General features: G+C 40.2%; 1 protein-coding gene across 1 annotated transcript; it reads right to left on the reverse strand.

Moving 5' to 3' along the window:
- Positions 1-7,989: 7,989 nt before the first annotated feature.
- On the reverse strand, positions 7,990-65,136 carry LOC149278710 (succinate--CoA ligase [GDP-forming] subunit beta, mitochondrial-like). The gene is made up of 11 exons (XM_089501868.1): positions 65,119-65,136; positions 64,143-64,284; positions 54,967-55,066; positions 54,347-54,437; positions 52,002-52,154; positions 51,037-51,126; positions 48,091-48,187; positions 36,877-37,038; positions 35,638-35,780; positions 14,901-15,021; positions 7,990-8,105 (listed from the first exon to the last, which is right to left on the reverse strand). Exons 1-11 carry the CDS (start codon positions 65,134-65,136, stop codon positions 7,990-7,992), a joined length of 1,233 nt encoding a protein of 410 aa, XP_089357994.1.
- Between the last annotated feature and the right edge of the window lie 79,043 nt (positions 65,137-144,179).

Here is a 144,179-nt window from a genome sequence, read left to right on the forward strand (position 1 = left end):
TATCTAGAGCAGTCAAAATGATACTTTGAGGAACAGTGCGCAGGACTTTTCACCACGGCCAAAATGAAGACCACAGGCCGAGGATTCGATATTATAAGGTGCGTTGAGGGCCTAGAAGAGTATGTGTGGCAGACGAGGGGTTTCAGTCCTATAGTAACGATGTCAAGCAGCTAGTTTGTGAATAGAGGCTTTCCGAGGCTTCTCACGGCTCGTGGAACGTTCTCAGACAAATGTATTGACTCGGAGACACTTACAATGTTAAGGAATTAGATACCGCTTGGGGATAATGAGGATAATCCAGCTGTTAATGAGTCTTTATTTAACGAGTTAACGAGACCCATTTGTGGTGACTAGATGAGGCTTGCCACTAAGTGGGTTACAAGGGTTAAAGATCCACAAAACCAAACCTGACTTTTTCTGGAAACAATTAGTAGATTAGAAAGTGATAAAATGATATGATTATTACCCAATTTAAGCTTTGCTTGGCCCATATTGATTCTTTCTGATAAACTTATGTGTTGGAAGAATTTCTGATGCTGAAATCGTCAAACATTCCGAGCGCAGAGATACGTTGTCACTCTCGCTGATATGCCGGAGATGACATTTTCTTTGCAGGCATAAAATACTCCATCAGATGATTATTAAATATGACATCAAATCCTTGCTTAATGATCGGTTTCATGATATTGTCATAGTTTGATAATACCCGGCTTGGAATGTAGCCATTTAAACATCCCAAAGGTGCCGCTGGTGTATTTCAGTGTGTGGCGGGGGCCGTTGGGAGAAGTTTAAATGGTTTAACCTTTACTGAGTGGAGTGACTGACATATTGGCAACCCGGAATTTACACAATCAGAGGTAATTTTATTTAACTCCTCGACACCCTTAAAGCCATCTTCGTCTATGCTCATACACACACATCCAATGGGTACACCTGTAGCTAAGAAACTATTGCCCCTGTGGTGTTCTGATGGTTAACAGGGGTATATTATAGCCCCCCACAGCCTCTTTTGGCTTCTTTGTCCACAAGTGGACCTTTTGAAGTTGCCCCAATGCCATCGGCATTATTACTGTCCAGGTGTTTGTAACACTGTTACACTTCTGAATAACATTATATTATTCTTTAATGGAAGCATATAATCTGCGAGTTGCCTCTAGACTCTAAACCTTAATCAGTCGTAGGAGCCTACATCCCATGCATGTTTAAACCCCCCACCATATAACCCACCACCATTTTTGTTGGGAAGCTGCTCCACTTATCTACCACCCTCTCAGTAAGATAACGCTATCAATGATTTGCATGCTCCATAAGTGAGTTGATTTACATAAACGATGGTTACATTACATATGAGAAGTAAGGTCACAGGGAGCAGGCTAGAGATGTGTTAGCTATTATTATAGGTCATAAAGCTATTAATGACTATTTCACAGCAATAATGTTCCAATAACCAAGAATCTAAATAATACTAATAATGCGTGGGTTTTAAATGACAAAAAAACTCTAGTTTTATATGTTGAGCCACAGAGTGATGAGCTAAACATATAATTTCAAAGTCCATCCTCTCCTGTTACGATGTTTCATGATTTTTTTTTTTTTTTACATTCTAGAATTTCTACATAGCAGACGAGAGCTCAAAAAATATTTTCCGATGGTTTTGTAATTAACCAGATGGACGCTTTGTCGCGCCGCGGACAGTAAGACAATTGGTTTGGATTTGTTCGTCAGGCCAGACCTATGTAGTCTCATTACCCCACAGACTCCGTCGCTCGAAAGAATCGCCGGTGACAAGCCACTTTCCAGAATCAAAAACACCATGGGGTTTGAGGCTCGATGAAAGGAACTTGACGCCGATAGCATTTGACGTATGTAGATTTGATATGTTTTCAGCTTCTAAGTGATGCCAAAATGCAGCTTATGAGAATAATTTAAAGAAAGGGGTACAGAGATCCTTCAAGATGATTACCATCAGTTGCCCAAGGTCACCTTTATTCCTTCCTAGACAGCGACTGTTTAAATCACAGAATACAGATAATTCCCATCTCATAAGGGCAGGCAAAATGTATGTGATGTTTCTGGAGTATGTTAATTAGGAGAGCACTATGCATTCCGCGCAGGCAGACGGTACGGGAAGCATTTCTGGCTGCATCGTTTCCATCAGAGTCTTATTTAATTGGCAAAATAATGATTGGCACTGGCTTTATTAGAAATGTGAATTTTTGTTGAAGTTAAATCATTATTTTTCTAGTATGAGCTATAAATACAGTTTTTGAAATTTTCATGTTTCACTTTTTGTAGAGAATTTTGACGATTCCTAGTAATTGTGATACGAGAATAAATGTTTGCTTTTCGGTATTTCTAGACAAGTATCTGTATAATCAGTGATCTAGAACCCTTCCTTTTCTGCTAAATGAAAAATGACCATAGAAGGAAGTTAGGCGGGTTCTAAACGACCTTCACGCAGCCTGATTTGCCATTGAGTAGGACACCACCTAGTGGTCACCATAGGGGTTTTTCACACAGGGTTTTTAGACAGGTCTAAACCCTAAAGTTTAGTGTCGGGGGAAGGAATCGACTCCCCCCCCAGCTGTTGGTGGGCTGCAGTAACCATAATCCATTCAAAAGCTACAATATATCAACATCTTAATTGCACAAAGCAGTCTACGTCTGCTTTATGCTCCATTATTACACAACGGTTTAATCATAGTAAGAATTAATTGCTAGAAGGTAATTTTCCAACAATTTGCTTTTAAAATCTGCTTTACAGTTCTTTTTATTATTTGGACTGGATTCTATATTCTTTCATTCCCCTCCATTATTCTCTTTTTAATAACTTTCAATAAAATATGACTGTGTAATTAGACCATTTAATTTCTTATTAAACAGACAATCCCAGGCACTTTGCATGTTATGTTGTACTCATTAAATGCTCTGAGATTATGTCGCCTACAATTTGGATTCGAGATACTGGTGGCGGTGGAGATAATGACTTATCTGTTAACATTCTACATTCTTTCTCTTCCCCTAGAAAAAAAAAACCCATAACAACGGGAAACTCTTCATTTTTAAGCGATGAAACGAGAGACGGATTAAGAATCTATTGGGCTATAGGAAGGGTGACTAATCTGGAACCCTGATCGCTATATATTTAATTCACAAAATGCGCTTAGTTAGCAGGGACTAAGAAGAGTTACAAGACTCTTCTGTGTTTTCTCGTCATGTCAGGGGCTCTGGTCAAGTAGTTGTATCTTGGAGTCAGTGTTTGAATCATTGATTTCCGCCATTTTTCTGATGTCTTCATATATGTAGGAACGCTCTACTCCTGCTTAACATAATTAAATCTACAAGACTTACATCATGGTCATTCCATCTCTTAGAGTGTTGGACTTTGTGGAAGGCAAGCTACGTCCCTTTGGAGGAGAATTCCCTTAAGTGCAAGAGTTTGCTGCCACCACTACGGTTCACCAACCACCAGGTCTACCTTCTTCTGATGAATCTCAGATATCGCCCTGGCAGGCATGTCTTGTTGGGAAGAAGAAAATAGTGATACATATTGTCATTCTTAGCTGAGCATCAAACCACTTTAGGGGTTCACTTCTAATCATCTTCTCAAATGGATACATATATAAAAAATAATAAACAGATAAAAAAAAATGCGAGAGTTGGCCTTCCTAGAATCTCAATGAGAACCCTATAGGTTCTCTTTGTAGCTTCATCCATCCTAGTACTTAATCGGTTAATGGTAGTTAATTAAAAATGCATATACCGACCCAGCAGATGTGATCATTCCCACTCTTCCTACAGAATACTCCTCTGTGTCCACAATAACCATCTTCCATCTGCTTTGTCAATTTTCAAAGTTGTCTTACACACATTCAGGAAAAACAAGGTTTGTTCTTATAAACAAATGTTCCTTTTTTTTTGTACAACCTTTTAATTCCATTGAAAAATGCCACGTCTTGAAATAAAACTGCTAACGAAAGACACAATAAAAAGGACACTTAGTTTCGATGTTTCTTTCACGCTATCATGCTAATCTGCCGTTTCATGCTTTGTAAAGAGAAAGATCGTTAATAACAAGATCCTGTTAAAACACACAATAAAAATAATAACAATGGCCAACGTTGGACAGGTAGCGTGCATGTTTTTTTTCAAACGTGAAATAAGACTATACTGATCCAAATAACGTGTTTCTGCTTTTTTAAAATAGCCAAATCAAGAAAGAGTGTTACCAAGCTGAGAAGTACCTACACTATGAGAAGGTTGTCCAGATTTGCATTAAAATCCCTCAAACTTAACAAAAAGAGCCACCAAAAATAACATAGGCATTATGAAGATCTATGTCACCTTACCCTCACCACAACCACAGACATACAGGCAAAACTCTTATAGAATAACATGATTTACTAATAAAGATGAGAGGAGCATGCCTACAGCCTGTGCTGGATAGCTAATTCCCCTGAGCTGTAAAAAAAAATAATAAAATATTAATATATATATATAATTTTTTTTCTGCAAATGCATAACCTTGCATTTATTTATGTTGAAACAATGCCTGACTCTTGCGCAATACGAAACATCATGTTAAATAATCTCGGGCCACCATCAGCCATAACAATATTTACTTAAAGAAAACCCTTTGAATAATGATGCAATGCGAACCAACACTTTTTCTATATTGTTTCCGCTCGATAGTCCTACATAATCTTCACACCAAACCTTTGTGACATATAAAGCTGCTAAAGCCTTGAGCAGTGTTGTTTCGTTAACTTTGGGTCCTTTTGACCATGGACCAAATCCCCTAGTACATAAAAAAATAAAATCAGTAAAAAAAATATAAGGCGGAAAATGAAACCTCCGTGTTTTCCATGTGTATAAAATTTACCGCAACTTCAACTTAATCAGTAGAGTCAAATCTTATAAATCATTTCACTAACTCAGCTGCGATAACCTTCTGGAAACCAGCCTGTCATCATTGCGAGAAGGCACTTTCAATATTAATTTTAATAAGTATATAAAGCCATTTTTTTTTTTTTTTTAGGAATTTCCCAAATTTCTATTACTACCTTTGTGTGGATATTTTCTCTTGCTGTGGAATTCCCTGCCTTAAATACTAACATTTAATAACAGCTAAACCTAAAAAAATAATAAAATTAAAATCTGTTGAAATGTGTTATGTGAAAAACTGAAGCAGGTTACCATAGCAACTGGCTTCCTAATACAGGGAGACTTTGTCTTGAATGTCCCTCTGAGTGACATCGGGCATTTCTATTCCTCTCAAAAGATTCAGAAGAAAATGTAAATACCGACGATTTATCTTTCACCAATGAGACTTGTAATGATGTTTTTTGCATTGCTCTGGACAAGTCAGGGTTTCTTTGGACCTGTGAACGTTTCTTTCCCTTGGGTGATGGAGAATAAAGGTTTTCAGCAACCTACCCTGCTCTTTGCAGCCTAATTGTCAACTCTGTCTCGTATATGTGCTATAGGAAGCCCCATTAAGGTCTAAAATGTTAATAATTCCAGAGGAACACTCACTAAAGAGTATTCACGGGACACAACTCCTTAAAAGAATGCTGCGGTAGTGTAGAATTCTACGTCGTTGTATATGGTCTTGGTCCCACAACACCTGGACCCCTTTTGTTGACCCACATAGCTGTGAATGAAGCATTCTGGCCCTTGGCTTCAGTAGCTACAGAGATAACAGGACTGTTATTGGAACCCAGAGACAACAGCTCCCCCTTCTGTTACACCTCTGAATTACAATGTATTCTCTCTGCAAGGGTGATTTTTCTGTAAGCTTCTAAGGGACGAGAGTGTAAATGAATGGGCGTCGGGTCCAAGTTGTGCCAGAGGTCTGTACATCCACAGAACATCCCAAACTGACTGAAGACACAGCCTTGTAGAGACAGAACGTGTAAAGAATCAAACACTTCCACGGTGACTGCATTTATACACGATTGTGGTATTCATTCATACGTGTTATTGTTATGCTTCTGGGAACACTTTTTTCATTCTTTCCCTTTTAATTGCCTTTTACATAACCAGGTGACACAGAGTTACGGCATCCAGATTTAAGGGGTCCCAGATCACTACATCTGAATCACGCTGCACATCGGTCCCTTCCTTCCAATCTCGCCTGCGGTTCTGCTTCATTTCTTGCTCTCACGACGCAGAAACCTGTTCATTTTTATCTTCCTAAGTCGCCTTCGTCTGGTTTTACTTTCAAGCAATTAATCATTTTGTCACCTACTTGCTAACCTCCTACATTTCGCCCGTAACAATCGTTTTGTCAGCTTACGCAATGAGACTTTGCGACCTCCTTTCCGGTACAACCCCCCCCCCCATATCTTCCAATATTCTGACCGACCTACTTCAGATCGTATTCTCTCAGGAGGAGTAAGTATTAGGAGAGCCGGCATGTGTGTAGCGTATAGTTTGACCTTTGCTGGAAAGAATGGCAAACAATGGCATTGTGCGTGACAGATGTCTACGCCGATCCCACCGCAAACGCACCTTTAAAAAACATCTTACATGAGGACGGACCCCCTTTTGCAAACAAACAGGTGGAGCTTTTCAAACCATTTTATTTGAAACGATGATGTTCTAAAGTAACACAAAAGCCAAGACAATCCTATTTATTACATTCAAGTTTTCGTCAGAATGGCAAGCGAGGTGTCAGTTATGGAACGGAAGCGGCCAGTAGAAACATCACGATCATTCTTTTAGAATGCTCCGACACAACCTTATTTTTGTATATTTTATGCGAAAATGACATTATTAAACCATTTACAAACATTCACATTATTGTGTATAGAACATTGTATACCTTTAGCTTTATCTCCTACTCATCTGTTGTTTAGTGGGAAATTATATGTGTATAAAAATGTGCAAAGAACAAAAAAATGGAAACATCTTAGACTTTTATCTGAATTTGTAGGGTTGTAATTTTGTGTGTAATTTGTCTCCATTGGTCCATGTTCTTTGATACACAATAGCAGCTGGTTTATGAACGTTGAGACAAGTTATTCTCCATTTATGAATGCTTTATATATTGGAGAACTAACAGATTATGCAGCGTTCCTTCCGGAAGCTGGGGGAAGCGGTTACACGTAACACTTCTGATCATTTCCAAAGGACAGATAAAGACAATGAATGACACAGACAAGCATTTCATTATTTTAGGTCATCTCCCTTCAATACCCGAATCCGTATAAAAGTTTATTCATACAGATACCGAGGCTTCCATTAGCTTTAGCGGATATATATTTAATGTTTCACACCGGAGTCTGCGTTATGCTGCTTCCCTACAATAGATGAGAGTCTCAACTGTAAAAGAATTGTACTTATCCCAGGAGACAAGAAATCTAGTCTGGGGGTCTTCGAGATGTATGGGGGGTCTGAGGCAGCTAGTTGTTGTTATAATGGTTACAGTTGCTGTAAACCTCAATACAGTTTCCAACTGGACACACTCCGTTGACACATTTAATAAGCGTACAGTACTTTGCGGTATAAAAATATTTTATTTGCTCCGTAAAAAAGGTCTTTCTTGGCCCAGTACCTGCCTCTTTAGGAGGGGAGGAACAAGTGCTACGGGTGGCTAAAACCCCTCCATTCCCTTTTGGCGTTGGGGCCTTATAAATGTCTCCGGAGGTCAATTGAGCTCATGTACAGCCTTGGGGAAGATCTTGTATGGCTTGTGGCCCTTCGTGGCCAACTCACCCACCTCTAGTCTACCAGTATTATTGGCTCTTAAAAAAGTTAACACTGAGGTTTACAAATATACCTTTTTTATATAAAATAACTGACCGATCGCGCTTTCCGCACTTGAAAGAAAAGACGTACAGAATAGAAATGTCTTCGTGTGTCCCTGATATTGCCATAAAATTATGTTATTCAGATTTTTATATAATACATTCATTTTTAGAGGGGTTTTTTTTTTTTTTTAAATGACAGCACTCCTTGTTTTATTGAAATAAACCTAAAAGGCCTTTATTTTCTCGAGACGCTGGCCACGGCCTTCTTTGCCGCGTCGTCGAGGTCGCTGGCGGACGTTATGGGCAGCCCACTCTCCTGTAGGATCCGCTTAGCTTCGTGGACGTTGGTTCCTTGAAGAAACGAAAACAAAAACAAAATAAAGTAATTCAATATTCCGCTAGTTAATGAGCAATTTCAAAGTAGGTTTGCCTTTTTCCCCAAATCTGACATTCTGTAGTTCGGAATACATTACAGAACTTTTAGTGATTATGTTTAGGGATTATTACTGATATCTAAACTTGTTTTACTTGTTCCAACAGCGTTATTCCTCATAGGGGCAGGTAGAGGTTCAGAAAAATCCCCCCTTGTGTTGGAAATGGGGGGTTTAGCGTGTGCAATAGACAGCGTATGGGGGAAGAAAGGGCAGTAAATATGTGGAATTCACTACCAAAAGCAGACATGGCTGATCAACAACCAAAGACACATCATGTGACAAACTAGAAACTGTGCCTTAATGTGCAATTTTCTGTGTATTTTGGATTTGCTGAACGTAATGTTTCTTTTTTTCTAACCAAATGAACTATGAAACCACATAAAGTCCCTCGGATTATCCTGAAAAGAAACATCAAACTTGGCTAACGCGTCTCCAAACCAGCGTTTGAGTTTTATGAACGGATAGCCGTATCTCAAAATAGCCGGTTTAGTGGTGTTTGCCGACGCGTTCAGCATCTAATGAACACACCGATGGCGTCGTATCTGCCCCCCTGTGATGCCGTGTGCTAAATTTGTTTAAAAAGCACGATAATGAGCCGCATATTTCATAATTACGGCGTAAAGTGTACATTGGCATCCTCGGGGCTATTAAACAGCGCGATCGGGGCATTTTGTGCTAATTACTTCAACGCGCATTTCGCTCGGAGTGACGAGGAAAGAGCCTGGAAGGGTTACTTGTAACGGTGTCTCCCCACCGAGGAGGAAATAGTGCGTGGTGAACAAAGGCATTCTATACACTTTCCTTGCTTTACACGATGAGATAAGTTACACGCGTGTCATTGGATTCACACGCCAAACATGAGTCCTCGGTTTATGTTACATATATACTCAAACCATACGTCTCAGTATGTAGGGGGGTATATGGCATTGTATGTCCGGAGGTTGGGGTGCATAGGTGACAAAATGTATTACACCCAAGCTGTTGATTGGACCCTTGTCTAGGTTGCTATGGCGATAAGACCTCAAGAACCAGAACATATATATAAAAGTGCCCCAAAGAGCTACTTTTCACATAGCCAGCTCCTCCATTTATTGAATGGAGCCGCAGGAAGGAGTGGTGTATCCCCACGCGTACGGCCCCCCAATGACACAACCGGGATCCTATCTGTATAATCAGCATTAACGCCACATATGGGGGACTGCAGTGGTGGGAGAACGTATCTAGCGTCCTGAACAGCCCTTCCCTTAGAGAGAAACAATCCCAATGCTCGTTCGTATGTATTCATTGCTTCGCTACACACAACCAACCATTCCAAGCGAGGCAGTAATCACGTCTCACACCCCGTTACTATCCAAAGTCATTTTCTTTTTTTGGGGGGGTGGCAGGAAAGTGTACGTGTTCTCCGTTGCCCATCTGCAATCAGCATGCGAGGCGTTTGCAATTAACGTCACATATTTTACAACTGATTCTATCCTCAATGCTTTAGACAACGACTAGGATGAGGGGAGGACTCGCAAATGTAATTCAGGGAATGGAGGGATCTGGACACTTTAGGGGAGAAGTATATCTCTCTGATTATCTGATTTCATACAAAAAGGGGTTTTAGAACTTAAATGTGCATTGGATTTTTTTTCACATTACAAATTGGGAAAAAAATCCTTCTCTACGTAAATCGGCCAAAAGGGTTTTCTGAAACGCATGTTTGTTTCTCGCCACAGCGTGGCGCCAGAGAGCTGTGAACCGGTCCGAGCTCGAGTTCCTTTATTCACGGCTTTTATGAACTGTAATACAATGTAACGGTGAAAATACCAGCATAAACGTAACCCTTTACAACCAGTGCCGGTAAATATATATATATATATATATATATATTTAAATGTATCAGGCATGTGGCTGCCAGTCCAAAGCAGACACTCGACGGCTCGCAATCTCATCTACTTTGCGCTGAAATAGTCATTATTATCATCATCACCTTTTATTTATACAGAGCCAACAAGTTACGCTGACAACGGCTCTGCCCTTATTGTAAAGAGAGAGCCCATCCATAATAATCTGCAATACTTTCTTAATTCTTCCCCTTAGGCCTGCTTCCACTGTTGCAGAAGTACATGATATCACTCAGCTGCAGAGTATTTTGTTACATAGGACATAAGGTTGAAAAAAAGACCCATCAAGTTCAACCCTAACTTGTTGAGTAGGGAGACTTCTGATCTGGACCTTGATGTTCTCCTGTTACAACCCCCCCACCAGTCTAGTCCTTGTCTTCCACCAGAATCCATCCACCTCCTTTGGTTCTTCGATCCACTAAAACCAACAATACGTCTGAAAATGCATTCAAAGTGCACACGAGTCATCCTTCCTCAAAGCCTGCCTGCCTTAAGACAATATGACCAACCTTTGACATCTGAGCCTCTACTTACCCTCACAGAAGAACTGCTGCCCCCACTCAGCATGAATATTTAACACGTGCAATACAGCGAAAGGCTCGTCGGGATCATTATCTGGCCTGACACAGCCTACTTATTCTTTGCTCTCTTTCTTCGCCCGCTCTTTGTACCCCAGAGCGAGAGATGAAACCAGGTGTCTCTCTCCATCTTTATAAATCCTTAAATTAAAGCATAAGGATTCCGGCAGCGAAGCAGAGAATTCGGCGAGGTAGACGCAAGGGTTGCAAATAGACGCCCCCTGAACAGAGCCGGCGATCCAACATTCTGTAGCATTTCATTTGTCACATCATATCTCGCTAGTTAGTGATCTAGTTGGATAATTGAATGACCAGATGGTGGACCTGCTTTAACTTTGAGTTTTAACATGAATCTTAAGTACCTGGCAGAGATGAGATGTAAAGCTGACGCAGCGACACGCGAGAGATTATTTATTCGAGAAGCCTTATTATACTTTGGGATTTTGTACATCGCTTCTGTTCTTTGCACGGAACATCTTGTTTTCCGTTACGTCCAGTCTCGTTAGGGCAAGGAACATCATTAAATAAAATGTTACCGTATGCGGTACTTTGAACATTCCAAGCAACAGAAGACATCTTTGCAGAAGATGCTGAGATCGTCTTGGGCTTCAACTACATTCATTACAATATTAAGACGTTGGGAAGGTGTTGGTCGACTCAATAACAATCATAAGGAGGGCGTCAGATCATAGAAAAACATCATGGATACTTGTTTCCCATCTTCCAAAAAAAAAAAGCGATTGGTCTCATAAGAAGAGACCTTTCTTTTTTTGGGGAAAAAAGTACAAAATTTCTAATTCAATCCCAAAACAGGTATATCTGGCACTCGGGTTGTCTTTTGTAGATGTGAAGGCCAAACAAAGACAATCTGGTAGCCTCTGCTGTAAGTATATATACACCTCTATAAAAGCCATAACCTTTATCACAGATCAATAAATTGTGAGGGGAACCCAAATTTACATAATTACAGAGGCGGAAATGCTTAAAACCGACCATTGGCATCCAATGGACGTTCTACCAACGATGGTCCTTAGGATGGAGCAAGGGTCACAGGGTCCCTTTAAATGCTTCGTCGTGGCTGTACGGTACGGAGGAGACATGACGGTGTTCTAGAGACCAATGGGTTAACCCTTTGTTTTCCTTTATCAATGTCTAAAAAAAATGCGACATTATCTTCCATTTGGAAGACGTCAGTGAACGGAATAATCAACGTCGCTCATGGTTTAGCAGGTGGCTGAGACAGATACAGCCATCAGCTTGAAATGAGAGAGAAAAAAAAAAAAAAAAAAAAGAAACCCAAAAAACAATAAACATGTCAGGTATCTCGCTGGCATGCTAAGAGCGAGTATATCTTACCGAGGAAAATTACCGGCAGCAAATAGACTGGGAAAATAGAATTTAAATGGGAAAATGGTTGTTTGTTTGTCAAATAAAATAAGATTAGCGGATAGTATAAAAGCACAGACACAAAAGAATCTCCCCCCCCCCATCGTTCCCTGCGTACGTTTAATTCTTATATCAACGGCGAAGACGCGAAATGGGTTCTTTTTTTTTCAATGGGAACGATAACCTCTAATTGATCGGCTGAGGAGAGGTTTATAGCAATAATGTATCTCGTCACGGTAAAGAAAAAAAAAAAAAGCTTGGCATGTGCTTAAAGCTACTGTGAAGAATGACAAAAAAAAAAAAAAGGTCTGTGAACATAGAAATATATATATATTGTAGTTTGAGGGTATACAGTCCAGGCGGAAGCCTATATCGCCATTAATTTACACCATTTATAACGTCGTTTCCTGTTGTTTCTATACACATTATCAGGGGCTTTTAGGGCAGTAGAACCCTGCGATACCCTCATACCCAGCAAACATTCTGAGCTCCTAGAAAAGAGGGGCATCAAGGGAGGAAAAAGGGGGTGATAGATGGATTTGGAGTACTTTGCTGCTACTTGGTTGCTTGTGCTTCCCCTTTAAGTAACTTGCATCCAGAATCATTTGGGAAGCGCGCTCCTTTCTATCAGCGAGAATATTACTTTAAAAGAAAGAGGGGAAAGGAGATAAAACCGTCACAAATACATAAACAGACACTCCGGGGGGTTTAGGCTGCATTATCCGAGCGAACGCAGAGGAAACAGTATAATGCGGATAAAAGGATCTTCTGACAGACAAAAAGCACTGAATGTGTTATCTCCATTACAAACACTGGGAACCATCTTAAAACTTGCGCTATACTGTATGGATCAAGTGAAAAATGAGCTAAAAATCAACATTCTCTTTATATCGTGGAGAGAGAAGACGATATTCTTATGGTTTATTAACCATTTTGTGCCAGAGGAGTGATATTCTCTGTTCCTCTCTTCCACCTCTTACTTTCCCATTTTCCTCTTTTCACTCTATCCATCAAGATTGTCCACTCTGCCCCTGGATGCCCGCAGGGCAATTACTGTCATGAACAGAATTTTATCCCGAACCAAACCCTCTGGAGTGATAGAGGATCATGAATCCATTGGCAGCTACAGGGTTAAATATTTTTTTCTTTTTCCAGCAAACAGAAGCGCGTTTCTCATCTTTTTTTTCTCCTCTGCAAATGGTAGAAAATTCACTTAAAAAGAAAATCCCGTTCAACAGCCCCCCATCCGTCTGCAGGGGCCGCAAGCAATTTCCACGAATTATTTTATATACTTTGTTTTTTATGTGTAAAAACGGCTCCGGAGCAGATTATTACTTTTATATGGGAGCGGGAAAGCATTCTGCATTCTCTCATTACAACGAAAATAGCAGATCCTAGATCCACATTTACCAGGCGGTAATTCCTCTCGCCGAGAGACTTAAAATAAATAGGGACGTGTTTGAAAAGTAGTCTTTATGGCGAACACCCAGTAAAGCCGCCTGGAGCACCCTAATAAAAACCTTAACGCAACTCGCTCGCTATTTATGGACACACCCTATGGCCTTAAGCTCCTCCCACTTTCACGCATGCCTGCCAACTGTCCTTAAGTGGTGTGGACGGACGATACTCAAAATTCTGGACACCTGGATACTTTCCCAAATCTATTCTCTGATTTTTTTTTTTAAGACCACAAAGAGGGGCAAATTAATCCGTATAGACCTCAAGCGCCCCCTACTTGGTGGTTGCACATAGTTGCCAACTGTTATGAATCACTGGGGACAGTCCTGAAAATTCTAGCCATTTGGATGCCTGCACATTTTTTTTCTGATTTCTTCAGAACACTATATACATTTTTTTTCTAAAAAAAAAAAGGGCAAATTATCCTCTGCTTTTTCATATTCCCCGGCCATCCCCGGAACAAGGGGAACACGTCCATCTGGGCCAAGAACCCTCTAACTTTAGTTACTTGAATTCTCATATGGGCTAGAATACATCACAGCAGGTCTCAGCAGGCCCCTGGTTGTCAGTCCAACTGCTGAATTTTATAGAAGAGATTCTATATAAAAATTCTGGCTTTTATATACCCCCCCCACATTTTTTGTTAAAAAGCATAATGTCCCTCAGACAAGTTGCAAACATGCAGTCCCCCAAAAATGCGAACATTAAAAATAGCACTAAAAATAAAATTTTATTCTCTGTAAGACAAAGTAAGGAAGCCGGGTCTCAGCTGGTGGGCCGCCTCTTGATGATTCAAGTAAATATAAGTAATTAAACCGGTACCATGTTCAAAGAAGCCGGTAATCCGCCCTTCATTCCCTGATCAAACAGCCCGTAATTATTATACAGTCGGCAACAAAAGATTTGCTCGTAAAATCCGACCGAATCGAGGCAGATTTAACTGATTAAAAACGTTCTACATTGAGACATTTTTAATTCACCGGATGAGGATCAGGAGCCTTCTGACTGCGGTATCTGCACACACTCCGGTTAAAAAATCCCTTTGCCGTTTAACCCTTTCATATCACAGTGCCCAGAAACTCGTTACTCGTCGTTTCTATCGCTGGAATAATTAGTTAATAATGAATCAACCAGCGTATGCCTCGTGTTCTAGACGAATGGAACTAAGCCATTCTTTCAAGATCCTAAGTATTTCAAGCAGAGAGTATGAAAAGTTATAGAAAGTTATGGAAAGTTGTGTAAAGGCAGCCTACTCTTCAACTTTCCAACAAAAGGAACCTGGGATCGGCGGCACAAACTTTCTGGATAAGGTTTTTATTCATTGGGTATATACGCTGGGATTTTGAGGGCCGAACATCTTGTTATGGGGATAAAATGCTTTGGCATTGAAATGGCATCATTTACCTTCGAGTCTGACCACCAAAGGAACTTTCAGTTCCAATTCCCGGCAGGCCTTCGTTATTCCATTAGCGATGATCGCGCAGTTGACAATTCCTCCGAAAATGTTGATGAGTATCGCTTCTACCTAAAAAAAAAAAAAAAGAGAGAAAAGTACGCTTGTTAATATATATGAAAACGATTTTCTGCTCACATGCAGGCTTTCGGAATGTGAAAAAAAAATGGAGAGATTAAAAGAAATAGCAGCGTTCGGAAGTTAGCGGCATTCAGCAGGTTGTCCGAAATCGGAAAAATTAAGGATTCAGAGTCTAGCTGCCCAAGAAGAACGTTATAATCCAACCTCTTTGATATCCAGACGGTGCTGAAATTGGACACCCCTCGTTGTTAATAGAATGAGATTTTAAAAATGTCTGCACCGCTGAACTCTAAAATATTGGGGGGGGGGTTAATTATGTGTATGCAGAAAAATATTTATACTCTATCCATGTTAAATCTACAAGATGTTGATATTTGAGCCACTAGTCTGTTCTCTTGCAGCCACTGAAACACGTATGGATCATGCATAGAAATCTTTACTTCCAATCACCGGTCAATCGAAGGTTAACTTGTTTTGATTGACTAACAATTGATAGAACGTTCTGGGCTTTTAGAAGGTCCCCGAGGACCACTTCCAGAACCACCAAACGGGATGAGTATTTTCAGGCAGAAACTCGACACCGCATGATGTCATCGGACACAAAAAAAAATCAAAATCCCGTTCTAGAATGTCCGTGAACGTCCAACTTACGACAAATCCGAAGTACCGGAACCGATGGATTTATTCTTACAATCCAAAAAAATACTATTACGTTTGAAAATCAAGTTTATTTCAGTTTATATTTAAATACAAAGAATAACGTTTCAACGTTGTGCGTCCCGGAGGGGTCAGCCGCCGAGAAGAATGCGCGTGCCCAAGTGTCAATATAATTACACACAGCCAGCAGAAGCGATTGGGCTTTAAAATGTTGTGATTCAAACCCCAAAAAATTGCATTCAGCAATTTGCGCGTGAAACCCAGCAACCTGAACGGTCCGAGCCTTTGCCGGAGAAACACGTTGGAAGAAAGCCCACGCCGCCCGTGTACGTTATATCGCTACGTTTTAACCAGACAGTAAACTAAAAGCGTTTAATCGATAGGAAAGCGAATCGCGCCGAGATTTTAGTCTCTGGTTTTATGGCAATCTTATAATTAAACCCGCCGATGTTTTTAGAAAGTCTTGGTGATTTAGTTATACGCTGTTGGGTTGTTTCTGTATTTATGTTGGACGGTCCAGTCTGGATAAGTCAATTTAAAAAAATTTATATAAAAAAGTGCAAAAACAAAAAAAGTGCACATTTACAAGAATTACAAAATAAAAAACATGAATAAAAAAAACAAAAAGGGCCCGGGCCCGGCATAAAAGCAGATTTTATTTAAAATCATTCCAAAAAATACAAAAGCTCCGGGGCTCTTACGCAGCCAGCTATAATAGAGACATAAAGAAACCTGGCGGACTGTTTGCGTTTTAGGAAAGCATCTTTTTCTTGGGCACGGTTAGTCAGGGTCAATTAAAGAGGCAGCCCCGCTTAAAATGCCGTAAACTTCTTCACGGAATCGCCTCCTTTAAACTAATGAACAATCCGTACAGTAAACCCTTTATAGCTTCTTAAGAAATTGGGTTTCCACGTCTAGGCCAGCAAATTACAAGCCTCGCAACAAATCATAAAAAAAATACAGAAAATTACTTTTTTCCCACCCTTTTTTTCAAAATTTGTCAAAATTCATTCGCTCCTATGGGTTCCGACACATACTCGACTCAAGCTCTTAGCCAACAGGTAAGTGTTACCAATCCTTGGGGGTTTTTCCTCCTTCCTTCCTAAAATGGTCATATGATGTCATACAGTGTTCACGCTCGCACAATTCAATGATTTCCATATGGGGTAGAAGTGTTTGGATAGTTTAAGCACCCTTTATTGCAACTTAAGGAACGTGTTAACATTTTACTAGGTAACCAAAGTGCCCATAAACTGCAGACCTATTCATAATTTAAAAGGATTTCCATTAATTTTAATACGAAAAAACTCCAGGGCAAACCTACAATAATTGCTTGCGCAGTCGTGCAATCGGCATTATCCTAACTGAACTTGAAGGGAAAAAGAAAGAAAATGAACAAAAAAACCATCCATCAGTAGGTGGATCACCTGCACTCGCTCAAGCATACAACGCAAACAAAAATAAATAAATTGCGCTGTTCTTCCAGATTTTGAGACACGAAATAGCAAATACGCTAATTATTGACAAAAACCTGGTTTTAACTCAATTTGTTCCAATAAACTCCCTTTATCAGCACACCTGGAGCCGCCATTGTTGTCGGTCATGTGATATTTTCCCTGCTCAAACAACACACTGAGCTGATGCTTTATGGCGATGCTAATGAAGTCTGTTGGTGGGAGCTCCTATTTGAGGAGAAGACCCGTTGAAAACAGCACCCTGCTACCATGATATCATCGGCGCGACTCCCATATCTGACGAGCCAAATCTTATTTTGGAACTCAAGCGAATTTAGTGCCGCTTGGTCATAAAACGCACTAAAGGATTTTCCGTTCTATAATAACCGGTAACATTTCAGAAGAGCCGGTCTCTCTGAACTCTTGTTTCACTGACCCCGGGTTCCAAACTGTATAGCAGCGCTCTGTCATCATTAGTCCGAGAATTAATAAGAAGGGCATTAGTAAAGCCTTTACTCTCAAAGCACATTTATAAATCTATAAAGAGGACGTCTAGCTGTCTGCGCTTCCAACACTCGGGTCCGCCGGGTCCGTTCTGTATCCTGCTCACCAACGCGAAGGTTAAAATATAATGGCTGGGATGCTTGTGTTATTGGGAAACAGATGAATCTATAAAGCTTTATCGTTTCATGCGCTTTATTGCAGAATAAACTTGGCTCATGCAGCCAACACAGGAATACAGTTATTCTGTTACAGTCGGGCAGATTTAAGACATGAAACAACGTTGCAGAAATAACTATAATTAAAAAAAAAAAAAGTTTTAGACTCAATTTGCATAAAATTTAGATTTGTTTCTTGAGGCAATCGAGTAATCAATGATCCACCCAGAGATCGGGGTAAAAATCCCAGGATTTAGGGCAAACCCTGAGACTTCCAAGGTTAATTCATTCACATGCTGCTTATGCCTTCAGCTACTTCTGGAACTCTAAGCCAGGAAAACAAAAGCAATCTTGTGTAGCGACAGTAGAACGCGGCTGGATTAATATAATATATATATAATATAAATATACATATATATATTTGTCTGAAAATAATAGGTTCTGTCTTCAGCAAACGGAGAGCCACAGAGTAGGAGTTCAAATTGTGATGAGGTCCTTCCTCAGACGAGATGCCTGTTGAACGCTAACCTAAACTACCCTGCTGAGTTTCTACACAGTTAATCTGGAAAGTCCTCCTTCAAAGTAAAGCTGGGCTTCAATCAACTTAGTGAGTCTGAGTAAGGGTTTAGTGAATAGTGTCCCAGAACCCCCAAAATGTCCAGAACATCCTCAAAAGAAAATGTTTTAATCATCAATCTTTGCCGAGTATTAATACGCACATATTCGCAACGCCGTCGGCTTGAAGGTTGTCTACAAAGATGATGCTGTTATGCAGTTATTTTCCACTAGAGGGCAGTAGGGGCTAACATGGGAGGATTCTCCGCCCGGGAAGCAACGATACAAAAACATTTCACACAGATCGTTATTTTAAAGGTTTTGCAAGAATGTATCCAGTAACACACATTTTGGATCCCTGGATTTATTCCGTACGGTTTGTGTGCAGGAAAGAGTAATAGTAACAGGGCAGCGTCTGATTCCAGCTCAGTTATGTGTGTACCCGCCCTTCGGGGAGAGAAAACATTTTTTATTTTTATTTTTACAATTAACCAAATATTTTTGATGGCAGCGAGTAATAAGGACGAGCTGCAGAATATAAACATGAAAGGGTTAAGAATGGGAACGACGGTATTTAATCTGCCAAATGCATCCGTTTCCGTAATTGTGTTTCACCTCCGAAAATACCTCCAAGGACTCCCTCCCCAGCAGAAGATTTTTTTGCAGATGTTTCCTGTTAATGAGGCTTGGCATTACACCTTTCCTTTAGTGGGATGTGTGAGAGGGCTGGGATTTAACAGGTGTTGACATAAAACGTCTTTATGGCAGCTAAGGAGTCTGAATTTAAATCATCTTAAAGTGGCAACATCACTGCCTGGAATCGGATTTTTGGGATAAAGAAATTTAATAAAGCCAGTGATAGCTTGGGATACAGAATTGGTGCAACTGGAGACAGGCAACATTATCTAATCTGTGTCCTCCTATACTTCTATACTTTCATTCTGCCTGAACCAATCAACAACAATCAGCAACTTAACAATAGGAGAGAGATAACTTAATGGAGATGAATGCTGATCCTGATAACAGAAGTTACGACGACTGCTCCCATGGTATACACATTAGGCAGATTTAACAAACACTGTACTGCTCAGATTATAGGCCGCACCGCCCCCCCCCCCTTATTTAAAGAGAACCGTTTTTTGCACCTCTCTTTCTGCAATAGTATGGCTTCTTGGAGAGCCTCTGCAAAAGGGCGGAGTCTGGGTGGAGCCATAGCGCACACCATGTGGACAGCCTTTTCCCCTGTCCCTCCAATTGGGGGAGAGGGTGTGTGCGGAAGCCGCGCCCGTTTGCAGAAGTCCTCTGAGAGCCCTGGTTCACAGAGCTGAGTGTTAAAAGAGTGGTAGAGCATGAGAGTGAGTAAGAGTGAGAGCATAAGGGTGCGTGTGTGAGATTATCTGTTCCTTAGCAGGTCTAAAAATTAGGTAAACACAACCTTAAATGGACAACACATGACACATTACATTTATGCAACAAAAATAAAGCCAAAATGGAGAAGTCATGTGTGAAAAGTACACCTTATGATTCAACCACCTTTAGCAGCAATTGTTTTCTGTATGATTATCAGTCTCTCACATTGTTGTGAGGAATTCTGGCCCATTCAAACAGCGCCAAGGTAAAGTAGAGATGCGATGCAAGGTGAAGTTTCTTCTCGAAAGCTATCAAAATATGTGAATTAAGCCTGCTTTTCCTTTTTTATGTCACCAGTAGGTTGCGTACAAAACAAGGGAAAAAAATGCATAATTACTGTAACTCCCCTGAAATGGCAAATGTTCCTGGCACCTAAAGGGTTAAGCAAAGAGAATGTCATATGGTCGGTTTCTACAGCGTTTTCAAAAGCCCATTCAGTGATAACAAGAGCGCTGCAAATTAATCAATGCTTTCTGCCATATGCTGCAATGGCGGAGACCTTTAGTAATATCAGGGCCAGGAGAAAGTGGAAATCAGTGCCGATACTCTCAGCATTTTGTACTGGGAACATGCGCGCGTTCAGTATGTGAGAGAGGGCTTCCAAGAACCAGCAGATGCCCTGGCTGCGACGTGGGTTCTCTCTGTACCCGCTCCAGCTGTACCAAAGAACTTCGGAGAAGCGTCTCAAACCGTTCCTGTTAGTTATCAGTATCATCTGCCAGCCCCAAATGCCATTAACCCTATCATGTCCAGGAACCTAACCTCATTCACATATATAGAGTCAGGCAGGGAAAATTCTCTGAAATTTCAACAAGAGACTTTTAAAAATGTTTTTTTTTTTTTTGGGAAATGTCAAAATCAGCCGATAATGGAAAACGTAAGAATGTAGAATATGGAAAGAACAGCTCAATACTGGGATAAAACATAAAATGCAAAAAGCAAAATAAAAAAACCCATAGTATTAATGCTGGATTCTTTAATTATTATTTAATATTTATTAATACAACATGCTTTTTTAATGCTCATTTTTAACAATAATAAAAACTGCGGAAAAGGATCATCTCAAGTGTATTTTTTTTAGATAAAAACTAAAACAGAGGCTGTGTTTAGAACTTCACTTTCAACCATTCCTGAGATTAAAAAGAGCTCAAAAGTAGATGCCCATTGGCCACCAGGTGTGGCAACATCTATTCATGTAATTATGAATGGGCTAGTCCTCTTCTAAGCACGTGTGCCTGTAATCACTACAAAGCACGTGTTCCAACGTTAATGCTACAGAGTTACAATCATTTCTCGACAGTTCCTGAAGTCCGAGGTGGCCCTCTTTGCCAACAACAGATAGAAAGACTCTTCAGCCGCGGTGATAGCGGGACGGATAGCAATGCAGAGATGGAATAATAAGCCTCTGGAGCTCATGGTTTTGTCACTTGAGAAGCTACCCTGACAAGTATTCCCTGGGAAACCGACGATCCGCTACCAGAGAACGCTACAGAATTAGGTCAGGCCGGCCTTCCGTGGAACGAGCGAGCTAAAAAAATCCTTAATGGCAACCGAAGAAAGAGCGCATCAATTAGGGTGAAATAACAGGAGATCCAGAAACATACAGCTAAATGTGAAAGTAGGTGTATAGATATCTAGCTACAAGTGAGAGATGCTTTGGAATCAACAGAACCAAACATATATCAAAGAGAAAATGAAATTCCAAAACGAGGTAAGAAGAGCCATTCCACCACGGGGATTAGGAGGCAACGAGATGGAGGCGAGTTTGCAAACTCTACCTGGTGAAGCCTGGGGCCGATGCGCTTTTTTGGGGAATTTTGAAGGTCACGAGGTTTTAATATAAATTGATTTTTATAGCCCCCCCCCCCCCCCCCGTACTTACCTTTCAGCAGTCCTGCCGCGAGTCTCCCTGTTCGGTCTCGGTGCCGGCTTGTAATGCTGAGTGCCGGAAATGAGGTAATCTTCCGGCACTCAGCATTACAAGCCCCGGCACCGAGACCGAACAGGGAGACTCGCCGCAGAGGAGAGAGAGAGAGAGGGGCGCCGAGCGGGTACTGACAGCTTAGTAAGCGAAAACCACTCGGCGCCCCTTTCTCTCTCTTTCGCTTTAAAAAAAAAAAAAGGGCTTGGGGCGGCAAAGTGCCGCCTGGAGCGGTTGCCCCACTAGGCTCCATTGTCGGGCCGGCCCTGGCTGTATTCCTAAAAGTGGCCCTGCGTTTTAGTGAAAGCTGGCGATGAGAGGGGCAGAGAGACACAGAAGGAAACTAACCTGAAGACCAAAGCTCTCATTTATTTCTTCAACATTCAATCAGGTTTCATTTTCCTTTTTTACAAAGTTTTTTTCTACTATTTCTGAGACTAATAAAAGTTTTAAAATGTTCTTGGGGCCCATTAATTCATCAGAAAGTATCCTTCCATTATTTTATATATAAAGAGACACAGCCTGGTCCTGGTATTAGAAAACAAAGCTATAGAGAGAGAGCTAGATTCCAAATTAGGGTCTCTGTATTACAAACACCCGAATGGGAGAAAGCTGATAACTGCCCCCCCCCGTGTCCGCTTTAGATCAGAGACACCTAAGAAAGACCCCGACCCCTCAACCCAAACACACACCGACGCACCACAGTCTCTTCAATATCCCAGCTGTCCTTCCCTGGCCCTGTATGGTTCCTGGTGTGGGGTGATCAGGGAGCTCATGTTTTGCATCCCTCTAGATTGTAAGCTAGCGAGCCGAGCCCTATCGTCCGCCTCAGTCTGTCGGACCCCTTTGTAAGAACGGAAGGGGGGCTGAGAAAAGTACCTTCATTCCTAGAACTCCCCCCCAGCGGCAGGGTCTTAGCTGCCCCGTCTTACAGGTTTCTCTGACGCAACACATGGCATCTCATGGACACACACCTACACTGCGCATGAGGCGTAGATCCATTTAATTGGAGCACTATATCTAAAAACCGCATGTCTTAAGGGCTTTAGAGCCTCTCAACTACTCAAGACCTATTAGAATTACAATCTTTTTGCGCGCCAGAAGATGTGCCGGTGCCAGCGAGCCGACGGGAAGGGGCAAGCCGCAAGCGTGCGTTACCGATTAACCTTTCAGTGGATGAATGCATGCTCACAGACCATGCCTTTGGCGCTTACCGGGTTAAAAGCTCATTAAAATCCGTTGTACAATGATACAGGACATCTGCCTGTTGTGATAAAAAGAAGACGGACGCCGCCGATAGGTTTTGCTGACAGTTAAAAAGAAATAGAAGCCGCGCTAAGTGAGAGAGCACATTCTGCAAAAGAAATAAATCATAACACTGACGTTCTGTACCATACAAACAGAGAACAATATTTCCCAGCGGACGCGAGGATTCTCTTTAATGGCAAACAAATAGAAGGAGAAGTGTGCTTTCCACTCCGGTGATGATTGGATTCTTTGCATGATGGGACATTAACTTTTAATGCATGAAGTAGGAGTGATGGACTTGGAGCCACCTGCGTCGGGTTTGATGACCAAGAACATGGTTCCCGGAAATAAAAACCGGCAAAAGCCAACATCCTTTTCTTCCATATGTACCAAACCGCTGACTGTCCCAATAGATACTTTTACTGAATATATATATATATATATATATATATATATATATATATTTGTTAAATCTTTCCACTAGGGATCAAAAATGGCCGCGCAACAATATTGCAAAAAGAACAATCAGAAATGTTTCTTTTATTCTCTGGCTCACAGGAATGGTCAATTTTAATGTTTTCCTAGTAAAAAGCTTGGTTAAAATGGCAGCTATTGCTTGGCTTAAACATAATCGACACAAAAAAAGTCTAGCCCTGAGAACAGAATTCAATATGGCAGATCAGCTATAGGCCTTGGTGGCTGGGGCTCTACAAAGACTGCGTCCTACTGATGTATGTTAGTAAGTTGTTTCGAAGAATAATGGATTTTATTTAGATGATTTAATTTTTTGGGGGGGGCTTTTAGGGCTGTAGAACCCTGCGATACCCTCATACCCAGCAAACATTCTGACCTAGAAAAGAGGGGTTCAGGAGAGAAAAGAGGGGCACCAGAGGAAGAAAGAGGGATTTGGGGTAGGATAATGGACTGTATCTGTTAAACCTAGACACTTAGATGACACTGTCAGTGGGGAGTGTAGGACATTTCATTGCTCACCGACTCCGACCTTAACAACTAAGAACATTCAGCTTTACAAAATAACATCGTTCACAAGGCTGGAAATCACATAAATCACATGGATCTGCAGCACTATACTACCTCTGAACAGAGCGCTCTCTATTTTTTGAGACACCATTATATCAAATGACCCAGCGGACAAATGTTATACCTTAAATATATAATATATAAAAAAAGGGAATATTTTCCCTTAAGTGGGCTACATTAAAACCTCCCGAGTAATCGGAAATGTCAAGAATCGCCTTTAGGGGAGGGAAAGAAAAAAAAAATTACTTTCTCGTACACCGAGAGATGGCGAAGTGAATTTTAATTTTGCAAAAATGAGTCGACTTTGGCCTTTGCAAATTATAGCGCGTGCGGAGATTTGGGCTTCCCGCTGCGTTCCTCGCTCTTATCTCGGAGATATCGCTGTTGGAACGTAATTTAAGACAGTGAGCTGGAAGGGTAAGGCCAGAATTTAACCGGTTAAACTTCACAAATGGCTTTTAATGAACATTCGTAACATCGCATCTGTCTTTCTTAAAAAAACATTGTATCACAGACAGGAGAATTTATATTCTTTTTTGAACAAGAACTAAGCTTTTATTTTTTCCGATATTAACGCGCAGCTTGTTCTTGTCCCGACAAGAAAAATATCTGTCTAATTAATCAAGCATCTAATCTAATAATTGAAAGACAAAGCGTGATTTGGTAGCCCTGTTCATTACAGAACAGCCAGACAAGATTGCCAATAATTTGCTGAAATAATCGGCTATTTGATTTTTTATTTTTTTTCGGTATGAAACAAAAAGCACCTCCGGCAGCACAAAAAAAAAGGGAAAAAAAGACAAAATACTAAATCAGAGTATCCCGATCTTTTAAAAGGGTTTGTTTCATGTTATCTCCCAGTGTCAGATGGTCTTTTATGAGTGAGCCAAGCTGGCTCGCCGTTATACAGCCAACTAAGTTTAATAATTCAAATTAGGGGTAATGCACGGCGCCGTGTGACGGGACGCCCAGCCGTCATACGCCGAGATTAATAGCAAGTGTGCGGTGATAATTGAGGATAATTCAAAAGACACTTTTAAACCACATGTAACGTTAGTATACTGGTATTTTTCATTGTGGTTTTTTTTTTTAATAAGATGCTTAAAATTGAAGACGCGACAAACATTTTTTTTTTGTACCTAATTGCCAAATTCAGGCATTTCTGGATTGTCAGATTTGTTCTCCTCCACTGGTCCAGTTCTGTGACTTTAGAATGGACGTGTCTCAATATATATTTTTTATAAATCAGTCTCCGGAGAGGCTAATCCAGCCTCACGGATTATAAATTTAGGTATAGGTCGAAAAAAAAAAAATTATGGTCTCCTATATTAAAAGCCCTCTCTCCTCAGCATAGATCAAAACCCCCGGCTATTAAGTCGTGGGACAAAATAATAAGAACATATATTACTATTCTGCTCCACTTAAGACCCGTTTAATGCATAAATGCGCAGACACACAACTCCTGATAACACGCAACACGACGCAAAAAATAAAAATGAAAGTTTAACAAATTTAAGCTTTTCCTGGGATATATTTAGAAGAAAAAAAAATCCTATAAATATTTTGCATATTTTACAGTATTATCTTCTCCTTTTCTTTATACAATTCATGTAACCACCGGAGGTCAAAGACATACCGGTTTTTAGGACAAAAGAAGTGAATCTCTCCAAAAATGCTATAAAAGAAGAATAATATTTCTCATTTGATTTGGTTAAACAGACTCAAGCGGAGGGAGTATAATACGGAATTTAATGATTTAAAGATTTTTGGCTAAAGTTAATGTATTTTAATGTAGTCATAGCAAAGGTCAATTAATCAGCCAAGGAACACTTGAGCTCGGAGACCAATGAGCCATCGAAAGGGCATCTGGACTTATGCGCTTAGAAACATACCGTAACATTTTTACATTTTCATCTGTTCCGTCAAATGAAAGTTTTTCCTTACAAAAAAAAACATTCAGTAGGGGGGAAAAAAAGATACGGGGGGGATGCTTATCCTGAATGGGGTTCATGGGGGGGTTCCCTAACGCTGGTCTCGTCTTCAGGAGCCATATGCCTATGCCATGCATGTTTAAATCCCCTCACTGTATTACCCTCTACCACTTCTGCTGGGAGGCTGTTTCACTTATCTACCACCCTATCTGTGAAACGAAACCTTCTTTACAAGTGGTAACTAAAGGGGGAAAAAAATACACGTTTACACGGCTTGAAATATTTGTATTATCCAAAATGTTTCCACCAAAAACATGTTTTTTAAAATGTATTTATTTATGAAAGATATTGGTAAATAAAAAAAAACCCCATAAAATTTCAGAAACGAAGATGAATAAAACATACAGATTAATGTCTAGCATGCACCATGGAGACATTAAAAAAAAGACATCTGTATTTGTTACGGGCAAAGGGCAAAATCTGGCATTAAAAGACAAAAAGATCATAAATTATTAAAAATTTTGCAAAGATTTTAATGTAACCTTTAAAGTATTTTGCTGGATTTTTTAACATTCAGTTATATTATTATTATTATTATTATTATTACTATTATTTCTTAACCGGTCTAAACAATAACGCAAAAGTAATATTTTCTTTTATATTTATAAGGAATACGTTATCAATTTATGGATTATTTCTGAAAATGTATATATATTTTTTTTTAAAGCATCAAAATGTAGACCTAAAACTGGGAAGTGATTTATAATCCAGCCAATAATCCAAACCACGCATTCCACGGAGGGTTACACATAAAGTAGCCATAACCGAGCCATATAATGCATATGGATTCATTGATTGGCGCTCGGAAAAATGGCGAGCCAACTTTAAGGGAGAAGACGCTGGCTGCGAGCTGCTTTAGAAACATAGAATTCACGCGGACTGACAAATTTCCCAGAACAAATTTATATCCCTTTTGTTTTACAGTCCGTGCGGATGATGTATGTCGCCGCACGGATGATGTATGTCTCCGTACGGAAGAGTCATGAGCAAGGCATCCATTTTTTTCCCCCCTCTTTTAATATAGAGCGTTCAATGACAGGATGAACGTGTTCATCATTTTTCAGATATTGCTTTTGCTTATGATTTTAGGCCAGAGCTCGATGTCCGCACGGCGAGCGTGATTCCCATTTTTATTTTTTTTGGGATAAAAGATGTGAGTTATGGAGCAGAATTTTGTAAGCAAGGTCTTAGGTGGAAAAGTTCTGCAAAAAAAAACCAAAAACAGAAAGACGACGATATCTCTTTCGGGATACATCTCTCGTGACCTCAACGTAGCGTCGTCGGCTAAAGATGGGAATTACATTGTAACGAATGTACCGAGTGCCAAAGGATGGAGGAATAATTCTGTAGATTTGATGGACGTAATGGACTTTTATAACCGGATGAAGTTGGCTAACGGGCTACTTCTTCTGGAAATGGAAAAATTCTGATGCGCCAACTGTCGGGGAACAATATTTAATATGGCGCCAACTCACACATCGGCCAAGTTTTGGCTTCTAAATAACAAAATATAAAAAAAAAATAAAAAAGACATTGACCTCACGTGAGACCCTTGAGGGTTCTTTGAAAACCCAAGCCATGGCAACAACGGAGACGTCTGTCTCCCCCTACATACGATGGCCAATGCATTCTCTAAAAAAACAAGAAAATAAAATATAAAAACAAATCTAATGGGTTATTAAGTATTATGGAATTCGATAAATACTTCAGTTTATTGTAGTTTTTTTCCTTGAAGGTCCAAATTATTGTTTCAAAGAAAGCAATTACATCACGTTAGGTTTTTGTGGCTTGATTTTCTGCTATCGGCAATATTTTCGCATCTTCCACTTACTTTAAAGTAGAAGAAACTGGGCCCCAGTGGTGAGGGGAGGGTTAACCATAACGACATCAGAGCTGGATTTAGAACGAGCTATCGGATTCTCTTTCTGGATAAATTGCTCTTCAAAAAGCCTGACATGATGGACACGAGATTGACCCCCCCCTCGACTCGCCACAAAGTATCATTTTTTGATTAAATGATCTTAATTTACTTGTAGAACGTGCAACAAAACTTTGGTGAAATTGACTAACATCTACACATAATTTTTTTATGTATCTGTCCTTTTTTCTATAATTGAATATAAAAAAGCCGAATCCTTATCCGGCGAGCGTAGTCTGAAACTTCCAAAGCCAAATTTCCTCCGTCGCTTGGGAGAAAGTTGGAAATTCAGAGACTGAACTGCTGCCAAAATTCCTCCGGCATGAAAAACTCCAGCCAAGATATGAAAAATTTAAAAAAGAGCCAATAACTAAAGAAAAGGGGTATGTAAAATAAAAAGGAACCATTAACTCTTGAAGAAGTATATTAGGAATTCGGAGAAAATGTTCATTCCATTCATTTGAAGGAAATATTTTTTTAGCATGTCCGCGCAGAACAGCGGATACTTTATCTTCTAGATGTCATGGAATTAAAAACAACCGTAAAAAAACAAACATCACACGGCTGGGATAGAGATGGCCGAGCGCGGTTCTAGATTTATAGAAGCTGGAGAACCATTGGCCATCTTTGTTCTAGATCATCTTTGAGAGGAAGAAACATTTTTTTTCCTTTGTTCCTCTTCATTTTATGCAACTTAGTATCACAAAGCGCGGCATTAAGACCATTTCTTGATCTATACGCGTCTTTAAAAATATCGTAATAAATCGGGCCGGGGCAGAAAAATAATGGTTTGTATAAATTGAAGGATCCTTCTTTGGAGGCTTCGGTTACATCTGTTTGCATTCAGGGCGCAAGTTATTCTCAATGTTGACACCGGGCGCTCCGTCTTTGCGAACATTTAACCTCCGGATCGCGGTATCGGGCACCGGGAGAGGAATATCTTAGGGGAACACTGAAGTGGTTACCTCCAGTGACAGCTTTCTAATTATTGTGTCAAGCATCAATCCGTAAGGCGGCCGGTGCCGGAGAGCGCTGACTGACAAGGCAATCAGCTGCTTACTTAAAACCCAAGTATCAACTTCTACGAACGAGTCCCGCCGAGCAGCTAAAGAAAAAATAACTATATCTACAAATAAATCGCTATCCACAGGGGGAGAAACACAGATATCTGAAGAATAAAAATACTAATTTATTGTAGCAAAAACAACAAATATTTTGTAGACAAGAACAACTTGATACACAAAGCCTGTTTAATTTTTATGTTTAAATGCCCTTGCTCAGCACTAAAAGTTCAATATATCGGTGGTGATAAATAAGGGGGTCCTCGCCTCGTTTAACCGTGACCAGCTCCGCTCACAGCTGCCGTCCAACGAGATCTCGTTCCATTAAGTCAAATTCTGGCACAATAAGGGGATTCTAATTGTTATCAGAAAACCGGTGTGGACTGCGAGACTAAAACAAGGAGGGTTGGAGAAAGTTTGGCTGGGAAGAAACTGTCTATGTCCAAAAATACGAGAGTTACCTACTTGAAACGCCCCCCCCAAAAAAAAGACATTTTTTCTGACCGTCCCTGATATATGTTATGGTTTATTATTAAATAGTGATGTTCTGCCAGCCTTCCCATGCGCTGCAGAGTGTCTCGGTGTGAAACACTCTGCAGATCGGCTTGATCCGGTCCCTTATCAATGGATCAGGAGTCTAGACTGCCGTACCACTGAGATGGATATGTATGTATGAGTGTGCGTGTATGAATGTGCGTGTATGAATGTGCGTGTATGAATGTGCGTGTATATGCGTATATGTATATTTATATGCGCGCACTAGTTCTCAGATTTCTATGGATGATAAATTTACATTTTATGGTTACTTTGGTGTCTGCAACAAAGGTAATAGTTTTGAAATCATAAAAGTGCATTTCTGTATTTGGAAGAAAGAACAGGATCGCTCCTTTTTTTTTTTTTTTTTTAAACGTTAGAGGATGTTTTTTTTTTACACAGAGAAACTGTTAAATATCTAGGGACCGAGTCATTATTATCTACATGTGGATTTAGGCAAACAGCTTAATTTGTGACACAGAGAGCTTTGCAAGAAGAATTAACCTGCAACTGGAGATACGCCGAAAACTCCTCCGGAGAATGTATTCATTATCTCCTTCACAATATGGAGGTTTTAACTCATTAACGCTAAGCTCTGAGCAGACTGGGTTATTTACAAAACATTTGTTTATTGTGCACCTCGAAGGCAAACCGTTACATCGTCTACGCCGCTGAATTTCAATGCTCCTTCTGAATTTGGTTCTCATAGAAGTGATTTTCTGCGCCTTTATTTTACTATCCAACATAGAAATTAATTTATTCGGCGTTCTAAGAGCATATGGACGAACACAAAAAAAAAAAAAAGGATTTCTTTGAGAAGACCATATTTACATTGTTGGGGCTGAGAAGACAAAATAATCTAAGCTTTGGTAAAAATGACCATTTATCTAGAAACCCAAGACCAAAATCTTCATTTGACGCAGGGGGGGGGGGGGCCTCAGTTGAATGTTTATTATCGACAGAATTTGTATAATAATCCGAATGAACGGTTTAACGTGGAGATCTGAAAACCTTTCAGCTTATTATTTTGGAAAGGCTTTTGTTTCCTCCGCCTTTGAGTTACTGGAATATTTACACAGTTGACGGAGGCCGCTTACACTTTTCATTACACAGAAACAATGCTGCGTAGTTAAAAAAAAAAAAAAAGAACCAAAATCCCAACATCATCCTTTTTTCCTTCAAGTTAAAGTATTCCATAATGTAACAGTAGAAAATTGAAGTTCTTTAAAGAATGATTTGCACAGTAAGCCATCATTCTGCTTCAGCACGAGAACACTTACAAATATATGCGGCAACCAAACCCCTGACTTCTACAAGAGGGTAATTGCGAAGACGGATACCGACTATTAAACAATTTTGTTAAGTCGTGTGAATGTCTGAAAACGAGGAGCGACCCCAAGGAAACAAATGAAAACGAAGCAGGGAGCTCTGAATTCTTCTTTGGACTTTGTTGGTTGTTTCACTCACACTCACTTACGCTCTCTCACCTCTTAACCTATCCTCCAATCAGGAGAGAGGGTGTGCCCGGGGGCGCCACTCTTTTGCGGAAATGCTCTGGGAGGCCTGGTTCACGGGGAAGTGAAGAAAAAAGACACGGGGAAAATCGGACGAAGAAAGAAGACACAGAGACAAGTGAGCAAAGGAAGAAGACAGAAGAACAAGAAGAGGCAAGAGAAGAAGCAGAGCTGTGAGAAAGTAGACAGGGAGATGGAAGTGGTGGAGAAAGTAGGGAGACACAGAGAGAGTAAATGAGTGTGTGGCAGAGAGTGAGTGACAGTGTGAGATGGTGAATGAGGTTGAGTAACAGCAGATTTGGTTTCCTCATGGAAATTTCCTCTGACCCGAAAGGGAAGGAAACTACATTTGTTGTTTGAAAATGAACGGACCAAAAACAAAAATTAGTCTGACTTGTTTTTTGGTCCGTTGGGAGGGGGCCTTTGAGGGATGAGTGTCTCCTTACTACAAACTGCTGTGAAAAGACTCTACAGACTGCAAGTGAGTGTCCTGCCCGGTGCAAAAATATCCCACTAACAGAATTCTATGAAATTAAAGGATTTGCAAAGCCTGTGTCCTGAATGAATGATATTTTATCTGTATTTATTCATTTTGCTTCAGACGGATCAGTGTGAACTTTTGAGTAATTTCTGAGTAAAGGGAGATGCCTCCCAATCCATGGAGCACACACTCAATCTGTGGTTTGCGAAAATAATTAATTATAGTCTTACTAAGCGGCAACAATTCATACCTTTAATACAATTTGCATTTTTTTTCTTATGTACCAAGTATTGGCCATTTATTGCCTTCTTCCACTGAACTCATATATTTCACTTACATTTTGAGTTGACGGTGGGTTCTATTCACTAAAGAAAGAGTTTGCAGGACAACTGCGGTCTTAACTCGCTCACTTCATTATTCATTCTGAAGGAAACAGAGGTTTACCATCTTTTGGGGTGACATTGAGCATGACCTTTTAACCAAGCGTCTCCACAAAATTACACCTAAAACTGAGTTTTAAAGAAAAGATGTTGTTTACAGTGTCCCGTCCAATAAGAGAAGTATTACGGATGGGCAAAAAGAAAACAAAGCTGGGAAAAGTATGTAGGTGGTGAGGAGGTAGGGATACATCTCCATGAACCTCAATGGTCTTCTACATGGACCTCCTGGAGAGACGATGACATGGTTTGGTCTATGATTGATACATTGTATCAAAGTGTAAGAAACTCTTTTTTTTCCTCTCCTTTCCCAGGAATCGTTTCTCTTTAAAAATTTAAAATCTTGGCAGGAAAAAGGGGGAAGAGAAAAAAAGAAAAAGGCTAACGACACGTGTCAGCCTCTTGACCCAATCTGGGGCTTTAATTCCACATTATGACTTCGATAAATGCCATTATTTTCTCAATGTAAAATAAAAGAGATTACAGAACGGTATATTCAAAGTCTTACCGGCTACCCACGCACCATCTGAAGGCTGTACTTTGTAACAAGGAAGGAGCGAGCATTAAATCGCAGCCAAATGCTCGCAGATGAAGAAATAAAAGGGGGGGAAATATTCTTTAAAGAGATTAAATGCACTCGGAACAATACGTCGAACAAATCCTCCGGTGGGTGCCGAGTCCCCGGTAATTGTGCAGAGGAGAAGAATGTATTAGACAAAAACTACTTGATCTGCCGGCGCGGTTTTTAGAGCCGTGGTAGGTGCGCGGAATCCATAGAAAATCGCTTGGAGATTACAGAACAAGCTATTGATTATATAGTGTAATGCGTAATGGCAAATTATGGGGGGAGGGGCGCGAGGGGGGGGGTCTTTAAATTAGGATCTGTGTAATCGCTGCCTGTTTACACCATTACCAAGTAAGCAATCTGTTCGGATAAATACTTCCAAGGAGTAAAAAAAAACCCCCCAAAAAACAACTTGTATTTATATCTATAGAGTCGTTTGGCGGCTCTGCCACGTGCTAAGGGAGTGGAGGTTTCTGCGCGTGAGCTTACAATCTAAAGGAGAGAAAAGGGAAAGGAAAATTGGATAATGAGAAAAAAGGAAAAGGAGAAAGTCAAAAGAAAAATACTAAAGTGATAAAGATCAAAAGTGGAGCAGAAAACTGCCTGAAAATCAGGACTGTCCTGTGAAAACCGGGACACTGAGGAGGTATGTGCAGTGGCAAAGTAACATAGGGCACGGCATGTTTTCTTTGGTGAGGTCACCATTGATGATGTCATCTGTATGTGTTAACTCATCTGGAAACTCAGCATTCTGATTAATTGTTTTTAATAATCCCAATTTGAGTTTTGTATCAGTTGAATTATTTACAGGCCTCAACAAGAACATTTTTAAATGTCTAAACCAAAAAAAACCTGATTTTTGCTAAGCAAGCCCGAGCCTTCGAAACAACGATCCGTGGTTGCCGAGCGCGGGCTGTCTGCGGAAACCACAAGCCGCCTTCTGCGAGTCGGAAAACCCGACGAGTGCGTTTAACCTTCCGCATAACGAGTTCAACTTTGAAACGCGTTAATTACGGCGTGTTTACAGGAGGACGCCGAGGTCTCCGGTTATTAAGACGGAGTCGCAGATGTTTGCTTAGAAACAAATTCCCTCTCTGTTTTAATTGAAGGGAAGACTCTGCGAAAGGTGCAGCGCGCGTGATAACGATTAACGGGAAAACAAGGAAATCAAATAATTAGCTTTAGGAGTGCGTGGGGGGGGGCTCGGGTTAGAGACGACGCAAATGTGCAGAAGCCGATGGCTGCGCTCCTTTAGAGAATCTGCCGGCAGATCGGCCCCATTCGGCCCCCGTCTAGTCGCCCGTTTCTCCTGCTGTAAAGACTCAAACCTTACAGTCGTCGGCCTCGTCTTAGATTCAGGAGCTGTATGTCTATCCCATGCGTGTTTAAAGTCCATGTAGAAGCTGTCACCTCTCCTGGGAGGCTGTTCCACTTGTCTACCTATCTATCACTGCATTACATTGACCACATTGTCAGACTCTGCCTTAGATAGGAAAGGGCTTCAGAAAACTTAAGGTTTGTTAACTAGCGGTAGCATGTTTTGGGGGAAGTAATTACTAAACTGGGAATTTGAGGGTGAGAGGGATATGTCTTCACCGCCCCCCCACCCCGTATAATGTATAGAGGGCTTTCAATAAAAACTTCCATATAAGGCCTATTATCATTTGTTTTATATAGCGCCATCATATTGTGCAGCGCCGTACAAAGGGAAAGAGCACATAGCCAGTGCTGTGTAACATAATTTAGACTTATAGAAAGTCCCTGCTGAAAGGACCTTATAATCGAGATGATTATACATTATACAGGAGAAACGTTAGAACAAAAGGCCATAATCTAAAACTAGAACAGGGGCTTAGATGGAGTATCAGAAATTTTTATTACTGACAGGGTGGTGGATAACTGGAACGGCCTTCCAGCAGAAGTGGTAGAGGGTAATACAGTGAGTGGATTTAAACATGCATGGGATAGACATACGGCTCCTAAATCTAAGACAAGACCGACGACTGATTAAGGTTTGAGTCTTTACAGTGGGAGAAATGGGCAGACTAGACGAGGGCCGGATGGGGCCGATCCGCCGGCAGATTCTGTGTTTCTGTGATTATATAAAGGACACCAGGGGTTCTGCATCAGCATCTCAATCCATCACCACGAACATGAATGAGAGTATTAGACAAACGCCGCTAATTGGCCAATTATATAACCTTCAGGAGGACAGCGGCCACCGGCAGCGGACGGGTCATTTCACCCCAACCTCTAGAACCCTGAATGAAGTCGCGTTGAACCAGACGAGAGGACGGACGGATTTTCAGAAGCTGCTAACCGGCTCGTTGCTCTCATTTGTAACTCCGCGGGGTGGCGACCAAAACACACGAGAGGTGCCGTTAGAGACCCCGAGCGGCGGATCGCGGGGAAGACGTTAGAGATAGAAGAGACCGCAGTGGAGTCCTAGCGTTCTGCATACACGGCTCTCTAATTAGACTCGCGTTTTATATTCTCACTAACCCGGTGAGATGATTTATCCGCGCAACGTTCACAATCAATTATATCACACACCGGGACCAATTACCGCTGCGATTAGAGCTCCGAGGTGCTATTTCACCCGGGGATCGGCTTCCACGCTCGTTTGGTTTCACATTTTCAGGTGTCGTAGATATGGAAAATACTTTATTTACATAACCTAATTACATAAGTAATATGCAGCAAGGAGTGCTTACAAAATCCAGAGTCTATATTAACTTCAAGGGATTCACCTCCTAAGCAAGTTATCATCTAAAGGTGGCAGATAAGTGGAACAGCCTCCCAGCAGAAGTGGTAGAGGGTAATACAGTGAGGGGATTTACATGCATGGGATAGACATACGGCTCCTGGATCTAAGACGAGACCAACACCTGATTAAGGTTTGAGTCTTTACAGCAGGGGAAACTGGGGCCGAATGGGGGCCGATCTGCCGGCAGGTTCTATGTTCTAGATGAGGTTCATCTCAGAGTACATCATGCAATGTAAAAAAGGGTCAGCCCTGGCAAGGGATTTCTCGGAGATGATCCGAATTAGCCCTGATTGGTCAGGTTATGTTGGGTAACCCCGGCGCTCGGTCCACCAATACACAGAGTAAAGCAAGTCACGTGATACGTTCCGCATGCAGCCATTTCTCGTTACATTACCCTGGGGTCGGCTGTGAGCAGCTTAAATGCTTGATAGACTTGGGACTCCTTCACACCGCCTCCGAGATCCAAGAAGTTGGCCGGTTTCCCACCATGCAGGTCTATGATGTCGCAAGTCGCCATAGCAAGACCGGCCCCGTTTACTAAGGAAACAAAAGAAGAGATTCACTAATGTACCAGATTAACTGCGGGGTTCACGCAAATCATATTATTGTCACGTACAGCAAACAGAGAGAACAAAATCAGCATTTTAGACAATGTGTCTAACTAAACAGCAGCCACAGGAAGTACTCTAAGGAGCAAGCGCGCAGCAAAATACCTTCCCCCATTCTTTTCTTATTTCAAATACTCATCGTAGGCTGCAAACGTTTATGAATATATTTCAGATGTTCCTAAACTCTATAAAAAACAAACAAAAAAACCCCGTGTTCAATGCTTTCCCTTAGCAGTTTCCCGACTGTATAATCGTAACTCCGCACACCCATTATGCTTTATTGCCCAGTCCAGTTTATAGGGGGAATTTAATCTCGGTGGGACTTGGCTCCTGTGGAAATTCACACGCAGCTCTTACCCTGGGTACGGTTCAGAAAAATGTCCTTATCGATGGGGGATGAAGAGGACGGTTTATGGTCCACATTAAGGACGGCTATCTGTAAAAACTTCTAGTACCCAGAACAACAGGAGGAGCCGTATTTAAGGTGAACATTGGCGGCACTTCCATTAACTCTTTGCACACCGCAGGGCCAGCCAGGAGAATTAATAAAAAGTTTTTTCGCAGAGGCTCTGCGGTTTAATGCTATACAATGTTGGGTGTATGTTCTAAAAATGTAAAGAACTATTTAAGAAGGTTGGACCTTCATGATGTAAAGTGAAGTCAAGGAGCCACAACTCTCTTGATTTTTTTTTATTTTTTTTTACTAAAAAAAGTTAAGACCCTTTTGAGAAGGAAGGGAACCAAAAAGTATCAATTTCAAACTTCGGACGTGAATGTAAATTGGAGAACACAACACGGCATTCCGAAATACTAAATACATAACACAACACCAATACGCACGCTATTGTTACGCGCGAGCGCTGAGCCCGGCTCTTCAGACGCGGTGAACAATGGCTACAAGATTCTCATTGTCCTGAAGCAAGTGTAACGGAATCCGGCTTCACCTCCTAAACAAAAGCCACGGCAAACGCATTTCCCTTCATCGCGCGCAACAATAGCTCCTCGGCAAAAACCCCCGTCCTCACCGAAGCAAGCGATGTTCCCGTCCATGCCGATGTATTTCAAATCGTATCGGGCGGCTTCGCTTTCAATCGGATCGGTCTCCGACGTGTCGTCCAAGGCAAATATCTCTTTTTGTCTGAATTCCGCATTGTCGTCAAAGTTAATTTTGGCATCAAAGCACACGACTGAGGAGATAAAAGGGGGAAATAACATTGTATTCCGAAAGGTATTTAAATCGACTCGAACGCCAATTCAATTCTCAGCTTTTTTCTTTTTGGCTTAGTAAAGACTATCAAGCCTGTGAGATACAGAACAGATCTTTTACGCAACAATGGCATAAAAAAAATAACTTATCTATCAAAAGCAGGCTGGAGGATGCGTGGCTGGCTTGGGAGAAAAAGGAAGGAAAAAAGTTAACTTCAAAAATACTAACAAAGCCGATAAAAGCCATTGTATTGTTTCAGCTTTCTTACAGACATTTATACACAGCATCTGAAAGAAAGCAACAACGGTTCATGCTGCTCAAATCTTACTTAGATTCAGGAGCCGGATATGTCTGCCCCACGCACGTTAAATCCCCACGCTGTATTAGCCTCTACCACCTCTGCTGCAAGGCTGCTCCACTTATCCACGGGAGAAGGACTTTCTTATGCAAACGTCTGATCGTCTCATCTTTGAATTTCCCTGCTTTGAAACAATCCCTCCTTGTTGTGCTCTGGTTAACGTAGTTAAATGTATCTAGCATATCCCATCTATCATCTTTACTGACCAATTGTACAGCGCTACGGAACTCGATGGCGCTATATTTTTGCAGTTGCATTTAGCTTGGACACACAAGCGAATCCTGAGCTGGGGCGAATCTCCTAAGCGACATCTCTAAGTGAGGAGTTACAAGCAAAGAAGGAGTTAAAAAGCAAGAAGGAGGGTAAAGTATAAATCCTTGTGATTGCATATAATATATTTATATATATATTGCACCTTACTGTCTGTTTTTGCCAGTTATTGGAGCTATCCCCATTGCCAAGATGTCCTCCATGTTTGACAATGCGGTCAGGTGTACATCTTGCTCAATGTATGCAATCCTTGATCAGCGCTTCGAGGGTGCATATTGCTGTGCGAGATGTGTGCGGGTTGCTCATTTGGAAGCACAAATCCTGAGTCTAGAGGAGCAACTGGCAACACTGAGATCTATTGACAACTTGGAGAGGAGTCTGCTGCTCACTGAGCAAGCTCTCTCGCAGGTAGAGGTGGGGGAGGATAGCGGGATGGAGGTACAGGACAGTCAGGCAGCTAGCTGGGTTACAGTTAGAAGGCGGGGTAGGGGGAAAAGCGCCAGGGAGGCTAGTCCTGATCTAGCACACCCCATGGGGATGTTAGTTCAGAGTTAGCAGTACTGGAGCAAGTCACTGCCTCTGACCACCAGAGGGGTGTCTGCTCCAGTAAGGAGGGAAGGAGGAGCGCAGGGCAGGCCAGACAGGTGCTGGTAGTGGGGGACTCAATTATTAGGGGGACAGACAGGGCGATCTGTCACAAAGACCGGGATCGCCGAAGAGTGTGTTGTCTGCCTGGCGCTCGCGTTCGGCACATCTCGGATCGGGTTGACAGATTACTGGGGGGGGCTGGAGAAGACCCAGCAGTCATGGTGCACATTGGCACCAATGACAAAGTGAGAGGTAGGCGGAGTGTCCTTAAAAATGATTTCAGGGACTTAGGTAGCAAGCTTAAGGCAAGGACCTCCAAGGTAGTATTTTCTGAAATATTACCTGTACCACGTGCCACACCAGAGAGGCAGCGGGAGATTAGGGAGCTAAACAAGTGGCTCAGAAGCTGGTGTAGGAAGGAGGGGTTTGGGTTCATGGAGAACTGGGCCGACTTCTCTGTCGGATACAGGCTCTACGGTAGGGACGGGCTGCACCTCAATGGGGAGGGTGCAGCTGTGCTCGGGGAGAAGATGGCCAGAAGGGTGGAGGAGTGTTTAAACTAGGTAAAGGGGGGGAGGGAAACTACAATATAGAAGGGGAAGATAGTGTAGATAGAAAGCTGGGGCTTATAAATGTACCTGGGGGTGGAGCGGAGGGAGGGGTTAGAATAGTCAATAGGGATAGGCTTCATAGGGAAAAAAACCATACACCTCTAAATTGTATGCTTACCAATGCCAGAAGTCTGACCAATAAAACTGACGAACTGGAGTTAATAATGTCTGAAGAAAACTATGACATAGTGGGTATAACAGAGACATGGTTGGATGATAGCTATGACTGGGCGGTTAACATACAGGGGTATAGTCTATTCAGGAAGGATCGGAAAAAACGAAAAGGGGGAGGAGTTTGCCTTTATGTAAAGTCCAGCCTAAAGGCCACACTGCGGGAGAATATATGTGAGGGAAATGATAATGTGGAGTCATTATGGGTAGAAATATATGGAAAGAAAAATAATAAAATACTGATCGGGGTTTGCTATAAGCCACCAAATATAATGGAAGCAGCAGAAGATCAATTATTAAAGCAAATAAACAAGGCAGCAAATCACAATGAGGTGGTTATTATGGGGGACTTTAACTATCCCGACATAAACTGGGAAACAGAGACCTGTGAATCTCATAAAGGAAACCGGTTTCTGACTATAAGTAAGGATAATTATCTGTCCCAAATGGTACAGGACCCGACCAGAGGGGGCGCCCTACTGGACTTAATATTAACCAACAGACCTGACAGAGTAACTAATGTGCAGGTCAGGGGGCATCTAGGAAATAGTGATCACAATATGATGCATTATAACTTGTCCTTCAATAAGGGAACTCTTAGAGGAGCCACAAGAACTATGAACTTTAGGAAGGCAAAGTTTGATCAACTAAGAGAAGCCCTTAACACTGTAAATTGGGAAAATGTCCTCAAAAACAAGAGTACAGACGCTCAATGGGAGATTTTTAAGGATATCTTAAATTCTCACTGTGAAAGGTACATACCGTATGGGAATAAAAGAGTCAGGAACAAGAGAAAACCAATGTGGATAAATAAAAATGTAAAGGGGGCAATAAATGGCAAAAAAAGGCATTTAAGCTACTAAAACAGGAAGGCAGTGAGGAAGCACTAAAAAGCTATCGGGAAAAAAATAAAATATGTAAAAATCAGATAAAAGCAGCAAAATTGGAGACAGAAAGACTCATTGCCAAAGAGAGTAAGACAAACCCCAAAATGTTCTTTAACTATATAAATAGTAAAAAGGTTAAAAATGAAAGCGTTGGCCCCTTAAAAAGTAATGAGGGAGAAGTTATAGACGGGGATCAGGAAAAAGCTAATCTATTAAATATATTCTTCTCTGCTGTATTCACAGAGGAAAATGAAATGCCAGGTAATATACAGCAGGATGAGATAACTGCCCCAGTACATGTCGCCTGTCTAACCCAGGAAGAAGTGCAGTGCCGCCTAAAAAAAATCAAAATAGACAAATCACCAGGTCCAGATGGCATTCACCCCCGCGTTCTAAGGGAGTTAAGTAATGTAATAGACAGACCCCTATTTCTAATATTCAAGGACTCTATAGTGACAGGGTCTGTTCCCCAGGACTGGCGCATAGCAAATGTTGTGCCAATATTCAAAAAGGGGACAAAAAGTGACCCGGGGAATTATAGGCCTGTTAGTTTAACTTCTGTTGTGTGTAAACTGTTTGAGGGTTTCCTAGGAGATGCTATTTTGGAGTATCTCAATGAAAATAAATGTATGACTCCATATCAGCATGGGTTTACAAGGGATCGGTCCTGTCAAACTAACCTGATCAGCTTTTATGAGGAGGTGAGCTCAAGACTGGATCGGGGTGAATCGCTGGATGTCGTATATCTTGATTTTTCCAAAGCATTTGATACGGTGCCACATAAAAGGCTGGTACATAAAATGAGAATGCTTGGGCTGGGGGAGAATGTGTGTATGTGGGTAAGCAACTGGCTCAGTGATAGGAAACAGAGGGTGGTTATTAATGGTACATACTCTGAGTGGGTTACTGTTGCTAGTGGGGTACCACAGGGGTCAGTTTTGGGTCCTATTCTTTTTAATATATTTATTAATGACCTTGTAGAGGGATTGTATAGTAAAGTATCAATCTTTGCAGACGATACTAAGCTCTGTAACGTGGTTAACACAATAGAGGACAGTGCACGATTACAAATGGATCTGCATAGGTTGGAGGCTTGGGCTGGGATGTGGCAGATGAGGTTCAACACAGATAAATGTAAGGTTATGCACATGGGGAAGAAAAATCCAGGCTGGGAATATGTATTAAATGGGAAAACACTGGGGACGACTGACATGGAAAAGGACTTAGGAGTTTTAGTTAACAGTAAATTTACCTGTAGCGACCAGTGTCAGGCAGCTGCTGCTAAGGCAAATAAAATCATGGGGTGCATCAAAAGGGGCATAGACGCCCACGACAAGGAAATAATTCTACCACTGTACAAGTCACTAGTCAGACCACACATGGAATACTGTGTACAGTACTGGGCACCAGTGTACAAGATATAGTGGAGCTGGAGAGGGTTCAAAGACGGGCAACCAGAGTAATAAGGGGAATGGGAGGACTACAGTACCCAGAGAGATTATCAGAATTAGGGTTATTTAGTTTGGAAAAAAGACGGCTTAGGGGGGATTTAATAACTATGTATAAATATATAAGGGGACAGTACAGAGATCACTCCCAGGACCTATTTATACCCAGGACTGTATCTATAACAAGGGGACATCCTCTACGGTTGGAGGAAAGAAGGTTTCTACACCAGCACAGACGGGGGTTCTTTACAGTAAGAGCGGTGAGATTATGGAACTCTCTGCCAGAGGAAGTGGTAATGGTAAACTCAATAAAAGAGTTCAAAAGGAGCCTGGACGTGTTTCTTGAAAGCAATAATATTACAAGTTATGGATATTAGATTAATAGGGACAGAACGTTGATCCAGGGATTTATTCTGATTTCCATATTTGGAGTCGGGAAGGAATTTTCCCCCTGGTATGGGGCAATTGGCATCTGCTTCATAAGGGTTTTTTTGCCTTCCTCTGGATCAACACAGTAGGGACACAAAATGTTTATCCTGGCCTCTCTGGAGTATTTATATGCTTCTGGGGAATGGGTTTCCTATAATGTAGTAACAACAACAATAATAATACACTAATACTGATAATATAATAATAATAATAATAAACTAATAATAATAATAAACTAATAATAATAAATATAAAACAATGTTTTCATTGGAAAGAAGCATTAAAAAAAAAGCTTGAAAATCCAAATTAAATATCCGTGTTATTGTCGTGGTCGACGGTGTAAAATATTGCGATTTATTAAGCAGGACTAACGTTCGGATCTCGGGGACGCCGGTAAGCTGCTTTACATTATTTCGTGTGTGAAGGAACTCTATATGAGAATAAATAAATTGCACCGGCTTTAAAGACGCGAGACATCAGCAGCTGTCAGACGTTCTCAGCGAGAGATCCGCAAAGGGCTGGAGACGCGACGCTTGTCCTCCAGCCCTGGACAACGCGTTTCAATGAAATATTTCTGCTGCTGTATTAATACTTTAGAAGCAACGGCTGTCAGTCACGGCCGTGGAGAGCTGGTGTTACGAGGTCTATCACATCCCGCTATTACCTTGTAATGTAACGTGTCCCTGAAGTCTAGCCCAAGGAAGAAAAAAAAATATCGTCATCTCTAAAAATGCACAGAAATTAGTATTTCCGCGGGGAAAAAAACCACGTTCCTGAGTTTCCTGGTGACCCTGGCTGGCTATCTGGCACGTTGGGTTAATGCCTGCCGGCACGGGCATAAGAGTGTCGCTGGAAACGAGCTTCAAAGACAACGAAGAGTCCACCTTTACTTTATTACAGCTGGAAGAAGAGCGACAGGGGTTCATAAGGAACTTATTGTGCGTTCCATGAAAACGGAAGTCAGGTGTAAAGATTCTAGATATTAGTGAGCATAAAAGGCTTCCTACGTGCGGATACCCCATATGTACACGAACCTCCACGATCTTTGGATTAGAGAATGATACATCCCAACATATATATTTCACATCACCTTGGCTCGAGATGTAAGAGATCAGTAAAAAGTTTAATTACTGGAAATTATGTCAAACATCATACTGTTTTTGGAAGGAAATTGAATTGTGTATCTACCAGTTATGATCTAAAGCCTAGGAAGAGCCGCAGGGTGCTGGGATGTATGGCATAGGGGCATTAATAGCTGGAAGGTGGGGGGTCCTACAACTTTATAGTTCTCTGGTCAACCCTCATCTAGAGTATTGAGGACAGTTCTGTAGACCCCCAACCCCAGAAGGATCTTGGCCCATTGGAGGGAGAGAGAGACTAAAATTGTGAATGTAGGATAAAAGAATATCAGGAAAGAATAATAACTCCAGGTTTAGGGGTGAACAAGAGGCGTAAATCTAAAACTAGAAGACCAGAGGCTTAGATGTAATGTAAGAAAGGTTTACTTTACTTTACTGAGGGTGGTAGATGAACAGAACAGTCAGCCAGCAGAGGTGGTAGAGGGTAATACAGTGAGGGATAGACGGCTCCTGAATCTAAGACGAGACCAACGACTGATTAAGGTTTGAGTCTTTACAGCAGGAGAAACGGGCGACTAGACGGGCAGATTGTCGGTTGACTTGATTGAGAATACATCACTGGGATAACGCGGCGTAACGCGGGGGATCCATCTCTGTAGAAACTCACCGACCTGTATAGAATCCTGTAATAAGACACCTTATCTCCCACACTCAGGTGGTCTCCTTGAAACAGTCGTTTATCGTCATGTTATTCCCGGCAGAGACTGGTCTATATGTCATAACCTCGTCGACAGAGAGACCCGATGATGTACGCCCCCCCCCCCCCCATTAATCAACCGGGGCTCCCTTTCAGACACGGCGGCCGCCCCTGACGGATCGTCCGCTGCCTCTAAGACTCTGCGCTTTCTAGATATTTGTATTATAGGATTAGGCAAATGGATTCTGCACGCTGCTTACAATATGGAAGTTTAATAGAGCAATATTTCCCGATAACGAAATAATGCAATGCTAAAATGCTTTCGCGACGACTCCAGATTAACCCATTATTTAATCCCAACGAGTAAACAACTTAATCACGACCCCGACAACTTATTTAACTTTAATTGCCTTTTTTTATATTATTATTCCAGTAAGCAATGCTGAAATATGGCGTCTCAAACAGATGGGGCACAAATCCAACGCTTTAAAAGCAACCTTTTTTTAGTACGTCTTGCGCTTGAACTGAACATGAAACGATTCCGTTTTGTGTATATGTACCAAGTCCACACCCCCCATTGTTTCAAATGACCAAAAAAGGACATTTGTTTTTTTCTGGGGGTGTGGTTAGAGGCGTGGCGGAAGGGAGGGGGCAGCTTTTTTCCCAGGATGTTTCATACGACCGACTTATTAATCATCGAACGGTTTAATGTATTTAGGAGAAAAACCCGTTTCCAGCTGTAGGACCCTGCAACACCCTCATACCCAGCAACATTTTGACCTCCTATAAAAGAGGGGGCATCAGGAGAGGAAAGAGGGGGGCATCACGAGAAGAAAGGGGGCATCAGGGATTCCAGAGAGGGACTGAGAGGTATGCAAGTCTCTCCTCTATATACGGTGAAGGTTATTCTTATTGTTATATATGGTTACGTTTTATCTAATTCAATCCAATCGAGATCCCGTTACAAAGTGCCGCATATAAAGTTTCTCCACGTGACGGGGAAACACGTGTTCTCGTTCTACCGGCCCCTACTGAGTCAATAGATCCTTATATCTGACATCTAATTGTACACATTAACATTCAATACGTCGGAGGTTAAGAGCTAATCCACTTTCTATACAAAGTAGGATGTGCATTTATTATAATCCTGCATGCAGCACGACGGGTGCACTAAGAAGGTTATTTCTCTTCTCCGCATTAACCCGTTGGTTCCCCAAATGGCACTTTTCCACCACGATTATTATTATTTATATATTTTTATGTGTATAGAATAAGAAAGAGTTTTTTTTTTAACCTTCCTTCTAATTGGTCCCTAAAACAATAATTAGAATGTGTCTTAAAGGTGTGCCCAAAATGTCAATTGTATAATAAGGTTCATAATAGGCTGAATTCTGATATTTTTTAAATCCACCGCGCGGTTTGGTGAAGTTTTAATGCGACATTCCTTGGTTTTATGTTCTACTGATCAGCATCAAGCTAATTTTTAAATAAAAGGTCAACTTTAGTTAAGAGGCTTGGCGAACTGATGGGAAACGGCAGGAACTTCTTAAATAGTTCTTAGAATAAGAGGTCAATCTAAAACCAGCGGGTCGGAGGCTTCGATGGAACGGAAGGAAGTGGAACAGCCTCCCTGCAGAAGTGGTAGAGGGTAATACAGTGAGGGAATTTAAACATGCATGATTAAGGTTTGAGTTTTTACAGACTAGACGGGGGCCGATCTGCTGTCTGTGTTTCTTTTCTTATAAACTCGGAATCCTCATACAAATGCCAGAAATAGCTTTTAAAAAAGTACATCCCCCCCCCCCCCATAGCGTCGTTACTGTCTGTAATTACCTTGAGTTTTTCTCTTTTTTTATTAACACTCCCTGAATTAAATTACAGAACTTCCCTCCTGCCGGTGAAATGATATAATTCCGAAGAGAAACGTCCAAAGTTCCATTTTCACAGCGTGTCCGCTCACCGAGGATAGAAACGCGCAGCGCGCGGAGGGTAACGCTTCCGATTAAGTTATACTATAGCCAAAATTCACTTACATTTCTAAAATTGAAGACGCAGAGAAAGGCAGGAGTCATTCTTTTATCCCGCCGGGTTTACAGTTGCCGCGAGTAAGCAGCAATCCTTGCATCAAAGAAGGATGAAAGCCTATTGGTTTTCACTTAGAAGCTTAAATGTGATAAACAGGCAGTAAGGACTCCATTTACTAAGAACACACGCTCTTTTTTGTGTGAAATATTACTATTTACAAAGCATTTTAAGTAAGGGGAGAGATAACTTAATGGGGAAGAATAATAAGGCTGACCCTTCGTTATTCTGGCCTCTCGGAGTACTTCTGCAAAAAGGGCGGAGCCACTGAGACTCTCTTCCCCATTCCTCCAATTGGGAGAGAGGGTGTGTCCGGAGGCGTCACTGTTTTGTGGAAGTGAGCTAAGAGGCCTAAGAAGCGGACGAAGAAAGAAGACACTGGAAGAAGCGGGTGAAGAAAGAAGAGACGGGAAGAAGCGGGCGAAGAAAGAAGACACGGGAAGAAGCGGGCGAAGAAAGAAGAGACGGGAAGAAGCGGGCGAAGAAAAAAGACACGGGAAGAAGCGGGCGAAGAAAGAAAGACACAGAGACAAGTGGGCAAAGGAAGAAGACAGAAGAACAAAAAGAGGCAAGAGAAGAAGCGGAGCTGTGAGAAAGTACACAGGGACCCGGAGTGTCAGAAAGCGTGAGCGACAACAACTTTTGTTCCGAATGGAAAAAACCCTCCACATTTCGTTCAAACTGAAAGGGCAGGAAACAAAATTTGTTGCCCTAAAACAAATGGACCAAAAACGAAACAAAATAGGAAGAAAAGCGCCCTTTGTTGTATATGAAATGCCATATAAGGCAATTTCCAGAACTTGGTGTCAAATCCTTGGTGGCTGACTTGCCGCGTAATTAAAACATTCAGCACGTTCTGCCTATGATAGTTGGCATTCGGCACTTTAATATGCTTTTAATTATCATTAGACAAGCTAGTTATCTCAACTTTCAATGTATCATTCAGTTCCGCTCCACTGTTAATTAATTAACCCCCTGTAATTCAATCAGCAGATGACAATTACATGTGGTGGTGTAGAATTTAACCCCTTCATGGGACTACTTATACTGCAAAACAGAACTCATTAAAAGGGCAGAAAGGAAGCGTCTCTGCGCATGTATGAATTCCAAGGAAATAAAATGCTCGACAAGTGCATATTACCATCTGTGCAAACCACCATACCCCTCCATGGTCCATTTACGCAAGAAAAAACGCCAGCCTTTTGTTTAACCCCTTCACGACAATGCCCTGCCATTAATGGTTTTAAGGACAACCCATTGTCCTTAAGGGGTTAATACGCAATGATATGTCCCAGATATGCTTGCCGTTAGACAGAAGATGCCCTCACGGTCCGCAACGTACCTTTTACTAAGGAGAGGGTAATCTTTTAGGAATTTTAATCTCCAGAGCATGACTATTTTCTCCTTAGCAGGCTGCCAATTCACCTGGCGTTGATTAAGTGGCGGCGGCGGCGGCGACGACGCTCTCAGACAGAATGATTACTACGCTTTGCACAAAAATTGATTTCAAAACTTTGCGGGGAAAAAATAAAGGGAGTGTCAAGTATTTCAGATTAATACGGGGAGCTTTAAATATGGATCTTTGTCCTATTAGAACTGCACACGGTGTATCAGGTAATGGGGGTACACTCAGGGGGGAGGATTTACATTATTATTATTCTTATTATTTTTAACAGGTTTGATGTTTTCCGCCGTGGATTTAAAGGAACAGAGGCGATCTGGCAGGCGCTGGATAGCATCAATTCTAAAGATCAGGATTTGCGAAACCATCAGATGGGGGAATGTGGGCTGCCGAACTAGGAAGTGATGTCACTAAAGTTGGATTAAATCCCGTGACATCATAGTGCCAATAAGTGTTTGCAGACCATATCGTCAACCTTACAGTCACAGTTTATTTTATGCCTTATTGAAAAAGTAGATAAAACCGCTTTCATGATGCCTGTAAGGGACAAACTTATTGAGATTACTTCCATATGGTCATGGTACGCCTGTCTATACAGCGGAGTTACTTATATCAGAAATATAATTCAAGCAGCTCTTGCTCTACTGAGAAAAGTATTTTTTTTACATCAGCACCGCCTTTAATAATATGTTTTGGGGCTTTGCTATCCTTTTAATAACACAAAAAAACCCAAATTACTTTACTGAGAGAGTGGTAGATAAGGAGAACAGCCTCCCAGCAGAAGTGGTAGAGGGTAATACAGTGAGGGGATTTAAACATGCATTCGATAGACAAACGGCTTCTGAATCTAAGACGAGACCAACGACTGATTAAGGTTTTTGTCTTTAAAGCAGAAAAAAAAAAGGCCGACTAATGGGCCGGATCTGCTGACAGATTCTATGTTTCTACTAATATTCTAAAAACATTATTATTGTACAATAACTGTGGGGTTTTTTTTGTTTCTTAGTTACCTTGTCCTTCCGGAGTTTCGCCAAATGGGTTCACTTCAACCTGAGTGGCATCAACTTTCAGAAAAAGATCATAGAGCTTCTTAATCTGATCGGCAGCCTGCGTTTTATTAAACAAAACAAAAAAATAATAATCATGCAAATTGAAATATTAAAAGGCACCGTATGCTGGGAAGCATCACAAACTTGGATTAAAAAAAAGAGAAAATAGCTGTATTTCAAAAAGAATAATCTCTCGCACGGTCGCCGGGCTATTATCTATTAAATAATCTTCAAGATGATATCGATAAAACCGGCCCTGCAGCAAAAAGGTCCTTGTAGCGGATCAAAGCGTTATAACGAAATCGTTCTGTGCTTCATGTTTTAATTCATCGTAGAAGAGACTGTTTCAACAATCAATAGGCACAATAACAAAAACATTTTAATAAATAAAACTATTTTAAGGCAATAAGTATTTTTTTTTTTTTTAATTAACAAATTACCAAAATATTAAAGCTTAAAAAAAAAAAAAAGATTATGATTGCTCGTGGGGTCAGAGAATCGTCTGATATTTTACAGGTATCAGGCACTTTAATGCATAAGATAGCAGAGAGGTCCCTTTAAATTTAAGTGGCGCTCCGAGCAGCCAATCAGTGAAGTGAATCACCAGAAAGAGGCAGGAACTGCAGCTGCTCCCTAAGCTAAGAGATCGAGTTCACTTTTCTTAAAGCATTTTAAGAATGTATATTAAAGTATTCTCAAAATACTATTATTATATTTACTTTTTATATATTATTTATGCAGCGCTATGCAGTTAAATGTGGGTCGATTAACCCCTTAAGGACAATGGGTTGTCCTTAAACCCAATAAAAACAATGCATTGTGAGCCCGTACATGTGTGGGTTTTGTCATGAAGGGGTTAACAAACACATAAAGACACATTGACATATACAGATAAAATAGGAGTTGGAGACCCTGTCCGTGAGCTCGTCATTTAGGCTTATGGCAGATACAAAGTTCTAGGCGAGAATGGTGGGCTTCTGAGGGTCTGGCACAATCATATATATTTTTTTTTTGGTGGCCTAGGACATTAAACTGCCCCTTTAAGAAACACCAAAATCTCCAAGAGCAAGAATACTTAATTCTATAATGCCTTATTCCAGGCATTGGGGGGGATCGTTGTGATCTGCCCCATAGACTCCCGTTGAGGGGTCGGACAAGTACCCTTGAGGCTAAAAACTGGAAGAAGCATCGTTACAAAACAGAAAGGCTCTGATTCTCGTTAATTCAGAAGTTCTCGAACATTCCGGGAAGGAGCACTAATGGTTTTGTAGCCGAGGGACTGATCGGAAATGGGTAGAGCATTAACTAAGGTGGGAAGGGAATACTTTAGAGTAGCGGTCCCCAATCAAAATGGGAGGGGCACAGCTGGGAATGGGAAGGGCTACACAAACCCCTCCCCCTTTCAGTCCTGTCCTTATATAGTGGTGCGTGCCTATTCTATAATACAGAAAATTTATGGAGATGGAGAAATAATGGGAAAGCGTTCTTTTAATGAACTAAGTGTGCGTTCTATCAGACCTTCACCATCCCTCGAACCGGAGTCCAAACCGCTAGTTAATCCTTACTGCACTTCTGCGTCCCCTGTAGGTATTTCGAGGCAGAACGGACCGGAAAATATATATACACGTGAAGATCGTAGACCCAAGGAAACATGCTGTTCGGGTCCGTAAAGCCGTGAAGAATAGCAGCAGATGTATCTTCCCGGTGGAAGCGATCATTTGCCTGTCCGTCCGTCTCGAATGTTTAAGGACGGCTCACTCTGCGTAATAACACTTAAATTATTGACGTGGTGGAATTTAACTGCCCTCTCGACATGAGATTACAAGCGATTATACGAAACTGGACAAAGAAAAAACACCCAGGCTTAACTCGTTAATCCACAAAGGGCAGGTGACTCTTAATAGGAACAATTAACCCTTTAATTGGCAAAACCATTATTCTGCAGAGAAGATTTCTGGATACGCTGATTTCTCACTTAAGCCACTCTTTAAATAAACGCACAAACAGCATTAAAAATGACTGGGGATCTTAAACCGGACAGGGTTTTTAAATGATTTTCAGTCCAATTATGATTTAGGAGAACCCAAGGGCCACGTTCATAAAGACCTATTAGCAGGCGGAAACGTTGCCGCCGTAACCCAATGCCGGTTGGCTCACGTTAAGAACTTTGCCCCAGAGTTCCTCTTTGGCCCAAAAGCTCCAAAATGAGCATTTAGAGACGGTATTTCTTTACCCCGCCAATTGATATTCTGTTGCAAACGAGTGTTTGTGTTAAATTATGTTGTCAAACTGAAATCTGTGCACTCTGGGTCCGTATGGAGATTAAAATCCATTTGGTGGAAGCACTTTCGTTTACATTTGCTTTGATGGTTTTTTATGACTCGTTTACTTTTAAGACGTAGCTTTCCGTCGGTTCCGAACGCTATTTCCAAAGGCACTTAAAGCTCGAAGAAAAATCATTTGACAAATTGCCTTAGTGTGTTTTTTTTTTTCCTGTGCTATAAAAATGGCGGCGTGTTTTTCTCATTCGGACATTTTTACTTATTAGCACAGCGAGGGCCCTAATCTTGATCTGAAGCGTGTTTTATAAATTGATGGATGCTGATGGGTGAACCCCACAGAGCAAAAAAAAAAAACAAAAAAAAAAACCAGGGAAAAATGCAGAACTGAGTCATGTAATTAACACTTTGTTACCCTCATTACGATTCCTGGCCAACAGGACACACATACACCTACCTTAAAACTTGCGTACAATAAAAAAAAACAAAAAAACCCCCCACAACTTTAAATACAAAACGTTAAGGTCAACAATGTATCACTGATTGGAATCTTGGATTTATTGGAATCTTGCAAGCAACTCTGAGCCGGGAACCTTATGGGATCCAAAAGTTTAACTCTTTCCCGCACCTGTTGTTGGAGAGGTCCCTTGAATCCCAGATTGTCTGCCATTCGCAAAGCTTGGCTATCTTTCACACCTTCAAAAATGTCGATTTCCTCCTTTAAGAACACAGAATAATAGTTTTAAAATAAACAATAACTGTAAAAAAAAAAACAAAAAAAACCCACCACTTTTCTGGATAAACTGGTCTGCACAAAATGAGGCTTTTTTTGTACATAAATGGTAAATGTAGGACAGGCCCTCGGGTTTTTACAGGTGCCTGTAGGGTACATTATAATTATGACACCAAGCTTTGATAGGAAGTCCATTTCCAAAAACACTTCTTGAATGTGGCAAGTAACAAAATAACCTAACGCCACGTTTCACTTCTAATTAACAGGCAGATAGCATTCTAAGGAATAAGCTGCTAATTCCACATGACAAGATCCGGAACGTTAACAATGCGGAGCCTCGTGTGTCTAGTCGTATTACCGAAGAATATGCTTTAAGGGGGTCGCTCCCTTTCAAGGAGTTATACAAAGTCCGGGCGGGTGCGGAAAAAAAAATACCCAAGAACAGAGATTTAAGGAACCCCGAGGCGGTAACCTGTGACCCCTACACCAACTTTTGTTATTTGTGATTAGTGACATTTCCTTCATGTCTAATCTCTAATTTAATGGCGCCTGGTCACAAGTAGGAGGCTTTCCGATGGCATTTAATTTGCACCTAAAGGAAACTGCGTCCCTGTCTAGAGGTTAATTGTTCACCTATATATATTGCAGTAGCCAACAGCCTAGAAAATGTATGAGATAAGAGCCCAAAAATTCAAACCTCTCCACCATACCTAATGCCGGTACAGAGATAACATCTACAAACATGGCCATCAGGTGAGCTGTGACTGCGGCCAAATAACCCTCTGCATGACCAAAGCTGGATAACGTTACATAGGATTGTTCAACATCGGAATGAAACACCACGACAATCAATAACCCACCTTAAAAATAAGTTCTGGTGTCTTCTCAGCTACTTCTTCGATGTCCACACCTCCCTGGGGGCTTCCAACCAACACGGGTCCGTTACAAGCCCGGTCCATTAAAATTGCAAAATACGTTTCCCGTGAGATATCCAGAGCTTCTGCAACCATGACCTGCAAACCAGAAGAAGATATGAAGTTCATGCAAGCCAATATGGTGGGACTGGCGGAGTTCCAAGTATAGAAGACACTGTAGATAACGAATGGAAGTACATTGTTAAGATGTCTTTAGGCGAGAACCTGAAACCCCTCTGAGATGTTCACCAGAGCATTATTACACATCTCCAAACCTTTATATCATAAGAGAGATGAAGAACCAGCCATGTTCTTCTCGTTTCGAGTCAACCGCTGTCTGGCGGGAACCGTGATATTTTTAATAATTACATATTAGAGATGCTCTGATGCGTTCTAAGTAGATTCACATGACAGCGGTTCATATGGAGCCGCGCAGCCATTATTAAGGAGTCCATTAATGATAATCAAACGCTCATTTTACATGGTTATGGGTCCAGTTAGGTTCAATTACAATTTCTTTCCCCCCCCCCTGTGAATTCCAGTAGCGTCTTGGGATTTCAGACCAAAGCACCTTCCCTTTTTCCGACAGTCGCCGGGGTAAAGCCGCTTCTATTTTTAACCCCCTTTTTTTGTGTTCAGACTTTGATACATGCAATATTTTATCTCCTTCCTTGGAGAGAAAAAAAAAGTGAGATCCCATTACCAAAAAGCCCGCACGGAGGATCTGTGTATTTTTAAACTCCTCTTCGGTAGCTTTTGCTGCGTTTTAACCTCGGAGAACCAGAGGAGCCCTCGAAGGGTTATAATGTATTGCCGTGAAGAGCTTTTCCCTTTCTTTTTTGGGGCTGTAACGAAGGCCCCCCCCCATCCATGGCTCCCGTACCGATCCACGCGGGTCCCGTTAAATACACAGGATAATGAGGCCGGTTTTCCCGTCACCAGTCATCACTATTGTTTCTCCCATTTAAAGGAAAGCGTTTCTCTCTGTAGCTGGGAGCGTGGACGCCTGCCAGAAAGCCCTGGGATCGTTAATTGCCCGTTTCCTTGCAGCTAGCTGATATATATATTTTTCCTTAAGCGCTGTAAAGGGGACGTGGATACGTGAAGGGAAGTTGTGCGACTGCACTTTATGTCTCGAAAAGAACTTAATTATTAACCATCGGGAGAGAGAGAGCACTGGAAGGTGTTTTAATTAGAAAATGTCTTAACCGATTGGAGAAGGATTTGTACAGGGCTGGCTTTACTTTACAGAATCTGCCTGCAGATTGGAATACAGGAGTGATGGGAGTGATAAAGGGCCGTTGGAACACAGGAGTGATGGGAGCGATAAAGGGCCATTGGAACACAGGAGTGATGGGAGTGATAAAGGGCCGTTGGAACACAGCAGTGATGGGAGTGATAAAGGGCCAATGGAACACAGGAGTGATGAGAGTGATAAAGGGCCAATGGAACACAGGAGTGATGAGAGTGATAAAGGGCCATTGGAACACAGGAGTGATGGGAGTGATAAAGGGCCAATGGAACACAGGAGTGATGAGAGTGATAAAGGGCCAATGGAACACAGGAGTGATGAGAGTGATAAAGGGCCACTGGAACACAGGAGTGATGAGAGTGATAAAGGGCCACTGGAACACAGGAGTGATGGGAGTGATAAATGGCCAGTGGAACACAGGAGTGATGAGAGTGATAAAGGGCCATTGGAACACAAGAGTGATGGGAGTGATACATAGTGATGTACGCCTATGAAGAGATTCCATTAAAAATCAACTGTTTCCAGCTATAATAGTCATTTACAACATTAACCCCGTCTGTGCAAAGAAATTTCTAGGTGACCCCACACTTTTGAACTGTAGTGTATATGCTGACAAAAACCCGAAAATGAAACACTTTCCCAATCCAAGAAAACAAGACACAATAAGGAATATAAAGCAACAGAACAATTATTTGGAGGCCCAACTAGCTATACATCCGAGCACGTGTTGAAGGCAAACTGTGCCATATTTATATAGAGCAAAAAAAAAAAAAAGCTATTATGTGGAATAGTTGCCACGGAAACCAGTGAAATGATCTTTGCCCCACTATTTATAAACGTGTAGTAAGTGGAGTTAAAAATGTTAAATTCTATTGATGAGGAAAGATTTTCCTTACCGAGCTATTTAAAGAATTAGGTAACTCCTGTTTTTATGGCAGTTTTTTTGGTCGTTTATTTATTATTTATTTATTATTATTTTGTTTTTTTCGGAAGACGAAATGATCTACATCCCGGGAAAATCCGGCAGGAAAATTCTCACCTTGCTGACTCGGACTCCGTCCTTGGAGGTTTGCTTAGTCGTAAGGTTGTAGCCGATCATTTGCTTTGTAAGGGCTTCTACTTTATTCGGGCTGCAAAATATTTCAAAAGAACGTTGTGATTAGCGCAGAAATTTGCCCAAGGAGTTAAAAAGCGACTCCACAAAATAATGGTTTTTGTGCAAAAATTGTGGTCTTATCTCCAAAGCAACCAATGTAAAGCTTCAATGAACAAGCAGTGGTTGCTATGGAGATAAGACTATCATTAGGATCGAGGGTTCTATTAAAATGAGGTTCTGAAACAGGCTTGCAAAAAAAAGTATGCCAGAAACCTAATGGATATAAAAATCAATAGATTGGCACCAAAAATGTATCATGTTATATGCATTTGTTTCATATATGTTTTGGCTGCGTAGGTGCAATGAGTTTTATAAAGTAGTACTACTGCCATCTGCGCCGGAAGACAGATCAGTGGGCTTCCTCTATTGTGGAGAAGAGAATTATGTAATGGAAAAATAAACTGATATAAGCGTGTGTGTGTATATTATTTATATATATATATATATATAAATATATATAAATATATATATATATATATATGGTAAATTTCTGTAAACCGTACTCCGTGGTAAGATGGACGCCGCCTTTCAACCCGCTATCAAAGATGCCTTTTCCTCTTCCTCCAGCCAAGATCTGCGCCTTTAATACAATTTCACGCGCCTCTGCGATAAAAACAGAAAACAAAAAAGTATTTACATGTAAACTTATAAAAAAGTCAGAAAGAGTCGCTTCCCATCCTCACGAGATTCAATTAACTGTGCAAAATATTTACATATTTACATTACAAATGATATTGTCGTTCTTTACCTGGATACTCACAAGGAGTTTTGCTTTAGCCTGAGAAATTCTAGCCTGTACTCATGTGGGACAAGGACACTGATAGGTCGAAAGGCTTTGTTGCCATTGCAGCAGTTACAATGCTTAAAATTGGTACAGCTACAATAAAACATTTGCTTAATTACTTTTTAGCAACAATGCAGAAGCGATTAACAAAAAAGTAAATTTTGAATAAAAGGCAGACTTTTAGAGCGCTATACGGAATTACGTACAGAATGGTCCCATTAGCAGGGACATTACATGGGTTGCTATGGCGTTCGATCAGACTCAAATGCGGTACGCTAACGCTACGACTTTTAACAGGTCGTTAACCCAAAGCCTTTATTAAAAAGACCTTTCCTTTACAAGCAAAACCGATACAATAACAGATTCAGAAAAAATTAGACGGCAAAAGAAATGTAACGTCTAAAAAAGATTTATAAAACTACATGTAAAAAAAAAAAAAAAACCCAAACAAATAAAATCCAAATAATTATTACAAAGGTTCCAATCAATATTCCAATTCAACAACACGAAGCGAGCTCGATTATTCTAGCCTTGAGGGAATAAAGTAGAAAGTTAATTCATTTTGGAGTTATTTACCCAATTCTACAAAATCTAGAAAAGTATTTTTTGGGGGGTTTTTTTTATAACAACCATCCAAAAATCACTTCCTCCAGGACAAGCTGAATCAGCTCTTTGTTGTCACGTCCTTATTTACTTAAAGATCGGGTCTTTGCCAAAAAAAAAAGTGATTTTTATTCTATATTTGTCTGTCTCCAGCTCGGATTTTTTTTTTTATTCTTTATTTATTTATCTCTGGTTCAGAGCCCCTAACGGAATTATGAGCAAATATTCCTTAGTAGAAAATCTAATTTTAGTTGCTGTGATATGGCTCTATTCTCTTAGGTACCTGCTACAAAAAATTGCAAAGGGCATAATGGATTTTTTATGGAAATATCCCAGTCCGAGTACAAATTGAGTTACAATAGACAAATGTTAGCTATCCAAGTGCTTTAAAGCTCCGTATAAAATGATGTTACGATCGCGCGGCCCGCGTCGCATTAAAGGGAGAGAAGGTTCTTCTTAGGAAGAAATTAGACAATGGCTCATTGGAGTTATCGGAGTCTTAAAGACGTGGACGAGATCATTTATTCACGGGGAGAAAAATGATGAACGGGGAGAAAAAAAAAGTGAATCATAGTCGGCTATAAATTCAAATGTTCATTTGGTAAAAGGACCAACCTCCTCAGTGAGCAAAGCTAGGGCTGGCCCTGCACAATGAATACTTAAATCTGCAAGGCGACTCAAGAAGTCTCCCAATGTTAGTTATGCATTTAAGAGGGAGGGTTATCTTTTTCTTTTGGTGATGGTTCAGCTTTGTAGACTGAGTGCCAGAGGATCATGGGTAGGTGAATATTCCAACTAAAGTGCTAGGTTAGTCAAATCCAAGGTTTAAAAAACATTAAGTACACTTTACTAACATACTTTATATTTTCAAAGCTTTGGGCACAGGGGTGGCGTTCTATTTTAAGACCAGCTCACTCTTTCTTGGAGGAGAAGATGACTGAGGTTGGCCCCTTCGCAATTCATAGTGAAGTCTGGGAGATTAAATCACGAGAAGCATTAGGTGAGATTGGCTAAAAAGTCAATGAAATCCTCTAAAACTATGTTAAAATGCATAACGCGGTTGTATAATTTTTAAGGCCGTTGTGAAGACTACAACAGTTCCGAAGAGTGTTGAGAGTTCTCCCATTAAAAACACGAGAGGATCTTACATCAAATTAGAGGAGCTGGTTCATAGAGCGCTTATTTTGGATTGGCCTTTGCAACATCTTGAGGAAGACTCATTAATACAGATTGACGAGTTGAGCTGTCTTGGAGATTGTGAAGAGGAACGGTCGTAACGTAAGTAAGCCCCGGGGGACTGCGTCTATTCTGAGCTCGTTTCCCATAATGTTGAGATTTTGGAAGGACAGGCTCCCCAGAGACACGCGGCTCTCGCACATTTGATGAATGCTCCGCGGCTCTCGGACTTGAGTGCTTTCATTCCATATTTCCTCGGTTCTCTTCCAAAGGGCACAACTCCCTACTGGTTCTTAACGCTTATCGCAATGCTACTGGCCTGTACAAAACGTGCGTTTCTAACACGATATACTGACAGTGAATATGTTTAATAGTTAATGCTGGTTCCTGGCGCTTCCATTTAGACGAATGTTTCTTGCGTGTATCATTATGGACACTACTTATTTCACATGGCTGGTGTCAATCACGAAGCGGGTGGCTGGACCGCCATTCCTACTGGCTTCAGTTGGACATGGTCTCGGTCATAATGATGGGAACCTCAACCCACCCAGCTATGGCCGCCTGGGTGGGATTCTTGAATTCCAGGTGACATTCTAAAAACTATTTTCTGCTCTTATTATTATTACATGAGGCTGGTTTGATCTTGTTTATTATAGACGTGTATTTTAATATACATTATGTAAATGGTAGAAATTAGAGGAATGAGTTAATACTATCGCCACAATTATTATAACTATGTATAGATTGCACATTCTGCTCATAAGCGGGGGTGGAAAATAAAAATGTTCTGCTTGTTTAAGTCCCTGTGAATGCCTTCAGTTCAGAAGATAATGTTGAAGAAAAATTGAAATGAAGACTGATTATAGAGGATCCGCAATCCCTGGGGCCTGATTGAAGCCACTGCAAGTCATCATTAAAAAGGCAGAAAACGCTCCTGTGAAAATCTACCGCGCTCTCGCACCGAAACAGAATCGCGGCAAATCAGTCGGCGTTAACCCCCTCACTGCCAGAGCGTCACAAGTCACAACGCGTGCGTCTGGCAGTCAAGGAGTTAAAAAAACCGCTAACCATTATAAAGCAGATTCTTGGAGACATTTCTAGCCGTGGCCGATAGCCATCCTGGAAGTGGCGAAGCAGACTGGGACCGTCGCGCATGCAGTTTTACAGCTGAGCGCTTGCAGAGCATCCAAAGTGATGCTGGAGTACGACTCCGCTAGCCAAGAATGACTGCTTGGAACCGCAAACCCAGACACCACAGATTAGGGTTTAAGATACGGTTACCGCAGACGTTTCCTGGGAATTCCAACAACAGATTGAGTGGCTTTCCTCCTTTTTTTTGATCCAGAAAATCGAAATTGTCAAATTCCCGATCAGATTTTAGGTGAAATCCGATTCATTAGCCCAGCAATCAATAGGTGCAAAGAGTCAAGTGACCAAGAAGCTCGATTTAAAGTACTTATAATCTATGGGCTGGCTGGGTGAGCGTGGCAGCTTAATCACCAGCGATTTACTGGATACTCACGACCTCTGAAGACTCCAACCCTAATCAGTCGTTGGTCTCGTCTTAGATTCAGGAGCCGTATGTCTATCCCATGTTTAAATCCCCTCTTTGTATTAGGCTCTGCCACCTCTGCTGTGAGGCTGTTCCACCTATCTATCTTCCCTCAGTAAAGTAAACCTTCCTTAAATTACATTTTAGTATCTGATCCTCTGGGCTTTAGGTTATGACCTCTTTCTTTTGAGCTATACACAATCTCCATTATTATTAAAGCCCTAAAATGAGTGTATTTTAATATACATTGTCCCCCCTCCTTCCTGCCGGGGCAATAAAACATATTCCCACAGGGCCTCAAGATACCAGACACCAGCCGCATTAATCTAGAACACCAGCCTAGAACCGGTCACAGCACAGGACCGTCACTTGGCTGTACATGAAAATATTAGCAATATAAAATGATAAAAATCATTAAAAGCCCGTTTTTTTAGAATGACAGCTGCGGATAAAAGCGTATGGAGAACGTCGCTTGTCTGATTATTCGAGGTAATTTTTCTTTCTTGGCACAGAAAGCGACATCCCCTCTCGATACCACGAGGTTTGTGTGCAGGATCTGTCTCTAAAGAAAGTGTTCCACTTGGGAAATTTAAAGGGATTTATTGACTCAACTCCTTAAACATCTTCTTAGAGTTTCTAACGAGGTTTGGGTAGCATTTGGCTAATTCTTCCTCGATTGATCTTGAAAGGTCCCTTAATTGAAATGGTAAATCTGGCAGTATTTGAAGGATTGGAATGAGCCTTAATGGGGGGGATTTGGACTGACAAATATAATAAAGTGGATTTTCTTTTGATCCCGGCCTGAAAACAATAACAATAATGAACTATTACAGCGGCAGCGGGATCCCGATTAAAAGGGAACATGTCACCCATACGGCGTTTAAAACATATACACTGCCGTTCAAAAGTTTGGGGTCACCCTGGCTGTAACATAATTGCAGAAGGGTTTCTAACGAACAATTCGCTTTTTAAACTTAAGCTTGGATCAGCAAACACAACGTGCCATTGGAACACAGGAGTGATGGGAGGCACACAGGAGTGATGGGAGGCACACAGGAGTGATGGGAGGCACACAGGAGTGATGGGAGGCACACAGGAGTGATGGGAGGCACACAGGAGTGATGGGAGGCACACAGGAGTGATGGGAGGCACACAGGAGTGATGGGAGGCACACAGGAGTGATGGGAGTGATAAAGGGCCATTGGAACACAGGAGTGATGGGAGGCACACAGGAGTGATGGGAGTGATAAAGGGCCATTGGAACACAGGAGTGATGGGAGGAACACTTTTAGCAATAACATATAGAGTTCGCTAATCCAAGTTTCAGTGTAAAAGGCTAATTGATCGTTAGAAAATATATTTGCAATTATGTTATAGATAGTTTGTGCGCTTAACCCCACAATTTTGAACAGTAGTATATATATATATATATATATATATATATATATATATATATATATATATACATACATATATACAGACACACACGCCATTAGGTGGTTTATCGTATGCAGATTTCGGGAACTGACTGCATTGTTTTAAGTGTCATTTTGGAATAAACAAAAATTTGAACAAACACCTTGTGCTATGGCTGCCTGAAACGTCTCCAGCACTGATCCTGGAGTCAAAAATATTCTGTATCAGCACAAAAAAAAAAAAAGCAAATTATTCGCTGGAAAAGAAAATCTAATAAAATGCTACACGGTACCTGCGCACCTCCATCCAGAATTCACATGGTCACGGTATTCTAGTTTCTGCTATTATTGTAATATATTCTTGGTATATAAAAAAAATAAATTCTATTTAGCAGCAAAAATTGTGACTACGTGAACAGTGCCCAAAGTTAGTTGGACATCCAGTAACAGCGCACAGAGCATCTTTAAAATTCCTTTTGTCTCTGCAAAAAGAGTATGTGGGTTATATGCAAATCGCATGCAAAATTGTTCCGATTCAAAATTGGCCGAAAACCTACATTACAGGTTTCTACCTTATGTACGGGAAATCGTTCAGTGCTCACCATGCCCAGAGAACATCATGGCGCTGCTTACTCTGTCGACTTAACGTACGGAGCTGATCTTCGACCCGGAAACCACAGGAGAGCTGCGTGTGTTACCAATGCATATACAACGCTGCGTGTCAACACTCCAAAAGTATAAGAACAGAGCTGACATTACTGGGATAGTTAGATAAATCTCCGATCATGCCATGAGTTCAGTGTTTCAAACTTTGTGCTTGTCTATAGATGCTTTTTTCCCCACTAGAGAAGGTTGAAAGCCACCGACGCTCAATAACTCTTTTTCATGACCTCTCAGGTACTTTGTCCAAACTGATAACCTTGGATTGTAAGATTAGAACTGGAGTATAGGAATGCTAATGCTTATTTTTTTATATGCTTTATATACGAATTAACGATCCCCTTACCCTCCTAATAGTGTTTTTACTAGATGACACGGGGCAGGATGGTGAAGCACCAAACCCTATCGGGAATGTATCGCTGCAGATAGGACATATGGGGTTCTGCTGGGCTCATCCCAGAACCCAGCAGCTGGAGGGAACCCAATGCCTGGGCTTATGCTGCTGGGCAGACATCTACAACCCCTGAATGACCTTGCCAACGAAATAACATCGGAGTCTGCTGGTTGTATCGCCCGACCGCTACTGCCCAGTGGAGCACCACTTGGATCACAGAGGGTCATAGCCATTTATTACACCCTCCAAGAGTGTTCCTTGTTTAATTAGAAGGCCCTTATGTTTTCTTCTCTCAATACCAAGCTTAAATTTACTATCAAGACTTATGAATGCTTAAATCAAATCCAGCCATAGACTCACTGAGTTATCAGCTGCTTCATATAAAAAGCAATATATATATATATATATATATATATATATATATATATATATATATATATATATATATATAATTTGTGCATTAACTTAACTCCTTCAATATTAATGCCATGCCATTCCATTCCAAAAGAGAGGATATAAAACCCTGTATGGAGCGTCAGGCAGACCTCTGTATCGAGTCATCAGGTTTCATTCTGGAAATCAATAAAGCATCGAGGGGAATCCTTCTGTGATGTCATCACCATCCAGGGGTTCCCCCCTCAAGACATAGATCCCAACAAAACTTTTATATGGAATTACCTAGGCATTCTATTCTCTGGCCAACCGGTGAGATAAATATATATTTTTTTTAAATCTATTTGTTATAGAAATCATGGTTACCCTTTTGGAACGGAAATATTTTATACTCGGATTTCCCACTTCCAATAGGTGTGCGTTACGTTATTAAGTCAGAACAGCATTAGTGTCTCCCATCCAAAATGAGATTTTGATTTGTGGCACTCATTACTGTAAATCTAACCCATACGAGGTCATTTTGGAATCCAACAACAGTTATAACACGGCGGTTGCGTGAAAAAGGGAGCGAACGCTGTATGCGATTACCGCAATATTCCTCGGAGTTTGTCACATTTCATGGAGATGCGTCTCCTGACTGCTAAAACACTAATAGTCCGGTCTAATCGCATCAGACGGGAAAAAAACACACGGGGCGAAGAGAAGCAAAGACGCAGAAACCCGCCATATGCTTGCATCAAGTACAAAAGCAGGAAAATGTCTTCTATTTAACTTAATTTGAAACTTTTTGAAACTGTATCCTCTCGTAGTGTATTTACCTCTTCACTCTGATCTATTAAAATCTAACCTGGAAATATTGCAATTATGTCAGAAACCCTGGCAGATATCTATTCATTGACTTTTTTCTCAGCAAGAATATATACGTAATTAGGACTAGAATAAATATGATTATAAATATTATTACTATACATATATTAGAAATTGTATTATAACTATAATTACTATACATATATTAGAAAGTATTATAAATATTATTATTAGTAGTAGTAGTCATATATTAGAAAGTATTATAAATATTATTATTGTAGAACTAACACAAAAAAAAAATGAAAAAATAGCTTAAAATAAAAACACCTACACCTACCTAATATGTCTAAGGAAATACTTTGGGGTCACTTAGCTATTCTAACCGGTAGTGTAACTCTGTTTGAACTTGAGGCTGATTATAATTCAAGTTTAATAGGTGCTTAAGTGTGTTTTTGTTGCGTGTCCAGACAGGTTGGTTTAATTTTCTCATCCGATTCCTACAAACGTGTCGGGGAAGGTAAGAAAAGGAAACGCTGGTTCGTTCAACAAGCAACAGTTGGTGAGCTATTCTTCAAATAAAAAGAGAAATAAAAAAAAAAAAAAAAAAACTTGGAATGAAAGAGATGGCGTGGAAAATGCGCTCGATTTTACCTATTCTTCTGTATCATATAATTATACCCCACTATACAAGAACTGAATTCAAGGAATACCGTTCCATAAGAGCGCTCGGAAGACATCCAGTTTTAAGGACAACATTTCCATGTTCTTTGATGCTAATTGCAAGTTACTAAACCAAAAAAAAAATAAATATATGGATGAATGACCCTTTAAGCTAGTAATATTTATTAGCTGGAAGTAGGAGAATTATTATCTAAATCCCTTTATTTTCATTTTTTTCCAGTTAAGGAGATTTAACAAATGAATTAGCAAGTGAAAGAATGTCTCATGTCGGTAAAATAGCACCGTTTAGAACAAATTATCACCGTACAACGACGTGGGTCGGCACAAAACAAAATAATTAGAGGAAATCAAGACACATTAACGTTGTTGCACGCGGAGTAGAAATGGTCGGGGTTTGTCGCACTCGACAAAAAACGTACTTGGCTTTTAACATTTCCCTGTGAATGAATAAAGAATGAGGTTTGCGGCATTTAGGACTCGTAAACAGAACGTTTCTTGTAATAGAATAAAAAAAATAAAAAATGATATAGATGCCTTTATTTATTTACACTCAATCCAAATTTTGTAAGAGTGTATATAACACCCCCCTGTCAATTTATTTACTTGCTCTCCTTATCTCCCTATACAAATTTCTTTTAAACATTTTTTTGGATTAAAACTGGACAATATTTATACGAGAATTTTTAAACATAGGAACAGTCTCAATTTTGCACATTTTTGAGTCTCCAGTTATAAGTCTGGGTCTTTTGTTGTATTATCTGTATTCTGGCATTTACCCCCAAGTCCTATAATTCATATTTCCCCTTCATTCCCCCCCCCCATTCTAAACAAGGTAACAAATCCAGCCAAAGCCCTACATTTTTTGTTAGGATCACGGTAAATCTGTGGCTGGAAGTCTGATGTACTTAGCAGTTAATGGCCTGTCACCGGTTTAAGTCATTACTGTGCATGTCTTCATGCATCAAAGTCTCTAGCATGTGTCTCTCTGTACATCTCATGTGTCGTCTTTCACTCTTGGCGTCTCTTTTTCCCCCCACAACACAGGCAGCTTCTAACTAATGTTCTTAAACAAGGGAAAACATTGTAGGATCCCCATGAGTTTCTAGATTTGTCAGAATTCCAATGGGTCACTTGGCACATCTGCTGCGATATCCGCAATCTGTGATGTCATCAAAACAATGTTTTGATATTTACCAACTTTTTTGCGTACATACTTAGCTTTTTTGCTGCCTCGAGAGCATCACTGGCATTGTCAGCCACGAAGAACCTCTGGACAGTAACCCCATGGTCAGCCATCAGCTTTTTGCTCTGGTATTCCTGCAGGTTCAACCATCTTCTTGAAGACACTTGGACACCCTTAAAAAAACAGAGAGGGGGGAAAATAAGTGAGGAATGTTTAGGAAACAGACTAAACTTGTCAATGGGCTGTTCTATCCCACTCTGATATTTGGTCATCAGGGTCCACTAGAATGGAAATAAATATAAAAACAGAATAATTTGATAAAGTAACACCCACGGGAATAATATTTATCAATACACAAAAACATGAATCCATTTTTAGAACAGACATTTAGAAGAAAATTGAAGATGATGTTTAAAGTTCTTTTTAAATAGAACCTAAACTGAAAAGACAAAATTATTAAAATGTTCCTAAGCATTTCTAAAGCTGATATTTTTGCTTCCGTTGACCTGCCAAGGAAACTTCCTACTTGTTAAAAAAAAATAATTAGATATATATATATAATTGTGTCAACTGCCAAAAAGTGCCCACAAGTGGATAAAATAGTGAATGAGAAAAAAACTATTTTATTTTAAACTGTAAAGATCACTTTTACGATATGGCAAACCCATTTTACAGCCGATCCATAAAACGCTTCTCCCATCGTCAAAACAATAAAAAAAAAAGTAACTGCGGAAAAAAAAGAATGCCTTAAAGTTTTATGATTGCAAATGCTCAACATTTCAACTCTATTTGTAAGGAAAGGTTGAACATAAAACTTCGCTTTAAGCCATTCCTCGGTGGTTACAAGTTGAGTCAAGAAAAAAAAAAAGTATATCTCGTCTTTGTCACAAAGGCCTGGAGCGGAAGCGCAACATCTGTGAAAAAGCTGCGGCTCACGGTCCGTTTCATCCAGGAATTTATTGTGTTAACTCTTAGCTTTCAGGGAAACAGACAAACATAGAGCCTACCGGCACATCGGCCCCCATTCGGCACTCGTCTAGTCATACGTTTCTCCTGCTGTAAAGACTGAAACCTTAATCAGTCGTTGGTCTCGTCTTAGATTCAGGAGCCGTATGTCTATCCCATGCGTGTTTAATACCCTCGCTGTATTACCCTCTACCACTTCTACTGGATGGGTGCTCCATTTATCTACCACCCACTATGTAAAGTTTCCTTCCATTCCATCGAAGCCTCTGACCCTCTAGTTTCAGATTATAGCCCCTCTTTCCAACATTTCTCCTCGTTTGAAATAATCTTCCCTCTTGTACTTTGTTAAACCCCTTTAGGTATTTAAATGTCTCTCTCCCATCCCCTCTCTCTTCTCTCCCCAAAGCCGGACATATTGAGATCCTGTTGTCGTTTCTAATCGTTTTTATCCTGAAAACCGTTCCCCAATTTGGTCGCCCTCCTCTGAACCCTCTCCAGTATGTCAATATCCTTCTGGAGATGGGGGTCTCGGAAACTGCCCCAATACTCTAAATGAGGTCGGACCGGAGATTTATAAGGTGGCAGAATCACCACCCTCTTCCTGCTACTAATGCCCCTTGCTATACAACCTAGCGCCCTGCGACGCTTTATCGCTTCCCGTTACGCCTTCACAAATAGGCACGGGGTGTCCGTCACCAAAGCGGCGGATTAAGGAAAAATTACGTTGCCTGTTATAGAAACTCTTTGCCACACTTATATTTCGGCTGTAATAATATATTGCTGTTAATTAAGATGACAAAGTTCCTTTATCCAGAAGATCGCTTTCTTATAAAAAAAAATGGAATATAGATTTTTTTCTATCTTGAAAGAACGCTCTGTGACTCTGTAGCCGCATCTTTTATTTCCCTTTGTGGTTCTAGGCAAACAAAGATTATTTATTAAATATTGACTGCATCCAGTGGAGGGAATCGCTGCCGCTCTGTGTAAAGGAATTAGTACCGAGGACTTTTATAAACACCCAAATAACCACCACAAATGTTATTTGGGGCTTCAGTACCGCACGCCCTTCCTACTGACCATATAATAATTTATTCCGTCTATCGTGATGCCTGATATAGCTCAAGAATGGTTTAGTGCAAATTTGTCCCTGTGTAACGGCACCTTCAGAAGTTACTCTACAGAATGTGATATAAGACACTATGGGAACAAAACAACATAATTGAACGCTTTGCCCAAACAAGCACAGGGATAACAAATGAGTTTAAGGATTATAACATAAAGATGTAGGTAAAGCGTTAATGTGCAGGAAAGAGAACCGATTGAAAGGGGGATAGAAGAGAGGAATGAGAGAAGGGGAAGGAGGAGATGGGGGTTGGAAGTGAGAAGAGAGAGAAAGAGGGGAGAAGAGATGAGTAAGAAAGGAGGAAAATGAGAAGGAGATGGGGTGGGGTGGGTTGAAGAAAAGAGAGAGAGGGGGTGGAAGGGAGAAGAAAGAAAAGGTTGCAAGGGAAAAGAAAAAGAAAAGGGTTTGGAAGGGAGGAAACAGAAAAGAGAGATAGAGATGGACGGCAGAGAAGGAATACAGTGGTTAAAAAGGAGGAGGAAAAAAGGAGAAGGAGAGAGAGATACTAAAGGAGAAGGAGAGAATGAAGAACGAGATTGATGTAAAAGAGAAGACCTAAAGGGAGAACAAAACAAGTAAAAATGCAGACAGTAATGTTAATAAATGACTAATAAGTAAATGCATGTTACAAAACGCCTCCTTAGCATGGAGCAGGAGCCCCTACGAGCACAGCTAGGTCTGTTAAACACATCCTTCAACCTCCAGACATCTCCCCAAACCCAGCTGGTAACAAGTGGAGAGATCTGGCTCTTCTCCTCGATAATAAACAGAAAATAATTACAGTGTGGTTGAGGGGGCTTTGTGCTTATTTACCAGTTTAACGGGACATTGGCGGGCAGGGCTTACGGGGAGGAAAGGCGAAGCTGCTGTATGTGTGTCTGTAACCAGCTTCATGTCCTCGATAACACAATAAAATACGTGCAGATTGCTTATGGGGGAGGTAGGAACAGGAGTGGGAAGGCCTCACTACACACGTCTGCTGCACCATATGTATATTCAGTTCACAAGTCCTGAGGTTCTGCGCGCCAACAGACTATAAGCTCTTCAATAAAAGCACGGGAATTTACCCTGTTATTAAGACGGGGGACAATGCCACAGAGAGGGGGTTGCAGATGTGCCAATGGCCATGTAGTCTGAGCTAGATGTAGCCAAAAGCATGGTTTTAGGGTGCAGCTCCTCGTTTTGTGGTTTAATTCAATATCCTTGGTACAACGGAGGTGCTGGACTTGGAATTCTTCGGAATCTTTGGTACAGGATCATTATCCTCAGATTCTTAACGCCGAGTCAGAGGGACAATAATGGAACTCATGTTCATCATACGATGAACATAGGAGTCGTTCAGACTATAACCGCCGGTCTCTTAACCGCCATCTGGACAACAATGCAGAGCGCCTTGATTCAAGGCCAGGAATTTCCTTGTAACGGTTTGTCTGCCATGCGCAGAATTCATCGCCGTAATGAAGGTCAGATTTTTCGGCAACCATCAGGCACTCTTCCCAACTTCTGCCAGGGGAAGGTGTAGGGCAGCGATAAGCGAGCTCTGTTACTCCAGCGGAGACGGACTCGGGCTGCGATAGTCTGCCAGCCAAACCCCAAGGAAGCTCTTCTATTCTTAAGACATGACAGTTAGGATGGCAAAAGGTCAGCCATTGCTGGCATGGGGCTAACATCTCTATCTCCATATTATATATGCCAGGACATCAGCTGTGGTCATCGGTACCCGGGCGCTCCAAGGGAGTCTTCATAAACACACCAGGGATGTTTAAACAGGGGGGCCATTTATATTTATGGATGACAGTAAATGTTATAAAGATAATATGTGGCCCTTGGTGTCCGATGTTTTTATTTATTTATTGTTTGTTTTTTTGTTTTTTAACAGCGGCCTCTATGTCGGCAAACAACAGGATGGCGAGGACGATAACGTTTAAGTACGAGCATACAAATAAAAATTAAAAATGGAAGTACAGAAAAAAAAAAAAAAATTTCAAGGAAAACAAAATAAGCATTTTTAAAAGCCCGTACACTGTAAGCGGAATATAAATACGGAGGAACTAAAGAGGAACCAATTTTGTACCCACTTGGGAGGGAAATTATATCATTAGTGTTTATATTTGCTTTCCCTATGTAAAACCGCGGTGTATCCCATTAAGAATGAATTACGCCGGCATATTTCACAGCTGTTTCTATCAATTTATGTTTGCTGAAGGTGGGTTATGGGAAAACAAGTACAAAAAAAAAAAAAAAAAACTACGCTGAGAAGCCTTCATTTCCAACGTCTTCGGAGAACGCCTGCAAACCCAGTTACAGAAACGACGATGCTATTATACCTTTATTTACTTAATTTTAACTAAAACTACGTTTTCTTCAGCACCTTGATAACAGGAGATGAAATATAGCTATTGCAGCCCTACGTTCTAAAATGGAAATACAGTGGGGGGATATAGCAGGACGACTACATGGGGGCCGATCTGCCGGGAAGGTTCTATGCATTTATTCCTATGACAATCCGAGAATACAAATTTTAAACTCAATGAACAGAACCTAAAGCAGCACAAGTTTTAATAGCTTCCTTTCAATGTTGTGTGAAAAACGCAGAATGTCGTTAAAGAACATAAAGTGCAGAAGTGTATCCGAAACTTCCACCACGCCGGCAACACGCGGTTCAGAACGTGTTACACATTGTTCGACGCAGAATCGCATATTGATTAGCAGATGGAAACCAAAATCTTCTCGCACTTCCCCGGCCATGCATTACATCCAGCGTGTAATAATTCTGCTTTATACAACCGTACCCTCCGGCAAGACGGAACCGGTAATACCTGGTAACCTTTTAAAATCAATTTTAGATTTTCTGCGGTAATTATTTTATTTTTACACCCTGGCATTTTCGAGATCTTTGCTAGTGTTCCCTTCTGCAAAACGTGTGAAAGTAATCGGGAGGAGGGGAAAAAATCATTGTTTCTAGGTTGGAAATGACATAATTTGATCTCTGACCCACTTGCTTTTACATACATCCAAGGGCAGAAATATTTCTGGAATTCTTGATTTCCCTGAGAGTTTCCGAAATACTATTGCAATAAACACAAAAATCCGAAGGTTGGGTTCGGGGTGGGTATAAGTTGGTGGCCTAGGATGGAGTATTTTTGAAGTTGAAGCCATTTGACTTTCGACAAAAAGTTTTCCAAGTATTACGATGAATGTAAATTCCTATTTCCAGCTCTGAATAGCCTATAGTCCGGTTTAGTTTTTGGTCCATTCACTTCCCGACACTGAATTTTGTTTTCCTGCCATTTTGGTTTGGACGAAATTCGGAGGGCTTGTCCCATTCGCAAAAAAACACGCGCTCTCTCACACTCACTTTCTAACAGGTTTGTCGATAAGTCGGTTTGATGTGGTACTTCGGCAACAAGGTAGAGCCGCGGCGCACAATACAGGGAGACTCTCTTCTGTACTCCTCCAGTTGGGGGAGAGATTTTACGCGGAGTCTCCTCATACTATACTAGGTCAGCGGAGAGCTGAGACAAGTGGACCACACCACAAGAAGAAGAAGATAAAGAAGAAGTGGAGAACAAGAAGTTAAGACACAGAGAAGGACTGGAAACGTTTGCGGAGAGAGTGTTAGAGTGCGAGAGAGTGTGAGAGTGGAAAAAACAAATGTCGGGGGGGGGGCTCTCCTAGCTTCCGGACATTTGTACAAATTGACAAATTGGCAAAATTTCCAACGAATCTGAATGCATCAAGTATAATAAGAAATATATTTTAATTTAGGAGGTAGCGCGAATCAAGTTCAGCCTACGTCTTTTTATCTACAAATCATTTCCGGCCATTATGCCTGCAGCCGTCGCGCCACCCTCCCCCCCCCCCCCCCATCACCACTCCCCACCCCAACCTCGACAGTATTTCATTTGGCTGAAACAAAAGGTGAAGTTAAAATAGGAGCCGAAAATAAAAAAAAATAAATAAAAAAAAATCTCTTTATCCCCGAGCACAAAGGTGAACTGCCGGTAAATCACAGATTGTCATTAAAGAACAAACTCCATCTCCTGACCTTAAAGACGGGCCCTGCGTGAGCGCACCACCTACAATAAATGCCCGCAGAGAAGAATACCACAGGCCCCTAATTTGCATTAGTTCCCGGCAGGAGATTCAGCGATGCATTTACTGCTGTAGCATGCTCCTAGATCCTCGAACCGCAGGTAACTGTTTCAAATGAACATGTTCATAAGAGCTAGCGTACATTTTGCGTGGGGACAATAGGGAGGGGGTATAAGGGCCTGATTTTTCATCTTGTTTGACACCTGCTATTCTCAATAACACTGATCACATTCAACTTGGAAAAATAGTAGGTGTACAGCGCCGGCGGAAGACCTTCCATATTTCAAAGACAAAATCAGATTTTCAATTAAGTAGGGACGGAACATTAGGCTTTCAATTGTGTTTCCCTGGTTAGTGCAAAATTGGAAAGAGCGAAACCGGGGTTTTTTTGCCTTCTTTTAGATCAACAGCAACAAATTAACAGATATAGGAAAGGCTGAACTTGATGGACGCACGTCTTTTTTCAGCCTATATAACTATGTTTCTTTCTAGAAGAAATCTCAGGTGAGAACCAACCTTAGTAGACGTAGAAGATGAAATGTCCTTGTTTTCTATGAAAACAGCTCGGTGACCCCAAACCTTTGAGGGTAATATTTAAAATGTGCGGCGGGACAATGATCACTGCTTTCAGAAAACGATAAGCAAAAACTTAATACCACAATTTCTTGAAATAAGACATTAGACATTCTCCAAAAAGTAGGGATGATTTAACAAATACTACACAGAACAATCTGTATGGATGTGTTGCTTTCCAACACTCAAGTGAAATAAGTAACTGAGCAATCAATTCCCAATTATTGGAATTATCTTTACTATTTTAGAACTATATATATTTTTTTTAATTTTTCATCTGAAAAAGTTTAGTCGGGAGGCAAGATAATCCTAACCGAGAAGTCAGAGTTAAAGGCACTCGATGAAGCGGTGCCTTAAAGGTCTAATAATTGGTATAAAGCTCATTTAATACATCATTCTGAAACCTCGCACTCACTTGGCGTGTTACGCCGGTAAGAGCCCTAAAGCAGACCATCCAAGACGTTACTTAGCATTTTGCTGCTAGACTCGGTGCTGAAATTTTAATCTTAAAATCCTCCATTATATGAAATACTTCTAATTGAACTTTGGAGCCGGATTCCTTTATTGAAACACACAGCGAGCGGTTATTAAAAATTAATAATGCCTACCTTTCAACATTTAATGCAACAAATAATTTTAATTACCCAAAAATATTAAATAAAATGGCTCCTTAATGGCGCCTTTGCGCTACGGCATGATTAATCCAAATTAAAGTAATTTAAATTTATATATTTACAGACCTAAGAAAATACATGCAGGTTTCTTTGCAGGTGTAGCTGAAACACAATCTCCATGATTAGGGGCCCCTGGGGAACTCAGCAATAAGGGGGCCACCTCTTAGACAATATAGAATAACAAAAAACTAATAAAGTTTGGAATATATTTAAAAATCATTAAATCACAATAAGTCTACTTTATAGTCCTATAAAAAAAAAAAATGAAAAAACAATATTAAAAATTGCAATATTATTATAAATGTATCTATTAAAAGGTCCAAATAACACAGTCGCAAAGCAAACAGAAAAGTGCTCACAGAGGAAACTATTATTGCATTCGATTAAAGTTATTAAAAACATCCAGAACTATTTTTTAGTTCAACATCTTTGGAATCATCTTCTAACCAAAGACCCCAAAACGTTGGAAAACGATACGACCAAGGTCAACATCCACCAACGGAAGAGGAAGCATGAGAAGGTATCTGAAAGAGCTTGGATATAAGGTACGGCCACCCGTTTCCTATTATTTAAATGATTAGGCATTCTTTCGATATGAACGGCTCAATTCATCCCTATTAAGTGACTAAATAACGAGCAGACACAACACCTAATGTTAATAGGCTTAGAATAATGTCGTATTGAATGAAGACTTTCATCAGCCCACACTACCACCAATGGACTACCGTTGTCCGCCATACTTGCCATTAGAATTAAAACTCCTTGGGCAGAGATCCACACATAACAAATCGGGGGAAAACAGTATGTAAAATGTCAAAGAAACAAAGAATATAGCAAGTGTATTATAGGAATTCCCAAAAAGCGAAATTATAGTTTTTAAATGGGTTAATGAATATTCACCAGCTCGGTGTCAGAAACATCTGCAGTCTCTCGTATCACTTTCCTCTACTCGGCTTCTTTATGATGCTTTTGTGAACAGTTTTCTCTGCATTAGCAATTAGCCTAGAGATAGCTCGCTGAAGGTTAGTTCCAATGTAATGCTTCCTTTAAATGATCCTTTGTTGCCTGATGTTCTCTGGCAGTTAACGGTTTATCTCCCCTAAGATAAATATGAAATCCAGTAGAAATACTTTTTTCTTTCTTGGCTGACAAATTGGTGTTTTAACGGGGATCAACCAAAGTAACAACCCGAAGTATGGACGACTTGATAAATAATTCATACTTTTTTGAAAATTACCCCGCAATAAATATTTTGTAGGATTGCGGATAGTATAATTATTAAAAGTATATATCGTAAACGTTTTTATTATTAAAAAAAAGTCACTTTTCTTTCCTATGTAGATACTGGAATTTCCAGATGCACGTTCTCTCTCGCTGCCGTCATGAAGCCTGTAGAATAGCTAAACATGAAAGATATTGAGTAAAATGAGACTTGACATGGCTTTAATCTATGAAAAATGAGTCATTTAGAGCGAACCTCGTCTTTTCGCTATTAGCGTTAATAAGACGGCAGTGCATTGTTTTGAAGAGTGTTCATCTTTTGATGACCCGGGTTTGCCAAGACAAAACATTCTGTATCATTAGTTAGTCGCTCGTTCTAAAAGGTCGTGGCAAATTGTGAACGAGAGGGTGCTTCATCACGCTCAAACACGCGTCCTTAAAAGATAATACATCCGGATCCGTCTCCCAACCAACAATGTATTAAGCTTTGTTTTTCAGGATAAAACAAATAAATCGGAGATCACTGGATTGTCAGATCCATACAACAGGTGGTTGGAGGAATCTTCCATGCTGTACACCTGGAATTCAACTGCAACAACTACTACACCTGGGTGTTGTATTTCTGCTTTAAAAGGATTCTTTTTAATGGAAAAAAAGGGAATTTAGACAGAACTACTTAAAAATGACTGAACAGAGGTATATGTTAATATACATTTTTGCCGGTATATTTTTTTCTGCGGGGAGGTTATATGAGGTGATTGGTAAAAACGGGACGGTGCCGGCCAAGTGACATCTTGCAGTTACTGGATATTCAGAGTTCTAACCCCAATCATTATTTCCATTTTTTTGTAGGGCATCTTGCTTCTTGTGAAATTAAACACCAGCCTTGGGATGGCTTGCAAATGGTTAATATCGGTTTTCAGCTGCATTGTTGCTCCGGTGTAAGCAAGGACCGACCTGGTTGTGGGTTTCTGGTAGAACTGGGCAAGCCGGTATTACTTTATTTGACCCTTAGCCTTTAACACACATAAGAAAGCTGGTGGGTGTCTTTCACAATCATTTCCATTTTTGGCCCCCGATCTCCTCTGTGAGTCATTTGTGCGATCAATAAAAATGACGTTCAATAAAGTGCATCCCTGTGGTGGCGTTCGCAGTGCGATTTTTAAATACAAAATATCCCTCTTAATAAGATACAAGGCATTAATAATCTATTATTTTACCAAAATAGTCTATTTCATCAAAAAACGGCTTCCAGCATTCCGAGCGATGCCCCGCTCTGTCTTCCACCTGTTGCGGCTGCTGCAGTTCCACTTACATTCTGTGAAACTACGTGCTTAAATTTACAGCTTTCTACGGAAATACATGCTCCTAGAAACCAGTTCTTAAAGAAATAAACCAGACACAAACCGCGCAGACACACAGAAGGTGGTTTAGAATAACAAAAGGTAGATTAAAATCTAGTTATTAAAAAAAAGCCACTTGTTTTAAAAATGTTATGTTTTTATGCCCTATAGGTTTTGATTGATCTGAAGGTTTCTGGGTTATTCTGTTTTATCACAGTAAAGATACTTTTAGCAAATCTGTTTCATTTTGCAACATTTATTAACTAAGCAAGCGTCGTGCAATGCTCAGACAAAGAGATGTAATTTTGGAACAAAGGTGCTACTTTCATTGGATGTCCTTAAATAAATGTAAAAATAATAGTGTATTTTTATCTGTATTGGCTATTGAAAAAAATAAAAATCACAGAAACAATAAAACCTTTATTATACCCAAAATGCCTTCAATGGAATCTTCAAATGGTTGAGGCAAACGCATCCTTTCGCCGTATGAACGAATTTCATGCTTAAAACTTCAAAGACTGTAAAAGGCATTGTTTTCTGTAACCTAAAAACGTCTGTTGGCAAAAATACAGTCTGCCGTCTGCTCGCCGTCCATTCTATACGGGAAGAAACTCCACGCGCCGGCATTAAAAAATGGAAAATATTCCGACACGCAATTTAAAAAGTGCCTCTTATTTTAAATATCTCCAGGGAACGGAATTTTAATACCCGTGCTGTCGATTTATGAAATCTTTAAACTTCGCAATTTTTTTTTTTCCGGCGATATTAAAATCAGATTTTTATGCAAAAGCTAATAGCAGGGAAATGTTCTGCATATTTCATTTGAACCAGAAGAAAGAAAGGGACGACAGAGAGTATTTAGCCTTTAGAAAAGAAACAGAATCTTGGAATAATGCATACAGTCAACATTCTAGACTTAAAGAGACAATATAGGTAGTAAAAAGGTCAATGGTGTGGAGTAGAGAAGAAGATATTCCTTTTTCTTTATGTTATATGCCATCCCCTTAAAGAGACGAAACACTCCATCTCACGTCCACTCCGGATTTTACCAGGAAAGGGCCGTGGCCAGCTTCTCCAGTCCTGAGTCCAAAGGGTGTTTTGTGTCAGTCTGTTAATTATTACCCCGGTTCAGTATCATTTAAAACACCATCTACAGCAGGAACGAAGACTCTCTAAACTTGAAAACTCTCCGGGGTTTAACGCTGAATATACTAAAAGATGGGGAACTGCTCAGCTCGGGGAACGTTGCCAATACGTTAAGTTATGGAGGGGATTCTCTTTTGGCCAAGATCCTAGTGAACCAGAAGCTTTTTGGCAAACAAGGAATTACTAGACCGCCCGGACACCCAACGTATGCTTGACTTGTTTTGGGCCAAGAGAGCTTTTAATGAACAAACCACGGCAAGGCTATTAGTCAACAAAATAACCTAAACCGGAAAATAGCAAACTTTTACCCAGAAATTGTATTTTTAATGCGTACTTTGAGTGTTGAGGCAGCCCCTTCCTATTTGAGGTAGGGGAACAAGGAAGTATAGAGAATGACGACAGTCCTTCGTGTTAAAAACTGTGATGCAGCCCAAGGCCCAAGTTCAAAGAATGATCAAAAACAAGAGCAATGTGACAGGTATAAGAGCTACGTGACTGCGTGTAAATCTGCAGCTGCAGTAATAACGCTTGACACGTAAAAAGGGCCTTAGAGGTCCTCCAGCGGCTCCCTGGATGTCATAGATGGTTCATTCTATTTCCAATTCCATTTTGAATAAAATCTATTTTATTGAGAAACAATATCGGGAGTTCAAACCTTTCATCTTTCCTTGATCCGTCTCCCCTACTTGTTTAGCAGACGGTGCCCGCCACACACTCAGAGACCTTATGCGGTCAATGTGATTTTCTTTATAACCTATTACTTCGTGCAGAGGCAAAGGTTGCTCCGTACATAACTAGGAACCTGTTTTGCTCGCTCACAGCCTGTTGCTTCAGACACCTGGGGGCTAAAGTGCAACCTTCAAAAAGTGCTTAATAAAATAAAAAAATATACTCCATTTTCTATCAGGGCTCTTTTTTTTCTTAAATGAGACACATTGCGACTTGTTATCAAGAAGACAAAATCCTCGTTGGAATCATTAATGGGTCAGAAACCAACGTTAACAAAATACAACCAAAAAATAAACATCTGCTTACAAATAAAGCCATAGAGATATGAGGAAAAAGACGCGGCCAAGCGTTCTTTTATGAGATCAAAGGTCACAGGGGGTCACACGTTGCAAACGTCAACAACTGAAGGTCATCCATATAATCTGCGCACCTTCCCGACAAACTCACAATTTATATTAACCATTTATTGCTACATTATAACACTCAAAATACCACATATCGAGTAATATGGAAAAGGTATAACATACAAGTCGCACACACAATAAAATAACGTGCGTTGCGATGCCACTGTCAGGGTGCTGCAGGGGTTAAGCATGCGCGGGTGCAGAATGACTTCACTAGCCACCTAAACGGTGTTCCTAGCGACAACCGTAACCGCGTAGGGAGACATGAATTTATTCTCCGTGCCTTAAAGGCAAGAACCCATTGTACAGCGCTACAGAATTTGATGGCGCTATATAAAACAACAAATAATATTAATAATAAAACAACACTGTTTGTCTATGATTCGTTATTTATTTATTTCTATATCACCACCATACTCTGTAGCGATGTACAATAGACAATAAAGGCAAATAATGTTACTTTGAATCAATGCTTTAATTTGAATGCATTCATGTAAATATACAGCCAGCTCTGCGGATGGGGCATTTACTGCTCGACCAAGTGATGTGCTGGAGTCAGACTGTCATGTAGGACACAGAGAGAGGTCAGCCGCTGGGGGTATCCTAAACATTGGGCATTTCAGGGAAGACGGGAGGTAAAGTTCTGCCCCTACACGGCACTGCGTGGCAGCCTCTGCCCCTCCTCACCTGGGTCTTGCTGAGAAGACTGGTCCTTGCGGTAAAAGTCCTCAGCACTTTCCGTGCCTGCGCTGCCATGGGAGCCGCCATCTTTGACCGGAAGTGAGTGAGGGAGAAGCTCCACATGCACAGAATGAGTAGGGCTTCGTCAATGCCCCAAGCCACGCCATCCGACACACCCCCTTTAACGCTGATTGGTCATTTACTCAGCATTCACAGAACTGGGTCTACGTTCTTGCCCCGCCCCTCCTGCTCTGGCTGCTGCTGCTCTCATCCACAGTGACGGTTTTGGGGGCAAATTCTTTGTTTTTCTAATTTTTTTAATACATTTTGAACAGTTCTGTTGCTTCAGACTAACGCAGAGACAGTGATATATTTTGCTAACTAAAAATATACATAACATTTTTTGTTCCCTCTTTTTTAATGTATTTTTAATATATTTTCCCCTTTTTTTAATGAATATTGCTGTGGGGTTTTTTTTGTAGCCCTAGAATGATAAAATATACATTTAAACCTGTAGGGCACCCAGTGTGTTAATTTACCCGCCCAGGTTATTTTTTTAAATCTCTTTTATATAAATATTTCCATTTTAATCCTTTATTACAGTAAATAATCCAGTAAAGATTCCCAATATTTAAGTAAAAATGAAATATACGAAGTTCAGTGTTTCACAACAATATTAAAGGGGCAGTTTTCTCCGTGTGCCTGAATAACGAAATCAGTTTCTGAGACGTCTCATCTGGTCGTTGCGTTTAAACGCTGCTGAGCAGACACGTCGTGTGCTCTGATACCTGCCGTCTGGCTGCTGGCCAGCTCAGCGCATGAGATACGTGATGAAAGAGGACACGTTAGTCTCTTTACACCCTCCTTCCCTAATGTAGAGAAAGGACTGTATAATGGGCTATAGACGACCTGCCGGCAGCAAAAAATACCCCAGAGATTGCCGGCCGTCCCCCCACCACCCTAACAACCCCCAGTTAGATGCTGGGCAGTAGAGTTTTAGGGTGGGGGGCATCTGAAGAGGACCTACCTGAGCATGCACAGAAAGCGCTTCCGTTGGTTTTAATGGGGTCACTTTCCTGCCACTGGTTGGCTCCTTCAAACATCAAAAAACATTGGACCGCGGGGGAGGAGGGCAGCTGCAGGGCTGCAGCTTCCACCTTAGGCATGTCCATCTTTTTGTCGTTTTTAGAGAATGCATATTAAGTTACCTACAGAGGTTTAGGGTATTAATCTTTAGTGGGGTAATCGGGGACAGTAAATTGCCCCTTTAAAGCCCCATGGATAGTCTTTTTTTTACTCTACGAATCCCCATTATTCATTTCCGACGTTGGCCATGCCTCTTCCTTTAGAACACGTTTTGTAAACACTCAATTGCCAGGAATATTCCTAAAAAACATTTTGACTTTTACTTATATTCCGGCGTTCTCTGTATTAATAACGCTGGTTAGTGTTGTGAAGTAATTTTAACGGAATGTGGTTTTTTATGTGTCTATTCATCCAGCTGATTACTTTTTAATGCTGGCTGTACGCCTATGGAACACTCGTAAACACGTTCATATTTCCAATTACCTGCTATTTTATTTACAACCCTCAATCATTCTTGTCTGGAAGTACTCAGAAATATGAATCGCTTTTCCTCTTTTTTGTTATTTTAGTGTGCGGGGGGAGAAGGGTTTTTGTTTCCAAACTGCGCATTTTGAAGAATTTTTATTCCCTTTGAGTTTTGATGCATTTCTGTGACCTCATATCATTGCCCTCGATGACAAATAGTACCATTGTTACGCAGTCATTTAGGTTGAAAAGAGACACAAGTCCATCAAGTTCACCTCGCCTTTCCAGTTATCCAGTTGCACCTCTAAAATGTTATCTGATTTCTCACTGGATCGAGGAGTTTTAACTAATTCTGTCTTTTTAAACCATTTTCCATCAGAAAACTAAGAGGGTGCCCCCCCAACATAACCGAATGAGAACGCATTGATTTTTAATTGGAAATCTGTTGCTTGGTTTGTGGACTGAAGGTTGCCTGAAAGACGTGTTGTGGTTAAAAAGAAATGTGAGATAGAGTAGTGGAGAAGTAATGTGGTCTTACATGGGGTTCAAGTCTATGAATTCCCCGCGGGTGGGCTTCATAGGAGCGTTGTGTTTGGGGGGTCTCCCTATCGACTCCGGCAACCGATTCCATGACGTTCTTCTCTCCTTTTCCGCGTAGAGTCCGTCCGAAACCCAGAATCCTGTTCTCTCCCTACCACCTCCCCTATTGGTCCAACCTCTGTCTGTTACATGATTGGTCAGATTCCCTCACTTCCCAGGGTTTCCAGAATTGCAGATTTGTCCCTCCTTCCTACGTTTGTAAGAATGGCGGTTATACCCGTGGGGTGTGCAGAGGCGCCATCTTGTTATGGAAATGGTCTGTGTTTCAGGATCGTGCTTTCCATAGAAGAGATGAATGGGGGGATTTCGTCTGAACCGAAACGGCAGTGAAATGAACTTCGTTGTCCAATAACATTCTTTTTTTAGTAAATAAGAATAGAACTATAGTGATATAATGAGGATATATAATGCTAAGCCCACCAGTTGCAGCTGAACAGACGTTTACCAGTTCAGTAATGTTATCGTATGGGTTAGAGGTCCCTCGACGCATCGTTCTCTTTACATTGTTGACCAGATCCTGTCAGCTTCCACAGCGAGAGGATCTTCGGAGGTAGATCTTGGATAAAGTGGTGCACCTGACCGGAAATTGTCTCGTTCTCAGCCTACACGGCCTATATTAACCCAGGGCCTTCCGTATCCAACTGTCCTTGGTTGGTGTAACTCTCCAGTATTGTTCCTGGGGGATTTTGGTGACATTTGGCTTGTCCTGGCCCCGCTTGCTGTTATTTGTGTCCTTCTGGTTCTGACCCGGCTGTCTTTGACCTCGTCCACCCTTCTGCGCTGGCCTCCTGTTCGTTGTGGTCTCAGCTTTCCGTCCCTGACGTTCTACCCTATTCTGCTTCCAGGGATCCTTACTTGCTGAACCATTTTATAAATGTGTATATATATATAAAAACATTACAGGTTTTTTTGTACATATTTATTAGAATTTACCAAATATAGTAAAAACCAAGCAGACTGTATAGCCCAAGAAGTAAAATGATCATTTGGAGGATGTGATGGAAATAGGAATGAGAATATTTTTTCTCTTTGGGTTTGAATGATTCTCTTTCCTGCTAAGAAGCTGTAATACTATCTAGATTGAGGCATTGGGAGTGCAGCCACGTCCGGTTAGATGAAGCCTTCTCTGTAAAGTAGGGTTTTGGAGCCTACAATTTCCTGCTATTGGGAGCCTATTTGCATCATACGGAGGGAAGGAAAGTGCTTTGTAACATGCAGGGGATAGTTGGAAAATACAATTTCATCAAGATGTGCTTCAGCATTTCCACAGGGAATTACTGATATGATATGGCCATGGCTGCAAATCTATCTATCTACCTATCTATCTATCTATCTATCTATCTATCAATCTATCTATCTATCTATCTATCTCTATCTATCAATCTATCCATCTATCTATCTATCTATCTATCTGTCTATCTATCATCTATCTATCTATCTATCGATCTATCTATCTATCTATCTATCTATCTATCTATCTATCTCTATCTATCTATCAATCTATCTATCTATCTATCTATCTGTCTATCTATCTATCATCTATCATCTATATCTATCTATCTATCTATCTATCTATCTATCTATCGATCTATCAATCTATCTATCTATCTATCTATCTACCTATCTATCTATCTATCTATCTATCTATCTATCTATCTATCAATCTATCTATCTATCTATCTATCTATCTATCTATCTATCTATCTATCTGTCTATCTATATGTCTGTCTGTCTGTCTATCTATCTATTTATCACTCTATCTATCTATCTATCTATCTATCTATCTATCTATCTATCTATCTCTATCTATCATTCTATCTATCTATCTATCTATCTATCTATCTATCTATCTATCTATCTATCTATCTATCCATCCATCTATCTGTCTATTTTTCTATCTATTTATCTATATATCTCTCTATATACCAATCTTATCTATCTATCTGTCTATCACTACATCTATCTATCTATCTATCTATCTATCTATCTATCTATCTATCTATCTATCTATCTATTAATCTATCTCTCTATCGTGGTGGATTCAGCAGAATCCCCCCATATGCATTTCCCCCCCCCCTCCCGCTAGTTGCCCTTATCACTTGGTATAATTACCCCGGTCAGCTCCACCTGTGGGTCTAACGAGATTGAACATCCAAGGTAAGCGCTCCCGTTAATTTAATTACCTGCTTCAAGCTATTTGTTAGACCACATTTAGAGCTGCAGCTTCTCCCTAAGCCAAGTCATCCTTTTTATTTTCCTTTTAGAGATAAGTGCATATTAAATACTTAAAAAAAGGTTTATTTTGCACTTTTTTGTTCCAAGGGCTGCCTGGGACATTGGAGTGCCGGTTATATTGCAGGGAATGGTTATTCGATGAAGTATTTGTACACTGCCGTTTCTACCAGTTCTATATTCTCCCTGCAGGCTCTAGAAAGGGAAACAATTTTTATTTTTTTTGCTACTAAAATTTCTAATTACAAAAGTAATAACTGCCAAGCGTCCTAAATGTTTAATGTTTTCAATATCGGAATTCTGGTTGGAAGTAACGTGTTTTAGGACAACACGCAGTTATGAAATGATTTAAAATTCTCCTGGCATGTGCTTCTCGGGGAAAAGGTTAGCGAGATTTTATTGTAGCGACTAGCAGAAAATAATTTCTCTCAGTTAATACTTTATTTCCAAGCTGTCAACATGGGTGAGGTGGAGGTGCTGCCGTGGTAATCGGTGAAACATATTCGTCGCAGGGTTCTAACGGTTTCATTGTAGCGCTTCAAGTTATATTATTTCTGTTACCTGCTGGGCAAGAACAAATCACCAGTGGTCCTCATCACGCCTGGGCCGGCTATCTGGGCCATCGGCCCCCTGTACTTGCCCGATTTGGACAGGCATATCCAGCTTCTGGCCATACACTGCATGATACATAGTGTCCTGCCATGCATATGAAGCCATCAGCTGCACCTAGGGCCACCTCGCGATCCATTGTCCGTTTTGCCCTGGTCCTTTTATGTACTGAGACCTATCTGGGTTTTATCTGGATCTTCCGGTTTAGGGCAAGATACTCTTTGTCCTGTGTTGGCCAGAAGGTGGGCAGGTTGACTTATAAAACCAACGGCACAATTAAAAACTGGAACCCAAATAAATAACCCGGGTACGAATGCTGACGTGGTCTTCAGCTTGAGAAAAAAACATGGTGGGACATTTATTTCTAGAGAAATGTCCCACCATTTTCTTTTGGTTAAATACCACAATTTTCAATGAATTATTAAATGCGCAGTTTAAAGACCCACAGGGGGGAACGCACACACAAACAGTTTTAAAAGTGCCGTGCGAAGAACTTTATGCAAAGAGCAGAATCCAAAGCGTGAAAATCACTCATGTGTGTCATGGGTACTGACATTAGGTCCTCTGCGGAATCAATGTGTTTCAGAACGCTAAACGTAATTTCCTTTGACAAATCTATCTAAGAAGGTATATCCAGGGAATCAAACCCATTAGAGTTATTCAATTTGGCATTCCCTGTAAGAAGACCAAAGTCCTTATGAGCACATAACCCCTAATGATGGTAGAGGAGGCTCTGTTGGAACTTAAAATTCCATTCATCATTTGAAGCATCAATTTGTAAAGTGAGTTAACATTTATTTTGTATGGGATTCTTTATATAGATATATAATACAGCAGAATATAATACAAATTGAAGACAGAAGGGTTTATTTACTGCATGTAAGTTAAAGATAATACCCGTTTTACAATGACTAAGCAGCACCGACTCGCATTAGTGAAAAATAACATTCTGGACACTTAGTACATAAAATGGTTGAGGTCCTTTCCTATAAGTGGAAACCTGCAACAAGCTCCTATCGTTAAATACTTAATATATATTTATGTATTATCTCTGTATCTTAGAGATATATATCATTAAGTTTTCACTTGGAAAGACAAGTTTTTAATGTTTCCCTGAAATTACATTGTCAGTATTTGGGGTCTGTTCAATAAGAAGTCATGTGGTCGGTTAAGGGTTAACTTGACCCACCAGTGTTGACTTTCGCTGTATGCTGTTGCATACTAACACCTCCCAGATTCACTAATCTACCAGGTGTTAGTGAGTGTCTGCGACCTTTACGTTTTGCAGTTTGCAGGCGAGGGCATGTAGGTTTAATGTAAAATACATGTAAAAAGGAATGTAATATATTAAACCGTGTTAAAACAAATAAACAAGTAAACATTTTATTGTTAGCCTTTAACATTAATTTTCCAACTCTTCTTAGTAAAAGTTAAAGAGCTTATTTTACACAAATAAAGGCGAGGGAACGATGTGCATACTTACTGTGTTTTAAATGTTATCCTTAATATGAATTATTTAAATATTGATGAGAATTTGCCAATTTAACGTTTTGCTAGCACAAGGGAGGAAAAAAAAATAAACTAGTGAACCAATATTCTTCATCTTCCATTATTCAAGCTTGTCTCTGGCTTCGTAAAGATGTTTTTATAACCTCTTGATTGCTCTCTGCATGGCTTCCCTACAGGAGTGTGTATCAGCCAACGAAATTACAAGCCAAATTGTTGTCAAGAAAAATAAATATTACATGTATTTCAAGGATTATAATTCATTCTTGTGTTGCTCTGAAAAGTCTTGACTGGTTGAGACATCACCATACAAGCATTTCTTCGGCGGTCAGGGCATTTGGGAATGGGGGAGATAAATTACTCTTTAGTAAGGCCATTGCTGGTCTGCAATCCCTTGCGCTCAAACCTTAATCAGTCGTTGATCTCGTCTTAGATTTATGAGCCATATGCCTACCCCACGCCTGTTTAAATCCCCTCGCTGTATTACCCTCTACCACTTCTGCTAGGAGGCTATTTCACCCATCTACCACTCTTTTAGTAGAGTAAAACATCCTTTGGTTAGAGGTTATCTATTGGTGTAATTAAGACACTTAGCCAAATACTAATAATGTATTTTATTTACCCCGTTTAATTTATAAAGCCATTTTCTGCTGTTTCTATGCACATTATTGGGGCTTTTAGGGCCGTAGAACCCTGCGATCCCCTCATACCAGGCAAACATTCTGATCAATAGAAAAGAGGGGCATCAGGAGAAACAAGAGGCACAACTTGGGTGGTATGTTTCTTGTTACTGTATCAAACGTAAATCATAATAATTATAGTGGTTTAACAAATGCAATGCTTTGCATAATAACTCAGATGGCCAGATTGCACCTTTACCCGAGGACATATGCGGAAAAATGTATATTGTAGGCTTGCGTTCAGATATTGACAGAGTGCGTTTTTTTAAAGCTCCCCCATTTATAAGAGCCATCTGTTCATATTCATTGTAACTCTGGTGCCTCTTTGACCCTGCTCGGAATTCTGAATTTACCCCATTACAATGTTTCCTTCCTCCCCCTCATAAACATCACCTATGAAAAACATAATGTCTTCTGTAATAGACAGACAATAACATCAAACCCATGGTCCTTGACATTCCATCTAGTAAAACACTGCATTCTTTTTTAAAGGACAAACTTCATATACAATGTATGTAAGTCTATTGTATTCTGTCACGGAGAAACACGATTATTATTGACTGATTCCTTCAACGTCGGAAAAGCACGTGACCCCAAGTGGCCATGTCTTAATAACAGGGGGAAATGGATTTGGTTTACAGGAATTTTACATTGGATTTATTATATTTATTTTATATATTTATATATATATATATATATATTATAAATAAAAATATATATATATATAAAGCAAAGGAAGAGAGATGGATGGAGAGATTTGTTAAGCTGCAGGAAATTGTGTACCACTGACACGTAACCACCTGGGACCATCTACGATGAGCCGATTTCACATTCTGAAATGTAGTTTAGCAGATGATAAATGCTAAATTTTAAGCTTTCTATGTGGAAAGTGGCTGGATGCACAGGGCAAAAATAAAACAATATAAATGTTGTAAATGCTGGCACCGACAGGTGAGTCAGATGGTCCTGGAGGAGCACAATATGGCTAGGATCATGATAGACCCAGGACTTGGCTTGTATGTATAGAAGACCCAACAACCAAGAAAGCTCGGAACTTCTGGCATCTTCCTGATCGTGGCCAGGTGGGGACATTGAGGTTAATCCAGGCTGGATTCCCAGTTGGTTCACCTGTTATAGATAATCAGGTATATGGATCTCGATGCAGCCTGAAGAGATGGCCGGCCAAGGAGGACAAGGAACCTTCAACCTGAATAGCAAACATAGGCAAACAACTCAGTATTATACCTCAAGTTCTTGTTACTGTAGACACCCCAACACTGTATGTAGAATTTTCAATTAACAAAGGGTACGTAGATGAGGAAATATGGATCTACTCTGGGAAACCATAATAAGAAGGGGTGCCTACTAAAGGTTATCTGTGGAGCACCTGGTTGACGAATAAGATCTAGGGGACTAATTATGTACTCTGGCCTAGGGCAACTAGGGGGACAGCAGCCCCTCTGTTGTAAATGTGGGGGCAGATGACCTGGTGACCAGCACTTTAAGGGCTGGGAGACAAGGGAGATCCCCAACAGGCCCCTTTACGCAATGGCTGACTTTGTCTAGCTGGCATGGCCTCCATAACACGATGTGCCCAATGCCATGCATCTTTTAGAAAGGGAGCGCCAGATACAACATCATATCCCAGCTGTGAGGAGGTCTTTAGCCTCTCTGGGTAGAATTCCTGAGTTGCAGCCACTGAGTTCCTGGGTTGTATAGCTTCAACGTACAAGAGAATTTCTTTACTGAGAAACACAGGTTCCGGAATCCATCAGTGCCCAGGAGGACTGAATTTTTTCTGGTACTTTACGACAAAACAAATTGATTCCATAGTGACTTTGTCTCCCAGCAACCACGGTGCTCCTTGTCTAATAAAGAAAAAGGAAAAGAAAATTTACGAGAGATGCGTTCCCAGGTGCTTTTGTACTCGGAGGCTGATAAATTATACCAAAATCTTTAAATGTTAAAGCACCCTGATTATCTGCGGATCCCGTCTCGTTAGGTTCTGTTTTTCATTTTTCTGCTGTTTGTCCTGTTTGGGTAAAGACATTGTTTTCAATTTATGTGCTAATAGCCTGTCAGGTGCATTTCTTATCCATACTATAAATGCCTAATTTGTGTGTTTCCAGTAAGACGTCTGTTATATGAAAAGCGTCTGTATACCGTCACAATGTGATTATCTGAACGGCTTTGTTATTTTTCTTATCTGTGTTTTTCAAAAAGCCATTTTCCTTGAAAGCTAAACATAATACTCTTAATCGGTTAGAAAAAAAAAAAAAAAAAGATTTGGAACATAACAGAAATTATCCACACTAAAAATCTTCTAAAAATGTTCTTTTTTATTATTATTTATTTTCTACTGCCTTTGGTGCATGCTGTTTTTTTATTGATATCATTTTTTATGATTTTGAAATAAATTCAATAAAAAATATCTTATTAAAGAAAAAGTCCCATGCTTTGGGAGGATCCTAAAATTACACAATGCATTCTATTATTTCCAATGTGCAGTAAGATAATGCTTTGGTACGTTTATTGGGCACATCATGGCAGGATCATTGACCATTGATCAGCAATAGATCATTTAAATTATATATATATATATTGCAAGTTAATGTTATCTACTATTTAAGCCAGGTATCAATTTCTTATTTTTTTTAATAACTTTTTTTTTAATTTAGCCCCTGACATTTACCTTCTGGTAAGGGGAAAAAAATCTTGATGTTTCCTCACCCCTAAAAAAACTATAATTTTTTTGTCCAGCTCTATCTATGAGCTTTAATGAAAAAAAAAATACAATTAAATAAACCGAAAAGTTTGTCGTGGAATGAAGTTTGTTCAGATTTTTAATTACCTTGAAGCTAGTTTTCTTTTTCTCTTATTTTTTAGCCTTTGTAAAAATAATTTTTAAATTCTTACGAGAAATAGCTTTGCGCTCTGACAAACTGTAAAATTCTAATGATGTTAATGATTTGAAAAGCCCCGTTATCGATGTATGTGCAGTAATGTGTAGCCAGATGTATTGTTTCAACAAAAATGGGTCAGATTATGAACTATGTTATATTGATTTTAATTCAGACATTTGAATTTGCCATGTACATTGGTTTCTCGATTGGAGAATTGATTTCATTACGGCAAAAATCCCTGTAAAAATAGATTGGTTTCATTGAATTTACAACGATACAATTAAGAGACATAGTTCTTAGAAGGAGGATGGACCTTATTTTCCTGTTACACACAGTTTTCCTCTATCATGATATGAATTTACGGAACACGGGCCCAGGGACTGGTATATGCCTGGTGACCCGTCGGCCGACAGGACCATACATTCATCCAGAAGCAGGCATCAGGCGGCCGTTGGCCTTAAAGTGACAGCGACAGTCCGCCCCTGCTGGGGCATTATTTATATTTTATAAAAGAATGATTAAAGCAGCCAATCAAAGCATTCAATGGGAGTATGCATGGTATCTGATTATTTACATAAAATATTATTAATTGTAAAATAAATATTTTTATTGTAAATATTGGGGCATCTGGGATATATCTCAGCAATTATCCCGTGTTTCTTCATTGTTTTTTTTTTTTTTCCTGTTTTTAAATGACGGTAATTCCCAAGTGAAACAATGTACCAGGAACCCGCAGGAGTGACCACAATTCATAACTATACTCTGGATTTCTCCTGGAGACCCTGGGTGAAACGCTGCTTCCAAAAAACAAATACAGCCAATACACTGTTTTTTGCAGCATGCTTACACCTGTTTGGTAGGCCTCGTATTATACATTTGTATTATTTGAGCCTGTGACTAGCTTAGCGCACCGACATTTCTTTTTTTCCCTGTGAAACGCTGCTTCCCCAGGTTTCTAGGTCTTGGGCTGAAATATCCGCATTAAGACACGTCCCACTCTCCGCCCATGGCCACTCCCCCAACCACAATAGAAATATAAAGTGTTTGGGGCTATCCCCGCCCTCAATTTCACCAACTCCGCCCTCTGACGTTGTTGCCCCAGCCTGCTGATGACATGAGCCTCACCCACCGACGTTATCGGGCTACCTATAAACACCAATGCAGTGAGAGAGTGGAAGATGTGGAAGTGTAACAGCCTCCCAGCAGAAGTGGTAGAGGGTAATACAGTGAGGGTATTAAACATGCATGGGATAGACATACGGCTCCTGAAGACGAGACCAACGACTGATTAAGGTTTGAGTCTTTACAGCAGGAAAAACGGGCAACTATACGGGGGCCAAATGGGGCCGATCTGCTGCAAATTCTGTGTTTCTCCGTCGTGTTTGTATTTTCGCCTCCCCAGTGTGCTTGTCACGTTTCGCTGCTGCTGTTTTTAATGTTCTGCCGTCACTTTTTGAAATAATAAGATTACGCGGGCAAAACAGCCCGGGTTAAGCTGTCAGATTTATGCACGAGACGTCAAGCATCCGTATTAAGAGTACTATTCAACGCTGACCTTCGACTGCACCTGAATTTTCCCTGACGCACCAACGCAATATCCCGAGCCATTAGAAGGCTGTTAACATACCGAGAGCGCCTACTTTTCATTAAAAAGATGTGACAGCTCACCCATAAACAAGCCCGGATATTAAATCCTGTAGAAAAATAACTCCGTGGCTAACAGCGCTGGGATCGAGACAACGGTTCATCTGGGAGACGTTTTACTCTTTGCAGGAAATGAACATGTTACATTGTATAATAAAAATGACTATTCCTTTTACTCTTTCTAGCCTCATTGACCTGTCTACGGAGAGCGTCTCGTTCTAAGTTAGAATCCCCGTACGCATCTTCCTGCAAAACTGTAATGATTGTAACTACGCCTCGGATCCCAGAAGCCTTTCTACATTATAAATGTTCAGCCTCTGCCTATAAAGAGGTGTAGTTATATATGTCCTGGGTTGCCCAGCGTAATTGGTAGCTTCTGTTTCATAGGTTTTTACTACCCTACTTAGATCTATTTAGTGCAGCCTTACCCAACGCACTATTTGTCACGCTCTGTTCCGTACAGGTACAAAAAAAAAAAAACATGTCTCCGGAGCAAAGTCATTACAATAGTTTCCATAGCAACTGCATCAGAATTCTTCTTTATAAATCCCTACTGTATAGAAGGTTCTGTTCATATTTGCATACATGCATTGATGTATTCTGGCCGAGGCCAACTAGGCGTTGGGTGGTATTTCCAGGGACCGGCAGTCGCCCTTTAAGGTGATCTGCCCATCCTCTTTCCCTTTGCCCAGTGGGCTGGTTACAAGAGAGCTCTGATCTTCCCAACTGGTCTGTTTATACTATATGATGTCATATGACATCATCTTGGTGCTCCACAGTAAGAAGAGGGGCATCTTGGAGAGCTTCCCTAGGTTGGGTCTAACATAGCCTTGACTACATTCCTTATGTCTTCTGATCTCATGTAGTTCTAATTAGTAGATAATGAGGAGTACATAAATTATCGCTGTTTGTTGGTTTGCCGGAGGATAACCGGACAGGACTATGCGGCTCGTTGTGGGTGGAAGGAGAAAAAGGGACGGAATAGGCAGGAAAGGGATTGGAACCAAATGGACAATAGGCGAAGCAGAGCCTCTCCAAACATGGAGGTCAAAAAGAATTATCCTAGATCTCTTACCAAACCATACCAGGAACATTTGGATTTAATCAAGCTTCTGCTTTTATATATAAAACTATATTCTTATTATTATTATATATAATTATGATATTAGTTAACAAATCCTATATACCGGTAATTATGTTATTCTAGTTATTTTCATAAAATATTGTTAATATAAAATTATAATATTCTTCATATTATTTCATTATTATATCAGTTGCAAAAACCTTATATAATTATCTTATTCTGGTTATTTTCATAAAATCTTGTTAATTGTAAAACCAAATTATATATAAATAAATATTGGGGCATCTGGGTCGTATCTCAGCAACTATCTCATTTTTTTTCCCCTTCTTTTTTTGTGTTTTTTTTGCCTGTTTTGAAATGACAGTAATTCCCAAGAGAACTAAACTCATTTCGAAACAATGTACTAGGAACCTGCAGGAGTGAACCACAATTCATATCCCCTGAATAACACTCTCTGGTCCCCGCATGGAAGGTAGATAACCTCCCAATGAACTTTGCCTATGGATGTTTATCTACAGTGGGGAAGTAATATGGATTTATTTTTGTATTAGAAAAGACATTTAGCAGATAAAGTTGAAAGCAAACATTATATTACTGACTTCTCGCAAATTACACATTGGTTCGGAAATGGATTTCCACTCCAGGTACTATGATAAAGCTCGTCTGGGTACAATGATTTGTCTGTGCAATCTTTGATATTGACTTTTAATTATTTATTGCTTGGAAAAAAATGGGGTTTTTTTTTTTACTATTCAGGGTAATTAATGCAAGACGTGCCATTTGGTGTTGGGTGAGACTGTTGTTGAATTAACCTCTTTGGGCATCGAACCTGCCACGTAGTCGTCAACGAGAATGGATTAAACAGAATAAAAAACAGTGATGGGACATTGGCCTAAAAGATGGCTTCTTCATTCTTGGGAAATAAATAGAAAATGTCTAATGGCATTTTTAAACCAGCTATTACATCATGTTGATCACTCTTTTATTGATTAGTCCATTAATATTACTGGGAACAATCAGGATTCACCTACTATAGTAGATGATCGTTCTTCCTACTGGAAAACCCTTTGATCTTCAAGTAGGCACAGGGTATTAAGTAAAACCCCTCTCTGCCTAGGTGTTCCTTGTCCCTACCTATCTTCACCTAGACCCACCTGCATCCAAAGCTGAAGCCTACAGAGAACATACCTGCAGGATGAGGGCACTGTTTACATTCAGCCGGTGGAGAGACCAGCCAAATGGTCCACCAAACATGAATTGTATAAAAGAACCATAAAGGATCAAGCCAGGGTTTAAGTGCTACCAGAACATCTTCTTAGTTTGCCTTAGTTTTGCCCCATGGGGGACTGCTCCCATGAACAGTAGGGACTGCTCCTTTAGGTCAGAAAACTTAAGATTTTGTATCACAAGGGAGAAACAGAGTAGCATTCACTTTATATTACTTGTAATCGTCTTCATACGCAATTCCCGTAACAAAAACTTTGGACCAGCAAGTTTTAAAAATAATTGCATCATTAAAGAGATTACATTTCAATGTAGGACCGATTATTAACAAAATAATGAGATTCTGTTTTAAAAGGAAGAGTCATTAGAATTGTCTGTTCGCTTGCAAACCTCTTTGTTAAGCATTGGGGTTCCTTGGGAACGGAATGAATATAATGTATCAAATTTGGTGAATCGGGTGAAAGTTCTCTAGTTACATTTGCAACATAGCGGTCTATTACATGAAAATACTTCCTACCCCCATAACAGCTCTTTGTGAGAACTTTTAATTAAAATTTGTTTTTCAAGATTCTAGATTTTTTTAAAGGTGCGGTTCCACTTTGACAAGTCTTTAATTTTACTCTCCAGCATGTGTAAAAATCCCGGTACTCAGAAATACTGATTGCATGCTGGCTCTCTCCTTAAACAGGATTCGGTTCGACGTGATAATATCTGTCATATAAATCTTCTATTACTTGTTATAGTGCTTCAGGCAGGATATGAGAAAACCCCCAAAACTGCATAATAAACAGTATAAACAAATTCAGCCTAAATACCGCCGTAGTGGAAGAATCTCTTATCGTGAAGTGCGCCTCTCAAACACGCGGCGACTATTTGCAACATTGTAATGGAAGTCGGAGAAACCGGTGTCCAGGAATCTGACATTTCAAAAGCCTGAAAGAAAATTTTTTTTGTAATTCCGCAAGCTATTTTCCTTTAGCGTGAAGCAATTTCTCTATATGTAGGCAGTTCAATTAGGGTATTGTAAAACTTGTCAAAATGACTCAAACATAAGTGCCCCTGAGCTACGAGTATAATTTAAAAAAGAAAAGCGTCCTGTTTCTCTCTTTTTCGGCTTATTGTATTTGGTGCTTTTATGATTTGGATGGTCTTATCCTCGCCCTTCATCAGAATTACACGCCCTAACAGCAGTGCTTGGTTTTTTACTTACTAGGGTCACCCTGTGGTCTGGAAGGATAAGCCTGTTGGGTGCTACTCAGGCCTGGACTGGCCATCTGGTGGTCCAGTGGCCGATTAGGTCAGATACATAGTAACATAGTTCATAAGGTTGAAAAAAGACCAAAGTCCATCAAGTTCAACCTATATACATATTGTGTCCCTACTGTGTTGATCCAGAGGAAGGCAAAAAAACCCTTATGAAGCAGATGCCAATTGCCCCATACCAGGGGGAAAATTCCTTCCCGACTCCAAATATGGCAATCAGAATAAATCCCTGGATCAACGTTCTGTCCCTATTAATCTAATATCCATAACTTGTAATATTATTGCTTTCAAGAAACACGTCCAGGCTCCTTTTGAACTCTTTTATTGAGTTTACCATCACCACCTCCTCTGGCAGAGAGTTCCATAATCTCACCGCTCTTACTGTAAAGAACCCCCGTCTGTGCTGGTGTAGAAACCTTCTTTCCTCCAACCGTAGAGGATGTCCCCTTGTTATAGATACAGTCCTGGGTATAAATAGGTCCTGGGAGTGATCTCTGTACCGTCCCCTTATATATTTATACATAGTTATTAAATCCCCCCTAAGCCGTCTTTTTTCCAAACTAAATAACCCTAATTCTTATAATCTTTCTGGGTACTGTAGTCCTCCCATTCCCCTTATTACTCTGGTTGCCCGTCTTTGAACCCTCTCCAGCTCCACTATATCTTGTACACTGGTGCCCAGTACTGTACACAGTATTCCATGTGTGGTCTGACTAGTGACTTGTACAGTGATAGAATTATTTCCTTGTTGTGGGCATCTATGCCCCTTTTGATGCACCCCATGATTTTATTTGCCTTAGCAGCAGCTGCCTGACACTGGTCGCTACAGGTAAATTTACTGTTAACTAAAACTCCTAAGTCCTTTTCCATGTCAGTCGTCCCCAGTGTTTTCCCATTTAATACATATTCCCAGCCTGGATTTTTCTTCCCCATGTGCATAACCTTACATTTATCTGTGTTGAACCTCATCTGCCACATCCCAGCCCAAGCCTCCAACCTATGCAGATCCATTTGTAATCGTGCACTGTCCTCTATTGTGTTAACCACGTTACAGAGCTTAGTATCGTCTGCAAAGATTGATACTTTACTATACAATCCCTCTACAAGGTCATTAATAAATATATTAAAAAGAATAGGACCCAATACGGACCAATAGACTTCCCTTAACCAAAAGACTTGTACGATTCGGAGTATTAACAAAATTGGCCAATTTCATTGATTCGTAGGAATGTCGGAAAGCAAGGACGGACCCCAAAACAGAACGGCACATACATCATATGAGGCTACTGGCCTTAAAGCGCCAGAGCCACTTAGCCGTCCCCAGTCAGACCGCGGAAGCGCTGTTTATATGTCTGCCTCTAACACAGTATAACACAATCTTTCCATCAGAGTTTTTTTTTCGTTTGGGGGTTAAAGAAAGAAGATAATTTTTGTGGCAGAATTGCTTTTCACATCACGAAATTAGCATAGTTACCTGCTTATTAGAGGACGCTTTTCTATCTGTCATAATAATTGGTAATGGAAACACATTTTAAAATCCCTGTGCTAATTGCTTGGAGTTTTTAAGCAGCATTAAGTATTTTCTATTTCTTTGCTATGTGAGATTATTCAGTTTTATTGTTTTATCGGAGAAGGATCCAGAAAAAGTTTTGACCATGGCAGTTCTTTTTTAAGAACATCGGTTCCTTCTTGCCGCAGGGGCAGTTACCCCTTAATCCCCCCGGCTGTCCTGATATAAAAAAAAAAACACTTTTCTACATATTGAAGAGCAAATTTAGATTTAGCCATGGATCAAACCATTATTCCATTTAGTATTTGCGAATATAATAAGTGTTCCTTGTTAAATTTTGTTCCCTCTGTAAATCACACCGAGTTTACTCAGCAAACGCGTCGTTGATATCGGTTCACGGTTATCTCTGATGGAAAAAACCCTGAAATGTCAACTTTGTAAAAATAAAAGTCTCACCAAAGTGCTATCGGACTCCTTAATTGGTCCCAGAAGGAGCGAGATACTTTGTAGGTTGTGAAGCTTTTTAATGGGCTAATATATCAACCTTTTGCAGTTTTTTTTTTCCTCTTATACTTAGATCTGTTAAGCAACCATGATCTAAAACCCGTTACTTAGTATCCGGTCCTGTAATAAACTTTTGTTATTCACAAAATCAATTGTGTGACTCCTGGCATTAGTCCGATGTAAGAAAAAGAACAACAGGATGAATTAAAGGACGCAACGACCGGTAGGACGTCTTACACGGTCTGAGGCGTGAAAGGCTTAGCCCTGCTGATAGCTCGAGTATATTTATTAGTTACATCTGAGAATCTTAAGATGAGGCTAAGAACGTATAACGTGTAAAACCTTAACCATAGTTTGTGGTCATAAGCAGTTTTGTTTAAGGCTGATCAGGAAAGTGCTAAGCTCTCTAAAGCGTAATGTAACATTCTAGATTTCTCATTGTTACATTTGTTAGAAGGTGTTGTGTGTGTTACTGTTCCTACGGAGAAATGGTATAGATCTTCGCGCTGTTTCATCTGTCTGTCTTCAATTGGCGGGCGCCACTTTCTCTTGGTAAAAGAGTAACAAATGATCAAGTTACAAAACACAGAAGACATTTGATATCTAATCCCGTTTAACCAGCTGATGGCCTCCAAACAACACCAATACAAATTCTGGACTTCCGAAGACGTTAAACACCAATGACACCTCCCACTTTCTTAAGTGGCGGCGCATCTGCTTTCATTAATATTTGGCAATATTGTCATAGCCTCTGCGGACTTAGTCAGTTTATAAATTACCTCTGACAGATTGCCAATTATTTTTAATAGATGAAGCAGGAAGAAGAAAAAGGAACCGTAAATTATTAGGGAAAGATATATGTGATGAAACGTGGAAGTTGTTATTGATGGAGCCCTATCAGTTAACAAGGTGAATGGATGCTCAGTAATGGATCTACAGGCGTGAACTTGGGTTAAATGTTAACGATGAGAAAATACTACAGTATTGTACCCACCTTCTATAACCTCTGTATTTATGTAAATTAGGCTACAAGGGCCTTCTCACAATGTTATCAGTCATGATATAATAATGTTGTCCAGTGATTCTCCATGATGCTGTTGTCCAGCGATTCTCCATTATTATGTTCTCCAGTGATTCTCCATGATGATGTTCTCCAGTGATTCTCCATTATTATGTTCTCCAGTGATTCTCAATGATGATGTTCTCCAGTGATTCTCCATGATGCTGTTCTCCAGTGATTCTCCATGATGCTGTTCTCCAGTGATTCTCCATGATGATGTTCTCCAGTGATTCTCCATTATTATGTTCTCCAGTGATTCTCCATGATGATGTTCTCCAGTGATTCTCCATTATTGTGTTCTCCAGTGATTCTCCATGATGATGTTCTCCAGTGATTCTCCATTATTATGTTCTCCAGTGATTCTCAATGATGATGTTCTCCAGTGATTCTCCATGATGCTGTTCTCCAGTGATTCTCCATGATGCTGTTCTCCAGTGATTCTCCATTATTGTGTTCTCCAGTGATTCTCCATGATGATGTTCTCCAGTGATTCTCCATTATTATGTTCTCCAGTGATTCTCAATGATGATGTTCTCCAGTGATTCTCCATTATTATGTTCTCCAGTGATTCTCCATGATGCTGTTCTCCAGTGATTCTCCATGATGCTGTTCTCCAGTGATTCTCCATGATGCTGTTCTCCAGTGATTCTCCATGATGCTGTTCTCCAGTGATTCTCCATGATGCTGTTCTCCAGTGATTCTCCATGATATTGATCTCCAGCGATTCTCCATGATATTGATCTCCAGTGCTTGTACAGTTTGCTTTAGTCCAAATTTAAAGTTCTATAGAAAAAAGTTATGGTAGACAAATTAATAGCCTCCCTTTTTTGAGCCAAGGGTGGCACAACTATTTAAAAAACTTTAACGGATTCTTGATGACCCTTACTAAAAATTTTCTTAAAAACGAGAGAACGAGAAACTAAAATATATAACCAGCATTTAAGATTTAAGGCTTTTGAGATTAAGGTCTGGGTCTTTAAAGTGGGCAAACGGGCAGACCAGGGTGGCCAAATCTACTGGCAAATTTTATGTTTTTATGTTAAATCTCAATTTTTTCCCCTCTCCTGTGTTTTTCCTTAACCAAAACAGCAAATTTCATGATAAAATTTGATGATCTACATTTAATCTTAATTTTTTTGACTTGTTGTTACTGATCCCAATGTTCTCAAAAAAAAAACCATGCAAATATGTGTCGATACCTGGCAAAATATAGATCATCACAATTTCATGGTAATAAAGTCTTCATCTCTCCTGTTTTTCCACTTCTAAACGTCAAAGGAGAGTGGGATATATTTTAACCCCTTAAGGACAATGGCCGGTCGCTAAACCCATTGATAACAATGCATTTGGAGCCCGTACATGTACGGGCTTTGTCATTAAGGGGTTAAATAAAAAAAATGATGAATACAAAGAAAAACCTTAGCTTTTAATCACTTCCATATGTTGATAAAATATTTATATCATCTCCTTCAATTAATTAGAATAGACCATGTAACACTGCAGGAAACAAATTGAAAATGTAATAAAGTAAGTTCACTTCCAATTTCTTTTGAAGGGAGAAGCTAATTATATCGGGTTCTGTGATTTTAACTTTAATTAAACTACAATTTAAAATACTCTGAAATATGAAAACATTCTGGGAGAGATTCAGCCAAATCTTCCGCATCATTCTCCTTCTGTATGAAACTTTTGTAATGTTTTGAAATGCTCGATGGAATGGCTCTTCTAATGTTCAACATTTTACCATAAACATTACTTTTTAATTTCTATGCAGTATTTAGCTTTTACGTACTTAAACAAATAAGGATTTGTTGTACTGGAAGGCAGTCAATGAGTGAATAACAGAGAAAAAATATGTAGAACTGCTATTTAAATTGGAACTGTTACCTTCATAGGTTTAAGTAAAAATACATATACTATATACATAATAGGGAGGTCCCTCCTGATTGGCCCATATCACGCCCAGTGCTTCAATTCCCATTAAGACAAGTTTCCTCTGTCGCGCTCCCTGTCCCTCTGCTGCCCACCACTTCCTGCTGCCTCTCCTCTGCCCATCCTCCCAGCCCCTTCTTGCCCCCTTTACTCTTTACCCGCTCCTTCTGGCATCCCTCTGCACTGACTCGCCATTCCCCTCTGACCTGAACTGACCTTGTAAATCTCTGCCAGTGCACTGGAGACCAGACTTTCAAACAGCTAGGGCCAAAATTTGAGGCCCTGAGCTGTCAGATTGGATGTAAAAGCGATATAACTGAGGGTCCCGGCATTTTGTCTTTGACCGCTCATAGTGGGAATGAGCACTGATTCATACACACTCATGCTAACACATACACACACTAACACACATACACACTAACACTCACACACACTTATGCTAAAAAACACACGTGAACACTGACACTCACTTACACTATCACACAAATCCCACTATCATTACACTTTCACCTTCACTGGATCCTTTGTTTCTTGCTGGTTGCACACCGTGAGAGTGGCCCCACTATTACCACAACACTATTACCACAGGGTCACATAACATTGTGTCACATAACATTGTGTTACGTGACCCCGCTGCCCTGTTTAAAGAAGTTCGGCCCAGCCCATGTGGCAATTGCCCCCCCCTGCCCCCTGGACTAGCCCGCTCCTGAGTAAAAAACCTTGTTCTTAAAATTCTATTTTTACTTTCCATTGTTCCAAAAAGTTACTATATGTCACATTTGTGATGCTAGAATGAAAATCATTATTCAATACACCAAACTCCTCTAATATCATTCCCTTCCTCCATTTCACAATACTTTGGGTGAGAACGCAGACATTTCAATAACAAACTCCTGTTTACAGAAAACATGCTTTTTTTGAGCAATTACCTTTTCCATCCGCATAGCAGCTGCCAATTTGTGTATGAAAGAAACCTCTAATTTTAGGACTTTAATTGGGCAGTAAGCTTTTTTTTTTATGGGTCGTCATACAGAATCTGTTAGACAAAAATACACTTTTTAAGCAAAAAAAAAATAACATATGTTATGTTCACTTAAAAAAACCAAACATATGCTTCCATTTCATGTTACCATCGGGGATATCATATTGAGGAGCAGTTGGCTATCTCTGTCAGAAAATTTCAAGGATCTAAATTTACAGATATATTTCCAAAAATCTTTTTATTCACTTTTATCATTTGAAATATGTTGACCTACAGCTACAACATAGCTGCCAAGTGTCTCTGTTTAGGAGAGGCACTCCTTCTTTGGGTTCCTAATCCATCTACCCATTTTTCTCGCCTGTTGCCCCCTCTTTTTTCGGTTTGAGCAAATCATAAACATGTCCATGTGGACCAAAAATCATTTGGACACATTTCTTGTTTTGTTCTAGGTCCATTCTTCTTCGGACAACATATTTAGTTGGTTTGGACTAAATTTTTTTCTCCAAAGAAAATTCATAGTTTCTCACATTCTCTCACTCACTCTTTCTATCTCTCCCTTCCTTCTCCAACGGCAAGAATTTCAAACAAGAATTCCGAGCTTTCTTCGCCCTTTTTGAATGTTTTGCTTTTCGGACCTTCATACAAATAAACAAATTTAACAAAATCTGTTAAAAATTTAAATTTGTACAATTTGTGCAAAAAGCCACAAGAATGTTCTAGCAGTGAATAATTCCAATCTTTTTTTTTCCAATGTCCACGCACACTCGTAATATTGAAGGTGTCCTCCAACCTTGAAACCCATCAGCGTATGCTTCTAAAACTTCAGTAGAGCTCTGACATACGGACTTATTACAACGTAGCCAGACAGGCGTTGGGTTTTTTGGAGATTGACATGTCTCGGCTGAAGTTTTAACGGTATTAAACTTAAAAAAAAAAAAAACACATTTATTTTTTTTTTCTTGATATTCATCATTTGTCATTGGGCATTCTATCACCCAGACGACATGAATAAAAGATATTATTCCTCGTCATTAGTCACTCAGTCAGGGGAAAGAGAAAAATTGAATGTTTAAGAACATTTTACCATTCTGTCATCTCAGAGTAAATGACACTGCTAACTGATGGCCGGTCAGAGCGGCAGAACCTATTAGTAACTTGGAAATAAGTAAGAAAGGAACGTAGATACCCAATGGAGGCTTAAAGTGGCATCTATCAGGCCTGTCACATCATCGCTACCGGTAATAAAAGCATGCTTGTTTTATGTCGCACTGTCCATTGAGAGTAATAATTTTACACTACTCTGTAGCTAAAAGTGATATTGCAACATTCATCACAATGCGTGATATAAAATAGCCTAAAAGCATATGAAATTGGCTGTTATTATTTTCCTTTTAATATAAAATTCTGGAAGATTCATTCTAAAAAGTTTACTTTTAACATAAAGGATATTAAACGCCCAGCGGCTGGAATAGCGCTATTAATCAGCAAAATAGCTGCTCGCAGGGTCTTTTTCACTGCGGGAGCCAAAATAAAAGTCTACGACTTTAGACAAAAGTCACTTTTGGCCGCTTTGGAAGACTTCCAAGTTCTTCTGCTGGCAAGGGGAGTCGTGGCGTCTTTCGAGGGGTCGGGAAACAGGTTCTGAGCAGGTCAGACTCTGCGATATAAACTGTAACTATCTCAGCAATAGAGTTCTTTGAAGAAGCGTTCATAATATGGCAAGTATTGTCAAAAAAAAGTTTTACTAGAGTTAGCTGTAGAATCACACAAGCTTTCATGACTTGGGATGTTCTGTCTTCAGAAGTGCTCTAGAACTACGTGATACTCTCATACCTCCCAAACATTCTAAGTTCCAAGAAAAGAGAGAATGACTCCAAATGGGACCGTTCTCCAACTTATTATTCCTAACCATGAGTTGTTGAACATCGCCGTTAAAGCACTTGAGTCATTTTCCCGTAAAGTCGGTTGATAAATGGTGGACCTTTCATGACACCGTAGCTTGGGCTGAGCGCCCGGACGTTTGGGCTATAACCATTAATGTCTGTGGTACGTTGGCTTGACAGGAACTCATAGCAGGGGTTCCCTTAATAACAAACACAACGTTGAGCTTGTTCATTCACGCTGAATTATGTTGTTCATTATTTTCATGCCATGATGTTCTCTCAGTACAACAGTTAAGCCTCAACTGATCTCATAGTCAAATGAATTTGAATTCCTTTAAAAAAGTGAAACATATTTACTGATGAAGAACCTTCCGTGAACCCAACCCAACAGACATGATTGTTTTATTCATCCGTAGGAACATAACACACGGGGTTAAACCATTGCATCGAGATAATTTAGCATTAGATCTTTTTTTCCAGGACGTATGAATCTCGGAAACAATGAATACACACATTTTGTATTTATAGGAGCCACAAGAACATTTGCTCAAAGATTTCTTAGCAGTCTTGGAAATCGTTGTTAAATGCTATTACCGAACGGCTCAAAGCCCTATTTGAGCTGTGGAGGACGCCATTTCACTCATGGGCATCGGGTTGAGGTCGCCAACCTTGGCGGCTTGGTTTCCATACTATACATACTGTTTTTTTTGTAAATTAGCTTTGATCCTTGGTGTTTTAACCCTTTAATAGCCCATCACACTGCAGTGACTCAACCAGTGGTGGCAACCAAATGGTTCTGATAAGGGAAATAAAGCTATTATCAGGAGATAAAGCTATTCTGAATGAAGTCACCTGTATTCAAGCAGGGATTTCAGCTGTGACATAGCAGTCAGAAAACACTAGTTGGAATGCTCAGATATGATTATAAAATATGAACGCATTGGCTACAGACTGTGAGACCCCCTGAGATTCTGCCCATTCACCCTGAGACCCAGAGACAGGGGTAAAACCTCTCAGACTCAGGGGCAAAACCTTGACGTTTCCCTGGTATGCACATGAGCACCATATTATTCAGTATATTATGAATATTCATTCGTTGGAGGGATCTCGGCCTGGGACGGAAACAATAACTTTGGTTTTCTTGTGACTCGTTTCCGTTGCTTAAATGGGAAATCCAGTGCAATTTTCCTTCAAATATACTTTAACCCCTTAATGACAAAGCCTGTACATGTACGGGCTCAAAATGCATTGTTTTCAATGGGTTTAGGGACCGCCCATTGTCCTTAACGGGTTAACTTTTATTTGCTCGGCATCTGCATTGTCCCTTCTTATCATGGACCATAGAAGGCAGTTTATTCCGATACAATGGCGGAGATAGGTTTGTGAGTGGTGCGTATAACGGGTGGAGCAGGGTCTGTATTCTGTATGAAGACCCCGATACCCTTTCACACGCTGTGAATACTAAGCAGGGTATGATATATACGGAGCTCTCATATTGTTTATTTAATTGAGGCTAAAATATGCTGCGCGTTTTCCAATAAATTCATTTTTCATCTTGTATTCGCTCGGCGAAAGTTGTTTAATATTGATTAGTAAATTATAGTCTGATAATCTATCTCTCCAGCGTTGGCGCTGTGGATATGAACACGAATATTATCATCAGTAATGGCTGACTTAGTGTTGAACAAATTATTTCTGCGCAAATTAATCTCTGAAGTATATGGGATTTTGTCGATCCCAGAGAAGTATTGTGCCCCGGGGCAAACAGGAGTTCGGGGGGGGGGGTTGAGCAGGAGCCGCTTTCCAACATTACTGAGGACAGATCTGGAACATGTCAGCAATTTAGTCTACTTGATAGAACCAGCGCCCCTAGACGTGCGTTCCACCCCCCCCCACCATGGACCTTGTAAGTTGTTTTGACTTTTTGCCAATAATTTTAAAAAATGTTGGCAATCTAAAAAATTATTGTTTTCCTGAAAAATCTAAAAGACGTGAGAAGTAATGTAAGATTCTAGTATTATTTTTATTTTTTTGCAAATATATCTCTGAAAGCATTAAAAAGGGTTATATCCTAACAAACAATTGATTCAAATCACCCCATAAGGAGGTAGATAGTAAAATTACAATTTTAAAACAATTTATTTTTATAAAATAAGTCTCCTATGGAACACAGGTTTCCATAAATAAAAAAGAAAAGGAACACAAATTTCCTAAATAATTAAAGGAACAGAACAAGGTTATAAAATTGGGTTTAGTTGAGACGGATACATTGTGATATGCTTATTTATTTATTACACCAATTTTCCCCATATTTTTTTATTGTATATTTTTGCTGCTCCTCTAATTTCACATAATGTATTTATTTATTGCTTTAATAATGAATTATTCCCTATAAATAACTTTGTAAGTTTATTTATAATTTTTTTCAATATTTTTTTTACATATTTTAATATTAAATTTTAATTTTAAAAAAATTATTTTGGTGATAAATTATTATACACATCCCTTCAATATGGATTAAAAAAAATGCATGAAAGCAAAGAATTTATGGAACCCCGCCCAACATTTTTTGATGCCCAAATAAGGATTTTTTTTTGTTTTAAGGGGTGTGGCTAGGGGGTGTGGTTTACCAAAACTATTTAATGTGACTTTTAGGAGGAACATCATTTACTGCACCATATAGTTACAAGCAGAACTTCATTTAGAAATGTTTCTACATCGGAGTTAATGAAAAGCAATTTATTTTACAGGATCAGGGCTTTGAAACATATCGGAACGTTATTCCTCCTCATCCAGCTGGATTCCGTCAGTTCTACCTCGCTTTTCAGTTAGTTATTGCAGATCAATTATTCAATTCTTTTTAAGTATTCAGGTAATGGCCGGACTGCTGAGTTGTGAAATTAAAGAAATGCCACACTGAACAGCAAAGTATTGTGACTTCGCCTTCACACGGGATGAACATCTATGATCGCAGACATTGGAAATGCCAAGGCGTTGGTATTTAAAAAAAAAATATCTATAAAACAAAATACATGGAAATTATCTTTTTTGAGTTGGGATGTACATTGAATTTGTAAAATTTCAAAGAATTCTTAAGCTTTGAAGTTCCTTTTGTACACAGTCACCCATCACAACCTGAACAGTAAAGACTACGTACAAAAAACTCAAAAACATATCAGTGGCGTCAACATATAGCCACGCCTCTTTTGTTCATGACTCCGCCCCATAGATGGCGGCTCTCAGGGCAAGTACCAGCGATGACAAAAAGGAGAAAGAGAAAGGAGAAAAGAGCACTACTCTATTACAGAAATCTAAAAACGAGTCTCCTTAATCCGTCGTTGGTCCCGTCTTAGATTCAGGAGCCGTATGTCTATCCCATGCATGTTTAATACCCTCACTGTATTACCCTCTACCACCTCTCCTGGGAGACTGTTCAACTCATCCACCACTCTGTCAGTCATCCTTAAAAACAAATTCTGGGTATTATCGCCCCTTTAAATGTACATCACCTTCTCGGTGCCTCTTCTCAGCCAGCTTAAGGACCCCCGCAGTTCCCCGTCTCAATGCGCCCGAGTCAGGCAAATTTTTCCAATCATTATACCTATCCCACCAGGTTTTATTGTCACTTTGTAACCATTATGATGATAAATAATTATGTTGTGCCTTTCACTGCAATTTTATATGACAGCTTAACACTTCCAAGCTGCGCACTGACATTCCTTTTTCTTTATTTTATAAATACGCTGATATTATTTTCATCGAACGTTGCGCGAGATCGACGAGAATTTCATTTGGAGCCGTGATATTTTCCAATCAGATCGATACAGTCACACGCAAGTGCGCCACAGCAGAATAATTGATAGCTGCAGTCTGTGAAATGGCTCATTAAAGCCATTATAAGGAGATAATGGTCCCCTCTCGCAATACAATAGCCAGGGGAAAGCTGATACCTCTATTCCAAATAATTATCCAAGCCCAGACTGGGATTTTAGTTTTGTTTATTATTTTTAAACTGGAGACTGTTACAAGGTTATTATTTTCTCCCGACAGCAGAATTCAAAGCAGAAAACGACCTTATGTCAAAATGTTCAGTATTTTTATGGAATAATTTCTGTACAATGGCTTTTGATGTTAAAGGGAAACCATGTCGGAATCTAGCAGTGGAGATCATATATCATATAATAGTAATAAAACATTCTGTCCATACCTGGGAACTGCTGGGCCGCGGCTACCCGGAGCCTTCCGCTGCGGGGCGCGGCCAGGACTGCCCACTGATGTCGGTGGGACAGTCCCGCTAATGTTAGGGGTGGTCCTGTTGATGTTAGGGGCGGTCCAGCTGATGTCAAGGGCATTCCCACTGATGTGGGCGTTCCTGTTGACATGAAGGGAAACACCCCCATTTAAAGGGGAAAGGGGGGGGAGTCAAGGCCTCGCTCCCGCGACCCGGAGAATTTAGGTGTTGACCTGGAGAGCCGGTCCGAATTGGTCCTGCCTGCTCACGTAGGATGGAGCTTAGTGGGGTCATTTAACATTACTTGACACCAAGATAGTAGCGTGATGTAGACATGCCCCACGCAAGATAAGTAAGGGCTCGAGTGAGTGTGTTATAGTGCCCAGGACCCAGGGGGCAACTTGACTTTACTTGCCCCCGCAGGTCAGAAGGTATCAACCTTTCCCTGGCAAGATGGCCGCTGACAGAAAATAGTTTTTTACTGCAAAAACTGGAACAATATGATAAATGTGTTTCTGAGAACTGGGAATACGGATTATCTCTTTAAGGTTCTAACCCTCCGCATGCAGTCTTATTGTTCTATAGCGTTGCACAGATTGTTAGGGGCCACATAGGCTTATTGTAGGGCCACTCGGGCCCTATGCTTTGGTCTAGGCTGCCTTGTGAATAACCACCTTATAAAACCAGGGAGTATATTGATGCGGACGATTCAGATCTCAAGAGGTTAAGCACATGTTCCACCTTGAGAGTGCAGACACCTATTAAGAGAATGTATCCATGTAAGCAACTGTTTATATCAAGAACACCGAAATGTTGGGAAATAATGAATAGCTGAAAATCTGACATTTCCATTAGAAAAAGAAATGGCAGAGCATTTTAATGATCGTCTTGGATCCAAACGTGCTCAGGTTTCTCTCCACCGATATCTGTATGATCTTAAGTACTGCAGGGAGGCGATGTGTCAGCGGGCAGGGGATTGTGTAAGCCACGCTTTGTGTTACTGTCACACAACACAGTCATTCCCTGGCGCAGGTCGCTCGAAAGAGAGCCGGGACTCAAATTGGTGCGCATCATACTTCAGTACGACAGATACAATGTAGACAAAATAGAACTCCATACTAATGAATCAAGGGCGAGCCTTAGGCTAGTGGTACCTGGGTTCAGTATTTCTTCAGGGCTCCCTCATAACCAACACACATACATACTAACCCACTACTAACACACAAACTTGTTCTAACACCCACTCACTCTAACAGCGCACACTTACATACACACAGACATTGTTTCTCCTGTTCCTCCTCTCCATCTCCCAGGAATCACTAACCCTATTTCAATACCATAGACTGACACGCACTCATAATTACACAATACACTGACATCCATCCACACACTCATGCTAACACCATACACTGATATACACTTTCACACTCTAGCACTATACAGTAATAGATCACAACATCAGATGCTCATGCGCAGTCATGCTAACACCCTACACTAATACACACACTATATGCTGACATACACACTCACTTCAATGCCATATGGAATCAGACACAACACCATAAGCTCACACATGATAACAACACACTCTTATACACAAGCACACACCATCCAACTATATACGTTCTGAATGGTTTCTGAATCGAGACCAACGACTGATTAAGGTCCCGAAAAACTCTAGATTTCAGCATTACCATGGTAGCAGCCATTTTAACTTCCTGTTCCTAAAGTCTGCATGATTAGTCCTCCCCATGAAGTTATCTCCCCCTATTGTTAGATCGCTGATTGTTGTCGAATGGCTCTGGCTGCATTTCTAAGGGCAAAGAGGGTAGAGAAGGACTGGAAATTAATCAGATAACGCTAGTTTTTCACCAACCTGTGATTTATGGCCAAAAAAACCACACTATTAATAGTTTAATAAATCATGCTTTAAGCAGCGCCCCCTTAAATATTTTACTTATTATCTCTCTTTTTTGTTAACGTTAATTATTATACTTCTGTTCTCTGAGCCCTGCTCTCTCCCTATAGGTTTAATGCACAGTATATACAGTACTTTATGTGTTTGTTCACGCTTGGCGTGTAGCGTGAATCCTAATGTGTTATGTTCTAATAGAGTCCGTGTAGTATATCCGAGATTTCCATGCATTAAAGAACACGCATTATTGTAACTTAACCGACAGAAGGCTATTCCCTCTGTGTACAGCACCAGAAATCAATACATTTCAGCCCGCGGTATAATGTCGTGATTTATGTTGAGTGTAAGGGAGATGGCGGGAATGACAACCCTGGATTTGTCCAACTTTATTATTTTTATCCCGTCCCAATGATGTAAAAGGATCGTTCGGGCTTCTTAAATACATTCATTTGACTCTATTATCCATGGAAGGGGGGTTCCTATGCATCAACATATTTATCGATATCTTATTTGGCAAAGTTTAGTTATAGTAATTACCGTAGTCCCGTGGGGTATTTTAAATGCCCCGGTGACCAGAAGGAAAATGGCAAATTTTGGCCAAAATGGCCCAAAAATCCTGCAAATAAAAAAAAATTCGAGAAAACCCTAACAATTTGAACACACTGCCGAATGGTATCTTGAAGATACTCAATGGCTACTTGCATTTTTTACACTACTATTTTTTAATTCATATGAATGTCCAAAAAAACAAGGAGGAAGCCCCAACGAAAAAAAAAGTTCACATTTTTTGTTTGAAATTCATTCGGGGGGGGGGGGGGGGGTTTCTCACTTTCTCCCTTCTTACTCAGACAACTGCTGCCATGTCTTCTCTTAAGCCAATTGGGCTTCTGAATAAAAAGCCCCCCACATTTCATCTGAACCGAAAAACGGTTAAAAAATCTGTATTTTTAAAGCTTAGTGCTGTTTGAAGATCAGGTTCTTTGTAACAATAATTGGAGCTTCATTATAAGTAGAGACGTTCATGTACTTGATATATATTTTTTTTAATATGTATTCTTCTTTTCCTTCAAAAATAGAAACAATAATAAAGATGTATTACCGAACCTTACCCTTGAAGTGGCAGCCCTGTTGCTGCAGCTGCCCTCCTCCTCTGTAGTCTGCCATGTATTGTTTCAAGCAGCCAATCAGCGCCAGGAAAGAGATCTCAACGAGGGTCTGAATTTACTCTGCCCACAGCGTTTGCCAACAAGCGCTGGACCCGACTGGCGGTAAGTATATCCCATCAGGGAGATCTGCTCAACCCCAATACGTCTCCTGCATGAAAGATATCTGGCTGGCGGGGGTAAGGGGCAAATGCATGTGGGGGGGGGGAATTCTGCCGAATCCCCCATGTATTTGCGAAAGTATGACAATTTAAAGGGACCACACAAGGGCCATAAGCATTAAAGGCTGGAGTATCCCTTTAAGATCCTATAAATGTGCCGACTGATACAGAACGACGTAGAAAGAAGCGGCTTATTATATATCTGAGCATTCATCTACTTCCAAAATACATATAAAAAAACACTTTAAGGACCATAGTAACACTATAAATGCATATTTATTTAAAACACACCTTGTTTTTGTCCTCCCCTGATATTCCTTGGAAACGCCACCTGTAGAGTAATGCAAAGTTCAGCTCCGCACATTTACTCTTCACGCGGCATCTCGGGTTCCCCGCTGACACAATGTTAATGTGTCTTTTATATTTTGCAGAATCCATTGAGTTGTGATTTATTTCTGTGCAATTTTAGTTCTGTGTGACAACTTTCCAATAGCGATCGGCTCCATGCATATTTCATTACATTTCTTACTAAAGTGCAGCATTGTAACCATAACTTCAAATAATAGTGCATAAAAAAAGCACATTATGGAACAAAGTATCTGAAATGCAAGCGCAAACTATGAAAATAGCATTCGGAATGTTCGCAGTATTTTTGTAAAACACCCCATACTATTAAAACAAAGGAAACTTTCCGTGTTAGAAATGATGCTTTTGTTTTACGTAAAGCTGGCAAATTACATCGGTATTGTGAGCACTTCCTGTAGACCATCTGAGACAATAAAGTTTAGTTTCTCTCCAGTGTCCCCTGCAGCCTCATCAAACGTGGAACGCATATACTCTAATATGCCTCAAATTAAGAAAAAAATATGTATTTTTATGAGAAGCTGCAACTCCAGAGCTGCAGCACAACACCCCCTATACGCATTAGGAGCTTTTTCCGCTCGTGGTCTCACTGGTCCACCTCGGAAAACCCTTACCAAGCCAGCTCCGGAGCTGGACACAAGCCAGATAGCTGGGAGAAAGAGGCAAATGCATACCGAGGGCCAAATCCATATAGGAAAATATTATAAGCATACCTGGGAACTTTCTTGGATTCAGCTACTCGGAGCCCTCCCCTTGAGGAATGTGGGTTGACGGCCCTGCTGATGTCATAGGTGGTCCCTCTGACATCAGTTGAAGGTCCTGCTGGCATCAGTTGGAGGTCCCGCTGATGAAAACGTTGTTGCTGGGGTGGAAGTGGCCGTGAAGCAGGGTGTGTGAAACCCAGCGAGTTCCCAGGTATGGTTATAAGGATTAAGAATTTTACTTAATTCACATCTATTTTCTAGTTGGACACCAACCGAAAACAAGCCTTTCCTCTATCAGAATACATTTTCTGATCCTGTCCCTATCGCTCTATGTATAAGATACTTTGTATGCTCTAAACACACTTAAACAATGATAAGATGACATTTTCCCTTTATATTATCACAGCATAACGATAGAATTAGAATCCTCTAAAGACGTAACAGACTTAGAAGTCTTGACCAATTAAATTTGCTGTGAATAAAATGTCTGTTTTTTTTCCGCTCTTTTTGGAATTATGAAAAGCCTCTAAAGACAGCCGTGGTGAGAGTGAGATGGAAGGTTGTCAAGAAGAGGGTTAGAGGCAGAAAAGGTTATGGTAACATTGAAAGCTCTTTAGAGATGTGAATCAGGAAGCATGACTGAATTCTGAATTGATCGGAACAGTCAGGGAGATTTTAATAGTCTATCTGGAACTTTTTGTAAATCATAAACAAGATGAAGATGCTGTAAAGTGTCTTTCCGATACCCGCTTCATTGAAAACACTGAAACCACAGCGACATGATGAGATAAGTAAACTATCAGGCTTTGTAGGTTGGCCATGGAGAAGAAGTCCTTGAGGATGTTTAGTCCTAACCACTTGCCACTTGGTACCTTTATCAAAACAAAATGGATATAGATATATTGGTTCTAAACAAAGATAGAGACTTAATTCATAGGAGATATCTTTTACTGGACCAACATGGAGCAACATGTTGAGTCACATAATCCTTAAGGAGGTCCCTTCTTTAGATGGAATCCATCTTGAAGAACCTCAGAGGTCTACATGACTGTATATTTTCCTCTGCGTTGGCCAAGGAAAATGTATCACCTACAACTAAAGACTCTTTGGTGCCCTTCAAGAAGATGCAATAAACTAGGCTGACCATCGTGGACAACTGCTTGCCCATGAGTTTCATGACTATGTGCTCGACACTTGATGAGACCTGCTGCTAAGTGTTAAAGGGAATAATTTGTCCTGCTGCTTGGAGAAGCTCACAATGAACTTACCATTGATCTACCCAGGCCCCAAAGAGCTAAGAGACCAGTACAACTAGCCAGTTAAGCTACGCTTAGACCTAGTGGGTTTTAGTGGAGTTGGTATGACTCCAAATCCAATCCAAGCCAACTTTCGATATATGTTACAACACAAACGAATGGCTCATCTGAAGAGTTGGACCCCTACAAACCTGGCCTATGGGTACCATCACTGTTTTTCATGCCTGTATCATTTAGGTCTTTTTATAAAAGAAAATAAGGGCCAACTTGAGTAACGTTCTTTTATGCTTGGCCTTTGTGACTCTCGAAGATTTCCAACCAGTAAAAGCCGTAAGCCGCGCTGCTATATTGTTGCTAGACAGCTATACGGAGCTTTAAATAGTCTGTTCTCTTCCCGGCATCGTGTGTTACATAACAGGTACATTAGAGAAAGTGTATCATCGCCTGTTAATATTTGCAGCCGAACACCTACGGAGAACTGAAAATGAGCTGTACAGAAATAAAAAATGTGTTTTTCTATGTGGACAGATGCTGCTATGTACAGTTATTTTAAGTTAATCAACTTTATAAATTGATGACAGCAACATATTCAGGAATCACAATTAGTTGAGAAATCACCCCTTCCAATCCGTGTTTCTTCCCCATACCTACATTTAATTAAAAGTGATTATTTTTTTTTCCAAAAAATGTGATATAGAGTTTTTTAAAATCTGTAAAAATACCTATAAAACACAATGAAGCACATTATTATTTTTTATATTTTTACATAATTTTTCAAAACTTGAAGTTTGTTATCACCTAAAATGACTTTAATAGCTTGTATGAAGAACGTGTGTCTCTTTGCATACACCTTAAGGAAATTTGAATATTTTTTGGGGAAAAATATGTAAATTTTCTGAAAAAATATATATTTATTTAAGGAATGCTTTCAGCAGCAGGAACATTTTCTGTAACTGAGTTGAAAAAATAAAGCATATATATATATATTATATATATATATATATTTTTCTATATATTTTATATTGTGAGGCTGCAAGGCAGGATTAAAGGGTAGAGACCGGTATGCAGGAACGTATCCCAGGAATCAGCAGATAAGGCAAGTGAGAATAAGCCGAAGTCAGGAAACGAAGCCGTGGTCAGGGAAACTAGCAAGCTGCGAGGTCAAAATCCGAAGCCGGGGTCAGGAACCAAAAAATCAGGAACGCCGTTTAGTAGCCAAGGGTCGGGATATAGAGAGCAGCAGAGTAGAGGACAAGCCGGGTTTGGTACACAGGAAATCAATAGGAAAAAATCACCAAAGGGCACTAGAGCTCGAATAGAAAAACAATCACTGAGCACTGAGCTAATCTCAGTGCTCAGCTTTTAAACTTGCCGCCAGGGGGAAGCCTCGCCCCCAGCCGTGACGTCATCGGTGCGCGTACCCCGGCGTCTCCACTCGGGGGCGCATAAAGTTAGTTGAGGGCGCGCGCGCGCGCCTAGCGGCGGACATGCTGACGGAGGTGGAGGGAGCTGGAGACGCGCCGCGGGATCCGGTACCCGCGGGCATCGGGTACTCAGGTGAGTCACTTCGTCGGACCCGGGGTTGCGGACCCTGACATATATATACATTTTACGGGTTGATCATAGGCGGTTATAACTTTTGGCGTGCACGCCGTTTGGTAAAAACGTGACATTTTGGCCCAAGTCGGTCTCACATCTACCAAGAAGTAGCTTCATTTCCGCTGTAGTTTCCTGTGTCACATCCCGATCGTTAGCAGTCTGACCTTGTCGATGGCCACATGGCACTCGTAGAGGTCGAACGTCTGGTGTCCCACAGGTAAGCGTTTGAGCGCGCCCCGGGGACAGGACAAATAAACTCAGCTAGCCCTTTTTGAGAAATCTTTTTCTGCGTAATACCCTTATCTGCTAGTTAGCCCTTAATAAACGTCGAAAGCAGCTCGTCTAATTTGAACGGCTTGAAACTACGGCTCAGGGCTACTTGTGTGTCCCTGTGATAAAAGACATGAAGTAACCCAGGGCCTGATTATTCATCCCTGCCTGTCAGTGAATCGTTTTTAATAGCCTCTCCGTTGCCGTTTTGGCTAATTTACTAGCAATGGCAGGCTTTTCCATGGGTTTGCATCTCAGCAGGCCTGGAGCAATCTCCGAATACGTTCCCAACAGATGCTGCTTATGAATTGAAGCAAATGGTCTCCTCTTGTTTCTCGCTCTCTCTCTCTCTATTTTTTTTCTTTTCACTTCAATAATTTTCAGTTACATTACAATGAATATTTATAGCGTCGTAGCTGAGTGTAAAAAAACGGGGGGAACCGGCAAATCCTGGAGTCGTTGAAGATGTAAGGGCGGTGACAGAGTCCTTCGGATCGCTAGTTTTAATCATGTTCCTCGGCCATCGTTTTAGCGGCGTCTGCAAATACCGCCGCCGAAGTGCTTTGTAGGGCGTCCGCCAACCTGATGGCGTCATCAGGGTTAAGTTGCGACGACGAGAGCCTCTGAGATACAACCAGATCCGTCGTACGATTATTCTCTCATTTTCCTCTAATTTATAATGCATGATTCAATAACGCCATCCCGACAATAGGCTTTATTATGCAAGTGATAAACATGTAATTTGGATTATGTGCCGAACGACTATGTGGCTCCTGAAGAATGTAATTAGCCAGAAACTGTTTTTCTGGAATGCATATTTGAAGTGGAAACCATTAAAGGAAGAAAAAAAATTGAAATCCAAGAAATAATGAAATTCGGTTGTTTTTGGGGTTTTTTTTAGCTTTTTTTTTTTTCTTAAGGAGTTAAAGATTGAAATGATCACGTAGTGTTTGGGTGACGGTCTCATTCTAACCGTGCATCGCTACCGTGTGCTGGAAGCTATCAGTATGCAACGGAAACGTAACACCATATTTATTTAATGTAGCTACTTGTAATTCCACAGATGTAAGACTTCTGACTGCGGTTATATTTCTGTAGTGAGTTTTTTTGTTTCAGATAATTAATTTTAAAAGCTATTAACATCTGTTAATTATCGGAGGAAACACTGGGAATATCACAAAATGCGCAACCTGGCACTGGTTTGTGTTTGTTTTGAGGTTTTTTGGGGGGTTTGTGCTTTCAAACAATTCAGCAGATTGTAAACAAAGACAAATCTCACATAAAAGGCCATTGCATTCCTCATGTCGGTCGCTGACCAGTTTTGGAGAAAATAGGAACAAACGATGAATCCTCTCTCTCTCTCTCACACACACACACTCTCTCTCTCTATCTATCTATCTATCTATACAAGATACATGGATATAACTATAGTCTTAAGTCAAACTTGATACATTTTATCAGGCCAACATGGAAAAGCATCTAAAGTTGTGTAAGCTTTTGGGACCTCAGAGATGAAAGAAGAAGAGACCATCTGAACAAGAGACCTTTGAGGTCCTGGAAGTTTTTGTAACTTGACATCTTTACCAATGGTGGCCTAATAAGAAGTATCGACTTTAACTAAAGACTCTCTTAATGGTGTCCACTTAGCCAATAGAAGCTTCAGCTTGTACTGGAGAGAGTTGACACCAAGACCGTCCCTACCATATAGGTAACTAGGCATTTGCCTATAGAGCTGATTTGGTAAGGGGCACCAACGCTGCGCCATCCTTGTAGAGGGACCCTGGATCTAATGCCAGGTCCTAATTGAATGCCTGTACTCAAGAAAACAAGAAAAGGTGAGGTAGCCCACTAACGTGGCTCTCAGGGGTATATTAGATCCACAACTGCAGACAGGAAAACACTGAAGAAAGTAGCCATAAATTTGACTCAATGAAATCTTTGGGGAAAACATTCCATTTAAGACTTTGGAACTCAAGAATAAAATTACAGAGTTGATTCTAAATGGAGCTTTAAAGGAAGAGTCCATAAAATGACCAGTCCTAAATCTGTGGAAAATGATCTTTTTTGTTAATTTTTTTATTATCCACATTCTACCATTTGTAAATTTGTAATAACTCAGCTAAGCGCTCCATATGCTAATAGTTGTTTCGAGACAGATTTTTTTCTTTCACTTCAGACAATAAGAACACAGACTGTGCCAGGAGAATGCTGACAAAAACAACTGTCATGTCTTTTCTAAAACGTCGATGATATTAGAAAGGATTGTTCTTTTGATAAATGTTAATAAAACAGGAATTTGCGTGTTCTGGTACGTGAAGAATACTCAGACCTTGCATCTTCATCTTGCAAACCCGCTGAGTAGACACAATGTCGGCAAGAGATTGTTCCAGTTTTTTTTTCCATTAACAACCTATCCTTGGGATCAGGGGGTCCCATATTTTTTTTTCTGGCACCCACCAAACATTTATCTATATCTTCTTGTAATCAAGAGCCAATTGTATTCTGATGACTTTCAAACGCAAGTTCTACTTTATTAAAGAAAATCATCCTGAAAAAAAAAATCATTAGGTTTTTTTTTTTTTAGATGTTTTTGCCCAGGGGTCATTAAGACCAAATTTCCATTTTCTTAGATGAATGAGAGATGATTACATCTAAAATCCAGCAATTTCAGAACATTTTAAAACTTTAAAAATGATGATCTTATGAAATCTACTATCTTTATTAATTTTAAATTAATCTTTATTAATTTAAAGACCATTAATTAATTACATTAATCTTTATTAATTTAAAGACCATTTAACTGTATGATGGTCCTATATAAAACGATAAATAATAACATATTTAAATATGTGACACTATACCTTTAAATAATCACCATTAAATGATTTCTTTTGATTTTTGTACCCGGTAGAATTATATTATTTCTCAAGGATGATTGGATATTCCGTATTGTTACAGTGTGGCAAGGTGCGTACATGCAAACGTTCCAAGAATCGGTTTACAAAATGCACAAGCGATTGAGGCTACGGTTTGGTTTCCGTTGGCTCTAAAGAGCCGTCTGAAGGTCGAGCCAGATGTATTTGTGCTGCCCGGACACTGAGATCAAATTTCATAACGATAAAAAATAAAAAGCATATGCATTATCATAAGGCCTCTGTAAACTCACAACGGGTTGTGTAAACCAGAAACCTAATCCGACCGGTAAAAAAATGTTTATAAGAAACATTTATTGCCTGGAAATTCGAACTGGATAAGTGGCTTTAAGTGGTAGTGCATCTGGAGCACAAAGTAAGACCATAAAAAACAGATCCGAGGAATAAGTTCACAAATCTAAAAGACGTCCTGTTTAAAACCAAGAACTCTACGTCTTGGTTACATGGTAAGAGTTATCATTATGAGCAAAGGACGCTTTTAAATCGTGGACAGTATGTCTGGTTACCTGCTGAACATGATGGGTTCCCCTTATTTTATTTTCATCTTAGGTCTGAGAAGAGGATTATAATTCTTGTGTGTTGAAGCCACCGGAGCACCTGGACCTGGACCAGGGGAGTCCTAGCACCGGATAAGGCCTGGAGGACAGGTAAAGCCGTGTTGCCCCTGACCCCTTTCCCCCCCTCCAGCAACTCATATACACTCTAGAATATACACTCTCACCATAACAGACACTTACTAAAACATCCTCACTCTACCATCGCACCTATCACACCCATCACACCTATCACACAGCATTCACTCCCACTTTCCACCGTATCTTACCTGGAGCCCTTCTTTGCAGCTGTGATATTGGCATGGAGGTCACATAATATTGCGGTACGTGACCCCACTCTCCTCCGGCCTCTATAAGGAGGCCTCATCTATCTCATGAGTACTCTGGCTTTGTTTAAAATATAAGATGAATTGGTTCTATTGGACAATAAACAACAAGTACCCTGATAACTGCTTGTAACAGCACTGTAAAGGATGACAATTTAGGGAGCAGAAGATTTGTATTAAGTATTTAAGGCTTTGGAGTCAATGTTCAAAAGTTTTGTGGATTTTCATAGTCCCGCCAACCTTTAACCAAGAACTTAAAATCGATACAAAGGGGATGACTGCAGGACAAATCTATCACTGTTTGCAAAGATATCATAATTCACACTTTCATTGGTCTCCGAGGTGAGACATAATATCACAAAAATCTCAGACACAAACGTGTGAAATAAAAAAAAAAAAATGACCTTAACCTTTCATATATAAAAAAAACCCCAAAAACAATAATGTTAGGCCAATCAATAAACACCCCCAACACAAACCACAATCGGGGATGATAAATAAAAGCGTTTCTGGGATTAATTGTAAATAATTGATTTAAAAGAGAGATACAGCTGGGGTTACAAGGAAATATCAAACCATCGGTGTCAGAAATGGAATGCGTTGGAGTTCGTGTATCAGTCGATTTCCCCACATCTCCTGCGGGACTTCACAAGCTGACTGTAAATACCCTCCAGTAATGGATAGGCTGGCATGGCCTGGACGCAGAGTGATTATAGGAAGCTAAATTGCGTTGGATCAGAAGGAACCTCTTTCAGCGCCGTGCAGAAAGCTCCGTCACATTCTCTTAAAACTTCCTTAATGACCAAAGCATATACATTTGTTTAATTTTGCGGTGGACAAGCATCGCTTTGTATTCATTACGACCTAAATGAAGTATCACTTGACTCTGCTATCCCATGCACAGAACGCTATATGGAATATAAATATCCTTGGCTTATACATTATTAATAAAGTACTTTCTTTTTTCATTTTTCCAGCTGACAGGAGTGGAGAAAAATTGATAGCATTGTAGCTGTTTTGAAGTAATGTATCTCAGCCCATCAGCGGTGGGAAAAGAGAGGAACTGTGTATTACTTTGTAAAATGTTGCAGGCCTCCCTGGTAATTCAGACGCACAATATATGCTTAGAGAGACAGAAACATCCTGTTTGTATGCCGTGAAAAATTCCAGTGCGATGTGTATCGGTAATAAATATCCCATCGGGGGATTTTAATCATAATATGGTGGTTACTATGTAACTAGTCGGCAATGTCTCCTGACTGAATACATGGAATCCGGGATATCGAACCTCCAAGAATGGCTGCCAAAGAAAATAAAGCAATGGAGCTATAAAGTGTCTTCGTATAAATTGATTGATTAATTTAGATCAAGCCCATGGCTCCACAATGTTCTTGAGTAATTTAATATGTTCTAGGTGCTGCTATCTTTTGTGACAAGTTGGTCAAACACCGGACCGTAAAGACACCAAACATATCATGGATTCTGGGTGTTGGTTGACGTCTTGGAAGGATGTGCAGGATCTGGTTGCATGTTCTTAATAAATATATTTTAACAGCCTTCAAAGTGTCTGGAGATACCTAGGAAGCGTTAATAGGAAACACGGAGACACATCTTGACACATTAACCCCTTAAGAACAGTGGGCGGTCTCTAAACCCAATGCATTTTGAGCACATACATGCACAGGCTTTGTCATTAAGGGGTTAAGGGCTCATTCCTTCCTTCTCAAAGGACAACTTATTTGTTAAAGTCTTTGTCACCCTCGGACTCTAAGGATGAGGCCTTGGTGAGTCTCATTGAAGCTCAACGTAGAAGTTCAACGAGCCCCTCCATGTTCCTTCCGGCACGCATGTCCAACTTGGTTGGACAACCAATGTCGATGAGCTCATGAGTTTTATTACGTTTCTAGCAAGATGAGATTTGGAATTATTGTGGAAGGCTGATCGTCTACGCTTGCAATAATTAATTTGCAAGAAACAGATCAAAGCACTTAGCCGGCATCTTAAAATGTTAAAGTGTCTGACAACTTATATGGCGGTTGAGCTACAAACACTTCTGAAATGCCTATTAGAGACTTTTTTTTCCCAAACGAAAGATAAAATGTAATCTGTAGATCCTTTCAAGGGAGGCCATATTTTTATTGGTGATGAAAATGCACTTTATGTTGGCATGGGAAAGCTAGTGATGGATTTGATGTACGTTGGAGAAGAATATGACTAGCGATTGGTGTTTCTGAATAGGAAATGCTAGCTGTATTACAAAGCCTTAAGTGCAGCATAAAACAACTTTAAGAAATCCCCATCGACAGACCTGCACATTTACGTCAGTACAACTAATGGAACATTCATTTAAATTTCTGTTGAGGTAATAAGTTACAATGAACGCTCTGAAACAGACATAAAGTAGGACTTCCTTTTCGCGAGCGTCCGTGGCTGCGGAACGGGGTAGAATGTTGGGAAATTGCTTTGCGGTTTGTTTAAATAACATCTCGGAATTCCACTGTGTCTTGTACCCTGTACGGTTTAACGGATAAGATTTGTTGTTTTATTGACAGTAAAATTAAATATGCAATAGATTTTTATGTGATATTTTTTTGAAGAAGAAAAAAATGAAAAAGTTGAAAAAAATAAAAAAAAATACAAATTACATTAGAAGCTTTTTTGTAACTTTTATAAATGGCAAAACTCTGCATTCGGCGACTGTTGACGTGACACGGATCAGAAGCCAGATTTTTTATTGGAAAAATTACAAATCTCCTTTATTGCGAAGAACACGTGAATCGTCAAACTGGTAACCTGTTTCAGTATCTCGTTGACATCCTCATCAAGGACGCATAAAGTTGCCCCCTATAGGATCCAACGGACCTCTAATTCAGCGGCGGACGCGCCGGCCACATCGCTCTAATCTACCCTTTATGGAAATTTACATCTGCTTTGAGCGTTCAAGTTTCTATCCTCAACGGCCTCAGCAGGTTTTCAAGGTAATAATTAGGATGTTGCACAGCACTAAAGGTTTGATTACTTGTTAATTACCCGAAAATTCTGGCAGGATATCAGAATTCCGTGCTCCTCGTCTACGGCTTAAATCTAAGCATTTCACAGTTTTGTCTTGGCTTTCTTGTGCGGTAGAATTATGGGAATCCGCAGGGATCTGAATTTGCTACGTGGTTGTATGGGAAAGAACTAAGAAAATGGATGAGGTGAGATATTAGACTTAGTACTTAGTAGGGTGACCCCAAAAGGAAAAATAGGTCAGCCCACTTGAAAAAGGCACTTATTGTGTCCTCAAGTTTAGTGACCTTCACCCAACTTCTATACCTTCATTACTAAGTAACTATGGTGTAAATCCTAATTTTAGGTTTTTCTGTATCTCGTTTGGCCATCAAACTTAGTTTCCTGCTCGTCGCGTTGAGATGTAACCACCGCACCCATTCCTTAAATAAAATGGGATAAAATGTTAGAATGTCATTAATATAAACTGAAAACCACATTTTAGAGGAATTTAAAAAAAAAAAAACATATTACCCATATGCCTGAAAAGTTTCTTGCCACAAAGGGATTTAATCATCAGGAATGCGCGCATGATAAAAATATTTGCCCGGAAACAAAGTGTCCTCACAGCGTGAGATCTCTACCAAGAATAGCTCGACGATATCACAGATGTTCTTTTGCGCTGTTAGCTGGTTCTATTGCCTGTTTAAGTGATGTTATAATACAAAAACACAACTGTTGTTTCTGTTTAATGACTGTCACAATGTTGCTTCATATTTAAGGAAATGAATTTCATAAGCAGATGCCTTTCTGATGAGCTCCTTTGTTCCTGAGATTCCACAAAGAGACACAGACACCTTTAACGTCTCATCTGCAGTTCCTTTTCCACGGGGTGTAATAAAATTTTTGGGCATTCCGTGTTTATTATACAGAGCTGGGATGATCAGGGGGTGTTTTCGTGTCCATTTGGGGTACTAGAGCCGCAATGTTACAGAAGAAGACCTTCTTTGTCTACGTATTGTGATGGCCAACTGGAAAAGATGACCTATCACCAACCCTCATGAGATTCTCTTTGTTCCTCGCCCTATTTATCCCGAAATATGTTTTTATTCCGTTCCTGCTGCCACAGAATAATGTGTTCATATATAAGTTTTATTTTGCAGCTCTGTTTCAGTAAAGCGCCATCCCACCGGATCAATGGAAAAGAGCCCCTGGAAGGAACACTCAAGATAGAGCTGGCAAAAAAAGACACTTACTAACGGATAGTCTGTCCTGAGTGGACCCTCGAGGCTACGAGGACCTTATTTGCTAATATCTTAGCCTGACATATTAATGAGAAGCAGTGGATACCGGTGGACATCTACGGCCAGTATTTCAGCAGGATTTAGTAACTAAGTATTGAAGTTTCTTCTATTTTCATTTAGGAAAGATGGGTTGGTTTTGTTGCAATTAGTGTTCCTTTAATATGTGGCTCTGATTCAGAATATTAAAGAAATGGATCAACAGGAGGATACAAAAAATGGAGTGAAAACAAACAATATTCTACCATCTGTATATAAGTGAGACTTCATCAAACTGACTACTAGAGTTTAAAATATTTACAGGTATGGATCCTCTGGAGTTATTGTTTTTCATTACGGACCTCGCTAAACAAGATGCTCTGCGAGGGAAATTATATTGGCCTTCACTGGTTATTGACCCAAATTCACACACTATTTGACAATTACTGATGAGTAGTTAAAGCAAAGCAAAGCAAAGTTGTGTTTTTCTCTTCATCGGAGGAGCTTGTGGGGAGCAGTTCGTAGCGTACGACGTCAAACAAGGTCCACGAATCCACACCATGGTCACACACGCTGAGGGACACCATCTGGCAGGATATTTGGGAAATGAGCGGGAACCACACGGAATCATAAGAGCTGAAGTTAACAGAGCGTTGGGTCTGCTTCTGGCGTTTGTGTTATTTTCATCAGAACTGAAAACTTTGTAATCATATTATCAATGCAGCTTTATTAAATCTTAACTTTCATTGAGTAGGAAAGTTTTCCCTGTATTTATTCCTTTTTTTCCTATTTATATATCAGGTTTCCTTCTTTTTCATTTCTTCCTCCCTCCCTTTCTTCCTTCCTTCCTTTCTTTCTTTTTTCTCCTATTCCTGTTTCCTGAATTCCTTGTCTTTCTACCTCCCTCTTTCATTTCTCCCTCCTTCCCTTTCTTCCATTCCTTCCTTCATTCCTTCTCCTATTACTGTTTCCTTTATCCGTCCCTTCTTCTATCTACCTCCCTTCTTTCTTTCTTTTTTTCTCCTATTCCTGTTTCCTGAATTCCTCGTCTTTCTACCTCCCTCTTTCATTTCTCCCTCCTTTCTTTCCTTCCTTCCTTCTTTCTCCTATTACTGTTTCCTTTATCCATCCCTTCTTTTATCTACTTTCTTTCTTTCTTTCTTTCTTTCCTTCTTTCCAAGTACTTTTGCTCATTAAAACCAACTTCTCCTAACAATGAAACACAATAATTTTTTTGGTGCCAAATTTATAACGTCGTAATAGGTTGATAAATTACCGCATAATGATGCCGGGTTGCAAAGCTGGCATTTGTTTTTACTGCGCAGATAAACTGTCAGTGCGGTTTGAATAATTCTATCTTATCTGCTTCTCAAATTAATTAGCAATGAAATGTGATGTTGATGAATGTGGATATCATCAAATATGGTAACTTGACATAAAATACTTTGCTTTTTAAAGTGATTTTTGCCGCGTGGATATCAAGATGTTGGCTTTAAGGAGAGATGTATGAACACATTGCATAACAATGCCGATACATAATGATATACTGATAACAGACTTAACAATACGTCGTACTGAATATTAAACCTTGTATCATATATTGGGAAGAGGACCAACGGAGCAATTTTTCCAAACCTTAATCAGTCGTTGATCTCGTCTTAGATTCAGGAGCCGTATGTCTATCCCATGCATGTTTAATACCATCACTGAATTACCCTCTACCATATCTGCCGGTAGGCTGTTCCACTTATCTACCATATCATATACCCTATTTAAAATATACCCTATATGTGCGGTTATATAAATAAAATCTCTATGTATATTCCCAGGCTCACAGTCTGAGTTACCCGACCTTCTTCTTGCTCTTCAATTCAGGAAGGAAAAGTAACTCGGGGAGAATATTTGTGACAGGTGTAAAATCCGTCCTTTTCTTTCTCAATCCCGAAAGTCAAACAAAATAATATAAAGTATGAGGCTCTACGCGCCGCGCGGTAGGGGACGCCAAAATTGAAAATTTAGTCTTCTTGTTACATTTCAGTGAAATGAAGGTGCATTGATGACAACAGAGAACTGAAATTCATAGAATGTAGATCTTTGGTGACCTCAATCTGTCTCAAAATGTTCCTTGGAATGGCTACTATTAGTTTATGAAAATAAAACATGCCACGGGATGTATAATAAAGACACAATGTAAGAGGAGACAGATCCCGTCCGAAACAAATAACAAAAAAATGTGGGTGATGCGAATAAGAAAACGATACTATTTTTATGCGGAAGAATGAGCAGCTTAGTCCTGGGTTTGATGATAAATGCACTAATTTGTGTAATCGTGAATGATTCAGCGAAGAGGTTCTGTGATGACAAAGTATATTTAAAAAAAACATTTAAAAAAAGCCCTTTTTTACATTTCAGGTTTTCAGGACTGTTGCAGGTTTAACTCTTTCTTCACTGTTCATTTTTTTTTTCATGAGTGGGCCATGTATACTGAATAAGTCAATGGGTGAGGAGGTTGAAGAAATCTCACTGGTTTCACTATACATTATACAGAGCTCTCTGAGGTTGGACCTTCATAATGTATAGAGAAGTCAAGGAGCTGAAACCTCAACTCTCCTGCAACCTCTCCGTTCAACTCTCCCTTTGTGCCAGTGACCGTGTACTAGAAATATGCTCTGCAGACCTCAGTCTACAATAGACGGACCCCCAGAGGCATAGAACTCCCTTTGGCGTCCTGCTAGATCACCAGAAAGAAAGGGCCAGAAGATGCAGAACGCCCAGGACTTGCAACCTAGAGCGGATCTAGAACCCTCTACTTACCCCACTGCTTTTATCACAGTAAGATACTTATAGCTCCCTTTTGCAAAAAAATCATGTTTAACATTAAATCATTTTGTTCCTCTCATTGTAAATACATATTATCAGTAACTAGTAATCAATCAAATTACCAATTATGGATTATCCATCACTTGTTAAAGTGTTAATGCCTCCTAAAGTGTCTCTATTCCCATATAAAGTCAAATTATGGGAATATAAAAAATATATGTATATACAGTATTTCTTAACCCCAATATTACCTTAGAAAAGGTGGTATTCTGCAAAATGTTACAATAATTTACAATCATCGGGGAGGGGTGTGTGTGAAAGAATTAAATAAATAAGCTGCGGATCTCAAATATCTGAAAGAATATTAAAGGAAACATGTATTTTTACGACTTTGCTGGAACTTGTTTAGAATTGTATATTACAAGCAGCGCATACTTAAAAAGATACATCAATGTCCATTAAACTAAGTAAGTACGATACACTGTACTGTCTGTAATGTATTTGGCAATGAAGGCTCTTTCATTCCTTATACTCAATTGTGCATGAAAAGGGAGTTAGAAAAATAGGCAGAAATGTGTTTTTCACTCCAGACTTTATCCTCATTAGTATTGCAGAACAGCATTACCGAGCTTCAGGACCTAGAAGCATTTTAGGAGACAAGCAAAGGTTCTAGGATACAGTATAAGAATGCAAACCCTCGAGTCTTTAACCTCCCTGGAACTCACAGTTTATTACTCTTTATACTTAGAGGGGGTCAACCTCTTATACTTAATAATCAAGATGAGAAAGAGATATTATATGGAAATGTGGAATTTGTATGAACTGTGTTGTAACGGGGGGGGGGGGCAAAACAGTGTTTTGGGATTCTGGTAACTCATTCTAAAAACGGTAACAAAGTAACATAGGAAGAACTTAATGGTCTGTTGGTAATGTGTGGAAGCCTCATTTATTGAAAGTCGATACAAGCAGGATGATGAGCTGTAAAGCAAGAACTGTTATTTGTAGAAAGGTGGAGGTGGTGATCTAGATTACTAATCAGACCTCATCAGAAGGGGACCTAAAAGATCTGCTCCTCTTGTTGGTTTCAGCAATGAAGGGAAGGAAAGGGCAACATGTCCCCCAGTTGGGAGTAAAGCTCCAGAAGAGGAAGATCAGGAATCTGGTTTCCAATGTGGCTCTACCACTTTGGGTCATCGCCACATCATCTTTACATGACAACGAGGACAAACGAGATACCTCGAGCCTTGGTGGAAACCAAGAAGGATTTGCATTCAGTACAAGAGAACCCATCTCCAGAAAAGATGAATTCTGGAGCGAGTCCCAGTTCTACTAAATCATTGAATTAAAACATTTGGGGTGTCCTTTCGTATACTTGGTAGACATATAAAAATGGACAACGTTAGTGTTGGACCTTTTCTGTTAATTTACAAACGTTCAGAAAACGTTCCGGCATAAATCCCTCAACGTGTTTAAGAACGCTCTATCAATTAGCTAATTACCATTTTTTTAAATTGCAAATGGAATGAATGAACGCATTCTCTGTAATTATATCTTTTGGAATACTTAAAATGGGAAACTAATTTTATAGTGAGAATGTTAACTGGGTTGTTAGGGAGAGAGATTGCCTTCCAGTTCTGTTGTCGTAGGCGATAAACTTTGTCCTGAGCGCGTCGATGTCCTTTCAATTAACTTAGAACGCTTAAGCAAAGACACAATTGAACTACGATCGAGTTTATGGACGGTAAGCAGTTATTTCATTACCTGGGGACAAGGTACATGGGTTGGGTGACCATGTTGGTTCTACAGATTTATTAGGTTGAGTTGGCGATCTTGGACCAAGCAGAAGACAAGACAGAAACATCCTTAAGAACACGGCAAACTTTTAATTGCTTGTTGTGCATGCACACTTGTAATTACCAAGGTTGATATTTTATTTCTTCCGAACAGAAAACACTTAAACACAATCCAATTCCCGACGATGACATTTAGATTGCAATTATTAAACTCCTGGTTGCAGACACTTCAAAGACTTGTTGCTAATTAAATGATTGCTTCTTATGCTTCACCAATAAAAAAAAAAAAAGAAAGAAATGTATTAATGAATTTCGGGAAGGATGGCACAATATTGGTTTGTTCCATTCGTACTTCGACAATATCGCCACGCAGCGAAAATATTTGGTTGTTTCAGCCGAAATATCGAGTTTGATTTGTTATTACGGGACATTTCTAGACAACTACTCTGTGCCGTGAATGTATCAGATTTCCGTGGCGGTTTACAACCGTCATAAACTATGATGTCAGCTTTAAGATGCAGCATCATTTTAAAGCAATTTATCAATCCATTATGCCGTCATGATGTTTGGCATAAATATGGATGTAAAAAGTCACAAATATGACAGCAGGTTGTGGAAAATAAGCAGTTATACATATTCAGCTGTTTTTAGTGTTAAAATTATAGTTTGCACATGACTCATAAGGGATCTGAGTCAAACATTTTACCCGTCTACCAGGCCTGGGCTGGCTACCTGACACGCAAGAAAAATGCCCATTGGGCCACTGGCCGACAGAGCCAAAAAACTCAAGCAGATCGGCAAAGCGTGGCCAGCGGCTGTATATGCCTGGCCGTGCGCTCACGAAGCTGCCGTATTTCCAGCTGTCGGCTTCACTTACGTCATGAGCAGCCATTGGCCTTAAAGTGCCAGTGCCGCCCCGTGATTGCCAGCCTGGCCCTGCTATATATATAATGCTTTCCTTCTCCCAGCTGACCTAAGAAACATGTGGTTTAAAGCTGGATATCTGTAGGGTTATACTACTGGGGTCAACAATATAATGACCTGGTTTTGGAAAGTCATTTATCAAAGATCCTTAATCTCAAATGTTGAGAAAACAGATGAAACTGGTAAGCTACTAAATTGGCTTACTGGTCAAAGCCAGAAGACCTAGCATGGCCAATAGTCCTTCTACTTAATGACCTTTCAATTCAACTCCCAACATGGGCCAATTCTGATTTAGACATGGACAGAAACACCTGCCAATTCATGGGATATTGCATATTCCACAAATTCCAAGGAAATGCCACCCCAATCATGGCATGGACTAACCAAGTAGAGATATCGATCACGATACGTTCTTGTACTTCATATCCCTGGTTTTATCCCCCCCTGATGTATTTATGAAGGGTGCTACCTTAGGCCTGGCCTAGGAAAAACTCCAGCCACTTTTCCCAAAAATGATTGAACTTCTTGAACCACAAATCTAATTTACCTTACAGATAGAATGCTCCTTCATGATGGTCAAGTGGGGCATGAGTGGAGGTCTTCTTCTCTTCCACCTTTTTAAGTAGCGATACCTCACATACTGCACAGACATCATATCCTTGTTTTTTCACAACTTATTCAGGTATAAGGAACTAAGATTAATGCCAAAAAGACTCGTTGCCTGTATAATTTCCCAAGAGAAAGTCATCAGTGGCCTGAGTACCCCCTGTTAACACCTTCTGCGGTACTGTGTCAGGTTCAATGGTCTTCTGTATATCAAATTCATGTAATAGCGGTTTCAAAAGCTTTCTTTTTTCTAATTTCTTTGGTACGGATTACTTCTTAACAACCAAACACTGCTTAAATTTTTTTTCGATATTGTAATTTACGTATCACGCGATTTGTTCTTGCAAAGAGCAGGAAACTAGGGATGATTCAAGAAGATCCATCAAAAAGAAGCCTTCAGCATCGTTTCCCGGCAATCTACCATATGGTGGGAAAATACGAACACGAAAAGTAAGATAGAATGTTGCGTTACCACCAACGTTCAACAGCAAAAACAATCACTTTTTATACCAAAGTACAAAAAATTTATAATTTTTTTGTCGTGTGCCCTGTCATCACCGAGATATTAAACACACGTACATATATTTGAGCAGTTATAAGATGTCTGGCAGAGATGTGCGATGGAATTTATTAAAGAAAGAAATAATAACCGGAGGTTGGCATATGCATGTGTCTGATGGTAGCACTAGCTTTTCATTTTTATTCATTTGCTACATTGTTCATGCAAATATATGATTACTGATAGAAGATATAAAAGATTGGGAGCCGTAACAAGCATAACGTTACAGGTCGTCTGAAACTGATTTATGGGTCGCTGTTTAAGTAGAGAAATTGCTCTATTTGTCTGAAATAAGGCATTCTTACATTCTCTCTCTCTCTGTTTTCACAGCTCACAGTTATGATTCGTGGCGGCGCCAGAGAAGTATCATGGCTGGGTGCTGAACTAAGCCTGACCTTGGGCAGCGACCCAGCCGCCCCCTACCTCTTACTTCCTGCGGCCGCCGTCTACCACGCTGAGGGACGGGATAAGACGGCTTATCCCAGCATGGGATTCACTATGGAGGCTGTGCCCAAATCTAACCATTACTTGGGCTTGTTACAAGGGAGGTCTCCCCAACTGCCCCAACTGGGCATAAGTGGCCCGCCAGCAAGCCTGTTCATCCAATATGGCAAGCAAGCACTGGGTTATGCCACAGATGGGCTTCTGCTCCACTTGAACTGCTGCCCTAGGCGAGAAAGTGCCACTGGCCAGCGTGATATGGTACCTCCGCACAATTCAGTCAATGTCCTCTGCTCAATTGCCATGATGGACAAAGGCGTTGCAACTTGTAATAATCAGGATCTTATGAATTCTCCATTACTTTTGGCTCCATAGCGGCACCGCAGTCTTATCAGACATCTCTATGCTCTTCTACATTCTTCTGATTCCCACCATTAATCTGGAATTTGGAAAACGTGACAATTTGTCCAAAATTCTTATTTTGTTTTTCTTGCGATAGATTCTGTCTCAATGCACAAAAAGAAGAAGAAATGAAAAAAGAAAGATTAAAATATGTTTTAAATAATGCTGCCCTTTGATTGTAATTCTTTCTGCGTTTATAACCCATACAGCGCTCAAAAACTAAAAGGGCAACGGAGAGGAACGCATTAAAAAAAAGCCATCGACGATGTAAATCGTCAGATGGGGTAAATTTCGGAAAGTCACGCTCCGCAAAGCAGACGAGAAGAATATTTAAATTTGCAAGAAACTCTGTATATATATATATATTTTTTTAACATTGTATTTACCGAAACTGTTTATTGTAGGAGATTTAGGAAGGAGACGCATCTGCCAAGACCTAATGGCTTCCTCTGACCGCAGGACGACGTTATAATTAATTAATTTCAACATCGCTAAGAGGTAGCGAGATGATGGTGCTTTTTAGCAGGCGTGATAGGAAGTGCAGGTGAATACAATTAAGCTGTTATGACAACAGGGAAAAAGATTGAAAGATAATCTAATTTACGTATTGGAGAAAAAAAAAATAAAAAAAAACCATTAGAAGATGGGAGCCATGAGTTTTTCTTTAATAAAACCACACAATGGTAAGGGAAGGCTGGGATTCCAGAGTGGGGTGTAATTAAATTACCAGCCCGTTGATTGCTTTAGTGTTAGAAATAGATGGTTTTATTATTAAGGGAGGCTATGGACATTTTCCGTGAGCTGTCCGGCAGAAGACCAACAGGGGGGATTGTCTAGATAACGCTAGATCTTTATTATTTATATTTAAAGGGACGCTCCAGCCATTATATGCACATTAACGATGAGCCGTCCCTTTAAATGCGACAAGCAACGCCCATGCGGTAGACTTACCATCATCCACTCCCGCAGAGAGGGGCTAATCTAAAGAGACCCCCCTTACTCCCTTTATTTTGAATGGGATCCCATTCTACTTTTAGGAGAAGCTGCAGCTCCACAATTGAAGAGCACCTTCCATTCTGCAGTCCCATTGGTCGGCCAATCAGAGGCATGAAAATGGGACCACCGAGGAGACAGAATGTGGAGCAAATATTTCTTAAGGCTTTTACCAAAAATTCAGCCATAATTAATCACAATATTTTTAATAAAGGTTGAAGAGCTTCGATACTCAAGGAGGTTGTTTGTTCTTGGTTTTGACTCGATGGAGTGTGAGCTCTGGTGGCAGTAAAGGTGAAAGATCCGTTCTAAACAAAGCTTAGTCTTTAAACCGCAATAAATGAAGCCGGTGTCAAGGAGGTAAACATAAAGAAAACTATAAGCCTAATACAGAGCTTACTAATAGTCATTTCAATCAAAAGAGAAGACAAACTCACACAGATAACCGAGAGAGGCGAGTGTCGCTCGTTACAAACTCAGGATAGAGCCTGAGCTGCGTTAACAATGAAAGAGCCAAACAGATGAATGATTTGGTGCTTCCATTGAGGAGGTAAATGGCGGAGGATTGTGCGGAGTAATGACACAAAAGTCTTTTGTTTCCTTGTGATTAGTGCTTTTGATCCTACGATGTGAGTCTTTGTTAGTTGACAGCCTCGGCATTCTGGGATCTCCTCCAGTAACTGCCTTTAGTGTGACTTATAACCCGTCCCAGACTCTAACAGCCCTCTCTCTCTCTCTCTTCCTTAAAACCTGTCTCTGTCTCTACCAGCCCTCTCTTCCTTATACTGTCTCTACCACCCCTCTCTCTTCCTTATAGCCTGTCTCTACCAGCACTCTCTCTTCCTTATAGCCTGTCTCTACCAGCCCTCTCTTCCTTATAGACTGTCTCTACCAGCCCTCTCTTCCTTATAGACTGTCTCTACCAGCCCTCTCTTCCTTATAGACTGTCTCTACCAGCACTCTCTCTTCCTTATAGACTGTCTCTACCAGCCCTCTCTCTTCCTTATAGCCTGTCTCTACCAGCACTCTCTCTTCCTTATAGCCTGTCTCTACCAGCCCTCTCTTCCTTATAGACTGTCTCTACCAGCCCTCTCTTCCTTATAGACTGTCTCTACCAGCCCTCTCTTCCTTATAGACTGTCTCTACCAGCCCTCTCTCTTCCTTATAGACTGTCTCTACCAGCCCTCTCTCTTCCTTATAGCCTGTCTCTACCAGCACTCTCTCTTCCTTATAGCCTGTCTCTACCAGCCCTCTCTCCCTTATAACCTTTCTCTGCTAGCGCTCTCTTCCTTATAGCCTGTCTCTATCAGCCCCCTCTCTCTCTCTTCCTTATAATGTGTCTCTACCAGCCTTCTCTCTCTCTGCCTTCCCTATTTGACTCTAACAGACCTCTCTCTACCTTATAACCCATCCCAGTCCTCCCTTTCTTCCGTATAACCTGTCTCTGACTCTGCATGCCCTCTCTCTCTATTCCTTAAGAAGTCATCTGCATGTTTTTCATCTGCCACTCACATTAAGCATGGCCGCTGACCGCGGTCCTGAAACCGACAAACAAATAGAAATTCCTCATTAAAACTGTGAGGTTTATTTGGAGCAAAATCAGACTCGACACATTAAGTCTCCAAAAGCAGTCAGGATCTCCTTTTATGTTGGTGTAAAATGAAGCAGAACATTCGAGAGTCGAGAAGTCGTCCCGCTTAATACTACGAAGGGTTAAAGGGCCGTAGTAGAAAAATCCCCTGCTGTACCTACTGTGAGAGCAGCCAGTTGTGAGCTGGACCCCTAGGCATCTTTACTTCTCATTTCAGGTTGAACTGATTGTACGTTCCGCTGGAATCCCTCACATTTTGTCTAGAATGTAAGCTCTGGGGGATAGAAAGCTCTTCTCGCTCTTAGAGGTATATCAGATTAGTAACGCTGGCTGTTATAGGACTTAACCCGGTCATTACTTAGAAGGGCAATAGCGGGTAGCTTAGAACAGATGAACCATGCAAACGCATTCGAAAAAGCAAAGACCCTGAATGATTTAACCTTAAAAAAAGCAGAAAAATTGTGTAGAAATGGAAATATGGCCAGTAGGGGGCCAGGAGACGCTTTTATAATTTATACGGAATGGAGTTAAAAGATAACAGAAGCTGTAAATTAGAGCGCACGGCTTTGAGTGTGAAGTCAAATGTGTGCCAAGTCTAAGTCCCCACAAGCAAATCCTTCCATATAACATGACGAATAATGACATAATGAATTAACAGCCTTACGAGAATAATCGCATATCACCCGGAATGTTCAGAAATCCATAAATTACAGATGGATCCCCCCACAAAAACACATGTATAAATAATAATAATAATAATAATCGTAATAATATCAATAATAATAATAACAATAATAATAATGATAACAATAATAGTGATAATAATAACAATAATAATAAAAATAATCAATACAAAATAATAATAATATTATTAATTGTCGTAATAATATCAATAATAATAATTATTATTATCATAATAATAACAATAATAATAGCCACGAGGGCCAGGGACAATTGGACATTAACGATTTGAATACAAGAAGGATTGGGAAAATTATTGATTTTAAACAGTACATTGCACATCCCTCATGAGTGTGAAGGGTTAAGTTTCCACAATATTTAACACACATTTAATCTTCTGTGTTCAATATTCTGTCCACATGTTCTCATACTCCCAAGTGTCCCTGTTTTAATAAGAGAGTCCTGATTTCCAGGCACCGGATTGCTTTTCGCAGGCAGTGGGGATCATGGGCCAGTTGGGGAGATCTTCTGACCCTTGGATATCCCGGGATGGACCCAGGGAAGTTCTGTAACTTCAACTCCCCAGCGGCCATGGAAACTTTTAAAGGAGACTTGTGATATGGGTATTTATTAAACATATTATTATTATTATTTTCTATAGAATGTTCTGTAAGAGCAGGATAATTATGGTGTCCATATAGTTGGACCCAAGCAGCAAGAACCTCTGAATCCAGCCTGAACGTACCAAATGTATATGATTCTAATGGGTCTGAGGGACGGGGACATCCATACTACAATTTGGCTAGGGCACCAAGAATATTTGGGTCTCTACGGCACCTATACGGCTCAAACAATACTAGGAGGAACCTCCATGCCCGGTCATTACACTTTGCCCCTGACACATGCTTTATACATTGGATGGGTATCAATGTTCTTCTAGATTTACTTGTATTTTTATATTTTTTAATATAGTTACAGAAGAAGCCTTTATCTTCCATGCTTAGGCAGATGATATAGGTATGATCTCTATGATGCTCATCCACGCACGGTGTAAGTATGCACGGTGGGAGTTGCAGTACATAGTGACAGGGGAGATGGAGATTAGATATGTCATTTTATGCCAGGTCTGCCATGGCATTAACGTGAATCATTTATGGCTGGATGATATGTATAGGAGTTGGAGTGGTAGAGGATGCCAACATTTACAGTCACCTCATAGATGCATTGACCTTACTCCTAGAGAGACTCATGTTAATTGTAAGCTCTTCAGACCAGCATCAGTTTGCATAAGTCTAACCCACTCATCCCTTTAACATTCTCCTGTTTTCACAATAAACCTTTAACCTCTTAGGGGCCAGACTAGTGAGAATTACAAAAAGCAAACCCATGTATGGAGCAAAAAAGGCTGCAAAAAGGGGATGTGTATTAAGGATCCCTCTAGTGCTTACCATGCCTGAAGGGGTTAAATGGATGAATCTATTAAAAATCACACCTGATTTCCAGAAGATTATGCATTATAATATTCACTCTTCCCTTTAAATGTGTGATTGCACCTTTTTTTTTTCTTTGTTTGTTAAAAAAAAGGGAAAATACATGATTTATAGCAAAATGCATTTTCTTTTACTCTTTCCCCAAACACTGAATATCTACCGAATAAATCCATTTTACTAGCTTCCCAATGCAGTAACAGACTGATTACAATACATAAAAAAATAATATGGGCAATTAGGTCCCTTTTGCTATCAAGTCTCATGCAGTCTCAGTCTTATGTAGCTGCAAGTAATAGAGTCCATTTTTCAAAATGAAATGTCATGTTCTGGGATGGCCATTGATTTTTGTAATGAGGCTTTTGAGCTGACATTGGAAGTTGGTGGGCAGTCTTTTAAATGGATGGGTAGTTTTTTTGGGGAGGAAAAAGAGGCAGTGTCTCTTTAAGGCATATGATAGAGCAGGAACCCAGTGTAGCTGAAGCATTCAGAGAATAGGCAGCCTTGCTGATACACACAGATCTGGCTGCTCCTGGAGATCTGTGCTTATTATACCCCCATACCAAGGAACCTGATCTCCTCTCTCCTCCAGGCTTCATCCCAGGACCCCTCCAAATTATCACCACCAACAACCAAAAAAGGATATTGGAATTTTTTATTTGAAGAAATGCAAAAAAATGAACTGCTTTCCATTTCTCAGATCTTTGTCACTTTTTATTCTGGAAGCTCATCTCTGATGTCTCTCCCCTCTTCTACAAACACTGGAGGATTGGGTTAAATTGGCAGCACCTAGTAATTATTTCCCCTTTTTATCAACAAAACAAGAACAAAGCAGATTATCTTGGGAACTGACTTTTGAAAAAAGGCTCATTTTTGGTGCAAATGGATTTTAAAAAGTGATAGATCTTTCAAATGAATGCTTGTGGAGTTTTCTGGTTGGATTACTCAGGTAAGAGGCTTTTGGGGAGGGGGGGATTTAAATTTACAGGATGGAGGTTTAAAGGTCCTTTGCTGGTGTCATGTACACCAAGATCCCATGGCATGTGCATTCAGGATTGGGGTGTGTTGGGGGGTAATAGCTGAGATGCTGGGGTGTTAAGATGTAGCATACACGTCCATAGGGCATGTGAAGCTGTTGTGGGGGATCTGATGTTATAAGGTTTGTCAGTCTGAGGCTGGACCCAAAGGTCAGCTCCTAGGGGACCATCCTGTTAAGGAACTTCAACAGGAGTGGCCCTTGTCTCCTGTGTCCCCCACTGGGGGGTCTGGGGTGTAGCCAGTAGTGTGGATAATATATGTCAAGTGTCCATACATACAGATTTAAAGGGAATACAGGCAGTGTGTAGGGTCTGGAAGTATTACAACAGTTTAGCAAAAATAGGTATCTATATCTATATCTATCTATCTATCTATCTATCTATCTATATATATATCACAAGCACACACACACACACAGATATATATATATATATATATATATATATAAGCAGTATACTGTATGCGCAAAGGTTAGCCTTTAGTACAGTTCTTGATAACAAGGGTCTATATGGTCACTCAGGGGTTAACCCTTTATTCCCATGATTTCTCTTAGATGATTGGCCATTTTGTAGATGCCCATTGGCTTTTATGCCATATTCCTCTGATTGGGTTAATGAACAAAAACTAGTATCATGTGACTGGCTGGGTAGGGAGAGTGTCTGAAGTTTGATTAATTCACTGAAATAATCTAAAGGAAGCTGCACCAGAGAAAGGTTGAGGACGCCCTCAATCCAGCAAGCTGCTGGGACTGCAAATCCCACCATCCTTAGCCAGCCAATGATTACAGAACTGGAGACTGGTTGGCTAAGCATAATGGGCAATGCAGTGAACGCACAGTATGTGAATGCAAGGGGATCCATTCTATTTTGGTAACAAAAGTCATAATATTTATTAATGCTGATACATTGTTTCTGAGGATTCTATTAGCTTGTGTTGTTCTATAACAAACAGCCAAAAAATCATCAGCTTAAGGGGTTAAACGCATGATTTCAGCACTGGACAGCTCCTAACCCTGTCCCAGTAATTAATATATCATGACTTAAGAAATGAATGCAGCAGAACAGGGATGGGGATCCCATGACTTTAAGCCATTGAACCCACTGGCAGAATGTGTCAGATCCTCAGAGTTGTAGGAGTGATGACACACATTATGGGTATAAATGTTTAAACATGATAATATATTAATGCTGCTATTATATATTTATTTGCTCTGATTGCAGGATGTTCTAGAGCTAGTTCAGCATAGCATGCAGGGGATCATAAGGAAGTCATTTGTTCTGTTAAATCATTGAAGGGATTCTCCTGTCCACCTGGATGCATTATATTCATGTCTGCCTTCTCCGTGGTGCTGACCTTTGGGGATGTTCTGCATGAGGTCATGTAACAGGGCATTATTATTTAAACGGCGGTTTGGTAAAATGTATACTGATTGGCCAGGGTAATAATTCATGTTTTTTTTTTTTTATTCCATTTAGTGAATGACAATGTTCTCTGCTATGTCTTGGATCCTGTTTTTGTGGATAAGTCTGTTCACCCTGCTGTACTGCCAGGGCTCCCTACATCATACCTTCCAGCAGCATCACCTTCACAGACCAGGTAGGAGTCCTTACCCCATCTACTCTCTGATATCAGGTACAATGCGGAGTGCTTTTTATTTGTATGCTTGAAATGGAAATAAATTAGCCCTCTTCAGATGTGGTTTGCTGTGGTTTTATCCGGTGGTATTCTACTGAGAAGCTGTGAAAAAGACCTAAATGCTTTATGGAGTTAAGGGCTGTGCTTGCAGGGCTGGAGTAACCTGCACAGGGAGAGATCGGTTGTTTTGTATTAATAATGACTGTAGGGATGCTTATTTGTGCTAAAAGGTGCGAGGTACGACTGGAGTAAGTAGTACAGGGAGTCATTTTGGATAATGGGGTGCATTTTGTGGTTTTAATAAAACTGTTTTTAGTTATGCATTAAATACCACCCCTGCTGCAGAACAGCTTTGGACATAAAGATCAAACAAGTCAGCCTTTTCTCTTCTATGAGGATTTAGCTTATAATCAGAGGCGGCTGCACCGAACAGAACAACGATTGTCATATTAATTGGGCATTTCTGTTAATTGTCAAGCGTTTTAGCCTTGGTTTTGATTGACTACAACACCCATCATCCTCAGTTAGTTTTATCGGTTGTACCAGGTTCATATGGTTTGTAGAGTTGCTTTCGCACCTTCCAAAGCTGCCATACTTTGCATTTGCAATAATCGATTTCATTAAATCGATTTCAATGCGTTGAAAGGGTTAAGCTATGCATTCAACAGTTTACCCATCACAGAGACATAGAAACATAGAACCTGCCGGCAGATCGGCCCCCAACCGGCCCCTGTCTAGTCTGTCCGTTTCTGTAAAAACTCAAACCTTAATCAGTCATTGGTCTCGTCTTAGATTCAGGAGCCGTATCTCTACCCCATGCATGTTTAATACCCTCACTGTATTAGTCTCTACCACTTCTGCCGGTAGGCTGTTCCACTTATCTACCATATCATATCCGAAAAAAAGAAGACAATAAAGCATTGCATTATTTGCATATTTTCCCTTAAATAGTCACCTTCACGTTTTTTATTTTATTGGGGTATTAGGTTTGTTTATCATGGGCTAATGTTATTTTTTTGCAATCGTTTTTATATGACGCTAGAAATACGATAATATTACGATAATATTTGTTGGTGGAAAAAAAAGAAAATAATGTTGTTCATGACTCATATGACCTTAGCAATAAAAATAATTATTTTAGGTGTGGATGTATCTCGTGTGCTGAGTTGAATGATGTGCATAGAAAAAATATATTATAGAGCTCAACGCCTGGCGGCCAGGTGTGATGCTTGCGTAGAGCATTTTGGGGGGTACATTTGGCCAACGTCACAAAAAAAAAACTTTTTTTACCCACTAGTGCCACCTATTGATATTCTAATTTTAATTAAAATAAGTAGGTTTTTTTCTGTTGCATTTAATGCTTTTGTTGCAAAAGAAAAAGTGATTTTCAGACCTTTCAGTAATTATTCATGAATTAATTTTAAAGTAAAATGCAGAACATGGATGCATCAAAATGTTTCACTGATTCTAGATTCTGGATTATAAATAAAAAAAAATATAAAAAAAAAATATAATTCATTAATGAATACATTAATTTAATAAATAATTATAAAAAATTTAATTGTAGTTATTGTTCTGCATTAGATGAAATTCCGTTAACTAAAAGACCTAAAGTGGAAAGAGCTGAAAATGCAAATAAATGTTATTTTTAGCAATATTTAGCACGTCATATAGTTCTTCTCTGCTTTGGAAATGTACCAAGCGCTAATTAATTAATGGATTCCTGCAAATGTTAATAAAAGGAGACGTCTTCTAACTGCGTTAAGTCCGAATTGGACTCGTTCTGGAAAATAATGTTCGTATTTCTGAAATGAACTTTTGAATACATTCAGTAGAATCCTCATCGCAAACAGAATGGTTTCTATAATTAATGTTTGGGGGAAAAAAATTGAACTATAAGATTTTAGCTTTTCATTCATTGCATTTTAGTCCAAAATCAATTTTATCCTTTTAAGAGCTCATCAAAATTATTCTATTATAGTGACTTGATAATGGTGGTGACCGAATGGCTTTGATATCGGTCCTTATGGAAAATCCTGAATTAAGTCACCTGCATTCAAGCAGGGCTTCCAGCTGTGATATACCAGAGGGAAAAGCACCAATGAGGATGCTCAGATACCATTAAATCAAAGTCCAGTGTTGTGATGGTGGATATAATGGCCGATGCGTGGCATTAAAAGGCAGATGATGGGAATACAAAATTCTGTTTGACCTGAGATTACAAAATATACACACATAGTTTGGGGTCACTTAGAATTTTCCTTGTTTATGAAAGAAAAGCAAATTTTGTCCATTAAAATGACATGAAATGGATCAGAAATCCAGCGCAGACGGGGTTAATGTTGTAAATGACTATTGTAGCTGGAAACGGCTGATTTTTAATGGAATCTCTTCATAGGCGTACAGAGGCCCTTTATCACTCCCATCACTCCTGTGTTCCAATGGCTCTTTATCACTCCCATCACTCCTGTGTTCCAATGGCCCTTTATCACTCCCATCACTCCTGTGCTCCAATGGCCCTTTATCACTCCCATCACTCCTGTGTTCCAGTGGCCCTTTATCACTCCCATCACTCCTGTGTTCCAATGGCCCTTTATCACTCCCATCACTCCTGTGTTCCAATGGCCCTTTATCACTCCCATCACTCCTGTGTTCCAATGGCCCTTTATCACTCCCATCACTCCTGTTTTCCAATGGCCCTTTATCACTCCCATCACTCCTGTGTTCCAATGGCCCTTTATCACTCCCATCACTCCTGTGTTCCAATGGCCCTTTATCACTCCCATCACTCCTGTGTTCCAATGGCACGTTGTGTTTGCTGATTCAAGTTTAAGTTTAAAAAGCTATTTGATGGTTAGAAAACCCTTTTGCAATTATGTTAGAGCCAGAAATTTCCCTGTTTTCCATGAAAAGAGCTGAGTGACCCCAAAACCTTTGAACTGTGAGGTATATCAATGCTTTATTAGCCAGCCAGATTATTACACGCAAATTCCAACTGGAAACCCAACGTCAGGTCATAAAAGTGGCCGAAAAAAAGGAGGAGTTGCGAGAAAAGAAAAAACAACAAGAGGACTGAACGTCTTGCTTTCAAGCATTTGCTTAAGTTTGAAAAATGACCTTTTTTACGAGGCGGGATAAGCGCGATGTCGGGGGAATACCAAACACTCAGGAAATGTAAAAATGATACATCTTTCGCTCAGGACGGTGATACAAGTGCGGGTTCTTCTGCCGTTTTATCACCTGTTTAAGAACAGCACGGTCCCCCCCAAGCGGGACTCCTTTAGGAGTCGTCTCCATACCCTATGTGAGTAAGATTGATGGCGCCCTCATCCCTGGCAGCCAATTTCAGTCTCTCAAGAAATAATCCACTACATTGACAGATGAGTGGAACCAGACATCCCGTTCGCGTTTTCAGCCTGAATTCTAAGTGAATGTCTTATAGAAAAAAATTATTTTGGAGCTGTTCGATTTGTCTGTAGGACCTTCTGTCATCAGCAGATGATTTTTGGGGATTTTTGCTTTTTTTTTAATCCAGAAAACAAATGGCCACTCTATAACATGTACATGGATGTCATATGTGTTTATTTCTATGGGATTTCTTCTAAATAAAATGATCCCGAGACTCTTACATACAAAAAATATGTTTTTTTTTCCCCAGACAGTTGCTCCAAAACAAAATCAAAAGAATTAGTCCCAGACTGGATTTGCTGAGATCAAATATATATATATATATAAAAAAACTGAGCTCTGGAGCTGTTTTAATGTGGTTCCCAGCTGCCGCTGGACTCGGAAACGTTTCCACGTGCTTTGAATATGATGCTTTCATTAAATTTGAATGTGGTTTGAAACTGAGACGATGAGACATATTTATGGCCAGAGCTACCTCATATGGGGTCGGTGATTCTATAAGACCAAAATGACTACATTGAAACCATAGACTTTCCTGGATACAAAGAAGTCCCGGGGTGACATTATTGACGGCCCATCAGGTACAAGCAGCGTCCGCCTGAGACAACAACCATTATAGATTGGAGGCTACATTGGGTTTTGCCCCAATCTCTGGCCAAGGGGCAAAATCTCAGGGTCATAGGGTCTGGAACGGACTCATTCATATTTTACATTGACCTGATGGTATCTAAGACGGTTGATATCCCTGGTTGAGTGGAGTTGACTTAAAGTTTCTTGAAATAATGACAAGTCAAGATTTCCATGAGTATTAGAGCCAATTAGTTAACACATTTGGCAATTGATGGGTTAATTCTTGTGGTTTCAGGGTCAACTCGTTTAGAAAGTTCCCAGGAATGGATTTTAACAACAAAACCAAAGGAAAACATTCTTTCGACAAATAAAGCTGTATTTAAAAGGATGCATTAGATGTGTATTTGCAGGTGAGGGCATTCGAGGTACTCATCGTCACAGATGGACATTTCCTTGTCGATCTCATATGAGTTGGATGCTTTTAATTTATTGTACTGGTCGGCAGAGAGAGAAAAAAGAAGCAATTCTTCAGAGGAGCCCATTAAGACATTTCCAAAATGTCTATATTAACCCAAAATAAGATCAACTAAGTGTGGCAAGCTCTCTTCGCTTCGTCGGAAACCTAGGTATCCTTGTAATTATTGTGCGCCTTTTCTTGAGGAATATCGGAAATCTCAGGCAAAGTGGAAGGAGTTGTGAATAATTCATTCCGAATTCTCTTCCGTTGTACTCTGTCTTCCGCCAACATAGGATGTTAGCTCGAAGCATGTATTCTTAATAACACCATGGGCGTTATTTAGTAACGGGTGTCGTGTAAAAAAAAGACAAATACATTTACATGCCACGGTGTAAATTCTTCTGCTGTAGAACATTTTTTTTCTTCAACAGAAGCAAATATGGAAAGACAGACGGATCTTAAGATTTGGCGTTTTGTATATATGAGATTAATTACATAATCATGAGTTTGTCATTTGGCTTGAAATGTAGGATTGTGCAGCTCGTGGACAGAACGTAGATTTAAAGGGACATTATTACAGTATTTTTTTAGAAGCATTTAATAGAGTAATGCAGTATTATTATTAAAAAAAACTACTTTTTTTAGCATTTTAAGTCACTTTTTTGTTACTGACACTGATTTATTTAGTATGCATCGGCTTTCCCCGTTACTAAACAATTTGGTCTTGTTTTACTGAGAAGGTGGTAGATAAGTGGAACAGCCTCCCAGCAGATATATAGAAAAAGTAGTAAGATAAGGTTTGGGTAGGTTTTTTTAAGGTATGGGCAAAACCTTGGGGCCGGCTCTCGAAAACAGATCCTCCTCAATGGCTCTTTTCTCTTTTGTGGACAACATTGGCATTTCATGCTGTTTATAATATATTATTGGGTTTAAAAATATAGATATTGTCTCTGATACAAAGTTTGAAAAGTTTGAAAAGCCTTATCACCATAGCAACCAATGGCTGCTGTAAGACTATTCAAATTCTTAGGTGCATCCAATGAGCTTCCTTGGTGGCAGGAATAATTTCATACGCTTTCTTAGTTTGATTGCAACTATCCAAAAGATTCTTAAATATAATACATAAAACATAAAAACAATACAAATTTTGTTCCCTATTCCCCCCTATAAGTAATATATTTTAGAAAGGGCCGTACGGTAACTTTGATAAGTTATCGAGCTTTTGTTTTCGTAAAATTATATTGAGTGACCTCCGACTTGCAATTAGCAAGTTTTTATTTCCAGTGGCTCTGTGCAACCCTCTGTTCCAGTGCGCAATACAAAACTTATTTTCCCTATAATTAATATTATTTTAGTGTGTAATTGCATGTTATACGCATCACATATAATTACAGAGTTCCGCCTTCCCACGAGGAAACCGGATAACACCCCACGTGTTTTCATCTAAAGAATAAAAGTAAAACGATACTATTGAGTTGGTGGAAACGGTGGGTTCTTATTAGCAAAACAAAAAGATTTAATACAAAGCTTAATACAATTATAAAATGTACCGGGATTCCAAATTAACATCGATTTTTAATATATATGAAAAATTCTGTAGCATTCAACATATTATAAGTAAAGGATCAGGTAACATTGTAAACTTATATTCTAAGTGTAAAGGTGCTTTCCAATCTAACATATGCTAAAAACCCAGAAATCTATATTATATAATATTATTTTTATTATTATTATTGTTATTATTATTATTATTATTATTATTATTTACTATATGGACAAAAGTATTGGGACACCTGAGCGTTACACCAACAGAGACCTTTATGACATCACATTCTAAATACATAGGCATTAATATGAAGTTGGTCCACTCTTCTGGGAAGGCTTTCCACAAGATTTTGGGGAGTTTCTGTAGGAATTTTTGCCCGTTCATCCAGTAGAGCGTCTGTGAGGTCAGGCGCTGATGTTGGACGAGACGCCTGGCTCACAATCTCCGTTCCGGTTCATCCCAAAGATGTTGGACGGGGTTGAGGTCGGGGCTCTGTGCGGCCAGTCAAGTTCTTCCACCCCAAACTCATCCGACCACGTCTCTATGGGCCTTCCTGATGAGCAAGGTCATAACATATTGAATAATATTCTTTTTAATATTGCTTTTCGATGAAGAAGTATTTGATTAAAACTATTCCCAGATATTATTAGCATCAAATAATTTCCTCTGCGTTTTTCTATACCTTTCAAGTAAGAGATTCCAGTGAGTTCTAAGAAACCAACTATGCTACCTATCTCACCAGTCAGAGAAGAAAAGATCCCAATAAAAACCCCTTTGTAAATGTTTTTTTAAACCATGGGCTCTATAGAGTTGTGTGTTGACTTGTATTCCTCAGTCCCATAAGTAGGTAACTTCACAGCATGTTCACGCCATCCAATCAATAATCAGCTTAAATCATCCTTTTGAGTTTAGTTTGAAAGAACTGTTTTAATCTACAAATAAAGCATTCTTTTTGCTGCGTTTAGAGCAGAGGGGACTGCATTTTACCAGTTAAACTACTTCTATAAAGACATTTAAAAAAAACAAAAACATGGTAACGTTATCAGGAATCTCTTTGATACACAACGCACGCTGGGCACGGGAGCAAAGTATGAAACCGTTCGACAAAAAGACGGCTTTAATTCACTTGTTGTCAAGTGTGAGCAATATATGTGAATGTGATATGCATATGAAGGAGCTGCGATAATAACCAATCCTACATGCCAATGTTAATTTCCTAAAAAGCTTCCATATCTCAAAATATGGCGCTAGGAAGGGTTGGCAGGGAAACCATTTCTTGGAATGTTCTATTTGCAGAATATTATCCAGCGTCAGCATCTTCTCGGCTTGTAGGGTCATATAAAGCCACAGTGGGGGGCATTTAATATATTGTAGCCGTTACATGAAGTCACATTATGTAGTCTTTCATCAACGGTATACACATACCTCGGAATTCTCTAGAGTCTAGAGTCCAAGAGTCAATTTCTCCGGGCAGCGGAGCTGCTTTTAGCAAATTTAAGGCTGTCTGGGGCTTGGTCCACCCACATATGGGTAGCCATGCCCCATAGAGGGGTACCCTGGCGTCTGCCAAGTTCTGCCCTCGATAAAGCCACTGCCCCAGAAGAGGGAATGGACCCTGGGAAGTTCCCATGTACGCTTCTATAAACGCCTGGAATGGCCATCTGGGACACCATGCAGATACACAGTGGGCCAGTTTGCAAGGTGAAAATTAGGGAATTGTGGTCCAAAGCATCTAAATTTTTTGGGGATACTGGTATCAATGACCCGAATGACCTTTTAGTTTTGGGTTTAAGTCATACACAAGTATTTCTAGGCTTTTGTAGAAATACTTAACTACGCGGTCAGGCAAAGGCTACACAAAAAACAGATTAAACAGGAACGTCTCTCTGAGAAATTTAGTGATCACTTTTATGCGTAATGATTTTTTTTCTCCCCTCGTTGCTTCTATTTTAGTTGGCAGGCAGAAAAATCAGTTATGGATCAAATGGAGCCATTCGTCACGGATTAATGCATTCAAATGTTTTGATAACAGTCGGAGACAAATGCGTGAGTGTGACGGTGGTGGCTGCCTATGGAAGGGGGAAAAAAATTAATGAGGCTACAGAAAAGCAAAAAACAAACAAAAAAAAAAGTGAAATTCTACCATTTCAAACATCCAATCACTTAATGACTCATTTACGATATATTCGTTAAAATGATGTATGGTGAGGAATTTTTAAAGCGTTACTGAAAAAAAGAATAACTCGCACGCTCTGGTGGGTGATAAAGTGAGTAGTAATGTGCATTTATCAAAGATATGGCAATAGGTGTAAGTATGTATCAACTCAACAGATATACGGAGCTGGCTTTTGCGGTAGACAGGAGGCCACGCTTCGTAGCTTGGCTGGGGGGAATGGCCTTTGCCTTTTTCAAGGTTTCTCTGCCCCTCGCAACTTTCTTCTGGATTATGTGGCTTAAGCATGGACTTTCCAAGCCGGGATGCAATTCTCAATGATACTTTGTGTCAGGTGTCTAGAACTAATATCACTTGTGCGGCCACCTCCCACATATTACCTTCTATATGGGGTGCATCTCCAGCATGACCCAGAGATTTAAAGATCGGAGTGACTTCTTATCCTCTGTAATATTGCATTCTTTTCTATTGAAGGACTTAAAGTGTTGCATCTTGTGCCTTCTGATATGAGACGAAAGGTAGGAAGAGGACTACTTGTCCCCTCGCGCCCAATAATCAGAAAAGGAGACATTCAGTCTGTTGCACCTCCTGCATCCGATATTGTTAAAGTTTTGGAACTAGATCAGAAGACTGTAAGAAAGGAACTTAGCCAATGCAGTTTTGGCCATGTGCCAGGAAATGTCACACGTGCCGACTGCAGGACACCTTGCACAATTGGCTTAAAAATTTCTTTTTCAAATTGCAACATATTTGTAATTACCTGGCTTGCATTATGCCATCATGAAACGATTCCAGGAGGCTGGAGCTCCATCACCCATCCAAACTGTATTTAAAGTCCCTATTAAAGGGAAACGTTGATCACCCAACTAAGTAGGGGAACCAGACAGGTGATTAGGGAGACATGACGGGTTCTGCAAATGCTTAGACCCGGGGGTTTGACTATCTTAGGACAGTTATAAATACAGCATTTCAGAAGAGAAGCATGTATCTTTCAGCGTACTTAGAACCAACAGAATATCTTGTGTGAATGTAACCATATCACTTCTTTAATGTTGTACAGTGGTCATTATTACAATAAA

The sequence above is a fragment of the Sceloporus occidentalis genome, unplaced genomic scaffold, assembly GCF_023333645.1.
Source record: "Sceloporus occidentalis isolate IW3139 unplaced genomic scaffold, rSceOcc1.0.p SCAF_183, whole genome shotgun sequence".
NCBI lineage: Eukaryota > Metazoa > Chordata > Lepidosauria > Squamata > Phrynosomatidae > Sceloporus > Sceloporus occidentalis.

Excerpts from the sequence above, each read along its gene's own strand:
- LOC149278710 (XM_089501868.1), bottom strand. Across the intron at positions 54,438-54,966 it reads GGCGTCCATCTTACCACGGA|CCCGAATAAAGTAGAAGCCC; the intron begins GTACGGTTTACA and ends AATATTTTGCAG. Across the intron at positions 51,127-52,001 it reads CACCAGAACTTATTTTTAAG|GAGGAAATCGACATTTTTGA; the intron begins GTGGGTTATTGA and ends GTGTTCTTAAAG.